Source organism: Microcebus murinus, chromosome 19, assembly GCF_040939455.1.
Source record: "Microcebus murinus isolate Inina chromosome 19, M.murinus_Inina_mat1.0, whole genome shotgun sequence".
In the NCBI taxonomy this organism is placed as follows: domain Eukaryota; kingdom Metazoa; phylum Chordata; class Mammalia; order Primates; family Cheirogaleidae; genus Microcebus; species Microcebus murinus.
In genome coordinates, this window is record NC_134122.1 from 16,351,607 (window position 1) to 16,495,785 (window position 144,179).

General features: G+C 43.6%; 1 protein-coding gene across 1 annotated transcript; it reads left to right on the top strand.

Moving 5' to 3' along the window:
- Nucleotides 1-13,460: 13,460 nt before the first annotated feature.
- OTOA (otoancorin) lies at nucleotides 13,461-70,834 on the top strand. Its single transcript, XM_075994882.1, has 28 exons — nucleotides 13,461-13,555; nucleotides 13,869-13,897; nucleotides 13,990-14,020; nucleotides 14,141-14,168; nucleotides 15,489-15,576; nucleotides 18,366-18,497; nucleotides 21,867-22,102; nucleotides 26,223-26,326; nucleotides 29,759-29,859; nucleotides 31,558-31,697; nucleotides 35,076-35,199; nucleotides 37,636-37,851; nucleotides 40,618-40,785; nucleotides 41,533-41,673; nucleotides 43,145-43,203; nucleotides 43,400-43,517; nucleotides 45,420-45,493; nucleotides 47,908-48,043; nucleotides 48,990-49,180; nucleotides 52,405-52,498; nucleotides 54,001-54,130; nucleotides 55,611-55,798; nucleotides 59,060-59,215; nucleotides 64,525-64,667; nucleotides 64,895-65,031; nucleotides 65,558-65,655; nucleotides 68,636-68,831; nucleotides 70,233-70,834. Exons 1-28 carry the CDS (start codon nucleotides 13,465-13,467, stop codon nucleotides 70,310-70,312), a joined length of 3,429 nt encoding a protein of 1,142 aa, XP_075850997.1. The 5' UTR covers nucleotides 13,461-13,464; the 3' UTR covers nucleotides 70,313-70,834.
- Nucleotides 70,835-144,179: the final 73,345 nt, after the last annotated feature.

Sequence of the window (144,179 nt, forward strand, 5' to 3'; positions counted from 1 at the left end):
TCATCCAGCTGTTTCATTAAGTATTCTCATTTATATGCTCATAGAATTCATCAAATCAACACATTTACTGCAACACCTGGGCATAAAGGAAAATTAAAGCCTTGAGAAGAATTACTTTATTATTCATTAAGAACAGCATTCCCACATCCTCACACCAATATCTTCCACTGTTATTGTCTAGTCATAATAAGAGTTGGGTCATGTGATTTATGTAAAATTGTTACTGGTGTGTTTCTAATGATTTTTTTCCAGGAATTCAAATACTTAGCACCCTAGATTGTAAAAATAGAAAGAGGAAATGAGTAAACTTAATGTAGTTCTTGTACAGTTGAATTTTGCTTCTTTATAAACTGTCTGTCATAATCAGGGGTTGCTGTCTAACAAAGGTGATGGATGTTCAAGGAGGCAGGTTGCCCCAAACTGTTTATTAACTTTCAGGTTGAGAATTAATTTGATGGTCCATTAAAAAAACTACAACTCGTTCTTTACCAGAACAAAACCAAACCAGAAAGCACATACGTTTATGCATTTTAAAGATAAAATAGTTTCTCAAGAAGATCTGAGGTTCTTTGAAGGCCAGCTTATTTATTAAAAGCGCCGTTTTATGGTGAAAATTGAAACCAGCAAATGAATTCACGTTTCCTATCTGGTCTTGAAAGTCTTGGTGGTGTGTCAGCGTTCCACTAGATGGCAGTGTTGCTTACTGAGTGTCAATGGTTTTTTTTTCCTCCCTAAATGGAATCATGTTTTTTTACCCCAAAGTACAATAAATCTGCCTTCTTGTCTGCACCATTCCTCGTGTAAGTGCTTCATATCAAGTTAAGGTTGTGCTAGAGAAATTAAGAGCTCTATTTGTGGTCAAAGCATGCTAACCAATTGACCTTAAAGGTCAATAGAGAAAGGAAATGCAAGCTGCACCTGTGATCCCGAGCTCCTGGCACTTGCATTATAAGCGTGTTGAGTGTTCAGGCCACTGATCTCAGAGAAGGGGAGGGAAGAATGTTCAATGCCCTTTGTCATATGTCTCCTTTGTCCAGAGTAATTAAAAACGATACTGCATTTTCTACTAACCTGTATGACCTGTCATCAGTTTTTATGTAGTTGACTTTCAAACAGCAAACAGTTTGGTTGGGAAATAATGTCAAACATAGATTATTTCGAGTTATCTTCTGAGTAAAGCTTTGTTTTCATTTAGTTCTGAGTATTAATGGACTTGTAATGAAGCAAGATGTTTTTATTAATTGCTTCCCACCATTTGGTTACTGATAGAGGTAGTCCAGGATCCTTTTTCTCTAAGGATAGCACATTCATAGCTGCCAGTAGCTAGTGACCTACCATGTTTGTGCAGATGCCTCAGTACTCCTAAATTATTAATACCTTACAATCAGTGCTTCCACATTTTAGCTTGAAAACACCGAAACAGGGCCATCTGGGCTGAGTCGGACTGTCTAGGAGTTCACTGAGCACAAAATTGGGCTAATAATTGAAAAAAGGATGCTCACAAACTTACAACCAACTTATCAAAGATATAAAACAATGGATCAGCAGAAGGAAATTCTCACTGTATCCATGCTAAGCAACATTTGTGATCTAAATGAAAAAAAAGTGCACCCAGAATCATTAAGGAAATAGACCTTATATTTGCAATATAAAAGCAACAGTCTAGCTTTTCTCAAGTAGTGGATTGTTACTTGGTGATAGCTGGGCAATAGTGAACAGACTAATGATTAAAAGAATTTCGTGAAAAAAATTAAAAAAAAAATAAAAAGAATTTCATGGCCAGGTGTGGTGGCTCACACTTATAATCCCAGCACTATAGGAAGCTGAGGCAGGAGGATGCTTGAGGCCATGAGTTTGAGATCAGCCTGGGCAGCATACTGAGACCCCATCTCTACAAAAAATAAATTAGCAGGGTGTGGTGGTGCATGCCTGTAGTTCCAGCTATTTGGGAGGCTGAGTCAGAAAGATCGCTAGAGCCTGGGAGTTGATGGTTGTAGTGAGCTATGATAGCACCACTGCACTCCAGTCTGGGTGACAGTGAGACAAAGAATTTCACATACTCTTGTAGCTATATGAGCATTCATATTTTGTCTCTTGCGTTATCAATTTTTCTAATATATTTGTATTGTCTTTGTCTTCTGTGTAGGAATTGATCCTAACTTTTGGTTGTAGCTTGTTACTTAACACTTTATTTTTATTTTCTTTTAGAGTCAGGGTACAGGCACATGCAACCACACCCAGCTAATTTGTAAAATTTTTTGTCAAGATGTGATCTTGCTATGTTGCTAGGCTGAACTCCTGGCCTTGAACTCCTGGCCTCAAGTGATACAGTTCCTGTATACCCTTTAACTAGTTTTCCCTAATGTTAACATCCCACATAACCATGGTATTTTTCTCAAATTGAAAAATTGACATTGGTACATTGTTAATTAAACTCTAAGCTATTGGGATTTTGCCAGTTTTTTGCTTTTTTTTTAACTAATGACATATCACTAATTTTTAACTAATGACATATCACCATGCCTGGCTAATTCTTTAAAAAAATTTAAAAAAATTTTTGTTGGCCAGGCGAGGTGGCTCACGCCTGTAATCCTAGCACTCTGGGAGGCCGAGGTGGGTGGATTGCTTGTCAGGAGTTCGAAACCAGCCTGAGCAAGAGCGAGACCCCATCTCTACTAAAAATAGAAATTAATTGGCCAACTAAAAATATATAGAAAAAATTAGCCAGGCATGGTGGCACATGCTACTTGAGGCTGAGGATTGCTTGAGCCTAGGAGTTTGAGGTTGCTGTGAGCGAGGCTGATGCCACAACACTCTAGCCCTGGCAACAGAGTGAGACTCTGTCTCAAAAAAAAAAAAATTTTTTTTTTTTTTTTTTTTTTTTTTTTGTAGAGACAGGGTCTCACTGGTTGCCCAGGCTGGTCTCCAACTCCTGGCTTAAATGATCCTCCCACCTCCACCTCCTAAAGTGCTGGGGTTATAGGCATGAGCCACCAGGCCTGCTTGCTTTTTAAGTTATTAGAGTTCACTGAAATAGAATGCTAGCATTTGTTTTTATTTTTTTCCAATTTTTTTTTATAGTGAAACACAACATAAAGTTAACCATCTTAACCATTTTTGGGTGTACAGTCAGTGGTATTAAGCACATTCATGTTATGTAGCCATTACCACCAACCATCTCTAGAAATTTATATCCTGCAAAACTAAAACTATATCCATTAACAGTAGCTCTCTGTCCCCCTACCCCCATCCCCTGGCAACCACCATTCTACTTTTTGCCTCTTCCTCTACTCCAGGTACCCCACATAAGTGGAGTCATACAGTATTTGCCTTTTGGTGACTGGCTCATTTCATTTAGCATAATGTTCTCAAGGTTCATCCTTGTTGTAGCCAGTGTCAGAATGCCCTTCCTTTTCAAGGATGAATAATCCATTGTACGGGTATACCAAATTTTTTGCTTATCCATTCATCCATTGATGGACACTTGGGTTGCTTCTACCTTTTAGCTGTTCTGAATAATGCTGCTACGAACATGGGTGGACAAATATCTCTTGGAGACCCTGCTTTTAAGTCTTTTGGGGAATTTCTGGATCACATAGTAATTCTATTTTTAATTTTTTTAGAAACCACCATGCTGTTTTCCACAGTGACTGCACCATTTTACATTCCCACCAACAGTTCCAATTTCTTGCCAACATTTATTTTCTGTTTTTTTTTAATAGTAGCCATCCTAATGGGTATAAGGTGGTGTCTCGTGGTTCTGATTTGATTTGCATTAGTGCATCATTTGTTTTTTTTTGTTTTTCATACCAGTGGTCTAGCTGGCAACATCATTTGTTTTTATAGTACAACTTATATGGCATTTGGCTTCATTTACTAATAAAATTGTACTTTGTATCTTGTTATCGGTAATAGTATCATGGAATTGGTGTCAGTATTCACGGATAACAAAATACTTATTTTTCACTGTGAAATTTTATGCTTTTGGAGAATTGAGAGGATGTTATTACATAACTAGAACTTAAGATTTCCCTTTGGATTTTAGAGTCAGTATGCTGCATTCACATGAATTCAATAATATGCCTTTGTTACGAAGTCACTTTAAAATTACTTTCAACACATGTAAAATGAAAAGTCAAGATTTTTTTCCCCATATAAATGACCATGTAAAATTGGGATGTCTTATATATCTGCATTTCTTAAGTTCTGAAAACTAAGAACAGATAGAATGCCCAAAAGCTGTCATATCATTTCTCATATCATTTTTTGGGATTCAACACAAATTATTGGTTTTAATGCCCTTGAACCCTCAATAGTTTTTCACATGGCAGAGCCTCAGTGGCTGAGAAAACATTGGGTTCTCTTTATACACAGAACAAAACAGGTTTTCCAACACTTGATCGCGCCACCTTCTTTTTATTATTTATAAGATGATCGTAAAGCCGGAATGGTTTTTGCATTACAAGGAACGTGTTCATTGTAGAAAAAGTATAAAACATAGGCAAAAAAGAAGAAAATAAAGTTTACCTATCTCAGCCCTCAGAGTACCACTATTGACATTTTAGTTTATGCCTTTCCATGCTTTTTTTTCTGTGCATGTATGTATACACACACGTGTCAACTTTTAAACATTAAAATATGTAAAAATGAAAAGATACTTTTATTTTTTCTAAGAAGAATCATGTGAGACTCATAGACCTGTTTTCTGAATCGAAAATTGACAAGGGATGGAAGACATTTCCCATCATTTAGGGCTTGAGTGTAAGCTTTTGTTTAAAGGATTAAACCAAGACCCTGGGGATAAAAAGATGTTTTTAAAGATGCTGGACACCAGTATTATATAAATTACTATCAGATGGAGCAATAGAACACTACCGTTGGCCATTTCTGAAGAGAATGTTTTAATTTTGCCACTGAAATATTAATGTCAGCATTAGGCATTTCAATAATTGCTTTAAAAAATTACAATTATTGAGATGTGTTTCATTAAATGTGAAGGATTGCAAGGAACCCTCTAGAGTCCACAGTTATATTTTCATTAGGAAAGATGCAAAACAGTTAAGCATAATTCTACTATGCAAACTTAGTATTTTAATGCATTTCCTTCTAGTTGTAACAAAAGTTCATACACATATTTTACTTAATATTTGGCTTTTTTGTTTTGGATATAATATTATTTCCTTGTGCTAATTATATGGTTTTTGTTAATGACCACTTCAGTGATTGTATAATCCACAGAATTTATGTATTATTGTTTATATAGCTATTTCCTTATTGGTGGACACTTAAGATGAATCTTTTCCTACCGTGTGTGTGCGTGCGTGTGCGTGTGTGTGTGTGTATACTTCTATGATAGATCTTACTATTAAGACAATTTTTTTTTATTATGGGAAATTCCAAGCACATAAAAAAAGAAGAAAGGTTATAAACCCTCCTCACCCAGTTTCAGCAATTATCAACACAGGGTCAATCCTGTTCCATCCATACTCCCACAACTCCTAGTTTCCCACTATTTCCAAGCAAATTTCAGGCATCGTATCATTTCAGTTTTGTATCTATCTGTAAGACATAAGGACTCTTGAAAACGAGCCATATTACAATTATCACACAGTTAAAAAAAAAAACCTAACCACTAACTATCCAGCCAGCACATGGCTCCCATTGTCTTATCACTTTTTAATGGTTTGTTTGAATCCGGATCCAAATGAAGATCCTACATTGCAATTGGCTGATATGTCTTTAGAGCTCCGGATGCTCCCTGACTCGCTGCTATCCCGAAGGGTGGGGAGGAGAGTGTCGGGGTCTAGACTGGAAGCCCCAGGCGTGGCCTGCGAGACTGTGAGCCCCGGGGCTGACCCAGCCGAGGTGGGGGCGCCCCGGAGTGTCCCCGCCCCGCCCCGCCGGGCTCAGAGCAGCCGAGCCGGGCACCGCAGGTGAGGCGCGCGGAGGGCGCGGAGGACCCCGGCGCTCCTGGGGACGCGGGACTCCCCTGGGAAGGGGCACAGGTGCGCGTGCGGTGGGGGCGGGCAGGGAGAAGAGGAGGGTGGGCAAAGGGAGGGGTACAGCGGCGTTAAGGGCTCCTGGGGTGGGGACGTCCATGGGGAAGGGGGTGGGGTGTGAGGAAACTTCGAGGAAAGGATTCCAGACCTACTTAGTAATAGTAATAACAATAACAGCGATGACAGCAACTTTGTGATAATAGTCATAGCGGCAGCAAAAACAATAGCTAAATATGATTAATAACAATCATAGCTACTATGCATTGAATTCTTACATGTGCCAGGGCTGGGCTTGGTTCTTTACGTATTTTTACCTATAAAGAAAGTAATATCTACCTCCTAACTGTTGTGAGAAAGAAATGGGAAAATGCAGATAAAGCAAATAGCAGTGAGTATGTGTTGGATAAATTTATGAACTTTAAAAATGTTTACACGGTCTTTGTGAGTGAGGGGCCCGTGCTACCCCCATTGCACAGAGGAGGAAATGCAAGCCCAGAGAGGTTAAGGAATTTGCCCAATAGCACACAGTGAGTAATGGGTGGTCCAGATTAAAGCTGAGGCTCCTATCCCTGAGGTGGCACTGGCCACCTGGAGTTTTAGGTTCAGGCTGGGGAGCGAAGCTAGTAAGGGCTGGGAATCACTTAGCTCTGGGTTTGCCACCCGTCTCTGCCACTGTGTAACTGTCTGACCTTGGGCAGGTCACTTGACCGCTTAGAACCCATTTCCTCATCTGTGAAATAGGGATGGCAGTAATGTCTGCCTCCAAGACTCTGCAAGAATTAAGCAAGACAATGCACGTTAGAGGGGACTTCTCGAGTTAAATGGTTGGTGGGATCACGATTACTCGGGGGCCAAGCAGCAGGCATCAGAGCCCCCTCTCTGCCACTTGCTTGCTGTGTGACCTTTCATGTGCACTGAACTCATCTGTGAAACTAAGTAAAGTAAACCTCGAGGGCTGATGGAAACAGTAAACGACAGGGAGGGCTTTGCATGTCGGCCGGCACATGGAAGACGCCCAGTGAGACCGGTTTCTTCCTATCTTTTCTTCCTTTCCTCAATGAAGCCAAAGCTTTCCATTTGCTCTCCCGGGGCTGAGAGAGGAGGAGGGGACCAACTGTGCCTAGAGTCTCACCATTAGGGGCAGAGCTGGGCTAAGAGCTCATCCCTAGTCCAAAAAGTGGACACCCTTGAACGTCTGCTATCCTTGTGAGCTGGGCCATTCCAACAGCATGCTTTTGAAATAAAATGCAAATCCAGTTAGGTCAGGCTGATATTCTACAAGCCAGACACGTTTGCCTATTTTGCATTCATAGTCATAAAATGTTTTTTTTTTTTTAGTGGAAAATCTCCCCATCAGTGTCTGTATGCTCACATGTGTATGTTCATGATACTGACCTTAAATGGAGCTGCTTTGCAGACAGCGAGACTCCACATAATTGTGAATTGTTGGTTTGTGTCTGGGGTGGGATGTCCCAGCAGAGGCGGAACTTCCCAGCATCTTTGTAAGTTTCATAGAAGACAAAGTGGCTCTGATCAGTAGGCTGACCAACTAGTCCTGGTTTGCCTGCAACCTTCTGGTTTTAAAAATGAAAAGTTCTGAGTCCTGGGAAACCCTCTGGTCTCAGGCAACTGGGACATCAAACTCTCTCGGTTTCTCAGGACACTGTCATCATTTCAGCTTTGTGGTTATTGTTGCTGTTTTCATTTAGCTGCCACCCAAGGAATCCTAACCTGCCTGATTCCCGCCAGTCTGCAGCCGGGGGTGCCTTTTGGTGGGGCAGGGGCGGGGCCGTGGAGAAAGCTATCCACCCCAGATCGCCAGTGCCCTGCCCAGTCCTTTCAATGTTGTTGGCCAATCTACTAAAAGAGAGTGACCCAAAGGGCTTTTAATTAAAACCAAATCCCGAACTAGCGATGGGCTGGGGTTTTCTTGGAACGGAGACACTATTTGCAGCAGAGAGCGGAGCATCTGTTCCAGTAACCGTAAACCTCTCCATAGAGTTAATGGGGAGCCCCAAGCAATGAGCACAAGGGGCCTCATTGTCTGGGAAACTGGAGAATTGTGAATGAGGCCAATGCCCCGGGCCAGCTGCCCAAAGGGAAGGGAGAAAAAAAGGGCCAAAGGTTCCCCAAAGCCAAAAAAGACCCAAACCCAGGAAGGCTTTAATCATTAAAGTTGACCATACGAGCTCCGGGGTGGCGACCAGTGGGGCGGAATGCACCTACAAAGCGCCTGGGATCCGGTTCGCTCAAAACTTGTTAGAATGCACAGCTTTTGGTGACTGGAGATTTCAAAAGCTTCACTGTCTGTTTTTGCCCTGAGCAGTAAAATGAGCATAATTGTTTTTAAAGCTGGTTGTAGAGGTCCCCGTGGAGGAAAAATGACCCATGTGCATAACAGATTAGACAATAACAGGGAAATCTGTAGTAAAGAGTGCTAGGACATCTATAAAATGATTTCAGGAGACCGTGGGTGGGTAGTATGGGGTTCTCTTTGAGACCGAAAGTTCCTGTTAATATAGATGGTATCACGTAAGTGGGGTACCGGCCACCTGGCAATCTGGTGAAACAAAACGCAATTCTCAGTCCTCATCTGACTTGACCTTCCAGTGGCTTCTGAGACTTCTCTTTCTCCACCTGACCTCAAGGACACCATCTCCACCCGGCCAGTCCTCTCAGTTCCCTATCTTAGTTCCTCCTCATGTACCTAACCTCTTTGGTTAAAAACTCACAGTCTCTTTTGTTTTGCTTTTCCGTTTTAAGCACTGTGATGTGGAAAATTTCAAACACATACAAAAGTAGACATAGAAGAATATAATCAGCAGCCCTGTCTCCAGCACCCAGCTTCAACAATGGCCTTGCTTCATTTATTCCCCCCCACCCCCAACCCATCTCCCTCTGCCAGTATTATTTCGGAGGTCATCCCAAACATCATATCATTTCTTCTGTCAATATGTAAGTAAGTAGCTCTAACAGAGGGGTTGGCAAACTTCTGTCAAGGAACCGAGAGTAAATAGTTTTGGCTTTGGAGACCGTACGTTCTCTGTCCCAAGTCCTCAACTCTGTCATTGGCAATACTTAAGTGAATGGGCATGGATGTGTTCTAATAAAACTTTATTTATAGACACTAACATTTACATTTCATGCATGAAGTGTTCTTGTGTCAAGAAATATTATTCTTTCAATTTTTAAAAAAACATTTAAATAATGTAAAAACCATTTTTAGCTTATGAACCACACAAAATCAGGCAGCTGTTTGAATTTGGCCCTTGGGTTGTGTTTGCTGACTCTCTTCCACCTTAAATGATGAGAAGTCCTTTAAAAATATAACCACAGTTCCATTATCAAACTTAAAAATATTAACAATAATTCTTTAAAATAATTGAATATTCAATCAGGGATCAGATTTCACCAGTTATTTCATATTTTTTGTTTCATTATGGTGCATTTGAATAGGATCCAAATAAAGTCTATATGCTACAAGTGACTGATGTATCTCTTAAGTTTTTTTTTAAGTTCATAAGTCCATAGGTGTTTTCTCTCTCTCTCTCTCTCTCTGTAATATATTGGCTGGAGAAACTAGATTGTTTGTTTTGGAGACTTTTCCACAATCTTGCTTTTGCTGGTTGTACCTAGTCTACCTAACATCTTGGCAATGACGTGCCCTGGGTCTCAGTCCAGGGCACCTATTATAGCTTCTCCCTGCGTTCACTGTCTTGGTGATCTCTTCCAGTGTTAGAAGTTTAAATATATGCTGAACATCTCTGCATAGATAGGTTCAGTGTGGCCTTCTCTCCTGAACTCAGACTCAAACACCAAACTGCCCACTTGCTATCTCTGCTCATGTGTTTAGTAGGTGTCTCAAGCTTAATATGTCCAAAATCCTCCCCAAAACTTGCAACTCCCATGGAATTCCCCATCTCCCCTTCTATATGCTCAGGCCCAAATCCTTGGTGTCACCTATGAGTTCTTTGTTTCTTTTATTCCTTATATCCAATCACTTTTCACCACCCTCAGTGCTATCTGTGACCAACTCACTGTCATCTCATTTCTAGATTGGTCTCTTTGCTATGGGCATTGCCTCTTTCTGGAATATTCTCAACAGTGCAATGAGCGTGCTTGATCCAGTTAAAATAAAAGTCTGAGCATGCCCTTCTTCTGGCATGCTATCCCTTCAGGGGTTCTGGTCTCCCTCCAAGTTAAAGCCAATGTCCTTACAATGTCCTTAAGGCCCTACTCGATCTGGCTTTGACCGTTCCAGCCTCCCCCCTACTGCTCTCATCCTCTTCCTACGATTTATTGAAGAACATGCAAACTATGCTCCTAACTTCAAGGCCTTTGCACTATCATTTTTTCCTTCTGGAACTTTCTTTCCCCAGATATTCCCATGATCTATTTCCTCACTCCCTCAGATCTCCGTTTAAATGTCACTTCCTCAGGTCTCCCCCGACCACACTGTCTACAATAGTAGCCACTGCTTCATTGTCCTTCTCTTACCCCATTTCATTTTTCTCCCTGGCACTCATCCCTCCCTGACGTAGTATACTTACGGGATTATCTATTTATTTTCTGCCTGGTCACCCCAGCACACCGGCGGGGACTTAGTTTTGCAAACTGCTGTATTCTTTGGACATAGACTAATGCCTGGCACACAATAAATATTTAGTGAATGAATGCATGAAATAATTACACAAATATAAATATGTGTTTATAGGTGTGCTTGGTGCTATAAAAGAGAAGTATTGTTGGCCTTTTCTTCTGGTTGCCTTGGCTTAGAGAATTCTGGGAAGTCTTCATTGATGAGTTGATGTTAGCCAGACAGAGAGGGAGGGGAAAGCCTTCCGGGTAGAGGAACAGCCTGTGAGAGGGCTTTGCTACCAGGAGGAGTGCCACACTGGGGGGACAGACAGACGGTCCAAGCAGGAGCCTTGGGGAGCGAGGGACAAAGAGGAGAGTGACAAGGCCACTGAAAATGTTTTGGGCTTTATCCTGAGGGCAACTGGAGGAGGGTGACATGAGTAGATTTAAATTTTGAGAACAGCAATCTGGCTTATTTGCTTATTTAATAAACCTGTATATAGAGCTTACTTTGTGTCAAGCCCTGTTGTAAAGGTGATTTCCTCATATGACACTAGGACGTGGGTACCATTATTAACCCCATTTCACAGATGAGGAAATTGAAGCACAGAGAGGTTAAGCAACTTGTCCACCATCACACAGCTAGTAAATGGTAGAGATGGGATTCGAATCAGGTGGTCTGGCTCCATAGTCCGTGTTTTTCTCTTTCTCTTTTGATATTAACTTTTTCTAGGTACAATTTACATACAATAAAATGGGGCAGGCGTGGTGGCTCATACCTGTAATCCTAGCACTTTGGAAGGCTGAAGCAGGAGGATCACCTGAGGCCAGGAGTTCAAGATCAATCTGGGCAACATAGTGAGACCCCATCTCTACAAAATTAGAAAAATTAGTTGGGTGTGGTGCTGTACACATGTAGTCCCAGCTACTGGGGAAGCTGAGGCAGGAGGATCATTCGAGCCCAGGAGTCTGAAGTTGCAGTGAGCTATGATCTTGTTGCTACACTCTAGCCTGGTGACAGAGCAACACCTTGTCAAGCAAGACCTCAAGAAAAAAAAAAAAAAAAAAAAAAAAGAAAGAAAGAAAAGAAAAAAAAAAGCATGCATTTTAAGTGTACAGTTCAATGAGATTTGGTGAATGTATGTATCTCTGTAACAACCACCACAATCAAGATATGGACATTTCCATCACCTCTAAAAGTTCTTTTGAACCCTTTTTTCAAGCCTTTTTTAATAAACTCCTCCCACAGCACTCTGTAGTGCCCCGGGAGACTCCCGACTTGTTTTCTGTCACTGTAGATTATTTTCCATATCTTAGTTTCATAGAAATGGAATCAGGCATATGTACTCTTCTGTGGCTGGCTTCTTTTGGTCAGCAGAACGCTTCTGAGGTTCATCCATGTTCTTGCAGGTATTAGTAGTTTAGTCCTTTTTCCTATGCACATAATATGTTTTTTCCCCCTTTGAGTATTTTTAAAATGTATTTTTTATTATTTTATTTTAAATTGACATATAATAATTGCACATATTTATGGAGTATATAGTGATGTTTGGATGCATATAGTGTATAGTGATCAGATCAGGGTAATTAGCATATGCATCATCTCAAATTGTATCATTTCTTTGTGTTGGGAACATTCGATATCCTTCTTCTAGATATCTGAAACTATATAATACACTATTGTTAACTATATTCATCCTGTCGTGGTACTGAACACTAGAACTAACATTTTTTTTAAAAATTTGAAATAACTATAGATTCATAGGAAGTTACAAAAGAAATATCCTGTGTACTCAGTTTCCCCCAGTGGTTACACCTTGCATAACAATAGTATATCAAATTCAGGAATTCATGGTCCCATCCTCAGAGCTTATTCAGATTTCGCCAGTTTTACACGCGCTTCTTTGTGTGTGTCTGTACATTGTTTTCTTCAATTTCGTCACGTATGTAGATGCATGTGACAACCAGCCTAACCAAGACCCCAAACTTTCCCATGACCATAAGTGTCCTTCATGCTTCTCTTAGTAGCCACATCTCCTCCCCAAGTACTAATCTGTTCTCAATGTCTATATTTTTATTTCAAGAATGTTAGATAAGTGGAATCATCAATATATAACCTTTTGTTGACATTTTTCACTCAACATAATTCCCTTTATGTCCACCCAGATTGTTGCATGTATCAATAGTTCATTCCTTTTTTACTGCTGAGTACTATTCTATGCCTTGGATATACCACAGTTAGTTTAACGCAGGGGTCCTCGAACTTTTTAAACAGGGGGCCAGTTCACTGTCCCTCAGACCATTGGCGGGCCGGACTATAGTTTAAAAAAAAACTATGAACAAATTCCTATGCATACTGCACATATCTTATTTTGAAGTAAAAAATCAGACGGGCAAAAACACCCACATGGGGCCCTCGGGCCGTAGTTTGAGGATGCCTGGTTAACCATTCACCCAGTGAAGGACATTTGGAGAGGTTCCTGTTTAGTAGTTTCTTATAAAATTAAACATGCACTTAACATACAGCCTAGCAATTGCACTCTTGGGCATTTATCCCAGAAAAATGAAAACTTGTGTTCACATAAAAACCTGTACACAAATGTTCGTAATGTTACGAATATTCCTCTTTGCTGGATGGAGGGGAGGGAAGATGGTGGTAAGAAGAAAAATAGGCCATTGTAGTCGCCAAGGAGAGTGATCATTGTGTCTTAGACTAGAATAGAGGTTTAGATGGGGCAAAGTCGATGGGATTTTAAGGTTATTTTTTTTTTAAAAGTTCAGGGGATTCTGGGTTTACTTGTGTTTCCCTTTTGTCTTCTTAATGTCCTTAAATATATTTTAAAAACCAAAACTGAATCACTTCTATGCTTGAATTGACTGCAGGAGAATGTCTCAGGAACCTACGACGTACACCCTTTTCCTGTTTCTTGCTCTGAGCCATGGCGTGGCGAGTCAGAGAATTCCAGATTCCAGTGAGGGTAAGTACGAGGGAAGGATCACCCTTCATGGTTTCCAGACATCTCAGGGGATGTATCGGGATAGATCAATTTAGGTACATGATGCCTTAAGTTGTTCGAGTGTGTGTGCGTGTATGTGTGTAGGATTTCTAAGGATTATTCTAAGAAAGTTTTTCAAACCAAGATTTTCCCAGCTGAGCACAGGTATAATTAAGACACACTAAAGATTTCCTTTTTGAGCAGCATTTTTAGGGGCTTTCTTCCTAACTCATGTTTGCATTTTTGAAGGTCACACAATTCAATTCTAGTTATCCATTCCATGGCTTTCTTACAGATTTGCATCCGTTGTTGCAAAAAATGGCAGTGAGTATTCCATTTTCTTTTAATCAAAATCCCCTCCACTGGAACTGCCAACTTTTGGGTGTCATGGTTGATGTTATCTCTTTGCCTTTTAGGAAGAAATAATAGACGGAAGCTATCTGAATGGTAATGTATGTGCCCCTCTGTCTCCATTGGCTGCTTCTAAGAATTTCAAACAGAATGAGGCTGTGATCTCTCTGGAATGATTCCTTTTTAAGTTGTCTTTTCATTTTATTCCCATTGTAGCATTACTGGATCTCATACAGTTTCAAAGGTAACCTGCCCTCCAGGGGAGAGGGGAAGGGATGGGATAGATCTTTAATAAAAATTCTTAATGGAAATTGCTTCATTATAAAAAGCAATACGCGCTCATTATAAAAAAAAAGAGTCAACCCACGCACAAGTGTTTTAAAAGTCAACACCTTTGTTCCACAAACCTTTATTCCTCCTAGGCTCTAGCGTAGGAGCCAAAACTGATCGCGTGCTTACTATGTAGTTAGTGAGTACTGCTCTCAGTGCCTGGTGCATAGAAACACATTTAACCCTGACAAATGCCCTAGGACGTAGGTCTTCTTGTTGTCCCGTTGGACAGAATAATGAGAGGCCCCGGGGGCGGGGGGGCGATTATCCCAGCTGTGGCCCACACAGCTGGATGGAAAGACCACAGCTGGGATATGGACCGGAAGCTTGGATCCAGGGCCCATCATATCTCTGTCATGCTACATGCTGCACACAGGCCTGTGTTAGATACTGGAGACGTGGGGCAGGGAGCTAGGTGGTATTGTGGAAGGGCCACTATTAACAAATAATTCTAATATGGTGAGTTCTATGAAGGAGAAAAGATGGGGGCCTTGGGACCCCACGTCTGGGACACCCAATTATGTGAAAGTGAGAGATCCCTGTAAACACTCCTCTCCGTAAGATAATGCTGATTGATAGTTTTGGATATATTTTTCCAGCCTACATGTTTTATTTATTTACTAATTTACCGGTCCATCCATCTATTTATTTATAACAAATGTGGGATTGTAAAAGGCTTTCTGAGCATTTACTGCATGTTGGGCACTGTTTTAAGCAATTTATGTGTGTGAGTGAATTTCATCCTCACCATCGTTGGCCATAGTTCATAGAAAGGGAAACTGAGGCACAAAAAATCAAGTTGCCTAAGGCCACATAACTATGTGTTAGAGCCAGGGTTCAAACCCAGGTTCGGAGCCCACACTCTTAACTGTGCTATTCCAGGCTCCTGTGGCACACATGGCACCTGCCACTTAAACTTAATGTAGTGAGGACATCGTTCCATGTCAAGCAGTTTGGCTTGTAGTCAACCCAAAGGGGATTGTAATGGGAATGAGGAAGTAGCACACAGCTCAGAAATGGAGAATTGTCTTTGAAAGAATGGGGTCCAGGCAGATTCCTAGAGCTGGAAACTTCCCCAGCACTTGCCCGGTTAAGAAATCTCCTACTTCCAAGCATCCCTGGCCCATTCCCACCACTCTTTCTGAACTCCTGTCTCTGGGCCACTCAGCTAGTGCAGTGCCACTTGTAGGGGCACCTGTCATTGTGACCTTCTCCTGTCTGTCTTCAACCGAAGCTCCCACGTGTGGACGGCAGACCAGTCGGATAGAGTCCTGGCCTACCTGGATGCACGGCATGTTCCCTTCACCATGTCCAGCCTGCAGGTGTGTACCTGAGACTCACGCGTGTGGTCCCCTCTCATGCTCAGGGATTGCAAACTCAGGGGCCAGGGAAGTTGGAGAAGTGGGCTGGGCATAGAGAAATTCTTGACTTCTGCAAAGAAAAGCTTTCTGCCCAGTTTTTCTTGAAACGTGATACAAGCACTTTTGTCTTTCTTTCCATTTTCCAACTTTTGATGGAGACAAGGTATATTAGGGTGAGACACTGTAACAAGGAGACCCAAAACTACAGCAACGGAAGCAATTTCATTTATTAGTTTCTCATGTAATAGTCCAGAGCTAAGTGGGAGATCCAGAGGGACCAGGCAGATCTGTTCCAAAACATCACCAGGGACTCAGATTCCTTTTATCTTTTTGCTCTGTCACCTCTTAGGGGGTTGTTGTCCACATGGTTGAAACACCACATTCGTTCTCCAACCCGGGGGAGGGGGTGACAAGAGGCAGTGGACGGTGAGCATCTTCTCTTCTAAGGATGTGACTAGCAAGTCACCCAGTTTCATCTGCTCACGTTCCATTGGCTCACATGCCACAGTCACATTGCACTGCAAAGCAGCCATGTGCCCAGCTAAAAATTGAGGGGTTCTATTGATAAAAAGAGCAGAGGGCCAGTGGATATTGGGGCATAATTATCAGCCTCACAGTAATGGGTCCAAGAAATATTTTTCTTCCTTTTAACCCTCCCATAAAGAAAACAACTGCACAAGCATGTTGCCAGGTGGCAAAAGATATTTGCCCTAAGGGGCACTAGGGCACGGTGTGGACCGCGGTAAATTGGACCGCACATGCCTCTTCAGCGTGACCATTAGCTGAGCGTGGCATGTTGTGTCTTTACCATTATATTGTGAATAGCACAAAAAAGTGAGAAAATATTCTTTCAGCATTTAAAAACTTGGCCGGGCGTGGTGGCTCACGCCTGTAATCCTAGCACTCGGAGAGGCCGAGGCAGGAAGATCGCTCAAGGTCAGGAGTTCGAAACCAGCCTGAGCAAGAGCAAGACCCCGTCTCTATTAAAAAATAGAAAGAAATTAATTGGCCAACTAAAAATATATAGAAAAAATTAGCTGGGCATGGTGGCGCATGCCTGTAGTCCCAGCTACTTGGGAGGCTGAGGCAGAAGGATCGCTTGAGCCCAGGAGTTTGAGGTTGCTGTGAGCTAGGCTGACGCCACGGCACTGTAGCCCGGGCGACAGAGTGAGACTCTGTCTCAAAAAAATAAATAATTAAATAAATAAAAACTATTGCCCGGTTTGGGAAAGAAGCCACTCACGCTACTAACCAAGGAATACAGTTCTGACACGTGTCGTGTTTCAATTTTTACTTCTGTTTTAACAAAAATGAAAATATCAACCAACATTCACATCATGGCTACACTCAGAGAGCTGACTGTCCACCACGTACCGGGACACCCTCTAGCTGGAGGTGGCTGTCAGCCCCACATGGCGTCTATCAACCTTCTCCTGTTTGTTAGTTGTGACAACCTCAAGAGAAGCAATGCCTGCCTCTTTTCTCCTGAGCTCTAAGGCTTCTCGTGAGATGTATCTATTTTAATCTGATTAGTAGATATACTACTTCTCTTCCCATATATTCCACATTCATTTATTTATTCAGTACCTACTTATTTAACATCTACCTTCTGCCAGTCATAGACACTGAGGACTTGGTGGAGAACAAGACACTCATGTTACCACCCACACGGACCTTTCGTTCTAGGTGGAGAGACATTAAGTAAATCATTATTCAGCTCATTCAGGATAAAGGATAACAACTGGCACTTTGTTATCCTGTGATCAGTCCTAGCACTGATTGTGTGCTAGGCACTATTGGAAACACTTTATGCACTCACTTGATCCCCATTAACAACCCTACATTTTCCAGATGGGAACACTGAGGCCCAGAAGTAGTGTTGCTGATTTGGCAAATAAAAATACAGATGCCCAGTCACATTTGAATTTCAGATACCCAAGAAGTAATTTTTCCAGTATAAGTATGTCCCATGCAACATTTGGGACATACTTATGCTAAAATACTATTCGTTGCTTACCTGAAATTCACATTTAACTGAGCATCCTGTATTTTACGGAGCAAACTTAGTTAAGTTACTTGTCTAAGGCCACACAGCCTTAGTGTCAAGGTGACGATTTGCATATGGGTTGTGTGGGTCTAGAGTCCACCTCTTGCCCACAATGTCACACTGTGCTGCCGTCCCAGAGCACCTCTGTGTCAGGGAGGTTTAGAAAATAATTCCCCAGATAGCAGAGGAAATCTCTTTCAGGAGAGGTTGGTGGCTTTTGCTTCTTTCCTTGGAGGGAAAGCCACCGAGTTTGTTCATTGGGTCTGAATTTGCTCCAGACAGCTTAGGTTTGAGCAGCAGCGCCACCTGGGGGTGCTACGCTTTCTAGGCAAAGGCCGGCTGCTGCAGACCTGAAGCCACACCCGTCTACAGGACCTGGCAGGCCATGGATTGGGGAAACCAGGTTGGCTGGGCCTGAGGAGTTATTTCAGCAGGCAGCTCTCCCCCGGGGTCTGCAAAAAGGAGACGCGTGCTCGGTGTTGCCAAATCTTTGCATTTTCTAAGACAAGTTGGGAATCTGGATTTTGTGAGGAATGTCCTGGCTTTTAAATGTTGGCAGCTAATGAGAAAATTAGGAGCTGGCCAAACCAAACACTTCTGCAGGGAATGAGGTGGCCTGGCCTGGCCTGGCTGCTGGCCATGGTGCTGACCACGTGCCCCTGCCCTTCTGTTCTCGCCGACTCTCCCCACACCCCACGTCCAGGCAGCCATGGAAAACCACCTGGAGCAGCGTTTGCACCAGCCCCAGAAGCTGCTGGAGGACCTGAGGGAAACAGACACTCAGCGATTCCGCACTGCCATGAGGTGCCTCTTGGAAGACAAGAAGGGCCGCTTGGTGAGGCGCTCTTGGCATCCTGCGGGGAGAGGAAGTCCAGGGCCAGGTGGTATTGGTTGGATCTAACCAAATGGAGCCTGACTCAGGCCTTGGCACCCACTCTCCTTTGTTTCTCTCCCTCCCTTCTTCTCCCTTCCCCAACCCCCTGGGAGCTTTAGGATCTAGGTTTTCTCACTATCTCCAAAGTTCAAATGAAAAGCCTTATAATTCATATTCTTGTGGGTACCTAGAAATGAGGGGTACTAAGGATCTTCTAATAGTTTGGTTCAGTAAAGAGTCATGAATGGTCACTATGCACCAGGGGACATGGAGATGAAAGACTGTCCCTGCCCTCAGGGAGCTTACAGTGTTGGGGGGAGACAAAAACAAAAACAGATAATCTGCACAAAATGAGATTAGTGATACAGGAGCCTCACAAAGTCTGGCCTCTGAGCCCTGAAAGTCCTTGGGATCCAGAAAGTGAGGTTTTGTTGTTCATTCTTCCTCCCTGCCTTCTCTCTCTCTTTTCCCCACCCCCTCTCATTTTTGATTTTGAGATAGGGTCTTGCTCTAGCACTCAGGCTAGCATACAGTGGCATCATCATAGCTCACTGCAGCCTTGAACTCTTGGGCTCAAGTGATCCTCCTGCCTCAGACTCCCGAGTAGCTCATACTACAGGTGTGCACTTCCATGCCTAGCTAATTTTTAAAAATTTTTTGCAGAGATAAGGTCTGTGTTGCCCAGGGTGGTCTCAAACTCTTGGCTTCAAGTGATCCTCCCACCTTGGCCTCCCAAAGTGCTGGGATTACAGGCATGAGCCACTGTGCTCAGTTCAGAGTTTTCTTTAGTAGAGATAATTTAGTGTGGAGCAGTGGCTCCCAAAAGCTGAATAATTTAAACATTTTAATAAACATATACTTATTTTAATGTCTGTTATTAAAACGTGATGAGCATATCAAACCAGTTTGGTAAGGATATAAAGTTTCCTTTTGAAATAAATTTAAATTTAATAAAAAAGACTCAGTTTAAAGAAAAATATGAAGTAAATAATAGGAAAGACAGTGAAAAGATATGGCAAACATGGGGATGTGGCCTAGGAAAATGATATTGTTTAACGTTCATTGAGGGTTTACTATGTGAGTTATCCTAAGGCATCATTCAGCAAACTGTTTCTCTAAAGGGCCAGATTTTAATAGTATTTTAGGCTCTGAACTGCATACATTCCGTGTCTTAGTTACTCAGCTCTGCCATTGCAGGGTGATGGCAGCTGTAGATGATTAGTAAATGAATGTGCACGGATGCATTTCAATAAAACTTTATTCACAAAACAGGTTGTGGGCCAGATTTAGCCTGTGGGCCACAGCTTGCTGACCACTGTTCTAAGGACTTAACATGCCTGGACTGACTCATTGAACACTCTCCAGGACCTTCTGAAAAAAGATTATTAAGACTCTTACCATTCTAATATTCAGATAAGGAAACTGGGGCTTGGAGAGGTTTAGTAAGTAACCTCAGGTGAGGCAGCTTGGAAGCAGCAAGTCTGAGGTTGAGACTTGGGCTTCTAACTCCAGCTCTGAGCTCTTCTGGCATCTAGTGAGGTCCACAGGCCCCTTCTCAGAATAATGTTTTAAAACCTATAAAACAAAACACCAAGGATTACAAAGGAAGCCCATTCTATAATCAAACACATTTGGGGCATAGCGATTTATGTGCTTCTTTAACACGGTCAATAACAAGATTTAGCAGCAGGTATAATAACTTCCGTAATTTTGAGGAAGTATTGAGCGCAGACAAGATTTCAAAATATCTGCAACAACCATAATGTGTTTTGAAAGTATCCGTGATTTCAAGTGATGACAAAGTCTTAGATCCTCCTACCACCACCGTCCTTACCTCATTGCACACATTCATCCAGGAAGGAAATGCAAAATACCAGTTCTATGCTAGTAAAAACGAGGGTGCAATTTTTTCCCCCAATGTTCACAGATGCCCTAAATTCTACCCACAGTCTTCTGCTTAAGGATGCCTAAGTGTACTCTCAACCACTACACTGTTCGGCACCTGCAGCGAATGACTGAAGTTGGGAAACACTTGGTCATAGTTTAAGCTTGGATTTGTGCTCAGATACACTTGTTTCAGATCCCAGCTCCTTGTATGTTTAGGCTGCTTATTTATTCTGTTTTATTTCAGTCACCTGTGATATTGAGCTAATAATAACATGTAACATTTGTTGAGTGTTCACCAGGTACCAGGCATTTTGCAATCATTATCTCATTTGGTTCTTACACAAGTCAAAAAAGTAGGTACTGACTTTATCTCCATTTTATGGAGGAGGAAACTGCGACTTAGAAAAGACAAGCCATCTGCTCAAGGACACACAGATAATAAGCGGAGGCCCTGGGATTTGAACCTAGGAATGCCTGACCCTGGGACCCATGGGGTTTAAGCTAGAGGACTGTCATGAGCATTAAGTGAGAGGATGCATGTTTGCCCCACGCTCAGCGCAGTTGCCTAGTGTATAGTTGATGCTCAGCAAAAATGGAGGCTATTTTCGAAGGGTGTGTGGGAGGAAGGAGAGAGGCATCAGTCAGATGATGACTAAACTTTGTTAGTATCCTTGGTTCTGTGGATCAAAGCCTCCTTCCTTCCTTCCTTCCTTCCTTCCTTCCTTCCTTCCTTCCTTCCTTCCTTCCTTCCTTCCTTCCTTCCTTCCTTCCTTCCTTCCTTCCTTCCTTCCTTCCTTCTTCCCCAGACACCTCCACTGTGTACATGGCTTAGGCTTCAAGGACTTTTCTGGCTCAACCCTGAGTATACACTGGAATCAATGCCTGGGTTCCACCCAGACCAATCAGTTCAAACTCTAGATAGTAGGGCTAGAGACTGGTACTTTTTCAGAGCTCCCCGTGTGATTCTGATGTGTCACCAGAGTTGAGAACCATGGGCTTGGGAAGACAGGTACATGAGCTTCTTTAATGCATGATAGAGTTTGGCTCAAGATCCTCTGGGAGCACATCGTGGAGGAGATCTGATCTGAAGTAGGACATTGGAGGGTATCAGAAAAGCCTTCGCCCAGGACATGGCCAATGAGCTCAGCCTTAAAGGATAAGCTGGATTTCGCCAGAAAAAGGAGCAGGGCAGGAATTTAGCTAGAGGCATGACAGTCATGCCTCTATGTATTTGGAGAGTGGGAAGGCTCCAGAGTGAGTGGAGCAGGTGAAGGCCTTGACTTTGTTCTGTACGTGATGGAAACTTCTAGAAATTTTGACCTAACAGGATGGTGTTAAACAGTGATCCTGAATTTCCCCACTGCTGCAATGTGTGGTCATTCCCAGGGCTTCCAAATGGAGAGGCAGCTCTAAAGGTGACCCCAGCTCCTCTCGTTGCTTTAGGACCTCAAGGACACCATCATTGACTTGGGAGAGATTCGGCAACAAGCCTTGCAGAGCCCTGGCGTGAACCGCAGCCTGTTTCTCGTCACGCTGGAGAGGTGTTTCCAGGTGCTGACCTCCCTGGAGTGCGTGGAGATTCTGGGCAGGCTGCTGAGGGCGTCCTCAGGCAGCTTTCTCCAGCCAGACCTCACAGACAGGCTCCCCCGGGACCTGCGCGAGGACGCCTTTAAGAACCTGTAAGTTCCTCTTCTCACCCTCTAAACCTCACATCTGCCCAGCAGGGGCTGAGTGAGAATTGGAGGAGGTAATAATTGCCTACAGGTGGGGACAGGTGGATGTGTGAGTTCTGGAGCTGACGCTTAAAATCTGCGGAGTTGAGCGATGGTTTGATCAAAACAGGATCTCCCAAATTTCAGTAGCTCTGGTGCCGTCCTCACCATTTCTGCCATACCTATGTGCCACCAGTACTATTATTTACTTTGTGTTTTTCCTTATAGGCATTCATTTTGTTTTTACTTGAAAATATTTATTATAAAAGTAAATTTGATAGCGTGACTCTAAATGGGAAACCAGTATCCTTTGTCTTAAGTCAATAATCACAAAAATAAATATAATGAAAAAATGTCACTAAATCCTAGCTCAGTATGTTGCTTACTTAAAGTGTCTTAGGTAGTCAACCTGGTCAGTTTGGGCTGCTATAATAAAAAATACCATAGACTGGGTGGCTTAACACATTGACTGCAACACAAAAAAATTAGTAACTTTTCCTTGGGGCCACACAGTGTTTTATTATGAAAATAGAATAAAAACTTCCAGTGTAATTTAAGGGTAGACATAAATAGAAAAATGAAATTTATTGACTTCTATTCATTTAATCCACATTTTTAGAATTAAATTGTCAGTATTCATTGTGACAATAAGAACATCAGCAAGTAAGATTTTATATATGCTTCACGCAGCCCCAGGGTCAAAACTAGAGTGAGTGAAATACAACTCTCAGGGCAGTTAATGTGTTAAACAACAAACGTTTATTTCTCACGGTTCTGGAGGCTGGGAAGTCCAAGGTCAAGGTGCTGACAGATTTGGTGTCTGATGACAGCCTGCCTTTTGGTTCATAGAAGATGTCTTCTCACTGTGTCCACACATAGTGGAAGGGGTGAGGGAGCTCTCTGGGGTCTCTTTTATAAGGGCTCTAATCCCATCCATGAGGGCTCCACCCTCATCACCTCCCACAGGTCCTACCTCCTAATACCATCACCTTAGGGGTTAGGATTTAAACATGTGAATTTGGTTGGGGGGAACTCAAATATTCAGTCCATGGGACCAAGGCTCTGAGTCTTGGGCCTGTTTTATTGATTAAACAAGGAGCTGAGTGTGTGTTAAAGACTCACTGGCACTAAACTGAGACTTTCTCCCTGAAGGACAGCAGAAGGAGTGACAGAGCCCTGAAAGAGGAAGACTCTTCCCCCTTTGGGATGCCATGCCAGCTCATGTTTGTGAGCTGTATGAAACAACACTTAGAGGGACACCCAATTAGAGGACCGCGTCTAGGACTTGAAGGATGTAGGCATTGTTACCACCACCCCCGCCACTCCTTTTTACTAATTATAGCACTTTATATGGCCCTACAAGGCTTTTTCTAAATCTAAAAATGATTAAGAAGAAGGAAAAGATCAGTATGATGACACCAAGATGGGAGATTCTGTTTTATTCATGCAGCCAAAGGAATGTAGGGGAAAGAGACAATATACTGACCTTATTTTTGTCTGCTTTTTGGCCAAGACATGTATCGCGTGAATCCCTTTTGCTCTGCGTGCCACTACACAATGCCTTTTACATTCTGCATCTCCTTCCTCCTTCATTCACTCAGGTTGTATGCAGAGGAGCATGGAGGCAGAGAAGACATCACCAGGAGAGGGAGTTTATTGGTCACTGCTCATCCGATTGCAAGTGACAGAAAAACCCATTTGAACTGGCTTGAGCCAAAAAGGAAATTACTGGATCATGTGGTTGAATAGTTTTAGGTGTAGGCTGGCTTCAGGCACAGCTGGATCCAGAGGGTCAAATTATGCCGCCAGGAACATCCATGGCTCTCTCTCTGCTCTGCTCTCCCATGGGTTGGCCTCACTCTTAGGCAGGCTGTCTGCTCAGGGAGCGCTGGCAGATCCAGCCTATCTCCACTGAGAGCACGGTCCGTGGGAGACCTCATTGTGTCTCTCTTTCCAACAGTGCCAAGCAAAGTACTGGGCATGATTCCTATTGGTTCAGACTTGGGTCATGTGCTCATCCCTGAGCCAATCACTGTGGGTAAAGGGATCTAATATGCTGAGTGGCTTCGATGTGGGTCAAAGCCCAACCCAAACAACAGGGACCGAGAATGGGAGAAGCATGGTGTTCTCAAGAAAAATCGAGGTGCTGTTATAAGAAAAGGGGGGATGGGTGCTGGCCAGTCAAAACCCACAGAGGTCCACTGCGAAACCCAGCTTTAGGTAGGTCCTGAGTGAGAGCTGGGGACGGTTACGAGTCTTGCAGACAGAAAGACAGCAGAACGACGCAGACGTGAGGTTGCCTGACTCCCAGCTCCCAGTTCTGGAGCAGAGTGTGGAACACGCCCCTGCTTCCACCGAAGACATCCAGACGGCCATCATCCGATCCAGAATCTTCTGTCATAGATAGAGAAACTGAGGCCTGGAGACGGGATGGTGTCCTTGTGGTGATCCCATGGGATTTGACTTAATCTTAACTGTAGGTCTACTGAATTCTGACTTTATCGTCTTCCCACTGCACCCTGCCATCCCTCTTCTCCCTGTGAGAATGATGCCATGAATCCCACCCTCGGTTTTCAGATGAGGACACTGAGGCCCAGAGAGACTCAGTAACTTGCCATAGGCCAGTCTGCCAGGGAACGAGAGAGCCGGCATTTTTGCAGATGGGCAAGCTTTCCCTTAAATGATGTTTACCATTTTTTAAAAAGGACTATATCTTCCTCCTACCCCTGCTCTTTCACCAACTCTTGTTCTTAAAATGAAAATTAAAGAAAAGAAAAAGAAAAATAGAGATGTTCAATTGGGCTTCAGGGAAAGTTTGCCTATTCACATATATTATGAATTGGCTGGGGGAGTGACAAGGATAAGTTTAAGCTTAGAGGAGGTTGGTGAATGGGCCATTGGTGAATTGCTATTCAGTGGGGTGGAGTGGGGGGGTGAGGGCAGGCTTCCAGGAGGAGGAGACTCAGCTGTTTTGCAGGTTGGGCGGGACGGGGGGATCAGTGCAAAGGCTGTGAAAGGGCGAGTCCTATTTGGACCAAATAAGACCTCCAGAGAAGGCGAGCAGGAGGTGGCTTGCGGCACAGGGGGTGATGTGGTGATAGGCAAACCAGATTGCAGTGGCTTAAAAAATGACCGAGGCACTTCACACCCAGCTGGAGGTCTCTAATCGAAGCTGTCAGAGAATAGCAAGTGTCGAGGAGGATACAGGGCAATCAGAAACCTGCACGGCTGGTGGGAGTGTACAGTGGCCCAGCTGCTTTGGAAACAGTCTGGCATGTTCCTGGAGAGGCTCAACGGAGCTGTCATTTAACCCAGCGGTGCTGCCCCTGGGTACGTTCCCAAGAGACATGAACACATAACATGTGCCCACACAAAAGCTCACACCTGAACGTTTATAGCAGCATTATTCACAAAAGACGAAAAGGCAGAAACAACCTAAATATCCACCAACTGATGAATGGGTAAACAAGATATGTTATATCCATATAATGGAATATTATTTGGCCACGAATAGGAATGAAGTACTGATACATGCCCTGACACGCATGAACCTTGAAAACATCATGTCAAGTGAAAGAAACCAGACACAAGGACTGCATGTTGTATGATGTCATTTATATGAAATGTCCAGAATGGGTAAATCTATACAGACAGAAAGTAGATTAGTGGTTTCTAAGAGTTGGGGAGACCGGGTATCGAGGGGTGATAGCAAGGGGATGGGGTTTCTTTGTGAGGTGCTTAAAATGGTCCCAAATCAGTTGTGGGTTGCACAACTTTGAGCCTATTGTACACTTTGTGTGGTGAATTGTACGGTGTATGAATTATATCTCAATATCGATATCCTCTCCTCCCCTTCCACAAAAGGATCAAGAGGGGAGGGAATGGAGACAGTATGTTCAGAACACTCTTTGAAAGGTGTTTAGCTGTGAAGGGGAAGAGTAGAAATGGGAGCAGTTGCTACATGTAGCAAAGGAGTGGGAAGGGTTTTTAACACAGGACAGCTTTGGGCACATTTGCCGTCTTGGCTCCCATTCAAAGCAGCTCCCGCCTGTTTGTTATTAACGGATGCCGTGTTTGTGTCGTTTAGCTCTGCAGTGTTCAAAGATCTCTACGACCAAACCTCGGCTCATTCGCAGAGAGCTGTCTACTCCTGGATGACTGGGATTTTGCAGACGTCCTCCAATGCCACTGGTGAGCCTGTGCTTTGAGGTGGGGTCGCTTTCTGGGAGAAGTACATCTTCAAAGAGGTGCTGCTTCATCTCTGAAAACGTGCATTTGGTTTCATTGTCTCTTATGATTTTCACCACCCTTGCCACCTCCAAAAAGGATTCGATGTGGCTTATGGAATAAAACACATACCCCACTTCACTGAAGCACTTTTCACATGTTGAAGAGTCTGAAATAATGATACATCTGTATCTTACAATCAATGGTGTGTTCTAGTTTTCTAGTGGAACGTAAATAATGATGGCATCTTAGATTAGATGAGAACCTTTAGTATAGGCAGTTGTGAGTCCAACATCTGTATTAAAAAATCTGTATTAAAATAGCACAAGGTAATTTTGTTAGAAAGTCTAGGCAATAAAGCACAGAAATTTAACTCTGAGCTTCCTGGCAACCAAAACAGAAGTAGGTCAGGATTTGTTTATTTGTTTATTTGTTTATTTGTTATTTGTTTGTTTAGGTCAGATGTTTATTAAAAGCCTACTTATGTCCTAGAGTAGTAGTCAGATTTACAGAGAAAGAAATTAGAATGGTGGCAGAGTTTTGACTTTGCAAGATGCAAAAAGTGCTGGTTATGTATGATGACCGATGGTTGTGCAACAATGTGGATGTACTTGTTACCACTCAACTACACACTTAAAAGTGGTTAAGGCCCGGGTGTGGTGGCTCCCTCCTGTAATCCTAGCACTCTGGGAGGCCGAGGAGGGCAGATCGTTTGAGCTCAGGAGTTCAGAGACCAGCCTGAGCAAGAGTGAGACCCTGTCTCTACTAAAAATAGAGAGAAATTAATTGGCCAACTAAAATATATATATATAGGAAAAAAAATTAGCTGGGCATGGTGGCGCATGCCTGTAGTCCCAGCTACCTGGGAGTCTGAGGCAGGAGGATCACCTGAGCCCAGGAATTTGAGGTTGCTGTGAGCTAGGCTGATGCCATGGCACTCTAGCCTGGACAACAGCGTGAGACTCTGTCTCAAAATAAATAAATAAAAGTGGTTAAGATGGTAAATTTTATGTTATGTGTACATTATACCTTAACTGAAAAAAAAAGAGAGAAAAGAATGGCTATATAGATTATCAATGAAAACAATTTCTCTAACAGCTTCAACTTGTTAAATATTTAATGCCAGTAATGTAAACAGTATAAACTTTTAAACAGTTTTGAAAGCCTACTATGTGTCAGTAGCTGAGGATACAGAAAAACAAGACAAAGTTTCTGCTCCAGTGGCCCTCTTGTTTTCTTGTGGAAGGGTAGGTGCAGAAAACTTTAAAGAAGTAAGCAAATAAAAGAGAGCTAGAGAGAGAATTTAGATACTGGTAGCTGCTATGAAGAAAATACAAATAATAAATGCCATAGAAAGGGTTATTACAAATACTTTAGGCCAGAAGACGGCTTTGCAAATGTTTTCAGCCTCAATGTTGTAGCTTGAAAACTCCCATAGACAATAGATGAATGATTGTGAGTGTATCCCAATAAAACTTTATTGATGGATGCTGAAGTTTGAAATGCATGTAATTTTCACGTCACCAAATATTATTCTTCTTTTAATATCCCTTTCAACTGTTTAAAAATGTAAAAACCACTCTTGTTTCACAAGCTGTATAAAAATAGGTGGTGGGCTGGGTTTGGCCCATGGGCTATGGTTTGCCAACCCCTGGACTAAGGAATCAGGGATGACCTGTTGAGTGGGTGACATTTGAATTAGGACCAAAATGAGAAGATGGCATCAGTCACATGCGGTGCTGGAGGAAGTGCATTCATTCCAGGGAGAGGGACCAGGGAATATAAATGCCTTGAGGTGGGAATGAGCTCGTGTAGGGAAGACATAAAGAAAGCTGGTGGGATTGGAGTATAGGGAACGCCAATCAATCCTTTTCCTAGAATTATGCTCCCAGATTGGTGTATAATGAACGTTAAATAACGTAATAATCAATGTCTTCAATGCATCGCAGAATTCCCTCTGCCTGGCCTTCATGAATATGAGCCTCACGCTGTGTAGCCATGAGAGAGTCACTCAACCTCTAGACTTCCCTAAGTCTTTATTGCTAGAGTTTACTTAGGCACAGACTTTCCTTCTAAAATTTCTACATGGTAGGTTTCATTATTAAACTATAATGAATTCAAATTAATTCTATTTGGACCTTAATTTTTTTTCATGAAGACCTTTGAGATAACTGGAAATACTTTGGCTGTTAAAAATATCTCAAGCTTGGGGATCATGGGTCTTTAGAAATACAGTTCATGCTTAATAATTAGTTAAAAAATGAACAACTTAGCTTGGTTCTTGGTGAATTTTGTAATTCTACTTTCAAAATTATTTAGCCCTCTGGGGCCACTCTTTCCTCTAATAGCCAAGGCAGATGTCCGGAGTCCCTATCGAGGGGATCACAGGTGAGCCTGTGCTCACCCCAACATTTCTGATTCCCGGGCTGGAGGAGGGACCCTGTATGTTCTTGTGAGTCAGCCCATGCACAAGCTGACTTCGCCATCTTGCTGGGGCTTTGGTCATTGCCCACGGCTTCTGCAACAGCTCTTGGTGACTGGTTCCCTGGGCCCCTTTCCTCCTTCTCTCATTTCCCTGAATGCCACCAACATGGTGTGGCATTTGTTGCATGTACATGTCTTTTACTAAAGAACTGGGGGGCAATGGCGGCTAGCTCCAGCTCAGGGAAACTTGAACATGGATCCTGGACATGACTGTCTTTAAAGTTCCACTGACACCTCACTGATGGGGAATTTCAAACGCCAGAACAGGGTGACAGAGAGAGTCTTTTGGGCATTTAGAAGAGGAAGAGAGCACTTCTGGCTAAGGAGGTAAGAGAGGGCTTTAAGGAAGAGGAAAATTTGAGCTTGATCTTGAAGGCAGGATTTGGACACAGGAGGGTTGAGGAACAGTGGTGAGAAAGGGCAATGCAAGTGAAGATTTGGAGAACATTCGGGGAGGTACAAGTGCTGTGATTTGGTTCAAATATAGTAACATGGTGATAATTAATGAGGTTGAGAATCATTATTAGTGGTAACATTAAAAGAGAGTCAAACATATTTCAAGTTACTGGATTATTTAATAACTAATGGAACTAAAAAGAAAACTATATTTTGTGTTTTTAAGTGTTAAAACATAACCTGCATTTTTAACAAGTTCCCAGGAAGGGGCTGATGCTGCTGATCCCAGGGACCACACTGTTGATAACAAAGTCTCAGGTAGGGGGCACGTGCGATCACATTGTGTGTGTAGCATAGCGTCGCACAGGTAGGCGCTTAATAAATGGTTGTTGAATGAATTAATGAATTAATGACTGTAAGAAGGAGGCCCTGGCATCAAAGATGCTGTTGATTATCACGTTCCTAGTGAGAAGGCTTTTACTTATTTATTTATTCATTTGCTTATTTTTCTTGTAGATGACTGTGTTTCATGGGTCAGTGCAGAAAAGTTATGGATTTTGGGCAGATATATGGTTCACCTACCATTTGAAGAAATTATGAAAATTAGTCCTGTAGAAGTAAGTTGGAAAAGTACATTTATATGTCCTCATTACTAATACACTTGGGGTAAGGTATCCTCTAAATCTCTAATATTCCACCAGCCGGTCAAGGTACCCTGGAAATTGTACATCTGCCTCAGCCCCGTATATCTTGAGCCTCCAAAGAAAAATCTTTGAATAAGGGCACGAGTGGTCAGTCGTAGGACTGTGTTTTAAGTACAGAAGAACTAAGAAGAGAGAAAGAGTTGTGGACAACTAAGACAGCGCTGATGTGAACAAACATAACATAAAAGGGAATGTCAGTTATAAACCCAAAATCATTTAAGGGTATTTTTGTGCTCAAGAAAGGCCAAGGACAATAGCTATAGACTTTCTGGTCCTCGGAAGCAAAAGCAACATGGATTAACAGCTATTGCTATTTATAGCTCCTTCTATTCATAGCTATTTCAGTCTGAGCAATGATTGGATTTTAACTCTGGAGTTTACAGTGGGAAAACATATAGGTTCTAAGGTGACTGAACTCTCTAGTCAACCTGTCTCTTTTCTTCTAATGATGTTGACCCAATGACACTAAATTCTCTTAGGCATCATGATTCTGGAATGCAGCCTCCAAAGAATGCTGCCATCATGGAGGCATTCATAAATAGTTTGGAGCTTGCCTCCAATTTTTTTTTTTTTAATTTTAATCATATGTGTCCTGAGTTTATCCTGGCCAGTGAGAGAAGTGTTTGCATCAAATAACTGGCTGGTTCAAGCACCAATTGACCCAACAATGTCTGGTTGTTATGATACCAGAGGTAGAATGAGAGTCATCTCTTTTACCTAGAAGGCTGGGAGCATTTTAAACTTCTTCCAATTTTTATAACCCTCATTCTTAGGAATAACCACCTCCTTCCCTATTCTTCAAGGATTAAGTGATGTTCAGGAAGCAAATATAGGTTAAATTCTTAGAAAGCTGGGCCCCTAGGGAGGATTTCTAAAATCAAACACCCATTGGCAACTTTTCATTATCAAAAAATGTAGAGAAGGGATAGGAAGGCAGGAGTACCAACAGTAAGAAGGAAGTTTATATGGATTAAAGGGTAAAATCCACAAGGGAGAGACAACCTATGAACCACTTTATGCACAGAATAACAGCACATCAAAATATACCCTGCACAATCTGTTAGAAACATAAGGACAAATGGATATGAGGCCTACAGTAGTAGACTTCAATGCGACACCATTGGACATGTAGGCAAAAGGGAACAAGAATATATAGAATCTGAATGGTATATTTAATAACGCTGAATATCTATATACCAAATTTTGTATATTACAAAGAGAACACATAACTCTTTTCCATCACCCAGGGGCCACTTATAAACTCATTCATTTATTAAAACAAATTCTGATTCTTCAAAGCAGAAAATTGATGGACCACATTCTCTGGCCTCAATATAACAAATCTAGAAATAAATGTGTAAGAATTAGCTTTTTTTTTTTTTTTTTTTAAAAAAAAAGAGTCCAACTGCTTGGATATTAAAAATTAACCTTTCTTAAATAACAGTTGGGTTGAAGAGGAAACCAGAGCAGGGGTTACAGAGCAGCAAGAGATCAATGGTGAAACCAGGTGGCGGATCCCAGCGTCCGGGAGGGAGAGCAGCGTAGACCACCGGGGTGGGGCCACAGCCCGCCACGTCCACTCTCGTTGATCCTCCCATCCTTGTCCACCAGATTGGGCTGTTTATCAGCTACGACAACGCCACCAAGCAGCTGGACACGGTCTATGACATCAGCCCTGAGCTGGCCCAGGCGTTTCTGGAGAGGATCAGCTCCTCCAACTTTAGCATGAGGAACACCTCCACCATCCACAGGCGAGTGGCCCTTTCCCAAGATGCCATGGGGCTGAGCAGCAGAATTCTCTGAGCAGCACAAGAGGGAAGGGAGGCGGCCGCTCCATCTCGGAGTATCCCACCTCTCTGTGTGCATGTGAGGGGAGCTGTGCCCCAAGGAGGCAGTCCCCCACTTTTGAAGGCGTTATGAAGCAAGCAGGTAAGGGGAACAAATGCTTTCTGAGCATCTCCCGTGTGCCAGGCATTTTATGCGAGCTTATCAGGAGCTAATTCCAGCTCTGAGCGTGGAAATGGAACATTTTAAATAAGGATAAGGAGTACAATCTACAAGGCAGAGACAACCTTATGAACCTCTTTATGCTTGGGTCTCAGCTCTGTTCCAATGTGAATGTGTAATTTCTATTAGGTTGGGTCAAGTGTTGGAAATAGCTTAGAGGGGGTCCCCATATTTGAGAACCCCTTGTTATCAGACTCTCAGCAGGGAGCCCCTGGATGGGATCAGCTCTAGAATTTAGCGATTGCAATGTAACCACCCACTCCCAAACCCCAGGGTGTCTGGCAGGGTTGAGTGTCAGGGAGAGGCGGGTGAGCACTGTTCTAGCCTCTTCTCTCCATCTCTTAGGGCCTTATTGCCACGTGGTTCTCATTGCCACGTTACCTGAAGTTTTTTCATATGAGCCACATTTAGAGAACATAGTCATAGACAACTATCACACTTTCTTCCCCCATCCCTAGTAATTTTCACTCATTAGCATGGCTCCCATTTTTCTATGGTTACAAAAAAAAAAAAAAAAAAAATTCCTTCTGGTTAAGAACATGGTACCCAGAGCCAGGCTTCTTGGGTTTAATCCTGGCTCTGCTGCTCACAGGTTGTGTGATCTTAGCCATTTTGCATCACCTTTCTGTGCTTCTCTGTTTGCCCGTCTGTAAAGTGAGAAAGAAAAATCTGCCTGCCTCATTCATGTCCTTGTGAGGATTAAGTACAGCTGACACATAATCACTGCTCAAGAAATATTATTCTTTTTTCTTTTTCTTTCTTTTTTTTTTTTTTTTTTTTAAGACAGAGTCTCACTTTGTTGTCCAGGCTAGAGTGAGTGCCGTGGCGTCAGCCTAGCTCACAGCAACCTCAAACTCCTGGGCTCAAGCGATCCTCCTGCCTCAGCCTCCCGAGTAGCTGGGACTACAGGCATGCGCCACCATGCCCGGCTAATTTTTTATATATATATATCAGTTGGCCAATTAATTTCTTTCTATTTATAGTAGAGACGGGGTCTCGCTCTTGCTCAGGCTGGTTTTGAACTCCTGACCTTGAGCAATCCGCCCGCCTCGGCCTCCCAAGAGCTAGGATTACAGGCGTGAGCCACAGCGCCCGGCCGTCTTTTTTCTTTTATAATTGATTTTTTTTTTTTTGAGACAGAGTCTCACTTTGTTGCCCAGGCTAGAGTGAGTGCCGTGACATTAGCCTGGCTCACAGCAACCTCAAACTCCGGGGCTCAGCGATCCTACTGCCTCAGCCTCCCGAGTAGCTGGGACTACAGGCATGCGCCACCATGCCCGGCTAATTTTTTGTATATATATTTTTAGTTGGTCAATTAATTTATTTCTATTTTTGGTAGAGACGGGGTCTCGCTCAGGCTGGTTTCGAACTCCTGACCTTGAGCAATCCGCCCGCCTCGGCCTCCCAAAGTGCTAGGATTACAGGCGTGAGCCACCGCGCCCGGCTATAATTGATTTTTTAAATTGATAAAAAATTATATTTATGGTATGCAACATGATGTGTAGATATATATACATATGTATATATGTATATATATTGTGGAATGGCTAAATCAAGGTAGTTAAACGTCGGCATTACCCCACATAGCTTTTTGTGTGTGGTGAGAACACTTAAAATCTACTCTCTTAGCAATGTTCAACTATACCAAACATTGTTATGAACTACAGTCACCATGGCGTACAATAGATCTTCAGAACTTCTTCCTCCTATTTAACTGAAACTTTGTATCCTTTGACCAACATCTCTTCAACTCCCTTCCCGCCCCCAGCCCCTTGTAACCGCCATTCTGTTCTCTGCTTCTATGAGTTTGATGTTTTTAGATTCCTAGTACTGGTGAGATCATGCAGTGTTTGTTTCTGTGCCTGACTTAGTTTACTGAGTATAATATCCTCCAGGTTCATCCACGTTGTCGCATATGACAGGATTTCCTTCTTTTTCAAGGCTGAAGAGTATTTCGTTGTGTATCTATACCCTATTTTAAAAAGTCCATTCATCTGTTGATGGACGCTTAGGCTGATTCTGTATCTTGGCTATCACTTCCCCTGGTCTTCTTTCCTCAGTTAAGCAGCTCTCTTTTTCTAAGACACATTTTCAAATCCTTTTCCTGGGCCTGGCTGCTTTCCTGTGGGCATGTCTGAATATGTCCATATCTTTCTGAGAGGGTGGAGCCAGGCTGACCGTGGTCAAGCAGGCGGTCCAGCCATGCTAAGTTGAACAGTCTTCATACTAACTCTGTAAGAGTACTCGTTAATGAATGTGTGCTTAGTCTCCACCAAGAAGTATGATAATCAGTTCGTATGCCCCTTCTCTTTTAACTTTCACAGTCATCCTCATTCCTTCATTCATCATATTTATTATGATGTGCTACGATGAACAAAGCAAATCTACTGTTTATTAAAGGCTCAGAGAGGCAGGGCTACCCTGTCTCTGTATAGTACAGTAGTACAGGGTGTGCACTGCACAACTGTGTGCAGCAACCTTGCAGAGAAGTTAAGTAACTTTCTGGAGGTTAAACATCTCACAGACTTGAGAATGAAATTCCAGGCAGTCTGAATCTATCCTCTTAACCACTAGATATATTGCTCTCTGTTATTATAGCAGAATTCAAATCTCACCTTTGTCCCTACACTGTTCTGCCTCGTCTTTTGTTTTTTAACTCTTTCTTCTGAGACATTTGCATCATCTGGGTGGGTAGGTAGGAAGGCATCCTGGAAATAGACTTCTGCCTCAGAGAACCTCCAGGGTGGAGAAACCCCTTATCTCCATGTAGAAGATGGGGAATTTTCTGTGGCTAAGAGCATCATTCTTTCCTTATGCCCTTTATCTGCCCCAGGAGAAGAGATGGCATAGTTGGATGGATGTAGATTTAAGTCCCAGCTCCACTACTTGCCTTGAACAAGTCACTTGATCTCTTTGAGCCTCAGTTTGCTCATCTGTGAAATGGAGCTAAGGAGCACACCTGCCTTGTAGGGTTGTTGTGATGGGATAATCCAGGCAAACCCAGCACCAGACCTGAAACATGGCAGCTGGTGTGCTCATGACTCTGTTGGTTTGAACTGAGGGGAATGTGGTGTGGCCCCCAGCTCTGAGCCCCCACCACAATCCCTTCTCTTCTCACACAGGTTGGGGCTGCTGGTTTGTTTCTACGATGACCTGGAGCTGCTGGATGCTGCAGTGGCTCAAGTCCTGCTTCACCAGATGATCAAATGCAGCCAGCTGAGGGGCTTCCAGGCTGGCGTTCAGAAGGTGCAGAAGGGGTGCTAGGCCTGGGACCTCTGCCTCAGTTTCCCTAGCCAGAGAAATGGGAGGAGAACAGCCTTGCCTGGCCTTGGAGCAAAAACACGTAGCGTTAATCAGGATCTAAGTCCAGCCACAGAAGACCGTGTCTGAAATATTAGGATGAGTGTAACATGGGAAGAGAAGACAAAAACAACAGAGGAAAAAAAATCCTGGAGAGGTTAAAATTCAATCAGAGCAGCTGTCTCAAACTTAAATGTGCATATCAGCTGGGCGCGGTGGCTCACACCTGAGGTGGGAGGATCGCTTGAGCTTAGGAGTTCAAGAGCAGCCCCAGCAAGTGTGAGATCTTATCTCTACAAAAAATAGAGAAATTAGCATGGTGTAGTGGCCTGTGCTTGGAGTCCCCCCTACCTACTCGGGAGGCTGAGGTGGGAGGATCGCTTGAGCCCAGGAGTTTGAAGTTGTTGTGAGCTATGATAATGCCACTGCACTTTAGCAGAGGCGACAGAGTGAGACTTTGTCTTAAAAAAAAAGGGCATCCGGATTACCTGGGGATCTGAAAGGCGGATTCTGATTTGGGAGGTCTGGCTGGGGTGGGGCCCCGGAGAGGACACTTCTAAAAGGCTTCTAGGTGGTGCAGAAGTGGCTGCTCTGGGGAACATGCTGGGCACGGCCAGTGTTCTCAAACCTGGCTCTCCATTAGTGACAGCCCTGCCAGGTGCCATCTGGGGTGTGGCCTGGGTAGGGCATGCTTTTAAAGCTTCTCAGGTGATTCCAACACAACCAGGACTGAGAACCCTGGCTCAGAGGGTCATTATGAGTTCTTAGACCAGACTTCGGACAAATTAGCAAACGCAGACTGTTTCTCACATTCCTTCCCCTCCATTTCTTCTCTCTTCTTTCTTCTGTTCAAGTTTCCATTCTGCTGCCCTTCTCTTCACTTCTTATGGTCTTTTTCAAAAACATTTTTTTTTAATTTGAAAAGATGATGTGATAACAATGTCAAAGACAATTTTGATAAAGCCATCGATAATTGCACAGCAGTTTCCCACGCATAACCATAAGGTCCCCAGTCACATTCGACATTTGACATTATGGTCATCTCTCTTGGTCAATGCATATTTTTGTTTTCAAGGAAAAGAATCACTTCTAAGCAAGCAGGCAAACACAAGAAAATAAATGTATTTTATGGCCACAGGGGTAGCTGTGGGAGCCAAAAAGAAAGTCAGATGAAATTAGAGATGAGGGAGCCCTTTGGATCATATAGCTCAGCAGATCTCAAACTGGAGGGTGCATCGGGGTCATTGTTAAAATACAGATTGCAGGCCCCATGCAAGGTGATTCAGGAGGTCTGGGTGGGGCCTGAGTATTTGCATTTCGAACAAGTCCCGGGTGATGTTGCTGCTGCTGGTCAAACTCTATATTTTAAGAAGCACCACTCTAGTCCAGCGCTTCCTTTCACAGATGTGGAAACTAAACTCTAGGGAAGGGGCACTGCTGAATTTAGAGAACGCAGGTGCTGGGACAGCTGTTTCTTCTATTTTGCTCTTCTGCCCCCTAGTGGCTATTTCAATATTGCCTGGAGCCATTCTGTGCACCTGCCTGAAATGAATATACGATTCATACAAAGCCAGGTGTTAAAACGTGAACTGTTCTAATTTTTTGGGACATAGATCATGTTCCAGTAGGTAAAAGTTTATCACCTTCCTCACCAGAAGCAGTTGAACAACACACCTGACTATAACTAGGAAGGCATATTGTCATAAAATGATTATTAAAATGATCATAGAAATGTGCAAACATGTGCAAGAAATAATTTTAAGTGAAAAATGTAGAAAAGAAAACTGCTTCTGTTCACATTACAACTCTGTGCAAACTACATACTGCCTCTATATTTAAAAAAAGACATAAGAAGCCTTGGAAGCATAAATATACACCCAATTGCTAATCACGGTTATTTTTATGAGATAGGATTTTCAGGGGACTTTTACTTTCCTGTACTGTTGAGAATTATTTTTACACAGATTATAAATTGTCATGAAAAAGCTCCTGGCTATTCCACGAAAGAAAAACAGTCATATATACAGAAATAAAGTTCAAGGTCACCAGAAGAATATAGATGCTACTGGAGTGTGGTGGAGTTACAAGGGAATGAGATTTCCTTCTGCCATGCTTTAAGGTTGATTTAATAACAAGTTAATATTTAAATGCAGCACATGGCGAATTTGTGGCACGTGAAAACCAAGGCTGGCGGAAGTGTCCTCTGTGGGGTGACTCACCATCTGGGCATGGCAGGAGCCCCTTACCTTCCTCACCCCTGGGCCAGAGGCTTTGATGGGGCAGGGTCGGGGAGCTGTGCAGTCCTGACCCTCCAGGATGTAGTCAGATGGAGCCACTGCCCTGCTTTCTATCGACGCCCATTCCAGTTTGCTCTCCCTCCAGCTCAAAGCCAACCTTCTGGACATTGCCACGGAGAACCAGACCCTCAATGAGACCCTGGGCTCTTTGTCGGATGCGGTTGTGGGTTTGACCTACAGTCAGCTGGAATCCCTCTCCCCGGAGGCTGTGCATGGTGCCATCTCCACCCTCAACCAGGTCTCAGGTTGGGCCAAGAGTCAGGTCATCATCTTGTCTGCCAAATACTTGGCCCATGAGAAGGTCAGTTGGGGCTTTTAACTCTTCCTTAGTGGCCTGAGGCTCAAGGGCGTATTAGTTTGCCCAGCCTGCCATAACAAAATGCGATGGGTGGGGTGCCTTAAACTTCAGACATTTCTTTTGCACAGTTCTGGAGGCTGGAAAGTCCAAGGTCAAGGTGCTGGCAAGGTAGGTTTCATTCTGAGGCCTCTTCTCCTGGTTTGCAGGCGGCTACCATCTCACTGTGTGCTCACATGACCTCTGAGAGAACAAGTTCTCTGGTGTCTCTTCTTATAAGGGCACTAATCCCATTGGATCAGGGCCCCACCTAACCCTAATTATCTCATGACCTCATCTAACCCTAGTGACCTTTTAAAGGCCCTACCTCCCAATACCATCACACTCCGGCTAGTTCAGTCCATGACAGCCAGTTGTACACACGCAGCAGGGACAACCACCTAGTAAGAAGATGGTGCTGAGGGGGATAACCTAGCTTCAAATCCTCACTCTGCTATTTACTAGCTGCGTGACACTGGGCAATTTGATTGACATCACTTTGCCTCAGTTTTGCTATTTGTAAAATGGGGACAATGATAGCCTTTACCCCATAGTGTTAAATGTGTTGCTGCAAAGATTATGTGAGTTGGTGCACATAAAGAAGCTGGGACATTAGGTGACATAACAGAGGTCAAGCTCACTAGGAATGTTAGCCAGCACTGAATTGTGGACTGATGGGTGGGGCCCATCCCAGGATTTTCTTGCTTGTGGTTGAGCTGCTAGCACATCCCTCATCGTGGGATCAGGGATGATGCTGTTTTATCCCACTCTTGGACTACAGAGAGGGAACTGTCGGGGCAGAAAGTCCTATTTCGAGGGGACAGCAGCCGTAGTCCATGCTCTAGCTGCTCCTGGAGTAGCAAATGGACCTTCTCTCAGGGGGAATTAGTTTCCCTGTGCTGGGTTCTGTTCAAAGGGCTCCAGACTTGAGTCCTAAGCATTTGGTGTCCTTCTCTTTCAGTTCACACTCACAGACACGTCCCAGGATGCAAACTGGCTCATGAGGATTGGATTGGGACGGATTCCAATATAACAATAATAACATATATTAAGCACTTGCTGCCTTCTGTTCTAAGAGAGTTAATCATTTACTCTTTCCAACAACCTTGTGAGGTTAATAGTGCTATAATCATCATCTTCCAGTTCATTCGTGTGGGGTACAGAGCGTATAAGGGAATTGTCAAGGCCACACCAAGGGGGCGCAGCTGGGATTGAGGCCAGGGCATCTGGCTTCGGAGCCTGCTTGCTGAACCCCGATGCTCACCACCCCCATCATGGCTCTGGAACCATCGCCCACTCATTCTCACTTTCTGACGCAAGAACAAGGCCAGCCCATTCATCATGTCCCCTCTAGCCTCATGTGACTTTATTTTGAAGGCTTGAAGACCTTCCCCATTTCTGGACCTTGCCTGGGGGCCCATGGGTCTACCATGACAGTTCTCTGTGAATCCGATTTTAGGGAGCTGAGAGAGACTGTTTGTTCCCCTCCAGCCCTGAACAAAGTGGTTGACCCTTCTCTGACCTCCAGCTCCTCCTGAGGGGCGGGGCCACTTTTACTGAGAAGCCAGGCACTCAAAAGTTCTTGTCTTCTTTGGGGACAAGAAGAGACTATCCATTCTACAGAGAATAACTGAAGGAAACCGCTCACCTCTCTTTTCATGGAACCCATCCCTAATCGTATGGAAAACCATCTAGCATCTTCACTACAAAGGAGGGGGGAAAAAAACCCAAAATAATTTTTGATAGGAAAGCCAGCTCCAATAATATTTGCCACAAAATATCAGACTTGCATCCTGAAAGATTTCTTTATTTCAACTTAAAGCTTCTACCTGGAAGTAGATGAGTGTGGGGCTTTGCTATGCTAGGTGACATAAATGAGAAAAGTGAGCTTCCTTTTCTTAAGGCTCTGCAAGATGGGCAGTGGCCAGAGGGAAAAACCCCTGGCCCACTTAACGAGGTGGTTTCTGCTTAGTTCCTGCTAATTTTGCCAGATGGAAATTTGGGTCCAAGATTTCCTGATGTTCAGATTAAAACAACAACAACAACAAAACCCCAGAAACTCAAATCTGGATTTTTATGGGAGTTCTTCCCATGAAACAATTTAGCTTAAAAATTAAAAACAGGCCAGATGCGGTAGCTCACGCTTGTAATCTAAACACTTCGGAAGGCAGAGGTGGGAGAATTGCTTGAGCCCAGGAGTTCGAGACTAGCCTGAGCAACATAGTGAGACCCTGTCTCTAAAAAAAAAAAAAAAAAAAATATTAGCCAGGTGTGGTGGCGCATGCCTGTAGTCCTAGCTACTTGGGAGGCTGAGGTGGGAGGATCACTTGAGCCCAGATGTGAGAGGTTATAGTGAGCGATGATCACATCACTGCTCTTTGTCTCCTGGGTGACAAAGTGAGACCGGCTCTCTAAAAAAAAAATGAAAAATTAAAAACAATTTTTAAATGTTGTCCACTAGTTTCAGTTAAACACAAAAAAGTCCAGTACTGGGCAACTGTTTCATGGGGCACTGGTTTTTGATATTTGTACTATGGCCTTGGATGGTGCAGTGCATATACCATGAATCTCGCTCGTGGTTTGAAATTTGACCCTCTTTCCTGATAGAAGGAAGGGAGGTCTGTGGAGGCAGCACCTGTCTCGCCCCTAAGGTGTCGCCCATAGCAGGCTCGGTGCCTGTCTGAGAGGCGAAAGGCCGGAGCAGAGCCTCACGGCGCGGCTGCCCCCTCCCAGGTGCTGTCCTTCTACAACGCCAGCCAGATGGGCGCCTTGCTGGGCGGGGTCAGCACCCAGGCCTTCCGCAGCATGGACTGCAGGGACCTCCCGCAGGCCCTGAGAAGCACCGTCGCTCAGCATGTGTCTGATCTGTCACCTGCCCAGCAGCAAGGTGTCCTTAGCAAGGTAAGAGGAAGATGTCTTGTCCTCAGGCACGTGGCTCACAGGGGATGTGGCTTGGGGGTTATGTGGGTGGGCTGTGACTGTGGGCCGTTGATTCAGGGCTGGGATTACCTCGGCCACTGGTACGTGGGGTTGTTCTGCCTCCTCCTGCTGCCTCAGCTTCCCTCCTTCCCAGGGAGGGCCCTCTGCTAATGCCAAGATTCTTCCCTGTTGCTCTCCCTGCTAGTCCAATCTGGAAGACTTTTCTTAGATCAGGTTTCTTAATCTGATAATGTTTTAAAAGTTTGTCAAATCTAAAATTGAACGCTGAAGTTCTCAGAGTACTCCCGCAAGCCCTTTCCACGGTCCGAAGTCGTGCCTGTGTTCCTTTTTCGCTTGGTGGGGCTCTTGGACGTCTTGCTCTCTCAGGCCTGCTCTGTCCAATTGCAAAATCTGTTAAGAAACCAAACCTAAGGGGTTTGGCCTAAAGCACCCACCTGTGCAGATAGCAGTAGCCCATGGTGTTAAAATAGTGTGGGTTTTTGAATAAGACAGACTCAGGCTTGAATCTCACTTAATGACTTTCAACCAATCATCCTTCAAGTCTCAGTTTTCTCACCTGCAAAATGGGGCGAGCGATAGTCTCTATTTCCTAGGCTGCTGGGTGGGTCTGATGTGTTTTATTACCCGAGAAGCAGTGCCTGGCTCTTCACCCAGAGCTCAACGCACCTTTTACAAGGTGATCATTATATTTCTTCTCACTTTTGGCAGATGATCGAAGGAGGAGATCCTGCCTCGGGCATTGTGGAGATACCAGGGGCTTTCTTTAAGGAAGTGTCTCTTTTTGATTTACGGAGGGAACCTGGATTCAACCCCACAGTCCTGAAGGACAAGGAGCTTCGGAGGAGCCAGGTATGCCCATGAGGCTCACAGATCGATCCTGGATTTCTGACTATCTGTCTTGTGGGAATGGTCTGTTTTAAGATTAATTTGGTAGAAGAAATTTATTTCTGTGTGATGAAACCCAGAAGGCAGAATAGCATAGTGTGAAGAAGTTAGACAAGAGCTGAGAGTGAATTCTGGCTCCCATTGGAGAAGCTATTGCTCTTTACCTGGCCTCAGTTTGCTCATGTGCAAAATGGGGATAACTTCTCATGAGGATCAGTGGGATATGCCACTTGGGCAGTGTGCTGGAAATATTAGCGGTTACGATGTGTATTATTAAAAGCCGCCAGTGCTGAGGCCACTTGGAGAGGATGGTGCTGTTGAAGGATGCACTGCCTTAGAACTGTCCTTGCTTCCTTCTCATTCATTGGCCTTCATTAGATCCACTCAGCAAATGTTTGTCGAGCGCCTTAGCAACCACGTGCCAGCCGCTGCCTACAGAGCTGAGAATGCAGAACTGAGCAAATCGGACGGAAATCCCTCTCTGCTCAGGGTGTCTCTTGAGGTTGGATGATGTTCCCGTGGTCAGTTGCTGTGTCATGAACCACTGCCAAATTTAGTGATGGAGGTGATCATTTTATTTTGGAAAAGACATCCTGCCACCGATGACTTCAAGATACTTTCGTCTCAGCAACTGAGTTGATAGAATTGCCATTTTCTGAGATGGGGAAGACACTGGAGGGTCCCAGAACTTGACCGTGTGCCCAGAGAAATCTCTGGGGCCACACGCAGCATCCAGGACATCCTCCCCACTGCTCCTCCTTCCACCTGGGTTTTTTTTGCTGCTTCCAGGCTCTCAACTGCCATGTCCGACGCTAGCTCATAATTTATTCTGTTTGGGGAATTATGTTCAAAGTTTCAGAGTCTATAAAATAGATAAATGTAGTACTTGATTGCATCTGCAAGTTAGGGATTCTGTAAAGTTACGCTCCTTAAAACAAATGACTCCCTTGCCTACGATGCACCGTTCTCCCAGAGTGCTCATCCGGGAGGGCTCGGGGGGAGTGCGGGCTGCCAGCCGCAGGTCTTTTTTGATGGTGCCTTTCAGCCCTTCCTGGCCTATTCATCCCTCCCTTCCACTCCCTTTCTGGGGTGCCTGGTGTTCAGAAACTAGCAGGTGGGCATTTAAATAGGGGTCACAGAGAGTCCTCAACCAGTCAGAGGGCTTCACAAAGTGCAGAAACTCCAGCCCGGCTGTCTATGGCTTTGCTCTTCATTTGCCTCTTGGAGTATACGGAGGGCAAGAGCCAGGGCTTTGGAATTACTCTGACACTGGTTCAAATCCTGGCTGTGGTATTTAGCAATTGTGTGGTCCTGAGTAAGTAACTTGGCTGTCGAGCCTCCACTTCTGCATCTGTAAAATGGAGTCACAGTGCCTTCCCTGCAGGGCCTTCCGGCGCTGGGCACCCAGTGAGTGCCAATCCTTCTCTTCCCTCAGGCCCTGTTCCTGTATGAGCTTCTGTTAAAGACCACTGGGAGGCCCGGGGAGCTCCTGAGGTAGGAGAATGTAACTCCGCCTGGGAGCCCACCAGGCTCTTTGGAGCCTTTTGCTAGATGAGCCTAATTGCTCAGGAGGGAGAATTGGACAGTTGTGGCTGTAGCCTGTGTCAGATCACATCTGCCTTCTCTTGCTCTTTCTTTTTTCTCTCCTCCCCACCCCTTTCTCTCCCAAGTCTGTTGTTTTGTTTTCTAGTGCTGGGCAGCTGGTCAAAGGCGTGACGTGCTCGCACATTGATGCCATGAGTGCTGACTCCTTTCTGGCTCATTTCCGGTATTTTGAGAACAATCTCTTCCTGCTTTCACCGTATCAGGTACCGTCAAAGCATGTTCCTGCGTCTAACTCTCTTCCTACCCCAACCCCTGGGCCTGGATTGGCTGTGGCACCCAAAGATACTTATGCCAGAATTACTCAGATGCAAGGATGACTTAGGGCCAATTATTGAGCCAGGTTTTCTCCAGTTTCTTTTCAAAAAGCTCCAAATACCCACATCTATACAGCCAAAGTTTCAACAGATTAGTTGTCCCATACTCAAATTTGAACCTTAAAAAGTATATTTTTAAGGTGTGCCATTTTGCATGTTCATAATTATGTTCTGCTGGGACTGAAGGTAATCCTTCATCTAACATTCCTACCGTTTCCAGGGTAGCCGTGGATGGGAAAAAGACTCTAAGAGCATTTTATTTTACATTTAAAACTTCATTTTCCAAAAGGTTATGGAGGCTGTTTAACCCTTCGAGGAGGCTAGAAGCAGTAAGTGATTTTTCACAGTATCTGAACTAGTAAAAATGGGCCTCAAAGAGTTTGAGCTTTGAGTGTGAACCACTGGCACATAGAGTCCTGAGGAGGTGAACAAACGGATAGACAAGGCACCTTCTCACCTCTGGCCTTGTGTTTCAGACCTGGATGAAAAGTTTCCAAAGAGTGGATTCTCTCCCTGAGCACGAGGAAGCATAGTGCTTGGTGTATAGTCCTTTGAGATCATTGTAGGAATATGCAAAGTTTTAAGGAAGCCCTGTCATTCCCTTGGATTATTTATTCTGTTAGTGGTTCTCAAACTTGAGCTTGCATCCACATCAGCGTTGTCTGGAAGGCTGTTAACACACAGATTGGGGGCTTCAATTCCAGAGCTTTTCATCTGGTAGGAGAGGGATGAGGCCTGAGATTTGCATTTCTAATCAGTTCCTTGGAGAGAACCATTGAACCATATTAAGAGTCTTGCCCAGGAGGGGAAGCCAATAACTGAGCAAATGGATGGAGGTCAGACCCACTTTAAGGAAGAACTACATGTCTGAGCAGTGAGAGTTGCCTCGACATGGGTAATTCCCTACACTTCTAGTTCTCAGAACCTTAAATACCAGTTAGTTAGGAAATTTGCCTTTATTGTTTACATTTTTACTGAAAATACATTGTTATTATAAAAAAAACAGAGAAAGTAAAATTTCCCCAATTTTTCTCTGGAGCAGTGGTTCTCAGCAGGGTACCATTTTGCCTCCTTGGGGACTTTTGGCCATGACTAGTGACATTTTTGGTTGTCACAACTGAGGGGGCACTATGAGCATCTAGTAAGTAGAGGCCAGAGATGCTGCTCAACATCCTACAATGCACAAGACATCCCCCCACAACAAAGAGTTATCTGGTCCAAAGTGTCTGGAGTGTGGAGATTGAGCAACCGTATTCTAGAGGTAACTGCAGGGAAAAGTTTGCTATCGACTTTGAGATTTTTTTTTGATATATATAAAACACATTTACATGTGATGTAAAAAACACCTATGAGCTCATCCTATACACACTATTCTGTTTAACTTTATATATATATAAAATGGCATAGATATCATTTAATGTTAATATATGTAAATCTACCTTATTAAAAAAGGTAGTTGTGTAGTATTCCATTGTATGGATATACCATAATGTACTTAACCAATCCCCTATGGAGGGACATTAAAGTTATATCTCACTTTCTTGCAGTTGTGGACAAAGTTGTGATGAGTATTCTCATACTCAAATTTTTGAGTTCATATTGTTTTGCCTCAGTTCCCTCATCCATAAACTGGGCACAGTTAGAGGTACCTGCATCTTAGGGTGCTCCATTACTTAAGTGAACATATATAAAGCACTTAGAAAAGTGCCTGGCATGCAGAAAGCACTATCTGCGTTTGTTCTTACTGTTGTTGGACTGAATTTCTAGAACTAGAACTGCTTAATCTTTCAGGTTAATTGTTTGGCGTGGAAATACTGGGAAGTTTCCAGGTCGTCTATGCCGCCTTTCCTCTTGGCTGTGCTCCCGTAAGTGAACATCAGCCCCCCTTTCTGGCTCAGCAGTAATATTGGTGTGAATCACCCACGCCAAACCTCTGGGTTTTCTTGAGGCAGAGTGGGGAGGGTCTTAGACAGTTAAGCCCTTGAGAACCAGGATGTAAATTCTGAGCCTCACATAGTTATTCAGAAAGACCCTCTTCCTTTTCCTGCCATTTAAAAACCAAAGTGAAAGCAACCCAAGCCCGAATCAGTGTCAGTGAGGCAGTTCCTGTCTGGGCTGGCCTTGCTGTGGAGCTGGGCCAGGCTCCAGGGGAATCAGACCTGGGTGATTTCTCCTGCTATGGTCCAGCATGGTCTGGACACTGTCTCTCTCCTTTTCTCCTTCTTTCTTTCCCTCTACCTTCTTTCGCTATTATTATCTTCATTCAGTCAAAAAAAAATGTTTATCGAGTACTTTCTGTGTGCTAGTTCTCAGATATAGTTAAATTTTCCTCTTATGAGCACTTACAATCTCATGGAGGGGGAAATAGATGAGTGATTTATATAATACAAGCTGATATTTGGTTGAAAGCAACAGAACTTAAACTCAAACGGGCTTAGGCAATAAAAGGGAATTTTTGGTTCAGGTAATGGGAAGTCCAGGTGGGCATTTCAGGGATGGCTGGATCTAGGGGCTCACTTTACGGCACGCCGCAGCTATAGCCGTAAAAGCCTCCAACAGTTTGGGCTCCTGGACCAATCAACCGCGAAGCTGGGCGGGGCTGGGTCTTGGGCCGCCTATCAGTGAAGGGGGCGGGGCACAGACCGAATCGTCCCCGCGCGACTGCTCAGATCGAGGGGCTCAAATGAAGTCATCTGTCTCTTGTCCAAGCTTTCCTCTATTGGTCTCACTGTCGGGCAAGTTCTTTCTCCTTTGTACTCCTGGCAGGTCCAAGGTTACATTTTTCCAGCTTCATATTCAAGGTTAAGAAAAAACTTTAGTAGGTGGGAGAGAAGAAGGCCTGAGAAGTAGGGAACACAAGGTCATATAGGTCTTTTTGTGACTCCCTGAGATGTTTCACTTATATTCTGGGCACAGCCATCAGATTTATGTTTCAGAAAGATCATTGCCACTGCCCATGTAGAGAATGGAATGCAGGGGGCCTGAGTGGAAGGAGGGAGACAGTGGAAGATTATTTCACTAACCCAGACCTTGCCATGGTTGGCTACTTCCACCCTCCCATGTCTTGGCCTAAATTGTGCTGCCTTAGAAGGGGCCACTCTCATGCTCTGTTACAGAGCCATTTTATCTTCTTTCTTACAGTTATTATTAGCTGAAATTACCTGTTCTATTCATTGGTCTCTGCGTTTCTTTTCCCTACTAGAATTAAGCACTGTAAGGGTAGGGACCCCTTATTCCTGACTGTATTGGGGCCTAGAACTGTGCCTGACATACAGCAGATGCTCTGTAGATATTTGCTGGATGAATGAATGAAGAAATAAACAAGACAGCGGTACTGGGAATGGAGAGGCTAGAGCAGATTTCAGTAATATTAAGGAGATAGCAATGATGGATTTTGAAAGAGAAAAAGGATTCTGAGATAACAGAAGAGGAAGAACATGTTTGGTGAAGATGTTAAATCTGTCTTTGTTTGGAATAGTCAAGTGGTGAGGATGTGTAGGCTGCATGGGTATTGTGCAGTTTTTCTCAACCCTTATTTCATTACTGCCTCCTTAAGGAGAAAAATTAGTAATTTCTCCCTATTGAGGGAAATTATACACTAAAGAAAAATATTTTGTTAAATATTAATAAATTAATATTAATTAATAAAGGGTTGAGCTTTGGTGGGTCACAAGTCCTTGTCATAACCAAGATTTTTTCCACATCCCTCCCCCCAGAACCAGTTTCTCCCTCTTGAGGGTGACATTATCCCTGTTGAGAATACATGATCAGGAGCTTGGGGTAGAGTTATGGGCTGAAGATGACAGAATTGAGAGTCATTTCTCTTTCCACTCTCTTTTCCTCATCCTTCTTCCTTTCCATTCTAGTCTCTCTCCTCTTTCTTCCCTACTTTTTCTTTTCTTTTTCCTCATTTCCCCTCAACCAGTCCACAAGTCAATATTTTTATGGAAATGCCATTTTCTGATGAGAGTTGCTGGGGCATAGAAGAAGAGCATCATGGGAAGCTTGTTTCGGGCCAATTAGAAGAGGAGAATGATGGGAAATTTGTTTCCCGCCCATAGAAGAGAAGCATGATGGGAAGCTTGTTTTTTGTCCATAGAAGAGAAGCATTATGGGTGGGAGGCTTGCTACATGCCACAGGGAGCCACAGCATCACTGGGGGGAACAAACATTTAAAGAATATCCTTGTGATGAGCTCTTGGGCATGTGCACCCTGATTTCGAAGCAGATATAGAACAGCCACTGTTTTCTTCCTCTTGTTTTCCCCATCTCTCTCCAGGGCCCGCTACCTGGCTTCCATCCCGGCCTCCCAGTGTGTGCCCTTTCTGATCAGCCTGGGGAAGAGTCGGTTGGACTCCTTGGTTTTAGATTCCCACAAAAAGACTTCAGTCCTCAGGAGAGTGCAGCAGTGCCTGGTAAGGAAACTCTTCCTGGTTGTCCCTTCTCCTCTGGGTGTTTGTGGCTATCCTGGAGACAGGCATCCTGGGGATCTGGCTGGGATCTTGAGCCTGTTGTGATGGCGGGAAGTCTGACTTGTGGGTCTCAAAGCTGGCTCTGAGTGAAGCTGCTGGTTGGGACAGTCTTGGCTGTTGGTTCTAGAGACTCCCATCCCAGGGCCTAAAGCAGAGAGGCCACGCTGGAGGACTGCAGAGAACATAGTACACAGACTGGGTTGTAGACATACTTCCTCCAGTGACTAGTTATGTGGCTTTGGGCAAGTCACTTCCCCACTCTGAACCTAAGTCTCCTCATCTGCAAGGTGGGTGCAATAGCACAACCCTCATAGCGTTATTGAGGGCATGCGATGGGCAATGTCCTGTTTAATGCAAGGCACATGTGAATCCCAGCCTTGCCACTAGTTGGCAGTCTCTTTATCTTTAAAAAGTGGATAATAGTGCTTACTTCTTACAGTCACTTTGAAGATGAAAGGATTGAGACCTGTAGACACTCAGGACAGTGCCCCGCACATAGTAAGCACACAGTACATGTCAGCTATTTTTGTCAATTTGAGAAAGAGCTTTAAAGGCTTTCTAGTGTCACAAACTTTGAAGTGCTGGTTTTATTGCTGTTGTACTAATATTATAATGGTGGTTTCACTCTGGAATATCATCAGAATGATAACAAGTATGACAGCAGCCCTCATTTATTGAGGGCTCCCCATGTGGCAAGTCAGGATTTCTGAGATTCCTGAGAGCTGCATCCCTGGGGGACAGTCCCCCAGGCCCCGCTACATCTCTAGTAGCAGAGTAGGCAATTCAGATTCCAGAACCTTTAAGAGGTATGGATTTGGGAAGTGTTTTTAAGCGATCATGGTCTTGGGTTCTGCTGGATCTGCCCATCAGCTCCACTTGTTGGTTTCAGGACGACTCCATTGCTGATGAGTACACTGTGGACATCGTCGGGAACCTGCTGTGTCACCTGCCAGCAACCATTATTGACAGAGGCATTTCCCCCAGGGCTTGGCTCCCTGCCCTGCACAGACTCAGAGACTGCCCAGACCTCAGCCCCGAGCAGAAGGCTGTGGTGAGGTGCAGGCTCCTGGAACAGTACGGGTGAGGAGGGGCTGGGCGTGACTGTGGGGGATGTGCCAGGCGAAGGGATACCCCACCTAGGCCCTCCTGGCCTCCAGACAGAGTCTCTGGCTTAGGATACGATTAAATACTTACACTTATTCTGGAAATGTGACTTTTCTTCTTTTGGCTTCAGATTCCCTGTAAAGTGGGGTCCATAGTAGCTGCCCCGCAGATCATACATGGTTGTCACCAATGCAACTTGACATATGAAGGAAAAGAGTTTTGAAAAGATAGCACTTTGCACATGCAAGATGGTGGTATTATTATTATTATTTAAAGACTATTTTTTAGAGTAGTTATAGCTTCATGGCAAAATTGAGAGGAAGGTACAGAGAGATTTCCCATATCCCTTTGTCCCCATACATGCGCAACCTCCCCATTGTCAACATCTGCCACCAGAGCAGTACATTTATTACAATTGATGAACCTACTTTGACATTATTGTCATTACATTGTCATTATCACCCAAGTTCATAGTTTAAATTACAGTTCACTCTTGGTATTGTAGATTCTGTGGGTTCAGACAAGTGTATAATGACATGTGTCCACTATAATAATATCATAGAGGATAGTTTCGCTGCCCTGGAAATCCTCTGTGCTCTGCCTGTTCATTCCTCCTTCACTGCTAACCCCTGGAAACCACTGATAGTTTTGCCTTTTCCAGAATATTGTGTAGCTGGAATCATACAGTGTGTAGCTTTTTCATATTGGTTTCTTTCACTTAGTAATATACATTTAAGTTTTCCCCATGTCTTTTCTTGGCTTGATGGCTCATTTCTTTTTAGTGCTGAATAATATTTCATTATCTGGATGTACCACAGTTTATTTATCCATTTATTTATGGATGTACCACAGTTTATTTATCCATTTATTTATCCTACTGAAGGACATCTTCCTTGCTTCTAAGTTTTGGCAACTGTGGATAAAGCTGCTCTAAACATCCATATGCAGGTTTTTGTGTAGAAATAAACTTTCAACTCCTTTGGGTAAATACCAAAGAACGTGATTGCTGGATTGTGTAGTGAACGTGTGTTTACTTTTGTAAGAAACCACCAAAATGTCTTCCAAAGTGGCTGTATGCTTTTGCATCTCCACCAGCAATGAATGGGAGTTTCTGTTGTTCCACAATATTATTATTGTTGTTATGGAATAATAATAATAATTATGCAAATAATGACACTATAACCTCTGGGTGATTGAGAGCTCCTTGGGGGAAAAAAAACTAACTTTTCTTTCAAATGTAGAGTTCTCTGAGGTTAGGTGAGATCCATGAGTAGTACCTAGTCATCAGTCAGTGTTTAGACAACAGTTTTCTGAGTAATGCTTGTGTCCTGGGCACTGTACTATTATACAGAGTTTAAGAGCATGGATTCAGGAGCCAGACTCTTTGGTTTAAAAATTTCCTTCTATCACTTACTGTCTGTGTGGCTTGGGAAAAGTTACTTAATCTTTTTGAAGTTTAATTTTTGCATCTGTAGAATAGGGACAGTAATAGACTCCACTTGGTGGTTGTGACAATTAAATGAGTTAATACAGGTAAAGGACATAGCACAGTGTCTGGCCCATAGAGCTGAGTATGTGACAACTGTTTCACTACCAAGACTGAACGTACAGTGGTTATTAAGATAGGCATGGTTCTCGCTCTCATGGAACTTCTAGTCTAGTGGTATAATGTCTTTATCAAAGAAATAAGAGTGGAGGCTATTTGACCAGGGTGATTTGCCTTGATCCTAGAGAGGGGCTCTTAGTGCTAATTGGGAAGACCTTTTCTAGAGATGTCTCCAAAGATAGTGTGGTGCACTTTTGCTGTAGATATTTATAGTCTGTCTAGAAATAACAGTGGATTCTGGGTCAGTGCTGTTACCTTGCCAGGTTCATGAGAAAAGATTTTTTCTTTTTTTTTAAATTAATTTCAGCATATTATGGGGGTACAAATGTTAAGGTTACATATATTGCCCATTCCCCTCTCCCCCCTTGAGTCAGAGCTTCAAGCGTGTCCATCCCCCAAACGTTGCACATGTTACTCATTATGTTTGTATATACCCATCCCCTCCTCCCCCTCCCACCTGCCCAATGCCGGATAAAATGTTATTCCTATATGTCCACTTAGGTGTTGCTATGTTAATACCAATTTGCTGGTGAGTACATGTGGTGCTTGTTTTTCCATTCTTGAGATACTTCACTTAGTAGAATGGGTTCCAGCTGTATCCAGGAAAATACAAGAGGTGCTATATCACCATTGTTTCTTAAAGCTGAATAGTACTCCATGGTATACATATACTACATTTTATTAATCCACTCATGTATTGATGGGCACTTGGGTTGTTTCCACAACTTTGCAATTGTGAATTGTGCTGCTATAAATATTCGAGTGCAGGTGTCTTTTTTGTAGAGTGTCATTTGATCTTTTGGGTAGATGCCCAGTAATGGGACTGCCGGATCAAATGGTAGATCTACTTGTATCGCTTTAAGGTATCTCCATATTGCTTTCCACAGAGGTTGAACTAGTTTCCAGTCCCACCAGCAGTGTAGGAGTGTTCCTATCTCTCCACATCTACCTCAACATTTATTGTTTGGGGACTTTTTGATAAAGGCCATTCTTACTGGAGATAAGTGATATCTCATTGCAGACAAGCTTTTTTCTTGCTATAAGAGAAGACTTATGGTAATTTAAAAGAAACGAGTATGTTATTATTCTTCTATTGAGGAAGGAGAGGAAGGAAACAATGTGATGTAAATGACAGAAACTCAATAATTCAATTCAAACTAAATGAGAATTTATTGAGTTTAGAAATGGAATGTAATGGAAGACTATAGGGGTGGATTTCAGGCATGGCAGGATCTGGGGTCTCAAATGATGTCATCAGGAATATGTTCCTCTATCCCTCAGATTTATGTTCCTTGGTATGGCCTTTATTTTCTCCACTTGGTGACAGGAATATCTTCCAATATTCTCTCTACTATGAGAGATACCAGAAAAAAGAGAGCTTCTTTGGTAGTTCCATCAAAATTCCCAGGCATAACTCTGATTGGTCAGCCTATATCACATGATTTTCTTGGTCAGGGAAGTGAGTGTGTGTGATTGACAGCCTCTCCAAGTATGAAGATGGTCTGTTCCTGAAAGAAAGGATGTGGGGGCAAAAGGGCAACAGATGCCCACCATAGCATGGCTTTTCATTTTACTGTTTATTATCTCTTTTTAGACTTCCTCAGAACTGGACAGCTGAGACTACAAAGGACTTGGGACCCTTTCTAGTACTTTTCTCAGCTGATGAATTAAGCCCTATTGCCACAAAGGTACCTCTGTGCCCCATATTAAGAGGGTGAAGGAATTTAAAGGGGAGAGAAAGTGTGGTCAGTAACATACCATTTGGTTTGCTGCCAGTCTGTGATTCTGGAATCTTCTTCTCTGTCTCAGAGGGCTCAGATGTTTCCAGCTCCATGTCAGGATGCACAAGCTTTAGGAAAAGGAAATGAGGCAGCAGCTAAATGAACTATGGGCCTTTATCATGGTGTTCTAGGCAGATGGATGCAGCCTGGGAGCTGTCATTTAGCTACCACTCTGCCATTTGTGTATGTCTCACATGCATGTCTGCATTTACACCCACCAGTGCCCTATGCCCAGGCACATGTATGTCCAATGTATGTAGTCACATATGCAAACACATTTAATGCAAAAACTAGTCTTTATTGTATATCAGCTTTGGGCATAGAACTCTGCTTGAAGTGACTCTCTAAGAGTTAAACAGTCTAGGCCAAGAGACATGCAGAGCACAAATCAGTCATTTTTTGCTACATAACAAAGCCACACAGTCTCACTGGTATATAACAATAAGCTTTAGTTCTCGCTAACTGATTTGTGGGTCCCTGAGGCAGCCCTGCTCTATAAGGCTGTCTCTGGGACCTAGGCTATCTGGAGCTGCTGCTTCTCACTGTGAAGGACTGAAATTCCAGAAAAAGGGAATGGATGAGTACAGCTTTCCTTATGGCTAGGGCTGGAAAATGACATGCTGTCACTTATGCCAAATTCCAATGGCCAGAGCAAGTCACATGACCAAGGCTCAAAGGGGCAGAAGTAGGCCAGCCACGTAGGGCCTGACTCTAATTCTGAAGATGAGAATAGAACCAGGAACTACATAAACTGAGGTGCTGACTCTTTGGGCAGGTGGGACACAGTGACTCTCTGTATGCAGAGATGAATTCTCTGGGCTCATGGGCAGGTCTCCTAATGACATCGCAAGTCTTGACAAAGTGTGTTAGTTCTAGTTGAGAAATGGCACCTTCTCCATGGGAACCCAACCCCCCCGTTCTCTACCCAGAATCCAGACATAACCCTTCTTTATCTCCTTTTAGTGATAAATATAAAATATTTATAAATATAAAAATTTTAAAATAGCACCAAACCAATATGGGGTAGGCATGCTTACAGTTCTTGTGAATATTATCAGCTTGCTCTGGTAATGATGCACCATTTAACAGTCCCACAGACAAATGAGTACGCAGCTTGGCCAGCATTAACTATTATCCCTTTATCTTATTTTTGGCAATCTGATGGGTAAAAAGGGATATATGCTTATGTTATTTAGCATTTATTGGATTATTATTAAGGTTGAGCATCTTTTTATAGGATTCTTTATAGAGATCACATTTGTTGGACTAGAGATTAAATTTATGTGAGAAGCTGCTATAAAAAAAAACTGAGGCAGCAAGTAGTGTTATGATTTAAATTCTGATTTAAATCTTAATATGCTTTAATTAGTATTTGTCCCTCTTCTTTCATGTTCTTTAAAATCATGCAGTTTCCTGATATGCTTCAACAAACAGCTTCCAAGTTGGCTGGGACCCTGCCCCCTAGAGAATTCCTCTGGGCTGTCTTTGATTCTGTTCGGAACAGTAGTGATGGGAGTCCTAGCTCTGATGCCATTCCTGGTGAGTGTTTCTTGGGCACGTGAGCCTGGGCCAGGGTGGCCGTGTTCTGGACTGAGTCTCCAACATCAAGAGGCCTCCTTGTTCAGGGAACTGGATGAAATGTTTGCAAAGCAATAGACTAAAAATCCATGGGCAAAAGAATTATATCTTTGTAATGTGATTTGGAATCATGTCCCACATGTCTTACCCAGGCGAATAGGTGTAATGAGTGAATATGCTCAACAAGCACTTCAATAGGATTGGCTTAAAGGACCAACATGGATTAGTGGTTACACATTTCAGGGATGGGACTCCCAAGCCTGCCACTTAGTGGCTGTGTGACTTTGGGTAAGCTCTTTGCCCTCTCTGTGCCTCAGTTTTCATCCTCTGTAAAATGGGGATAATGAAAGCCTCTACCTCAATGGGTTATTGTGAGGATTAATAGGTTTAAACCTATAAACATGTTCACAACAGTGCCTGGCATGTAGGAACTGCTTGCTAAGATATTTTTTATTATCTTGCTGAGATATTTTTTATTATCATTACTGTGCACCCACTAAGTATGGACTTGTGCCAGCCACAAGGAAACAAAGTTAATCAGACCCAATATAATAATAGTTGACAGTGAGTGCTTGCTTTTTCATTCATCCAACAAATGTTTATTGAGCACTGACTATGTGAACAAAACAGAAATCCCTGCCCTCACAAAGCTTCCTTTCAAATGGGGAGTAACCAGACATTAAATTCTGCACATAAGTAAAATGCATGCTTGCAGTATGTTGTATGATAAATGCCAAGAAGGAAAATAAAGCAAAGGAAAGAAGTCCGGAGTGTCAGCAGGGGGATTGTCATGTGAAAAGAGAACCATTAAGGAAGATCTCATTGAGAATGTGACATTTGAATGAAGACCCAAGGAAGTATGGCGTGGGCCATGTGTATACTTGGAATTAGAGTCTTCCAGGCAGAGGGAGGGTGACAGGAGTGAGAGAGGAGTGGTAAGTAGAGGCTGGTGTGGTTGGCTAATGCCTAACATGTATTGAGTGCTTACTGTATGCCTGGCACTAAGTGCTATATATATATAACACATTTAGTCTTCACAACTATCCTAGGGGGTGATTTTAATCCCTATTTTATAGACAAAGAAACTGAGTACAGAGGGGCTGAATAGTTTTGGATTTGAATCTAAAGTCAGAACTGTTTACCACCCGCTCTTATTGGCCTCAAGGGGTTTGTAGACCAGTTATAATGTTGCAAAGCTTTTGTGCATGTGGAAGTACAAAAAGCTGGCATTTCCATGATTTTGTTACCAGGTAATTAGCAAGAAATGGCAGAAGTGGGATTCATACTGGTCCCTGGGTCTCTGCTTTTAACTTCTACACTATACTGCCTCTCGTGAATACATCTTACTGGCGGATGAAATTATTCATTTCAATAAAGAAACAGACTAACATTTCCTGAAATTCTTTCCTCTGCTCCTTCCCTGCATCTCCGCTTTCTTCAGGTTGCCATGGAGTCCCGGCTCCTTCTTCAGACGATGTCTTCAAGTTGGCTGAAGCCAATGCCTGCTGGGCCCCGGAGGACCTGCTCTGCCTACAGGAAGACACATTCATCAGGAACGTGGAGCTGCTGGGGGCTGTGAAGGGGTTCAGCCTGCCTCAGCTGCTGGCCCTGAAGGAGAAGGCAGTACAGGTGAAGCCCACCTCGGGGACGAAACATTAAACAGGGGGGGAAACCCACACCCAAAACCAGATCAGCGTTTCTGCACATTGAGCTCTCCTCGAGGAGTTTTCGCATGCATTATCCTGTTGAAATTTCACTGCATCAGCTCAGGGATGTGGTTGTGATCTCCTCATCTGAGAAACGGGGCAAGAACTAGTTCCTCCCTCTTAGGGCCATGGCAGAGAACAGGATGAGATGTGTCTTGGCATCTAGCAGGTGCTCAGTAAAGCAGGTTCTGTGGCTGTTCTCATGGCTCTGACCAAGCTGGTTCTCAGGAATTGTGCCTTTCTTCCTTCACTTGGGGAACTCCAGCTGCTGCTCGCACTGGCTTTTCTTAGAATCTGTTGCAAATTCATCTGAAAACATAGCGGAAAGGAGTAAAGAGCACTGGAAGTAGTTTGCCATCATTAAAAAGGTCCCTTTGAGTGACTTGTTTTAGCTGTGCAGATAGTTGTGGAGTATCTAGTTACCTTCAGGGGGTTAAAAAAATTACATTTCTTAATACTATATTTATAACTATTTTTTATGTAAATCAAGTTTATTGTAGAAAAGTCAGAAAATTATAAAGAAGAAAATCAGTCATAATTTTTTACTAAGAGATAAGCACTGTTGATATTTTAGTATATTCATCTGAAGCTTCCCAGACTTCTGTGTATGTGTATAAAATATAGTTATATATTTCATATGTATATTTCATGTGTATTCACATATATGTGACAAAAAGTGGTGTCACCATCATCTATTATTCAACAACTGGCCTTCCACACCCAACAGTACAGAGTACATATTTTTCTGTCAGAAATATAAATCCATATCAGTATTTTAAATAGCTATGTAATACAGTTAGCTTTCTTAATCCACAGGTTCTGCATCTTCAGATGCAATCAATCACAGATTGGAAATATTTGGACCCCCCAAATAAAAATACAACAACACAACAACAACAAAACAAATGAAAACCAGGCCAGGTGTGATGGCTCATGTCTGTAATCTTAGCATTTTGGGAGGCTGAGGCAGGAGGATAGCTTGAGGCCAGAGTTTGAGGCCAGTCTGACCAACATAGTGAGACCCCATCTTTACAAAAAAAAAAAAAGAAAAATAGGAAAAGAAAAAGAAAAAATAAGCTAGGCATGGTGGCTCATGCCCGTAGTCCCAGCTATGGGGGAGGCTGAGGCAGAAAGATTGCTTGAGTCTAGAAGTTTGAGGTTGCAGTGAGCTCTGATGATGCCACTGCACTCTAGCCCAGACAAAAGAGTGAGACCCTGTCTCAAAAACCAAAACCAAAACCAAAAAAACACCCAATATAGTATAAAAACTATTTATATAGCATTTACATTGTATTGAGTATTATAAGTAGTCTAGAGATGACTTAAAGTATATTGGAGGATGTGTGTGTGTAGGTTACATGTGAACACAGTAACATTTTATATAAGGGACTTGAGCATCCTTGGATTTTGGTATCTGTGGGGTCCTGGAACCAATCCCTAGTGAATACCGAAGGACAACTGCATTTCATTTATGATTGATCCTTTTTTTTTTTTTTTTTTTTGAGACAGAGTCTTGCTTTGTTGCCCAGGCTAGAGTGAGTGCCATGGTGTCAGCCTAGCTTACAGCAACCTCAAACTCCTGGGCTCAAGCAATCCTACTGCCTTAGCCTCCATTGATCCTTATTTATTTAGCTAATTGTTAGACTTTTAGATTGTTTGTGTTTTTTAATGCCTCAGGTATGCATTTATACATAAATCTTTGGGCACTGGTCTCATTATTTACTTAGGCTCAATTCCCAGAGGTGGGATTTCTGGGTCAAAGAGTATAAATATTTTAAAACTCTTTGATACAGATAGCCAAATTGCCCTCTCAAAAATGTGTACCAATTTATATTCTCGACCACAAAAAACAAGGGTATCCTTTTCCTCATATCTTTCTAGCATCATAAATGATGATTGTTCTACTCCTTGTCAATATAATGAGCCAACATGCTCTTTGATTGTTTTTAATGTACATTTTTTTGTTTTTTTATTTTAAATTAAACATTTTTTCTTCAACCCATTCAAGGTGGATACTTCTTTAATTATAACTGAGAATAAACTTTTCCCCATATGTTTACTTCTTCTTTTGTGAATTACCTGTTGATGGTTTTTGTTTCTTTTTAAAAACAAATGTAATCATACTTTCCTTATTGATTTATAAGAGAGCTTTATATATTAAGAAGATTGGCCGGGCACGGTGGCTCACGCCTGTAATCCCTAGCTCTCTGGGAGGCCAAGGTGGGCGGATTGCTCAAGGTCAGGAGTTGGAAACCAGCCTGAGCAAGAGTGAGACCCCGTCTCTACTATAAATGGAAAGAAATTAATTGGCCAACTAATATATATAGAAAAAATTATCCGGGCATGGTGGCGCATGCCTGTAGTCCCAGCTACTTGGGAGGCTAAGGCAGTAGGATTGTTTGAGCCCAGGAGTTTGAGGTTTGCTGTGAGATAGACTTACGCCACGGCACCCACTCTAAAAAAAAAACAAAACAACAACAACAACAACAAAAAGATTTACCCTAAGTCTTTTAAAATTTTTTATGAAGGTATAGTTGACATATAAAAGTTGTATATATTATAGTGTACAACAGGATGTTTTGATATATATATATAGTGTATATATACTTAAATAATTTATACTTAAATGAAGCAAAATAACATATCCATTACCTTACATACTTGTCATTTTTTGTTGTGAGAATATTTAAGATTTACTCTCTTCACAGTTTTCAAGAACACTGTATATTATTATTAACTATAGTCACTATGCTGTACAATAGAGCTCCCTATATCTGTTTTAAATGATGTCTTTGTTCAGGCTGCTACAACAAAATATCTTAGACTGGGTAATTTATAAACAGAAAATTCTCACAGTTCTGGGGAATGGGAGTTCTAAGACCAAGGTGCTGGCAGGTTCGGTGTCTGGTGGGGACTTGATTCTCATAGATGGAGCCTTCTCACTGTGTCTTTACATGTTAGAAAGGGACTAGCTAGCTCTTTGGGGTCTCCTTTATAAGGCACTAATTCCATTCATGAGGGCTCCCCCATCACAACCTAATCATCTCCCAAGGCCTTACCTTCTAATACTACCACTGGGGATTAAGTTTAAAAGTGTGAATTTGGTGGAGGGACACAAACACTCAGATCACAGTAAATACCATCACTAATGTTCAGTCTAATCTATTTTCTCTTTCACCCAAAGGTTTGGGACACGCCTTTATACTGGAGAGAACACCATATCGTCTCCATGGGACGCATTGCTTTGGCTCTTAATGAGAGTGAGCTGGAGCAGCTGGACCTCAGCTCCATAGACACTGTGGCTTCCCTGAGCCAGCAGACAGAATGGACCCCAGGACAGGTTGGTAGATGCCACTGGGTCTTTTAAATATTCCATTTCTCTCTTAGTTTTGCCTATGTTTTCCTTTATATCTCTGAACATACAGTGTTTATAATAGCTGCTTTCATATCCTTGCTGCTAATTTCATCATCACTGTCATTTCTGAGTCTGTTTTTATTGACTGATTTTTCTCTTAGTTATGAGTCATATTTTTTTGCTTGTTTGAAGCCTAATAATTTTATTTGGATAATGGGCATTGTGAATTTTACATTGTTGAGTGCTTGATTTAGTAGTATTCCTTCAAAGAGTATTGGGCTTTTGTTCTGGCATACATTTAAGTTACTTTCAAGTCAGTTTGATCCTTTTTATGCATCCTTTTGAGCTTTATTAGAGTGAATCCAGAGTGACTTTTATTCTGTGGTTAATTTACCCCCATTACTGAGAAATGATTCTTTTTGAAGATTCTGCCTAATGCTCCATGTATTTCAATACCTCTCCACTCTGGCTGGTGGGAATGTAAACTATTTCTGTCTTGATATGAGCTGTGGGGCTTGCTCAGCCTACGATTTTCTGATGACTCTTTCCTTGCCTATGTGGAATTTTATTACTTGCATGTGCAAATAAGCACTTAGTATTCAAGAAGGCATATCTTCAGATTTCTGGAACTCTTTCTCTATGCAGTTTCCTCCTATCCAGTACTTTGCCCACAAATGATAGGTGCCCTGGACTCTGAACTTGGATCTCTGTATCTTCAACTCAGCTGGATCACTGGGCTTGTTTAGGTTCCCCTTTCTGATCCATGGCCTGGAAATGGCCTTAGGGCAGTAAGTGAGGGCAATTGTAGGGCTCACTTTGTTTGTTTTCCTTCTTTTAGAATTATGGTTCTTTGTTAATATTTGGATACAGTTGTTTCTTATATTTTGTTCAGTTTTCTAGTTGCTTATGGTGGGAGGACAATTCCTGTGTCAATTAATCCTTCACGAGATAAAGAAGTTCTCCCCAGAATTTTAATTTTTTCAACTGGGAGAGAATTTGAGGATGACTAATCCACGGTACTGCTGGAAAGGGAAGTCTTAGCTCTTCTATGTTATCTTCCTTCTCAGGCAGCTCTCTCTTGGTGGTCACTTTCAGCACTGGGCTTATATACTACCTAATTAGCTACCTTACGAAAATGGTCCTCTTTATTAGTTTTTGAAAAAGTCCCAGCATTAACTCCAGTCATATCGTTGCCTACCCCCATGCAATCCAGGCCTGCAAAAGGGAGTGAGTCCATCTCACCATGGCAACATGGGCTCAGAGTGGGCTAGGGTATGTGGTAGGTTGATTAAAGCCCCCCAAAGATGTCCACGTATGAACCCCTGGAACCTGTGACTGTGTTACTTATGTGGCTACAGAGACTCCGAAGATGTGATTAATTTAAGGATCTTGAGAAGGGGAGGTTATCCTGGATTTCTTGAGTGGGCCTGATGTAATCACAAGGGTCCTAAAAGGGAGGCCCGAGAGCCACAGATATGGATGATGTGATAAGGGAAGCAGAGGGATGCGGAAGGAGATTTCAAGGCGCTTTGCTGCTGGTTTTTAAGACTGAGGATGGGGCTACGAGTTAAGGAATGCAGATGGCATCTCAAAGCTAGAAAAAGCAATTAAATGAATTCTCCCTAGAACCCCCAGAGGGAACACACCCTGCTGCCCCATTTTAGGGTGTATGATCTCCGGAAGTGTCAGGCAATAAATATGTATGTTTTAAGCCACTGATTTTGTGGTCATTTGTTACAGCAGCAGTAGGAAGCCATTATAATACAGGGTAGTTCTCCAAAGAAAAAGTGTGGCGTTGCTATTAAACATGGGGAGAATGGATGCCGAGCAGGCAAAAGCAACACACGTCCCCTGCTCTCATGAGCTTTTTGTAAGCAAGGTTGTGCTTGTCCTTTGACTCTGTGTGGTGCCATTTAAACAGAGTACAGGGCGAATGGTGCCCCCTGGAGTTGGGAAACATGGAGGGCCTGGCTGTGAAAATTCAATGAGTTAATACATAGAAAACATTTTGAACAATATCTGGTACATACCATAGTAGTCAATAAAAATTAGTTGTTTTCATTGTTGTTGTCATCACTGCCATTGTTGTCATTGTCATCATCATCATCACGCTCCCTTTCTCTGGGTTGGTTTCCTCATCTGCAAGACGAGAGGGTTAGACCCAACAACGTGAGGTTCCTTCCACTCGGATATTCAATAATCTTGTGGTTCTGTGACTCTAAAACTGGTTTTGACTAGTTTGAGAAGTGCCATATCACACTTCTGCTATTAAAATCATTCTATTTGCAGTCTGGGAGAAACAGAAAAATATATCCAACTGAGAAACTAGGGTATCTCTTTCCTTTTGCACCAATTTTAATTCCCGTGGATGGCAGTGAGATTTATCAATATGTTTGAAGAGGATATGAAAACCTAACATTTGCATATATCATTTGCAGTCAGTTCCTCAACTTTAGCTCCCAATCAAACCCTTAAATGCATGTTTCTAGATTAATAGTCAGACCTGATGGAACTACATTAACAGATAGTTCAGCTTAAAAACCAATATAAGGGAAAAAAACCATTATAGAAGCCAGAGAGATGAACAGAGAGATTGAAATCTTACAGCTTTTCATTTTTCAGCAGTTAATATTGCCTAAAAGTGTTGGTATTAATTGTCTTGGAATCATTACATATACTCTGGTCTAGTCATTCAAGGAAATGTATTTTGACTTATCACCTTACAGGCTGAGCTTGCATTTTCTGGGTTTCGGTGGCAAGGACAATTTAATACCACATATCAAAGTAATTTTATTTGAATTGTATTTTTGCACTTTCATCTTAAAATGAGCATGCCTGATAGTTGGGGAGCACAAATTGCTATGAGTCAACTAGTGAAACCCGGTTATGAAGACTTAATAAGAAAAAACTAAAGGCTGACTTGAATCTCCATCTTTTCTCCATGATCACACATCTTCACTAGCTAAGAGAGTAGGCTCTGGGGTCAGCCTGCCTGGGTTTTGAGCCTAGAACCATTATTTTCTAGCTGTGTGACCTTGGCCTCATTGCTAAATCTCTCTGTGCTCTCTGTGCCTCAGTGTGCTAATCTGTGAAATAGGGATAATATTAATACTTACCTCCTGTTGGGAGGATTAGATGAGATAGTATGTATAAAGTGGTCAAAATTGTGCCAACATACAGTAAGCATTCAATAAATGTTAGCTATTATTACTTTGGGTACACGTTCCAATTCAGGCAAAGACATTCATGTCTAATAATGGTATTACTGAACATCCCCTCGCCCCAGTAGTAGCTATGAGCCTTATAATCATAGAGAACAACTTACTAAAGACACCGATCAGTCTGGTTTGCAGAAACATAGGAAATCTCCCTGAAGCCAGGCCATTACATGAAGGTAGCAAAACGATGCATTTCAAAGGAGTATATTGCCTATGACTTCTATAGGTCGCTCCCTCAGATATTCATTCATTCATTCATTTACTCAGAAGTACTTATTGAACTCCTACTGTGTGGCAGGCATTGTGATAGGTGCTGGGGACACAACGTTGAACTACCCATATATGGTCCTTGTCTTTGGGGAGTCTGCTTGGTGACACAGACAAAAAATGAGTGATCAAAACTAAAAATTAAAAACATTGTGATAATTGATGCAGAATATGGAGAAGGTGCTCCTAGGGATAGTGGGGAGGGAGACTGAGATGGAGGAGTCCAGAGGGCAATCTTCTCTGAGGAGGAAGCATTTAAACAGACCTAAGGGACAGGAAGCCACAGCCACATGAAAACTGGACTCTACTGCAACATTTCACAATCTTTCTCAACACTTCCTCTCAACACTGTGAGGATCCGTATCGTGTGATGGGGATGACTAATGTTAGGGAAGGGAAGATTGACTCTATCTTGGTGACTTTCACTCTTATTCAGGAGATGTGTCCTTGGATGTCTCCTTCCCATCTTTGCTTTGTGACTCTTGCAATCTTTCCACTTTCCCCCATGAGCACTGTGGGATCTAGGCTTTATTATATAGCTCATCACCGAGGGATTGGCTTGGATGCTTCCTCAGATCCAACATAGGTGGATCAAATGAATCAGGGCTTGCTTAGTTACAAGTGGCAGAAAACCCAACACAAACTGGCTTGAGCAAGAAAAGAATTTATTGACCCCCATAACTTAAAAGTTCAGGGATAGAGTTCAGGTAACTGGCTCCAGGAGCTTCAACACTGTTATTGGGACTCTGTCACTCACCATCTTTTTTGGACTCTTCTTTTCTTTCTGTTGGCTTCATTGAGAGGAAGGGTCTCTCCTCCATGTGGTGGGTTCTGGAAGGTCCTCATGTATATCCTTCTAAGTTCAAGTCCAGAGAAAAGAAAACACTTCTAATTGTTCCAGCCAAAGTTCTGATTGGCTCTGGCTGGATCACATGCCCAATCCAGAACCAGTCCCTGCAGCCAGGCTAAGAGATGACTTGATTGGCCAGAATTGGGCCATATCATCACTCCTGGAACTCAGGGAGCAGTTTGTTTTGACTGAACTACATGAAGTAAGAGTGTGGGAGGGGTGGCTCTCCAGAGGAAGTAATGAAGAATGTACAGCCACTATGATAGAATTACAGAGACCCTACACATCAGCACCCTTAAATAAAGGCTCATTTTTAAATGCTTTAACACCATGGCATTTCATATGCTACTCTGTCTCTGGAATTGAAGAGCAAGGGGCAAATATATTTCTGTAGGACCATAGAGGAAGAAAAATTCATTCTGGCTGAACTGTCATGAAGAAGGTGACATTTGAATCGACCCCAAAAATAAAAGCATGGCTGGATTCTAACAGAAATGCAGAAGGGCATTTCAGATGGAAGGACTGGCTTGTGCAAAGGCAGGGAGGCAGGAAATTAAAAGATTTTGTTGGAAATTTGTGGAAACAGATGCTGGAAATTTTTTTGATTCAGATACAAAAGAACGTGAATGTCCAAACTGTCTGAAGGTCATAAGAACGACCTTCAGAAATAAGCAACAGACCCAGCACACAGCTGCCTTTAATATCAGTGAAGTATACAGGAGATTCATTGCCTAAAGACACCTCCATAGATCAGGGTGCATACTCAGTTGAAGCAGCATCTTAAGGACATTATTAATCTGGATGTAGTGGCCAAGATGAAATGGAGTGGGATTCCAGAGGGTTATAGCAGGGAGGGTTATGGTCAGGAGTCTATGGCAACAGCTCACTTACCCTCACAGGCATTGGGGTCCTGATCATCCTTGGATAGTTCATCTTCTATCCTTTCTCATTGTTTATAGGCTAAATCCATTCTGCAAGGGTTCTTGGATGATTCAGGCTATAGTATCCAGGATCTGAAGAGCTTTCATTTAGTGGGCCTTGGTGCAACCCTGTGTGCTATGAACATCACTGAAATCCCACTTATAAAGATCTCAGAATTCAGGTAACCAAAATGCTAATGTGAAAAATGGCAAATGACTTATTAATTCATCTATCCATCCACCAAGATGTTCTCCACTTCCTGATGCTTTGAACATTTCTGGGCTAAAACAGGGAGTGGGATTAGCTGGACCCTCTCTTGGTGCTGAGCCCTGCTATGTTCTGAATATGATTTTTTTTTTTTTTTTTGGCTGGAGAGTTCCCCAAGTTCATCTGTCCTTCTTTAACCAGGGTGGTAGTGGCCAGAATTGGGACCCTGCTCTGCAGCACCCATGTCTTGGCCGAGTTTAAAAGGAAGGCAGAGGTTGTATTTGGGGATCCCACTGAGTGGACCAGCTCTGTCTTGCAGGAGCTTGGGACCATTGCAGGTAAGTGGCACCCTGAGCATGCCTTTCTCTCCCTTTCCAAACTTACCTCTGGGGACAAAAATAAAATAAAATAAAATAATTCTTGGCTACATGTAGAAAACATTGATGGAATTAAGTAGAACCTAGACTTCATGATTTGAAGTTGCAGAGGGTGGGTCTGCAAATATGCTTTTAAACAAGCTCTCCTGGTGATTCTTGTGTACACTACAGTTTGAAAAACACTAGTTTAGAATGTGATTTAATTGGCCCCTATAATAGGTTTATACACAATTTGAAAGTGTGTAAATTGAAGCTCTTCTGGGCCTACATTTCACTGTAGGTGGCCAATCAGGGCTAATGTGACCCACTTTTTTTTTTTTCTGAGTTGATTGAGGTACTCGATTCCCCAGTGTGATTTTCAGGGCCTTTTGTACGGAATGATGCTTGCCTAGAACACGCAGAACTGTACATTATGCAGCACCATTAATAAAACAAGCGCAGTTCCGATGGCTTGAACTAAACCCTCGTGATTCCTTTTTCTCCCCAGCTGGATTAACTAAAGCAGAGCTCCGGATGCTCGACAAGGATTTGATGCCGTATTTCCAGCCATCAGCAATAAAATGCCTTCCTGATGAGATATTCAAAGTAGGTGCTCAGTTCTTCAAGGAGAAATGGGAAGCTTGACCCTATTTCAAACCACACAGGGACGGACAGGCCTTGGAATTTAGGGGTTTGCAATCAGGCATCTGCTGATAGGGCCAGAGGAGACCTGTATGCCAACAATAGATGCTCGCAAGATAATTATAGGTTTTTTTTTTAAGTTTTTTGTTATATTTTCAATTTACATTTTAATTATATTTACTTTAATGGCCACCTTCTCTTCATAGCAAATGCTACTGATTTTCTATTTATGGTGGTGTGAAAGGTTCATAAACCCTATGCAAGACTCTTGTGGACAGATATATTTAAGAATCCAGAATTATTCAGATTTTTAAAAGATCACCCTGTGCATAGACTGCTTGTAACTTAACACTCCCAGCAGTATTTGGGAAAGCACCATGTAAACCAAACACATTCATATTTCTGCAAAGAAATGTCTGACAAGTCACACTAATTAAAATAAATAGAGACTATAAATAAATAACTTCATAGCAATTCAGGTCAAGTTTTGCTGATAAATAAGTTTGTCTTAAACTTTGGGAAAAAACTTCCAGTTTTCAGACTTCTTTTTGGACTTAAGAATGGCAGATGAGGGATTGTGGACCTGTATAACATTTCCTTTTATAATAAATTCAAGTAAACTATTTTAGTTAATTGAAAGAAAAGTATTAAGAAATCCATAATAGGGATATGAAAAAAATTGAAAGGGTAGAATTGTGTGAATTGAAGTAAGAAAAGCAGGAGATCCAGTGAGAGATCCTTGCTTCCTGTCTGTGTACAAGATTAGGAGCATGTTTGCAGGGGGCAGTCTGCACTAATGAGAAATGAGTTTCCCTGGTGTCTTTGCTTGCTGGGCAATATGGGAACACATCCTGTCCACCACTCGTGGATAATGCACACAAACCAGGCTAGACAAACTCCCAAGATGCCACACCCCTGGTTCATTTCAAGACAGCCAACCTTGAACTACTTCAGCACCCTGAACAGCTCCCAGCACACAGCAGGCATAGGAGCCATAAATGAGCATTCCTTAAATACCTGCTTCCTCTTTGGGGCACTCTGCATGGGACAGGCAATGTGGTCTTGGATGCTGCCATTGTGCTAAGCACTTTCTTTTGGTCCTTGCTAAACACTTTCTTTTGGTCTTGTTTGGAGTGCAGTTGTAGCTACTTGACCACCTACTCTGCAGTAGGCTCCGGCTAGGTGCACCTTGGGGTGCCCTGGTGAAGGGGTGATAACACTGCCTTTGAGGAGCCTGGAAGGTAACATAGAGTAGTGCAGTGGGCTGGGTAGGAACCGAGTGAACTAGAGAGCCCTGTATAAAGGGGAGGCTGCTTCTTACCTCTAGCACATTAATGCAGTGCGACCATGTGGGCCCAGTTTTGCTGAATCTTCCTTTTTGTTTTTTTCTAGAAGAAGCCAAACAGTCTCATATGGAATCTCTTGATAATTAAATGTTGGCAGCCAATCTGAATTAATTTTTTGAAAACACAGTGCAGTAGGCCTAGAGATTCAGTCTGGCCTGCGGGTCACAAGTCAGCAACATTGGAAAAATAGGTAATTCCTGCAAAACAGACCCTGTGTTGACGGCAGACATAAGCCAGAAGGGCACCTATGCTGTGTGTATGTGTGGCAGGAGGACAGGAGGTGATACTGAGTTTCTGAGGACAGGTCAGCTAGGTGGAAGGGGAGGAACAGGCAGAAGGAAGTGCACATAAAAGTGCTGTCTCGTAAGGACTGTCAATATTGATGCTAATTCTCCTGGAGTGGAGAGTGCCAGAGGTGAGGCTGGACAGGCCAGTAGGACACCATGTTCAGGAGCATGAGCTATGTCCTGGAGTGGGGTGCAGGGAAGTGCTCTAAGCAGAGAAATATGATTCCAGGGAAGTTCCTGGACAGGAGAGGAGGATATCTGAGAGAAGAGAAAGGAATGAGGGAATATAAACACCTTTCCCAGGCTCTTTGGGGCCCTTAGAAATTAAGCAGGATGACTTTGCAGTCCCCTCTACAAAAATAGAATCTTGCCATCCCATCTTATTCCAGTCTCACTGGAACTAGTCACCAAATCCTTTGAGCTGGAAGTGACTTCAGAAAACATCTTGTTCAGAGTCCTTAAAGGCATAGTGTACCCGGCAGAATTTCCCACTCCTGTGATCCATGGCAGACATCACCAATAGATTGCCGCACTTTCGCCCTACTGAGCCCTAACAGGACTCACCAGGCAGTATTCAGGCAGTGATGCCAAAGGACAGAATCTATCTGCATAGGAGATGAGATAGATCTCTGTGTCATCCCAACATCTGGTCCAAAGGCAGAGAGAGGCTAGGTAACTTACTTGACTCAACACAGCTAGCATGTGGCAGAGCTGGGGCTCAGATTCTCAGACTCAGGTTTTTGGACGTTAGGCCTGAAGCCGGTGTTTGCTGAGGTGGAGGACTGAAGCCTCGGGAAGGTGGCTGGCTGGGATCGCATTAAACAACATTAAGTCACACAGTGAGAAAATCGTGACTACTCTTTCAGCTCTCCTTTAATACTTCTGATTACTTCAAGGAGGAAGTCTTAGTTTGGAGCAGTAACACCTCTATAATGCTTTTTATATCCTCTCTCTCTCCCTCCCTCCCTCCTCTCTCTCCCAAGGGGCCAGGGGTTCAGATGTTGTTGGCCAACAGATCCAGCCAGGATTCAATGATGTTGTTTTATTTCTTTTGGCTTCCATTTAATGCTTCCTTATGGCAAGTCCTGCTGGTTTTCCATTTTTGGAAATTTCCATTTAAAGTTGTCTATTTTTAAAAACATTTATTTTAGTAGCAAAAGAATGATGATCTAATTTTAAGGAAACAATCTTAAAGAGCATCACACATGGCACCCGGGTGTGGCAATGTTGTGCAGACCCCGGCGGATGACTGAGTTCGGGCAAGCCGGGGAGGGGCCCGCTCTGAGGGCGCTGTCCCCTCTCCCGCGGCAGGAGCTGTCCGCGGAGCAGATCGCCTGCCTGGGTCCGGAGAACGCGGCGGCCGTGACCCACGCCCAGCGCCAGCGGCTCGGCACGGCACAGCTGCAGAGCCTCCAGCGGGCGCTAGATGGCGCCAAGGCTCAGCCCTGGCAGGACGCGCCGGCCAGCGCCGTTCCCACTAGGACGCCAGCCTCGTGCTCTCCCCCAGGTGAGCGTAGCCGCCGGTCCGTCCCCTGCCCCTGTGTCCTTCTCTGTCCGCCCCACGGGACCTGGGGAGAAAAGGTTACTAAGATTCAGGGTGGGGTCTCTTGACAGTCATGGGGGATTCGGCACTGAAACCCAAAGTCCCTACCAAGCTTCGCATAAATGATTCTCAACTCTGGCTGCACTTTAAAATCACCTGGGGAGCCTTAACAGACTTCTAGTTCCTGCAGCTTCACCCAGAACCAATTGAATGAGGATCTCTAAGGACTAAATTCATTTCAATGCTTCGTCTGCATCCTCCCTCCTCTCACTGTTATTGATTAATTCAACCTGTGTATTTGGGCACCTACATGTTCCGAATCAAAACATTTAAAGCCTAAAAAGGTATGTAGTAAAACCTTTCCCCTGTCCCCTAGCCACCTAGTTCCCTTCTCCAGAGGCAACCAGTGTTACCAGCTTCCCATGTATTCGTCCAGAGATTCTCTACGCATACACAGCAAGTCAAATAGAGATTATCTCCACACTTTTACAAAAGCTTATTATACACGTTGTTCTACACCTTGCATTTTTCATCTAACAATATACCTTGGAGGCAGTTCCGTATCTGTACACAGGAGCTGTGCAATTTTTGGTTTTATGGCTATGCCACAACGGTATTTAACCAGATCTCGATAAATGGGCATTTCAGTTGTTTCTAATATTTTACTGTTACAAAATATGCTGCAGCCAATGACCTTGAATAATTTGCATCTGTTTGAGTGTGTCTGTAGGATAAACTCTTCAAAGTGGGATTGCTGGATCATAGAGTATGTGCATTTGTAATTTTGATGAATGTTGTCAGATCCCCCGCAGAAAGGCAGGACTGGTTTTCTCTTGAAACAGCAGTGTCAGAAAGTGATGAGGGCCCCTTAAAAAGATGTTTTCTGCCTGTCCTCAGCCAGGTAAGATCCTAGATGCCCTTCTTCCATTCACCCCACAGGCCTGAGTGAAGGCTGCCATTGGGTGAACCCTTCCTGTGGGCCAGACCCTTAATCTCTTGTTTCCTAATCTTGCTTAATTATCAGAATCACCTGGGAGTGATGCTTAAAAGACAAATTCCTGGGCCTCTTTGCAGACTTGCTGAATCAGACTCTCAAGGGAGGATCATAAAATTTGCATTTTTAACAAGCTGCTCAGGTGACTCTTACAATTAAGGCAGATCTGATACTGTGCTGATTCACACAATCTTGTTTAATTCTCACTCCCCTGCCTCCTACTCCTTTAAGGTCATTACTTCCACTTAAGAGATGAACAAATCAAGGTTTGGAGTTGAGTGGTCCTAGAGAGAGACTCAGGGAGCTGGGCATGATGCGTCCGCCCTCTGCGTCCTGCCTCACGTGTACTCTTGCCTTGTGTTTGCTTTCAGGAGCTCCCATCTCTCGGGGCCTTGGACTTGGCTGCCTCCTGCTGGTTCTGATGGCCAAGCCTCAGTGGGGAGTGGCCTGAGTGCATTGCCCCTTGGGTGTCCCAAGCAGCTGGCCAAAGCGTGTTGAGACAGAGGGCACTTCAGACTGTGGGAGACCCTTACCTGGACCAAGAGCCTCACCTGGGGCACAGAGACCCCTGGGCCTTGACATTTAAAAGGCCCCAAAAGGAAAAATAATTATTAAAAATGATCTTGCAGATTTTTAATCCAGCCAGTCTCCTCCGCAGGGAGCCCTTCCCTGTTCCATTTCAGCCTCTTTTATTTTCCAGCTTGGAGACAGAGCACCTGTGGGGAAGGAAGGGTGACTTCTGACAGCATGAAGACCTTACAAGTTACTGCCTCCCCTCTCAAGAGAGGAGGGTGCAGGAGAGGCATTGTGGTAGCCAGGGCCTGATCTGGTTTCTACTCCGGCTTAGTCTTACTTCCTGGGAGCCACAGGCTACATTGGTCTTCTCCTCCTTCAATATTTAGCAGAGCTGAAATAAATGAATCCCTCAACAGAAGCCAATATTCGTTCCTGATTGCTGGGACTAATTGATGTTCTGGTGGGCGCAGCATTGCCTGGAAATTAAAACATTTAACATGGCTCAACGTTAAATCAATTTGAAAATACATTTTCCAGATGCTTTCTATTTCCTTGGGAGTCAGCTGGATGAATGGCTGTGGAGTTATCAGCTAAGCTTTCAAAAATATTCCCCCTCCCTTTTTTTTTGGTGGAGGTGGTGGCCCTTGGGGTTTAAGTTGCTCTGAGCTTTGGAAGATGGGTGGAAATAAGAAATAAAAATACTTTGGGTAAGTCAGTCACCAATGTGATATTGGCACTGCTGAACAAACCCTGCCCACTGGCCTGGTCCTGCTGGGGGAAAGTTACTTCTGGAAGTTGCCAGGATGACCTTGGCATTGGTCTCAGGAAGTCAGGGGTCCGGAAAGGGGGACAGCAGGGGTGTTTGCCAGTTCCTGGGTATTGCACCCTCTGAAAGGCACAGTTGAAGCTGTTTGGCATGGCGTTCCTCGGATGATAAGTTACGCTTCCTGGGTGCTTTTGATCTTCCACTGGCACCTCTTGGGTTCTCTCTGTGGTCTCCCGTCCACAGCAGACTTCTCATCTGGAGATGAGAAGAAAAGCCTGCATGAGTTTCCAAAAATCTATGCTGCTCCATAAGAAGCGGGTGGATTTTACAAAGCCATCGGTAGGTGTTGTAGAGACTCGTGTGTATTTTCAGATGTCACATGGTTATCATAGAAAATTAAAAGACTGCAGTGTGAAAGGTGCGCCCTACAAGTGTAATTTAGGGTCTGATTTGGTTTTCCTTCACCCTGGCAGGGAAGTGGCAGCTAATGTTGCTTCTCAAGCACAGATCATTTATCTTGTTGCAAATGACACCAGCCTCCAGTTTAGCTGGGCCGGGCCAGCTGCTCAGAGTGGGGGCTGGATGAGAATGTGTCTGCACAGATTCCTGCCAGAAAGGCCTTGGATCCCACTCTTTCCACTTCCTAGTTGGGTTGTCCCGGACGACTAAAGGCAAACACTAACAAAGACGACTCTCCTCTGAGTCAGACTTCGAACTGCCAACTCCAGGTCGCTTTTGTGTCTCACTTTCCCTTTTGATCGTTAGTTTCTGATCTGACTTCTGGATCATTCTGCCCATTGTGAAGAATAATAATGACTCCCATTATGGAGGCCAACTCTGGGACAGGCTGCTATAAGGGCTTTAATGGTGTCCTTAGCCCATTTCGTCTTCATCACGACCCAGGCAGGAAGTGCTGTGAGGTTTCCCATTTTCTGGATCAGGTTAAGGAATTCTTGTCTCAGCCTCCCAGGTAGTAAGGATTTGAACCCTGACTTCTTTATCTCTGCGCTGTGCTGCCACCTGGATGGGTGTCCTTTAACTTCCCTAATAAGTTAGATCAGAGAGAGAGAGAGATGCTGTAATCCCTTCACCTCCTCCTCTGGCAGGAAGCCAGCTAGCCTCACAGCACACATAATTGGTGATCGCCGCAGGCAGGAAGACAAATCTAGCTTATGCCCTGCAGGACCCCCCAGGGTCTCAGGTTGAAATGTGCAGTCCTTTGCACACAGGAAAGTAGCGGGTCACACAGGCGGGTGCTGTTCACCTTTCAATGTCAACCCTACCGATGGACTCCCATCTCCATGTTCCACAGCCTCCCCCAGCTGCATGCAGGGATCACGGTCACTTGCATGCAGGTTACAGTGTGCTGGCCGTGGTCCTGACTGGGCAGGACCTGTGCCATACTGGTTTTTCAATATTTTGAACATCACCCTCCTCAGCTAGCTCCTTTGCAGGCCCCCACTTTCAGGCCCACTCTGGACACCAAGCTTGGCTTAATGGGGGTTGGAATTTGTCCTGTTACTTCAGCCTCCCAACCAGTGGGACTTCAAACGAAGCTATTCTCTCTAGTCCTGGTGGCCAGGGGTTTAGCTGCAGCTGCTGGTGATGGGCTATATTGCCAAAGAGAGAGGTTTCTGTGTCTTGGGGTGTGTGTGTGTCTGTGTTTACTTGGTTTTACTGAAGAAATGGTGTTATGGAAGAGAGTTACAACACAGCAAACAACTTAAATATTAAGCATTTCTTTGTCCTTAAAAGTTCTTTGCCCATTCTTGCCTCTTGGGGGGTCTTTAAAGACATCTGTATTACCTTTTCTCCATAAAAAAAGTTAAGCATTGTGGAATTCCCAGGCCACACAGTGTCCTGTTGGGATATCTACAAAGTGTGTGCCTTGAAGTGCATACCTGCTTGACAAATCCATTCAGGACGTCCAGCAATTCCTGGGATTCTTTGGCTACTGTAGGTGTTTATTTTACACTTCTTTGCCACCACTGCCCCTGATTGCTTTAGAAAGGGACATGGGCTCGTCTGATGCATGGAGGTACCTGCAATTCACCAGGAGGTGAAGTCTTTATTTGCTTTCACCTCCATCCTGGTCTTTTATGAGCCAGACGAGCTAGGTGCTGATGAAATCTGGAGGGACGCAGTGGTGGGAGCTGTCCTTTCCCAGGAGAACCCTGGCCCTTGGGGATCCCCTGCAGTCTCTGAGACCCTCTGGCACATTCCTATGTGTGATGGACTAGACGATTGTTCCCAACTATTGTGCTTACTCTCTTTATTAGGGTTACACACCCAAGCCTTCTGCCTTGTGCCTTTGCAGTGCATCTCAGTAGGTAGTGTCTACTCCCCCACTCTGCTCACTGTGGGTTTTGGTCATTGCAGTATGAGCAGACACGACACCTTCCACCAGCAGAAATTTTAAATGTGTTTGCACAACTTGGCTTGACCTCTTGGTAGTTTCGTCTCCATGTGAAGGGACGTGTGGAACAGACCTGAACTTGACCCACAGCTTGGAGCCAAACTGAGCTCAGCAGAACCTTACTGAGCTGAGCCATGCCCATGGAGCCATGGCCAACCTGAAGACTCAGAGGCAAGAAATAAACATTTGTTATGGGGATCTATGAGGATTTGGGGGCTATTTGTTACTACCACAAAAGCTGATTTACACATCATGTCTTCAACATGCCCTCTTGGCACAGGGCTGGTCCCAGTCCCTTGACAGGAAGATGATACACTTTCCTCTTGCTTCACCTGTCCTGTCATTTCCTATGCACACTATGCCCATTTGTCAGGCTCTCCTGCTTCCTAAAAGTGTTGTGCTACTTGATCCCTGGTAATGGCCCCTAACTTCTGTCCTGCACCCATTTATTTGCCATCTCCAACACCAGGTGTCAGGGAAATCATGTGCTAGAGGAAATCGGGGTCAGAGCTTATGCTCATAATGTGGTTGTCCACCTACTTCACCATGGCAGACTTTGGATCTCGTGACTCACTGAGCAGCTTCACCTGGAGCACTCACTGCTCCAACAATCGTTCCAACTCCACGGCTTAGCTGCACTCCCTGGTGCAATCAAGGCCCTTTCACCTGGAGTCTCCCAGAAGGATTTTCAGGTCAAGTACCAGCATTTGGACTGTGTGCATTGGCCCATCCTTAGGGAAGAATGTTCCGGTTGGAGAAGCCATCTGGTTCTCCCCCAGGCGTGTGGTCATCTGCTCTGCTCGTTCTGGGAGCTGGAAGATTCTTTGAAGTGACTTTGGCCGACAAGTCCAGCCACGAGCTGCCCTCCTACTGACGACCTGTGCCGTCTTCATCTGCTCCTGCCACGCCAGCCCCACTGAGACCCCACTCCCCACTACTCCTCTATGACCCTCTTTGGCATCTCTGAACAGGGAACCTGAGATGCTGGTGGGCAGCCTGTGGATTCCCACCGGTGCCCTGTCCAACTCCAGAACCTGTCACTGGGCAAGCTCTGGGGTTGGAGCAATGAACATGCTACGTCCCCAGCATGTAACCCACCTGAATGTAAGCCTCTGGGGGTGGGACCCTTACCTGTCCTGTTCACTGCCATGTTCCCACCACCCAGCAGCCCCCGTAGGCTGGTCATGATTGGTGTTCATTACATATTTGTGGAATGTAGGAGTGAACTCTCCTTGCCCAAAATTGAACTCAGAAGGACCTTCAATCAGGCAAAGATTGGGAAACTTCAGCTCTACTCCAGGAGAAGGGGAGATAGGATCAGAATATATTTGTTGTTCATTTAACAAAAGTTTATGGAGAACCTACTTTTTTTGCAGGCCTTGCGCCGGGCGCTATAGAAACAGCAGCACACAAAGACCTGTGCTGACAGAGCTTATGTTCTGCTGGGGATTGGGGCAGGCAGACCATAACCACATACGTGCTTGTATCAGGTAGTGGTAAATACTACGGAACAAAAGAAATCTGGAGGGAAGAATTGAGAGCTCCAGGGGGTGGGGGTGAGGGTGGTGGAGAACAAGCTTTAATAAAAATCAGGTGGTCAACAGAGGCCTCATTGGAAAGATGAGGATGAGCAGAGACATGAAGGAGGCGAGGGAGGGGCCCTGCAGGTATCCGGGCAAGAATCCAGGCAGAGGACAAGCGCGTGCAAAGCCGCAGAGACAGGACTGAAGCTTAGGGTGTTGGAGGACCAGCCAGGGGCCCACGTGGCTGGGACTAAGCAGTGGGAGTGCGGACAGGGCGGAGGTGAGGCTGGAGAGGTGACGGGGGCCAGGTCTGCAGGGCTTGTGGGTGTCGCCGGGCTTTGTTTTGTGGCTCTGAATGAGAGTAGGAGAAGGCGGAACCCACACGAGACCTTTGCCCTTTGCAGCTCTCTTCCCACGACAGCAAGGCCACTCATAATAGAAAAAGCAACTGTGGGTTGGTTCTGTCTGATGTTCTCTGTGTGTGTCGCCTGGCTTTGCCGTGGTTTCCATCCTGTTCCCTCCTTGGAAAGGGGTCCTGATGTCAATTCAGCTTGGCAAACGTCGTCTTAGCGGATTTGATCTGGCATGTTGTTTCCCAGCTCTTCCCATGTCCTATCCTAGACGTGGGGAGAGACTTTATCTCACCTCCATGCAGTAATTCCTGACAGCGGATCCCAAAGCGGGTGTATTGGGACCCTCATACCACATAACTGCCAGGAGGGGGCACAGCTCTGAGATTCAGACCTGGCTGGATCCAGGGACGCCAACCATGTCACCAGGATTCAGTCCCCTCTCGCTGTCTCTTGGGCTGGCGTCTCTTCCCTCATTTCCTTAATTATGGGATGCTCACAAATTGTTTTTTACTGCGGGTGCAGTTGATCACAAAGTACCCACTTTCTCTATAACCAGAACAGACAGGTATGGGCGTCTCGGCTTCACGGGCCCTGACAGCACCAGTCTTTGTCCTGAATTCAGCCCCCAGTGCCTGGTGAGGTACAGGGACCCTGTTTTTGAAAACTTTCTTTACACGGATGACAAAATAGCAAAAATAGCGTGTGAGGCTTTTGCCTTCAGCCCCGAGCTTGTTCTGCAGATGACTCTAATCTGCGGAGGGAATTCGCTCCTCCCACTCTCCTGGGTGTTTCCTTATCAGGAATTTGGCCTCCGGGGGCTGAGTCAGACCTGGCTGACTTGAGGTGCCCAAGTTTGGATGAGCTTCTGCTTGTCCAACCGGGCGATGCTCCCTGTCGCCCGAGGGCAGCCAATATCATCTGCTTTTCTTCCTCCTGACCCAGCGTCACTCAGGGCAAGCATTCTGGGCTGTAAGGGAGGGCATCAGGTCTCTTGGATGGTCTGAGTTTGCTCACACAGCAACCTGCTCTTGTCAAGTCTGATTTTCTAAACGGCACCCAGCTGCACCTTGTCATCTGACTCGTTGTCAAGGCCTTTCCGGGCTTCACGTGGATACAGGGGTCCTTTCTCCTTGTGGGTGCCTAGGCAGGAATTTAGCATCCGTGACTGTCCCCATAATCGAGCACCCTCACTAATCTTGTCGGCTACTTGGTGATGGAAATGGAAGCCTGGCAGCTTGCAGATGACACGTAATGACACGGAACCTTAGATGAAGCCTCGTGGACATGCTGAGAAGGATCTCCACCCCCGACTTTCCTCCCGGGCCTGCCACTCTGCAGCACCCTCGTGTCATGCTCAAAGACCTCTGCAGCGCCTGGCACCTCACTTCCCAACAGCACCCCTAGTTTGGGGTGGTTGCAGCTGCTTCTGGTGGCTCCAAAGCTTCCCTAGCCCAGGCACTGGGGGAATTCTCTCTCGGCAGATGCAGCAGAGTGGGGTTGAGGGTGGGGACCTTAATCCTCCTAAGTACGCTGCCAGAGACCACTTTTTGCCTTCCAGAGAAAGAAGACTTTTCATTTTAAAAGCTATTTTGTGTTTCTCCAGGCAGGTTTTGAATACCAGCTTCTGAGAGCTCATGTGTTTGCTTACTCCCAGGAGAATTTTTATGACTTCTATGCTTTTAAAAAGCTGCTACCAAGCTACCTGGCTTTTTGTTTATGTTTTGGGTGCTTTCTGCTCGTACCTCTGCATCCACCTTCCACTCTGCTCTGCCCAGAGAGCCTGATTAGGCTACTTTGTTTCTGGTCTCCTGGTGGGATTGGCCAACTGGACGGAGCAGCAGACGGGAGGGTGGAAGAGGAGGTCGGGGTGTTTATTCCCTGGCTCTCTTCCTGTCAGACTGAGGGTTGGCAGTGGCTGGGTCCCTCCCTGAAGGCCACAGCTCCTGTTGGGTGGCTCTTTCTTACAGCTACAGCTCTCTCTCCCCCCACTTTCCTTTTGGGCCTAGTTGGTAAGGGCTCCTCACTATTGAGAAGTTCCAGAGTAATTCGCATCCCTTGTTTTCTCTTAGCCCTGCCCACACTTCTGTCAATAGTTTCCTAAACCGTCCTGAATTTCCCCATTTGAGTGTATACCCATTTCCTGCCAGGACCTGACTACTGCATTTCAGTCATCCAATATCGAAGAATGTATGCATATAGGCTGCAAGGGGGATCTCAGAGAAGCTTCCCCACTGTCCCTTTGATCTGAGGTGGCAGTCCACCACCTGCATGGCCTGCGTCATGTCAATTAATGCTGCCTGTTTTCTCTGATCAAGTTTGTCATTGGCGTCATGGAGACGCATGCCTCTTACTCCTGGCTTGGGGACAGCTGGGCACTGCACCTGTAGTTGATGACTCTCGATACAATTCTCACATTAATCTGGGTGTCAGCCGAGTCCATCTGGCCAGTGAGGACCCCCGGTTCCACGGCCAAGGAAAACCAAAACCTCAGCAGGTTCGTGTGAATGGCTATCTCTTGAGCCCCTCTTCATTGCATGCACCTCATTGCCCTAGATGTGAACCCTCTCAAATAATCTATTCATACAGAAGCATAGTGGGTGATTGTGGTAGACAGCTTTTCAGATGACCCTAATTGATCCCCGCCTCCTTGTATTCATGCCCTAGCCTAGGCTGCACCTAGTGACCAGCTTTTAATCAGTAGAATACAGCAAACATGAAGGAATGTCCCTTCTGAGATTAGGTCATTAAAGCCTGAGACTTATGTGTTGCTGGCACACGCTCTGTCTTGTCGTCTCACCTGCTTCCTCTGATAAATCAAGCTGCCGTGTTGTGATCTGCCCCGTGGAGAGCCCCACATGGCAAGGATCTGAGGGTGGCCTCTGACAACAGCTTGACAAACCAAATCCTGCCAACAATCAGGTGAGCAAGCGTGGAAGCAGACCCTGTCCCCATTGAGCCTTGAGAAGAAACCTGGCTGACAACTTGATGGTGACCCATATGAGACCCCGAAACAGAGGGCCCATGCTCAAATCCCTAACCCACAGAAACTGTGACATAATACATGTGTGTTGTTTAAAGCTACTAAATTTTGGGATAATTTGTTACGCAGCAATAGATAGCTAATACAGCAGTGCAGATTTTACTGTTGATTCCAATGGGAAGACCAAGGTGGAATTTCCATTGCACACTTCACAAAAAAAAAAAATTAACTAGCCAATCCATCAGGCATTCTGTGCATCCTCAGCTCTCTCAATGCTCTTGTTCTCTCTCAATATTATTCTTCAATTTTGCCGTGTCTAACTTCATCGGATATTACTTTCTCTGGGTTTTCGATTCTTTCTCTCTCCATTTGGCAGAGAATTTTAGTTCTTTCTGACTTCTACTCCCAAGCTTGTTGACCAACTTCTCAAGGGGTTCAGCAGGAAAAAAGTCTTATCTATTAGCACAGCCCTCCTTTCTTGGGCAGCAGTACAGGTTATAGATATATATAAAATATCTGTTACATCAGTCTCTCAGATTCTTCTTGTATATCTTGCTTTGCAAGAGCTTAAAACTATTGAAAAATGCATGCAAACAAAATTTTAATCTAACAGAGAAAATGCCCTTATGACATTGTTTAAATCACGTTTTCATGTCATATGTGAAGAAGAAGAAGAACATTCCACTGGAGAAAGGCTTTTTAAACCCTATGCTTTTGGACATTTTAACCAGGATGTTAGATAAGAAGGCTGCTATGGAAATATAGTTAGCAACATTGTTTGAAAATATAGGCTAGAAAAGAGTTCAAGAATATGTATCCATTGAACTTGATGAAATCATTTTTAGAAGCTGAGGCTGTGAAATCTTTTCCAGTAAAACTGGAGAGCTCCCGTTTTTGCAGCTTTTGATTTGGTTGGTTCATGAAGGCAAACCCTGGGAGAGCTAAGACTTTATTAAATACCTACTCATATTCTCTGCAAGAAAGATAAATGTAGGTATTTATTTACTGTATCAGTGTTTTAAACATGTGACCCAATAAGTCAGCAAAAGTGCAGTGAAGTAATTGTAGTAATGGTTAAGGAAAAAAAAAAAAAGGAAAGAAAGAGAGGAGGAAGGGAAAACTTCAGGACTTCAGGAGCAAAATTTGTATCAAAATACATCAGAATGTGGCCATTTCTGACCATTTCAGCCAAGTTGTGAGCCATCATCCACTCTCGGTTGGATCCCTGAAGGAACTTTCTGGCTGTTCTCTCTGTCTCAGACTTGCCTCTTGCCTCTTTAAAGTCTATTTTCAACACAGCAACCAGAATGATACTTAAAAAAAAAAAGTCAGAGCATTATTTGTAATAGCAAAAAGGTGGAAACAACTCAAATGTCCATCAACTGAATGGATAACAAAATGATGTAGTGCAGTATATCCGTATAATGGAATATTATTTGGCAATCAAAAGTAGTTAATTTATAGAGACAGACAGTGGAATGGTGATTGCCAGGGGCTGGGGGTGGGCAGGGAATGGGAGTTATTGTTGAATGAATGAAAAGGATTCTGGAGATAGATGGTGGTGATGGTTACATAATGATGTGAATGTATGTAATGCCACTGAAATGTACAGTTAAAAATGGTAAAAATTATTAGAGAAAACACCAAAAACAAAAGGAATGAAGTACTGATACATGCTGCAACATGAACCTTGAAAACCTTACTTTAAGTAAAAAAAAGCCAGATGCAAAATGTCACATGTATGATTCCATTTGTATGAAATGTTCATTATAGGCAAATCTATAGAGATAGAAAGTGTATTAGCAGTTGCCTGGGGCTGGGTAGAGGCAGAGGGTTGAGAAAATGGGTGTGTGTGTGTGACTGCTAATGGGTACAGTGTTTCTTTTTGGGGTGTTAAAATGTTCTAGCACGTATGAAAAATTTGAATTTTGGGGAGTTATTGTATTAGCCAGACCCTCTCTAGTCGTGAGTGAGAATAAATTCAGTTTGGCTACTGCACGTTAAAGAGTAAACTATTCTCAACACCCAGTAAGACACTGTAGTCTTTCCAAAGAGACATGGTTGATAGGGTCAAACAAGTATATTGTTTCAGGGCATATGGAAAAAATAGTCAGATCATGACATTTCTCTGCTCAAAACCTTCTAGTGGTTTTCCATGTGACTCAGTGAAAACTAAAGTTCTTAAAATCGCCTACAGGGTCCAAGACACTTGGTCTCACACTGCCAACTTGTCTGAGCTCACCACTACCTCCTTCAGCCACACTGGCCGTCTTCCTGTCCCTCCTACGTCCCAGACCTGCCCCTGCCCCAGGGCTCTGCACTCCAGGGATGTTCTCTCTGCCTCCAAGGCACTTCTACCAGATTCCTTGATGGTTTGCTCACTTATGCCTCTTTTAGGTCTTTGCTCAAATGTCACTTCTTGGCCACTTCCCTGGCCACTCCACATACAAGTGCATTCCTGACATGTTCTGTTTTTATTTCCTCTTTCATTTTTCTCTATAGCACACCTAATACAGTACATACTTTGGTTCATTGTCTGTTTTCCTGTCCCCACCACAGAAGGTAAGCTCTACAAGGCAGGGATTTTTGTTGGTTTTGCTCACTGCTGTATCCTCAGTCCTTAGAACAGTGTTTGGCACATAGTAGCTGCTCAATAAATATTTGTTGAATGAATGAATGAAAAGCTACCAATGTGTTCAAGAAGTCATTGTGTGTTGCATAGGAAAATAGTAGCTATTAAGGAGACACCAGCATCCTATGAATAGTGTAGGAAAAATGCCACACAAGTTGCCAAATTGATTAAAGTATTCCTTTTTAAATTGTAGACTCTTGAGGGTAACTTATATGAATAAGAGCAATCATTCCTTATTTGTACAATTTCACCCTGATTTTTCAGTCCACCCCTTAGGCCATTAATTGCCTGGAGGTTGGTTGAACATCATTTAATAAATGAGTCTTTGGTGTTCTTCTCCCAGGAGTAGGATATATAGAGTTGTCCCGGTGAGAAGCAGCTAAAGCCCAAGTCAGCACCTACAGTTAAGAGTGGCCGTCTGGCCAGACAGTCTGGGGCTTCTATTTGAAGTACTGCTGGTTTTCTCTGTTGACAGCATCTTGATGTATATGGCATGTGTGTTGTGATCTTAGTGGCCTCCATAAAACTCCAGAGTGTAACAGTCTATCTCTTTGATATTCTCCTAGCAACCCCCAAGGTGAATTCCTTATATACCACATGTCCTATGTTTTAAATCAAACCCATCACAGATGTATCCTCCAACTTTGGTGAAAACCTGTCCAGCCATTTTCATATGAAAATGGCTATAAGACAGCTATTTAATTTTAAATTTAATGATATAGAGGTTCTTTCCTAGTCATCTGGGCTCCACACAGAACTCTGTGTGTTCATCTGCAATGCAACTTTTCTTTGTCTCTGAAATTGTATCACACACTTTACAAAACTATCAGTACATGTCAAGTGTTGAGTATTCCGGGAGATCTGTATTTTAATTTCTAGGTAAAATAAGAATCAGAAAGAACGGGTCCTGTACTTACAACATATAGGACTGGAAATGCAGAGTTTAAAATAAGGGGTGAAGCCTGACAGGCAATAGTAGGGAAGGGATAGATTTGTGGAGGGCTCTGGACAAAAGCCCACTTCCACCCACAAGTGGCGTGTGGATCACCTTGGGAGTCAGGCAATGGGTGGGTGACACCCAGGACCTCAGCTGGCACCTATGGTTCCTTTAGAGAATTATAAAGAGGTGCCACTTCTGCACAGATGAATTTTTTAAAGTGACTCCCCTAGGGGTGGTGATGGTGTATAAACATGGAAAGGCATTGCTTCCTCTAGGATGAAGCCCTCTGGACCAGGCCAGATGACTCACCTAGTGATCAGAGTGGGGACTGGATCCTCACTGTCCTCATCCATCACCTTTGCCAGGAGCCTTTGTGCAGTGCACAGACAGCCCAACCGTTCGTGGAGACCCTAAGGGTACCAGTTATTCTTCTTCATTACTAAATTCAGCAACTCAGCTGAGAGATGCATTTTAAAATGTAAATGAAGTTGAGGTAAGTTTGTGTATATTGTAGAAGGAATGCCAGAGTTTATATGGCACCTGTAATATCTACCTGAATCAGGGACTAGAAGCTGTATTTGAGATTTACTTACCTGACTACATGGTTCCCTCCTTAGAGAAAGAATTAAATTATTTAACTGATTGGGGGCTTGGGTGACATTTCAGTAGAGTTTGAATGTGTATTTGTATATTCTAAGGCTGATTTGGAAATTGACTCTTACATATATACGTAAGAGGAGTCAACTTGGTTTGAAATAGTCTTTTTTATTTCCTTTGGTTTATTGGTAACTGTGAGTTGATTTATCCCTAAAATAGTTCAAAGCCTTTCTGTTTTAGCTCTGGGAATAATGTTTTTCTTCTTTTCAAAGATGTAATATTTTCTGCTAACAGTACAGAAAGATAACAAAGATAAGAACCTTCAGGGCTCTTTGAAGACAAAATGGAATTCTGAATCGGACCTTCATTAGACTGAAGGGATAAATCTCTAAATCTAGGTTTTATGATTTTAGGTTTGTTTGTTTAATAGATTTCTTTGCTTAAACTTCAGGTGCCTGCATGATAATTTTGAAGAGCAGAGAGATAGACAAATGCTGTTTGATTTATAAGTCTTTTCAAAGGCATTTGAAAATTTATTTCGGGTTTGGTTAAGCTTATTTTTCACACTCTTCGTTGAAGGCAGGAGTGATTGTTTTCCTCCCTCCACACTTCAGAAGTTTTTCACTTACGTAATAAATTCTTTGACCTTGGAGGAGGAAGGGGAAAGGTTTTCCAGAGAGGTCAGGAATGAAGGTGGGGGTGGAGAGATGGGCTCTAATTGCCACAGGAACAGAGAACCACGTGGAAGAGTGGCTGGTTCAGGATTGCTGGCTTAAGAGTGGATTATTTCTTCTAACTCTTGATCGGTGTTGTGAGAATTAAGTAAGATTATGGATGTAAAGGCTTAGAAGTTTCCAATCAATGTCACCTACTGTTGGTATTCTTAGTACTGCACATGAGCTTAGTGGACATATTTGGGAACATTTGTGCCAAAAGTTACAGGGGGAATAAATGTGTGGTCGACCATTTGGCCCAGTGAATTTTTCAGGACTTAGACTGAGGAAGGTGAGAAGGGCCCTGGGTCTGGCTGGCTTGGTGGGAGACTCTTGCATTATGGTCCAGGATGGGAGATGACCTTTATCACAAGACCTGGGAACTGTTGCTGCCACTCAGGCTTCTGGAATAATGGGCTGGGAGCTCACACTCTGTCAATGGAGGTGTTTTTATAGTGTTATATATTCCTGGATTTTCTTATGGATTTTGTTTCTGCTTTTGCAGCTTTCATGACTTGTAGAGTACAAGTGTTCCTAGACTTACAGTGCGGTTGCATCCCAATAAACCCATCACGAGTTGAAAATATCTTAAGTCAAAAGTGCATTTAATTTACCTACCTTACTGAATAAACATCATAAGCTTAGCCTATAGCCTGTCTTAAACCACTCAGAACAGTTACATTAGCCTAAAGTTGGGAAAAATCATCTAAGAAAGCCTATTTTATAATAAAATGTTGAATATCTAGTGCAATTTATCAAGTACTATACTGAAAAGGAAAAACGGAATGGTTGTGTGGGTACTTGAAGTAGGGTGTCTACTGAATGCATTGAGTTTTCTATACCATGGTAGAGTTGAAAAATCTTAAGTCAAATCATTGTAATGTTAGTGGGGGACTCTCTGTATTTTGTTCTCCTTCAAACCATGTAGAAGAAGTACAACCACAGAATGTTTCAAAGCTGAATTGCGATAATTAATTTTTTAAGTTGCATTTGGGTTTTAAATGTTAACCTCTCATTTTGAAATAGTTTAAGACTCATAAGAGTTACAAAAATAGTACAGAGGTTTTCTTTATACCCGTCACCTGCCTCCCTCAATGATATTTGCATAACCCGATGACATTGTCAAAACCAGGAAATTGATGTTGGCATAATACTATTCCAATTGATTTTTAAGCTTTATTTATTTATTAATTCCTTAATTGATTTAAGTGGGGAGTTATCCAGAAGCAGCTACTGCAAACCTTGGATTGTCTGGCCTCAGAATTTGCAGTTAGTCTACATGGAAACAGCCAACAATTTATACTTTAGAAATTTCCTTGTTTCGAGGAGGCTAATGCGATTTGCCTCATCATGGTGACTCTTCCTTGAGGACCACGCATGTGGGCAATGAGAATGACTCATATTCAGAATACCCTGTCGAAGGGTATTTTATTCTTTATTTGAGCAAACGCACAAGCGATCACGATGGGGACCAGAAATAACCATGCCTAGCTGACCCTGTTGCTGTCAATAATAATAAAAGATGAGGGCCTGTTAAATAGATCACACTACCTGAAGGACATATTGATAATAGAAGAGAACACAGCTCTTTGCTCAGCATTGCAGAAGAAATTGCCTTGAACAAGGAAGTCGATGACTTGGGGACTTATGGATTGAGAAGGGGTAACTTCAGTCTTGCACAAAAGGAATAGGAGATTTGGGTGGTGGATGAGCAGATGGGCAAAGACAGGGCAAAATCTAACCCACTCAAAGAACAACCACATTACAAAGGGCAAAGTTGAGAGTAGGGGGCAAAGGGTTGGAGTACGATTTTTGAGCACTGACCCATTGATATGTTCTGGGCATTATCCCCTTTAATCAGCACAACAATCTTATTAAAGGTTTTACTTACTTATGGAGGGTGGCATATTTTTCTTTTGAATACTTCACAATATGTAATTATGTATTTGTTTGTATGATTATTTATTTAACATCTATATCCCCCTACTAGGTCATAAGCTCCACCTGGTCAAGGACTGCATTTTTATCGCCCACTATTGTATTTCCAGGCCCTATGAAGTGTCTGACATGTAAATAGGTGCTTCATAAATATTTTTTGAATGAATGTATGAATGAAAAAAATGAGTGAACTATACACAGGATTGCTGAAATTCTGGCTTTGGGGATCTTAGTGTCATTTTTCACTTACTTTCTTAAATAGCAGTAAGTATAAAGTTATGCTCTTACCTAAGAGTTTGAAGCAAAAACTTGAAATCCTATGAAGAACTCAAGAAAAACAGTAAGAAAAAAATCAAACAACCCCATTAAAAAGTAGACAAAGACATGAACAGAAGCTTTTCAAAAGATAAGAGACTAATGGCCAACAAACATGAGAAAATGCTCATTGTCTTTTGTCATCGAAATGCAAATCAAAACCACAATGAGATATCACCTAACTCCAGTGAGAATGGGTTTTATCAAAAAGTCCCAAAACAACAGATGCTAGTGTGGATGCGGAGAGAAAGGAACACTTACACACTGTTGGCGGGACTACAAACTAGTACCACCTCTATGGAAAGCAGTATGGAGATGCTTCAAAGAACTAAAAGTAGACCCACCATTTGATCCAGCAATCCCACTATTGGGCATTTACCCAAAGGAAAAAAAAGTCATTTTATAAAAAAGGTACTTGCACTAGAATGTTTATTGCAGCACAATTCACAATCACAAAGATGTGGAATCAACCCAGGTGTTCATCAATATGTGAATGGATTAGTAAAACGTGGTGTACATATACAATGAAGTACTACTCAGCTATAAAATAATGGGGAACTAATACCTTTTGTAACAACCTGGGTGGAACTGGAGACCATTCTTCTAAGTGAGTATTGCAAGAATGGAAAAACAACCACCACATGTACTCACTATTGAACTGGAACTAATCAATCAACCCTTATATGCTCATATGGGGATAAAATTCAACAGAAATCAAGTAGGTGGGAGAGAGGAGAGATGGGTAAATTCACACCTAACAGGTACAATGCACACTATCTGGGTGATGGGCACACTTTTAACATTGGCTCAAACTGTACAAAGGCAATACATGTTACCAAAATGTTTGTACCCCATAATATTCTGAAATAAATAAATAAAAAGAAACCCTTGAAATGAGTGACATGTTCTATGTAATGAATGGATGTTCACACAATCCAAAGTCCCTGTGTTGTGATCAAAAGTCTCTAAGTTTGCCACAGGGAACTTGACCACAAAAATGCTGTGTGCATTACCAACCACAACTAGAAATTGACTCAGTTGTGAGCAGTGGTGTCAATCTTAAAAGAAGAAGATATTCTTAGATGCTTATTTTTATAATTGGTTTTATTATAGAGTTGCTAAAATGGGCCCAAACCATATGTCTCTCCATCGAGAAAAGTCTGAGAGCACTGACTGCATGAAAAAAAAAACACAAAAAAACGCTTGCAGAGACATTGGAAAGCCACTTGTTTGACTTTGGAAATAAAGCACTAGTATTTTTTTGCAACTCAAAAGAAAAGTCTTGGCTTGGAGCAGTACAATGAGAAGTGCAATCAAACAAACAGATAAAAAAAATTGTTTGTCTCTTCATTCAAGGTCGGTTTAGAATCACCGTGAAAAGTACATGTAATAATAGAAAAGCTAGTGGAGCCCAGAGCTGCAGAAAACATTGAAATTATTTTTGGCCGAAAAGAGGCAGCCAAGTTGAAAAAGGTACCCTTATTGAGTGACACCATCAAGTGGGTTCAAAAGACATCCTTGGACGATTGGTGGAGAAAACAAGAGGCAACCAAGTCCTTTACATTTTAATGAAAGGGGAGACATTGATGACTTGGTTATTTTGCCATCTTTAAAATAACAAAGTCTATTTTAAAGACATGCTAATTTGCCCAGTGCTGAATGGTAGAGCAGCCAGTGAAGGAATTTTCAATAAGATACACTTTTCTTGCAGGTATTGATATTTGCCATTTGGTTTCAGAAATTTGTTTTGTCTGTGTTCCTGACCCTGGGAGACAGGATAACTGAACCTGATAGATGATGTTCGTGCACCTCGATGGAGACCGAATTTTCTGAAATTGAATGATCCATACAACAGTGTCTTGCTAATAATAGTCTTGCAGTGAATTTTTCATTTGTTTTTCTTGATGGCAAGTAATTTATTCATTCATCAGAACAATTAAATGACATCTTTAATGATGTTTTTCTTCTTTGAGGGGGTGTAATTACATGCACATGGTAAGAATTTAAGCAGCACCAAGGGTGTTTGGTGAAAATTGAATCTCCCTTTTGACTGGAGACCACAGTACCAGTGGTCTTTCAGAGAGATTCCATGCCTATCTGTGAATATGTGCATATAAATGCATTTTCTTTTTTATTAACACAAATGGTAACACATTATACTCTCTTTCTAAAAATTGAGATGTCAAAATGAAATTCACATAACAAAATTAACCATTTTATCTTTTTTTTTTTTTTTTTTAGGGACAGAGTCTCGCTCTGTTGCCCAGGCTGGAGTGCAGTGGCATGATCATAGTTCACTGCAGGCTCGAAATTCTAGGCTCGGGCAATCCTGCCTCAGCCTCCCAAGTAGCTAAGGCTGCAGGTGTGCACCACCATGTCCACCTGATTTAAACACTTTTTTTTTGAGAGATGGGTCTCAGTATGTTGCCCAGGCTGGTTTTGAACTCCTGGCCTCAAGTGATCCTCCAGCCTCAGCCTCCCAAAGTGCTAGGATGATCATTTTAAAGTGTACAATCCAGTGGCATTTAGTACATTCACATTGTTGTGCAATCTTCATCTCTGTCTAGTTCCAAAACATTGCATTGTTCTCTTTTGCAATTTACTATTACTTTTTACTTAATAATATATGATGGAGATTGTTCCATACTAATACGTATAGTTTCATCTCTTTCGTCTTTGTCCTATGGGTGACCGTGGTGCCAGACTTGGAGATGAGCTGCCCAGATACTCCTTTAAGAAAAAGCTCACTGTCCAGTCGTGAGGAGTAGGGAGCTGAAAGTCAACCTGGCAGCTCTTTCAGGGTCCCCCTCAGCTGTTGAGTTGTGGTCACAGCCGGTGACTGAACAAGGTCAGTACCAGGGCCTGGCCATTGCTCTGATGGGTAATCTCTACTGCCTTCCAGAATGATAGAGACTTTGTTAGCTCTACACTGCACTCTAATGGCCTCTCCTACACAATCCTACCTTTTGCACTCTGTCTTGGTGTGTGCTTCTCAGAAAACCCAACTGATACATATAATAGTATCTCATGTATCCAGTCTTCTGTTGATTGACAGTGAGGTTGCTTCCAGTCTTTTGCTATTACAGAGAGTGCTAAATACATATCTTTGCATACATGTCTTTGTACATATACACAAGAGTATGTGAAGAATTAAGAATAAATTCCTAGAGGTCGAATTGTGGGGTTGATGTAAATTTTGCATTTAAATTTTTTATACGCATTTTCTAACCACCCCCACCTCCTAAGAGGCTGCATCAGTTTATAGTCCCACCAATAAGGGAAGAGAGAATTGTTTTCTCACACCCTTGTCAACAGAGTGTATTATCACATTTAAAAATGTTCCAAGTTTTATAGTGAAAAATATTAATATTATGTTTTAATTTGCTTTTCTATGATGATGAATGAGGTTGAAAATATTTTCAATTGCTTAGAAATGATGGCAAGCAAGTGAAAACAGTATTTCATATTAAAACAAGCAGAACATATAAGCATTTGCACTGGAATTTTAAAGATAAGATATAACACTTTAAAGCAAACCCCCTACTTGTGGAGGGCTACTGGTTGTGCTAAATTCTAGATATCTTTTGCTACAAATTCTCTTTCCTGTGCTATTAAGAAATCTGTGATAGGAAAGTCTGAGTAGTCCTGCATATTGGCATTAAGGAAATTTTCTTAAAGTTCCGGAGAGCAGGTGTCTACCTGTATAAGGAATTTCCCGAGTACTGAATCTGTTCAGTTTAGACATTAAGTATGTCTTCATTTAAAATGTATAATGAGTTAAAATAATTTTTTTTGTGAGTTGTCATGAGCTGGCAATTAGAATGTTTTAATTCCTACCATTAGTTATACTCTGACAGCCCCAGCGACATAAAGGTTATGCCAGAAATAATTACATTTCCTACTTTCCTGAGTGAGTCTTAGGAGGAACCAGGGCAGGGAAGGTTAAGCTCCAATTTGAATGTAACAGCCTTGAGGGAGAAAGACCAGCAGGGAATTTGTCCTACCTGATGGTAGGAGCAAGGCACGAAGATGGGGGGAAGGGACATTGTGAGATTCTGAGCTCTGGTCACAGACCAAGGCTGGTGGAGTTGATGGCCTATCTCCATTCCATTTGGATGACGTTTTGAGACTTGTTTTACTTCTCTGACTCCCCTAGGAAGAGGACACTTGGTGAGGTGTATTGGTTAGACCACAGAAGCCCTAAAATGCAATGTTAAAGCTGATTTCTTTCCCATGTTACTGTCCAGATGGATTCAGGGTTGGTGTGAACCAACTTGGTTCCATGAGCCCATCTAGAGACTTGGGGTCCTTCTGTTTTATTTCCCAGCCGTTCCCCAGGGCTCTGCATTTATTCATGTGATTGAAGCTGATTCACCAGCACCATGTCCATGTTCTAGCTCATAGGAAGGGTGAGAGAGAGAAAGAGCAATCTGAGGACCAGCAATTTCCTTTTTAGGTAAGTGATGAAGATGCTGTTACATCACTTGCACTCACACTCTGTTAGTGAGAGTTTAGTCACATGGCCACACTCAGTCGCAAGGGCAGCTGAGAAGTGAGAATCCAGTCAGGTGGCCACATGCCCCGCCAAAGCCCCATGTGGGAGTGTAACAGGAAGAAGAGGCAGTGGGTAGATGTTGGAGGACAATGATCCGTCTCTGCCACGTGGACTCAGGGCCTGGAAGAATCATTGTCCGAGAAAGGCAATGATTCTTCATCTGTCATCAGTCACATCCATTCCCAGCATCCTGAACTGGTACCAGGAGTGGGCAAAATAGTGGGGAAGAAGGAGGTAGCACCGTTTTATTCTTTGTTGCTTCAAGAAGGAGTCTTTTCTTTCTTTAAGAACCTGGTATCAAAGATGCCCAGTTATCTAACTTGGATGCCATTCAGTCATTCAGCAGACAATTACTGGACCACCTTCTATGTTCCAGGCTTTTCCCAGCTGCTGGGTGCAGAGAGGTTCTCATGGAGCTTCCAGGGGAGTGGAGGAGGTGATGTTTAACAAAGAACCCCACAGATAGATTATATAATTACAAATTATGATAAGTGCCATGAAGAAAAGAGTAGAGGATTCTGTAGAAGAATATGAGATATGGATTTAATTCATAGTAGAGATTGAGGGAGGTCTTAAAGGAAGTGGTATTTAAGCTGAGACCTGAAAGATGTGCTGGAGTTGGCTGGTGGGTGACAGAAGGGAAAGACTTGTCTAGGTAGACTTAGTCGGTTTGGCTGCTATAACAAAATACCATAGACTTGGTGGCTGATAAACAACAGACATTCATTTCTCACAGATCTGGAGACTGGAAAGTCCAAGATCAAGGCGTCAGCAAACTCACATCTCGTGAGGGCCTGCCTCCTAGGTGGCTGTTTTTTTCACTTTATCCTGACATACAGGCTCTTTTTCATAGGGCACTAATCCCATCCATGAGGGATCTGCCCTCATGACACAATCACCTCCTTAACCTCCTAATACCTTCACCTTGGGGATTAGGATTTCAATACATGAATTTTAGGATGACACAAACCACAACATGGAGGGGTTAGAATAGTGAATGGGGGGGGGATGAATTATGTAGCTGGAGAGAGGGGCAGGGAAAGTTCTACAGACTTGTAGGCCTATATGTATCAGATAGCTATTGATGTATATAAAACTCTCCCCAAAATCTAGTGGCTTAAAATGACAGTCATTTATCAGTTCATGATTTGGCACGTTGGCAATTCAGGCTAGACTCAGCTGGGAGGTTTTTGTGGTCTGGGCTGAGCTCCCTTGTGCACCTGCAGTCAGCTATGGGTCAGCAGGTGTTTCTGATTCTAGGGGTGGGTTGGCTGTTGGCTGAGGCACCTCGGTGCTCCTCCAATGTGGTCTCTCATCCCCCATTATCCTTGGTCAGGCAGACTTGTCCACCTGGGGCCAGGGTTCTAAGGGGAAATGAATCGGCGCAAAGCCTGTCTGGAATCTATGCTTAGAACTGCTACTTTATACTTTCTGCCACTTGGTCTATTGGCCAAAGCAAGTTCCACAGGCAGCCTAGATTCAAGGGGTGAGGAAATAGACTTCAACTCTTGATGGGAGGACCTGCCAAACCACGTCGTAAAGGGCAGGATACAGGGAGGGGTGACTGATTAAGGGCATTTTTGCAACCAAATAAGGAATTTGTGTGATTAGAAGTCACAGGGGATTCTTAAGCAGTACCTAGCAATACGAGGGCACACGGCCAAGGTCATTTGTGTTGCTCTGTGGTGGAAACTTCCAAGAGTTTATGTCTTACCTTGCTATCCTGGTTGTGAGCTCTTTGGAGGCCAGGTCTGCAGTGTCTTTTCCCAGGGCTGGACATAACAGCCACCTGCCAACTCTACCCTCTTGGTTGGAAACAAGGATGGAACGCTCTGTGTTTTCAGCACCTCCAGGTTTCCCATGAGGTGCTGCCGAGGGGGGTTTCACACAGACAGCTTAGCTTGTTTGGAGTTGCGAAGCTAATACCATCACCACAAGCTGAGCTGTGAAGAATCCCAGACTTGTCTAAATTATAATTTGTTTGTTGGGCCTTAAGGGGGGAGGTCTGGAAATCCTGTTCCAAATTCTCTCTCTCTTGCAGCACACAAGCATATTTGCCCAAACTAGCATTTCCCTTCTGAGCATTTTTTTAATGGCAGTATTTTGCCAAGTATGCTATGCTGGGTGTTCAGCTATTGTCTCTGAATTAACCCACCTTCTGGATTCTACTCTGCCATGCTGGGGCTGGGGCTCTGTGAACTACCTTTCTGCCTTGCCAGCTGGGGGCTCCATCAGGAGGGAAACTGGAAGGAAGGAGAAAGGGGAGGGGACACTGTCCTGCTTATTCGCTTGCTGTTCTGATCAGCATCGCTCCGGCAGTGATTCTTTACCCTGGCAGGGGCAGTTGATTATAGAAGCACTTGTCCCAGTTTCCAGTGTCTTCCCCTGACTCCTAGAACCAGCCTCAGGAGCCCAATTAGAGAGGTCAGCATTATCCTTTCCTTGGAGGTCTGAGTCCCAGCTCCCAGGGGTTCTCCTTCCAGACTTCTCCTTCTAATAACTCCACACTCTTCTGTTTGTTCCTTCGGGGTAATGACTGCTTCAAACAGTTACTATCTCTGTGTTAACTCAGATGTCCCCTTTTTACATTCTTAGTTCTCCCATACTGTTTAAAAAATTCTGATAAACTCATCGCAGTTTCAATTTTGTTGCCCAAATCTTGACTGTTATATATGGTATTTATAAGACCATTTTAAATGATACCAAGTTGAACATTTACACAAAAATTTGAATGAGCATTTATTTAATATAATGCATATTATGGAAGACTATGACTAATATGCTAAAATCATTGAAGATTATTGCTTTACATTAAAAAAATAAATAAAAATGAGCTAAATTAAAGAACAATGTTATGCAAATAGAACAAGTGGTAGACTGCCAAAATAGGGAAGATAGCATGTAAATGAAATCTTTAAACACTCAATGAAGGTATGTCCACTCTGCCCATGACTTGAATAAAAGAGCCCTTTTAGCAGGAAAATCATCTTGATTCAAAAGAGGAATCCAGATGGAAGGAAGATTGGAAAAGCCATTAGAAAAGCTATATCTCTTTATATTCCCAGCTCCATGTGTGATGTCTCCAGGGTTCCAAAGGTAGCAGCCAAACCTGGCATTTCCCCAGCACCTGAACTCCAGCCAACAGCTGACTGACTACTTGCTGGATTTGAAGGGTGAGCTGTGCGTATTCAGATGAGCCAACAGTTGAGAAGGTCGGCCGCCATTTTGAAAGGCACTCCCTTCGTTATGTAGAAGGAGCTGCACAAAAGGGACCAGGGAAGTCACGGAAGCTGGGGGTGCAGATCCCTGTGTTCCACCATCACTAAGTTGCTGGGTTCTGAGTTCCTTTTCTGGCGGCAGTCTGGAGGTCAAATACCAGACCTGGGAAGGCTGCGTAGCAAGGTTGGTGGGAGGTGGAGGGAGGGTGGGTGAGAGGGTGAGGTGGGGTTGGGGTTGAAGAGAGGCTTGAAGAGCCACTCAAATGTCTTACCTATAGCTGACAAGGCACAACCCGTAATGACATCCTGTTCTGAGAAATCTCATGCCATCTTTTCTTGCTTTAGTGTCAAGGCGTTGAGGTAGTTATTTTTGTTCCAAGCAACTCCAGATGGGAGAAAGTCAACCCACGCAGTCTGGAGAGGATACTAGTCCTTCAAAAAGAGACTTCACAAGAAGCTACAGAGCTGTCCAGGCCTAATGAGGTTACCCCAGTGGAAACTGCCCTTGAAATGTGACTCCTGCGTTATGGGCCAATGAGCAGAAAAGAAGTACGCCCACTAAGTGGAGACTGGTGTTAGACAGTTGTCTCCGGAAACACTTCAGCAGAGGCAAACTGGGGGATGTGTTCCGCCATGACTGACACTCCCTGTCATGGGCTTTAATTTTATTTCACTTCTGAGAGAAAAGTTGACACAGGTGAGCTACAGATGGAAAGGAAGAGGGTATGAAGAACGATTTCACTTATACTTGAATGTGACAGCAAAAATTTTTCAATTTATACATTCAGTCCTTCACAGAGGCTTCTTAGCCTTTAGAGAGAGTCTGATGTGCTAAAATTTTCTGGTTGAATGTTTTCCTTCAGGAATAGAGGTTCAGAGTTAAAGGCAAAAGCAATTCAGAACCACAATTTTTCTAAGATAGCTAACAGTTCCACTTGAAATGATCAATATGATATAGAAAAAAAAAAATGGTTCTTTGGTTTCCACACTGATTTTAATCTTTTTGAAATTTTTTTCTACACAGTGTCTTAAAAAGGACCAGGTTTGCTATGTATTGATAGATCTTCCAGAATATCTCATCATCCAAAGTTTTTTTTTTTTTTTTAAACATTATTTCCTTAATCGTTAAAGTTTGCCAAGTGTAGGAAGGAGGGACATCAAGGCAACTTTCTCGTTCTTGATTTCTGAATTATTTTTGACTCATTCCTTTTCTCTGCTCTACGCCTAATCAGTTCCCAAGTCCCACACACTGGGGCCATTCAGTCATTCAGCAAATATTTACTGAGCACCCAATATGTGCAAACTCCTCCCTCAACCTGGAGATATTTGTCCTCTAAGTTTTCACTCAGGGGTTTTTATCGTGGGTCCCTAGCATCCAGTGACATGTGATATCTGCCACTGGCACAAGGCCATCACATGGATTAGTACATTGCCTGTCTTGTGTCCAAGGGTAGGTATGGTCACTATTGGGTTTACACATATCCATTGGTTTAAGTAGGGAAATACACATAACAGTAATTTTCACTTACTAAACACATAATATGCCAGCTACTATTGTGTTCACCCTGCAAAGATGGCATGGACCCTGCCACTCAAAATTTGGTTTAGATGTCAACACTGGTGATGCTACATGTGCACCAAGAAGGTAGGAGCATGTTTATTGCTCATATAATGAGGCTTTCCGGGGAGAGCAGGGCAGACTCCCAAGCAAGTCCACACAAGGAGAGGAGACTGCCTCAGCATTTATGGGGGCCAGGAGGTGAGGGTCTTAGGCGACAGCTAGGGCTTTTGTAGTATGAACTTCCTGTTGGTGCCAAAAGCATCAGGCTTTCTGATTAGCTTGCCCCGAAGTAGTGTGGAAGAGGAAGAAGGAAGATGGAAGATATCAATACTCAAACATCAAAAATAAAGGTCAACTGTTTTTCTCTCCAATTTTTTTACTGTGGTAAAATACACATAATACAAAATTTATCATCTTAACTATTTTTTTTTTGAGATAGGGTCTTGCTCTGTCACCAGGGCTAGAGTGCAGTGGCATCATCCTAGCTCACTGAAACTTCAAACTCCTGGGCTCAACCCATCCTCTGGCCTCAGCCTTCTGACTAGTTGGGACTACAGGTGTGCACCACCACATCTGTCTAATTTTTCTACTTTTTGGAGAGGTGGGATCTTGCTCTTGCTCAGGCTGGTCTTGAACACCTGGGCTCAAGTGGCTCTCCCACATCAGCCTCCCAGAGTGCTAGGATTACAGGTGTGAGCCACTGCTCCCAGCCTTATATTTGGTCTTATTAAATATTCTAACCAGGGTCAGAGGCCACATTTTTTTAAGCCAATTGTAAGTGCCAAAGGCCTCATTTAACCTGGTAACCTCTGGGTCAGAGCATCCATGCCCACTATGAGATATTTTAGGGCAATGGGCATTTTGACTATGGGGAATTTAGGCAAGGCAATATTTCTGATGGTTAAGGAGAGGCATACCTATTTGTCTTCTATTTTATGTTCAGTAACTCCCATAAGGCTATGTGGAGAACCTTATTTAAATTTGGTGGGATCCCCAGGTATAACTATAATTCGAGCCCCTGTATTCATGAAGGTCATGAAAGTTTGTTAACTGGTGCATCTCAGCAGACGTTATAGTTAATTCCGAAGCTATGCTGTAGAGCTGCAAAGGCCAACCCGTGCCCTTTTATCTTTTTATTGTATAAATTCTCTCAGTACACTTTGGGTTACTAATGGAGCCAAATTGTGCATCTCTGGTTCAGTCTTTTTGTTTCCTCCTATATCCAGGTGTTGTTTATTATTATTGTTGTTGTTTTTTCGTGGTGGTTATTGGATATACTTTGGAGAGAGGGTCTTCTCTCCCTTGTTCATATTTAGAAATTTATTCCTCCAAAGAACCTGCAATTAATATAGTCAGGATTAGGGGCATCCCCCATGAAAATGGTGGCTTTATTGGGTTTAAGAACCCAGGACTTAAGTTGTGTTTGAATTAACCCTTTGGCTATTGCCACCGAGGTACTAAGGGTATTTTCCCCTGTAACTCTGAGGATTGAGATCTTTCTTGGTGACAGGGACATAGGCAACAGCAAAGCCATTTTGTATGGTCCTAGTGAGCCACTTGCTTTTGAGGAGTATGACCTCAGCATGTCCTTCCACACCAGGGACCACCTGACAGCACATATATTGCATGGGATATCAGTGTTTCCCCTGAGAACTCTGTAAATGGGGACTCAAGTCCGGTGGAGACATACAGCCGATGGTAACAGAGTAGGAGGCATTCCATCGAGCCCAGTGGAAGTCATGGCTTATGCTGGATGGAATTGAGACACACAGACGAGTCCAGACACATGACCCAAGGCCCCCTTAAGGAGGGCCCCGATCCTATACTCCTGTTTCTAAATGATAATTATGGAAACTTATGATTTACATTAGTCAGGTATATAATAGAGGCTTGGAAGAACTCGGCAAATGCATTGCAAAGCAGCTCGGCTCAAAGGCAAGCTAGCCTGCAGGCAGCAGCTCGCCTCAAAGAGCACTAAGGCCAGCAGGCAGCAGAGCCAGTTCACAAGTCAAAGCCAGAGAAGAGCATCCCCGGGGGTGGGGTCATGGCCCAGCCGTACTGCTCACAGCATTCATTGTTGGTCACCCTGCCAAAGTGGGAGGGTCCCCATTACCCCACATTTGGTTCATAGTCTGCACATACACGCCAAGAAGGTATGACAAGGTTTCTCACTCACATAATGAGGCTTTCTGGGCTTCTCGGCTTTTTTATCAGCTTGCTCAGATGTGGGCAGAAGGGGAAGAGGAAAGGATGGAGCTTGAAAGCTGTTAGCAGCCAAATGGCAAAAATAGAGTCAGACTTTTTGTCACAGATACATTGTCTCCTTTAATTCTCATTTACAGATGAGGAAATCGCCTTAGAAGGATTAAATAGGCCACGTATCTACCAAAGAAATGGGAGATTTGGGAGTCAAACCTTGGCCCATCTGACCTCCCAACCTATTCACCTGGCCACTCTGCTCCTTTGCCTCCCAGGAGGAAAGCAAAGTGTCTAAGCTGTAACGGTCCGTGTCCTACAGATATCACAAGTGGGATGTCAGCGATCAGTGAAGGGCTCTCTCCATAAATAAGGAGTTGGACAATACACAGTATAAAAACAGAGAAGGGTGGGAAGTATGGGTCAGTGTGGGCTTGAAATATATGTTGACGGTAGATCCCTGTCCCTTGGTCTGGTTGGCCAGAACAGCTCGTTACAATTCTGTGTGATTATTCCCTCTGCAGTTGCTGTCCCAGGAGACTGCGCCAGCTTTGGTGGACTAGAGTCAAGGCTAATCGCAGAGCTTATTAACCCGGGGCAGGGGAGGTTGGGGCGGCAGATGTGGGGCCTACAGATGAACATCAAGGGTTCTGTGAATCAGATACACGCATATAATGCTTTTCTTCCAATTTCCTTTCTTTTATTTTTAAAGTCACCTTTGAAAAAAATGTTGGTGTCAAATTATGTAATTAAGGTATTGTTTCATTTCTAACAACTGTGGCATGGAATGGGACGCTCGCTCAGTGAGGTAAGATACAAAGCGTGTGGTTTTCTTGTGTCAATGCCTACATTAATTTCTCATTGGTAGAAATCAAAGCAGGTATACCTCACCACACTACTTAAGGAAATCTGCCTTTATTTCATCATCAAGCTTAGCTAAGTTGGGAAGTATTGAGAGAGAAAAGCATGATGCAACTTATGTGTCCCTTGGTTCCACTTTCCTCATTGAACATAATGGGACACTAAAGCCACAATGGTTCTTGGAATGCAAATTGCTTATTAATGGGTGCATACAATAAACAAAACCTAGGGAGCAGCTTCCATCTAAGTATCCCAATATAGCATCTTGCAGTAAGGTGCATTTCCTGAGACAAACCTTAGATTTGGAAAGTTCTAAACCTTAGATTTAGAACTCCACCTGAACTTGCCTTCATCCTGGCTCCCAAATCATATCTGGGAGCATCCTATGACTTTGTCTCTCACCTTGCAAAATAGAGTGTAGAATGGGGGAGCTCTTGGAGAAGACCAGTATCCTAGCAATGATCAAGTTGGTTTACGACTCGGAGTAGAGACTTCTATAAAGCAGGGCCTCCGTCAAACAACCTCACCTACTCTGAAAGGTGAACCTTTCCTCCTGATATTTGAAAGCAGGAATTGCAGCGATCTCTCTTTCCTTCAGGCTGCACCTGTGTCAGACTGCCAACACCCTTCAGCGTAGAGGTGTAGCTCTTCATCTGCTGTGTGCGTTCCGATGCCTTCAGAAGCAACATTTTCTCTTGGTGGGTCCCTTTGGAAACATCAATGACTAAAAAGTTTATTTTCTTCAGGCACAACTTTAACTGAGAAAAATGTGTGGGCATGGACACAGCATCTGGCATGCCTGACAACACATATGGCTTCCTTGCTTTGGTGGCGAATCTGCACGCTTCATTACTTTCTACATTGGCATGGAGACTTGGCCCAAACCCCGCAAGGAGTCTTGTCTAGTGCCCTAAAAGCTGGCCTTTTGAGGAAATTTCCTCACAGCATGGATGCAGAGTATTATAATACATTCTTCTTATTTACACACAAGCGTGCTGCCTGCCCAGAAAACAAATGCCTAAAGCTCTTGAATGAGCAGTGGGCAGCATTTTCAGCTTTAGGAGAGTAGGAAAAGCTGCTTTGCAGAACCATTTGGCAGGAAATTCTTTCACCGCTGACCTGACTTGGAAGAAATCATTGGTCACCTGAATGAAGTGAATATTTTCATTCAAGGTCTTTCACTTACTATTACGGTCATTGCAGAAAAACTGTGAGCCCTTTTGGTCAGTTACCCCGAGTGGGGACAATGCCTCAAACCTCACAAGGCTGAAAGAAAGCACTTTCGCAGATCAGCATTGAGAATGACAGAGCCTTATAAATTTCTTGGTGTACCAAATCTGAAGGCACCTAGAACATTGGAAGAACCACTTGAGGGTTACTTACACTCAGACCATCTTCAAATTTAAAGACGGATTCATAAATTCTTTCCTCATTGACCCAGCTTCATTGACTTAAGGACAAAAGAAAACAGGTGACATGAATTTAATCTAAAAATCTTGGAGAACTTGGTGTTTACTGACATAACCCCACTCTAACTTGGCAAAGTGAGCAATGGGAATGTTAATTTTTGTCTTTTCTAATGCATTTTTGGGGTTCAGGGCTTTTGACCCTTGGTGCAATTCAAATGGAAATTTAAAATTGATTTGATATTGATATTAAAGACTGCTCCACAATTGCAATTTTTTATTCAAGCCAAGCACTTATAGTATTCTCACTAGAATGTGATTTTGAGAAGAATTAAAAAAAACATTGTTGCCTGGAAGACTCAGGCCCAAGTAACCTTGGATATGAACTCTGAAAAATTTCGTTTTATTTGCAATTTTGGATCGACACCCTCCACAGCTCAAATTGACCTTGAACCTTAGAATGAGTTATAAAATAATAACTTTTTTTTAAAAAATAAGAAGACTGTTTTTAATTTCTGTTCATGTGTAGGACATACATTTCCAAATGTAAAAAAAATTTAAATGCAAAAGTTTTTGTGTGTGTATTTCTTCATGTTTTTCTGGAAAGGAGGGGCTTAGCTTTCTTCAGATTTCCAAAGAAGTCTGTGATGCTTGTAAGGGAAAGAGCTATAGCATATGGACACGTTGGATTCTCTGACCTCTGTTCCACCTGGCTCTAATTACCCCCTAATCATCGGGTTAGGCTGTTGAGTTCTCAGCGGGCTTTTGCACCTCTGCCAACTACCCTTTAAAACCAAAAGAGCCCAGGAAGGTTAATCAGTCTGGTCCCTGGTCCTTAAATCAATCAGTACAGCATTGAAGTTATGCATGAATTTCCCAAAGGTAAACAGATTTCTATTTAAATGTTATTGCTCTCATTAGCATCAGCGGTTTTCATTATAAATGTGCTGAGAAGTTCTTTTCTAATCTAGTTTATAAATTATGCTTATTACTTTCAGATGTTGAAAATCTTTTTTTTTTTTTTTGGTTCTCAGTGTCCTTTTTCCCGGATGCCTTTATTGACTCTGTCCCTTGTGATGAGCCATGATTCTATTTCAGCTTTCACTTTCTTTCTCAACGGCTGTTTCCCTGAGTCCCTCTGACTCCTGCCACTATAAATCCTAGTTTTTCTCCTACTTCCCTGAGTGTCCCTGCTTTGGCTCACACTAATAATTGTAGTCACGTGTTTATTTTATTGTTACCGTCCATCTATGGCAAGGCATACTGGTTTCCAATTACATTAGCTATATATGGTTTCCTATTTAGGAGTGTATTTAAATTACAAAATGAGTTTAAGCAGGGGCCAATAAACTTTTTCTGTAAAGAGCCAAATAGTAAATATTTTCAGCAAAAAATTTGACGGATAATTACAGTGGGCTGTGAGAGCGACTTCAGAGTGCTACCAGACTCGTGTGTGTGCACGCGCACACAGGACAGAGGGAGTTGTGTTAATCCTGAAGAAACTTCCCTTTCCTGGCTGCTCCTGATTATTCACCTATACATTATTATGCGCTTTATGTTAGCCTTTGCCCATTTTACAGATGAGGAAACTGAGGTTCAAAGAAGTTAAAGAATTACCGAGGGTCCCAGAACTTGGTAGGTGGAGGAAGTGGGATTTGAACCAGATTGTCTGACTCCAAGACCCAAGTGCTTCACCGCAATGCCACCTGTTCCCCCAATTATTTTGACGAAAGAATTGGTTCTTCCCCACAGGATAATTCAGTGTAACAGAAACCAGCCTGGTCTCTGGAAATTTGTCAACCTATGCACATGCACTTGACTTCCTCCCTTTCACAATTCCCCTGCAAAGGTGTAAATCAGGCGTCCTCAAACTACGGCCCCTGGGCCACATGCGGCCTGCCGAGGACATTTATCTGGCCTGCTGGGTGTTTTTGCCGCCGCTGCCTGTCCTGCTTAGCAGCCAACTTGTCCCGGGTCCACAGTGCGCATGTGTGGAATGTGTGCCGCACTCTCCAACGGCCCTCCAACGGTCTGAGGGACAGTGAACTGGCCCCCTGTTTAAAAAGTTTGAGGACCCCTGGTGTAAATGCATGCACTGCATGTGGGAGAGCTTGGTTTCGTCACCTGCTTCAGGGGGTGGACTTAGAGTCTGCTTGTCAACCTGCTGCTCCAGGTTTCTGAGAAGGTGACAGGCAACTAATCTGTCATTGCTTAAAATGACAAGGGACATTTGACTGCTTATGGGACAAAGCAACCGCAATAATAATAATAATGATAATGAATAATATCCATTGTGCTACGTCCATATACGAGTCACTAGCTGTCAGACACTGTCCTAAGCAGTTTGCATGTATCGCATGTGTAATCCATCCTCATTTGACACCCCCTGAGGGGTATATTAGCTTCCTAGGGCTACTGTAACAAAGGACCACAAGCGGTGTGGCCCACAAAAACAGAAATGTATTCTCTCGCAGCTCTGGAGGCTGGAAGTCCCAACTTAAGGTGTCGGCAGGGCCACACTCCTCTCAAAAGCTCAAGGGGAAAATCTGTCCTTGCCTCTGCTAGCTTCTGGCTGCTGGCGTTCCCTGGCTTCTGGCTGCGTCACTGCAGGCTCTGCTCTGGCGTCACGTGGTCTTCTTTCCTGTGTGTCTAAGTCCCCGGATGTCTCCCTCCTCATGAGGACACTGGTCACTGAATTCAGGGTCCTCCCTAGTTGGGTAGGACCTCTTCTTAACTTGATCGCGTCTGCAAAGATCCCCTTTCCAAATGAGGTCACTTTCACAGGTACCAGACGTTAGGACTCGAACATGTCGTTTTGGGGGGTATAAGTCAATCCACAACATGTGGGCACTATTATTATTTCCACTGTTACAAATGGGAACCTTAAGGGACCGAGAGGTCTGTCTGAGGTCACACGGGTTTATTAGCGGAGTCAGGATTCAAACCCAGGTATTCTGGGAGTGAGTCTGTGCTGTTAACCTGTGTGTCAACAACCGCTTTGCCCGAGTGTCTGCCTGGTCCCCCCCCACAGAGCCTGGTGTGGACGACACGCCCTGGATCAGCTGAGTGTGAATGTCTACAGCGCGTGTGGCTGTGTTGGTGGCGGCTCCCGGGAGCCTGAGGACAGGTGAGGGGCCTGGCAAAGGCGAGGGGACTCTCATTCATCTGAGAAGGGCTCAGTCTCCCCTCGCAGCTGGGCGGGCACATGACCAACTCCGGCTGCCACCTGGGTAATTGGTTTTCTGTGTTCACTTCAATAATGAGCAATATTAAAGGAGGCTGGAGATGCAGTGGAGATAGAAGCATTGTGGGAGAAACAAAGAGATTTTAATGTGTTGAGTCTCGGGTCCGGGGAAGATGAGGGACACGATAATCGAGTATTAAAACAGAAGAGATTATGCAGCGGCCCCAGCGCCATTCATCATGGCTCCCGTCCCCGGCTGCTGGCAGGACTCAGAGTCTGACGAGACTCCGGCATTATCTCTGCAGTTTATTTACATCTCAAATCAGGTTGCACTGACAGGACAGAAAGGAATTCCAGGGAAGAAATGTAACTATGTGATATATTTCCTACAGAAAGTGCAAGCACAATACAGACTATCTGGTTAAATATATCATCCCAGAAATGATCTGACTGCCAATTGCTTGAGTCTGCATTTTATTTTTCTTGCCATGAGACCATTGTATACTCTCTGAGACCACCTGCTTCTTCTGTCTTCTACTTTTCTGACTTGCCCGCCTCCTCCTCTTCTTCCCCCACCCCTTAAATGTCCATGTCCCCCAGGGTCTGTCTTCTACATTATGTCCTTCTCTCCCCATCTTCCTGGACAACCTCACCCTCTTAATGGCTTTAACTTCTGGCTGGCTGTGTGCTGATGACTTCTAACTCGTACCTGCCTAGCCATGCAATGTTTGTTTTTTCCTTTTCAGTTACATAAAATCTTTTTGAATAGGTACTATATTTTCATAAAGTGAAGACAAAATCCAGGTAGCATAGACAGTCAGTAAAAATTCTCTCTTCTTTGTCTTGTATCTGCCTAGTTTCTGTCTTCCTAGGAGACAGTTGCTCTTAGTTTCTTATGACTCTTTCCAGAAGTTCTTTACATATATACAAGAAAATGCAAATATAAATGGTAATTTTTCTCATTTTCCCCTCAAATGTACATATTCTGCACTTTGCTTTTTTCACTTTAGGTCTTTCCATGACAGTATACAGAAAATGTCTTCATTTTTTTTTAATTAAATATTTTGAGACAAGGTCTCACTCTGTCACCCTGGCTGGAGTACAGTGGCATCATCATAGCTCACTGCAACCTTGAGCCCCTGGGCTCAAGTGGTCCTCCTGCCTCAGCTTCCTGAGTAGCTGGGACTACCACCATGCCTGGCTAATTTTTTATTTTTGTAGAGTTGGGGTCTTGCTATGTTGTCCAGGCTTGTCTCAAACGCCTGGCCTCAGGTGATCCTCCTGCTTCAGCCTTCCAATGTGCTGGGATTATGGACATGAACCACCATGCCTGGCCCCTTTTTAAAATTTATAAGTACACAGTGTTCCATTGTCTGGATGTCCCATAATTTATTTAACCAGTCTCCTACTAATGGACATGTGAGTTTTTCCCAATCACTTGGTGTGATGGTTAATTTTATGTGTTAATTTGACTGGGCCACAGGCTGCCCAGATGTTTTGTTAAAAATTATTTTTGGGTATGTCTAGATGAGATTAACATTTGAATCAGTGGACTGAATAAAGCAGAAAATACAATCCATTGAAGCCTTGAATAGAATAAAAGACCAAGTAAGAAAGAATTCTCTTTCTCCATTGGACTGTCTTTGAGCTGGTACATCAGTCTCCTTTTGCCTTCAAACTTGGACTTGAATGGAACTTAGTCCATTGGCTCTCCTGGGTCTGGACTTCTCAGCCTCTGTAATTGTTTGAGCCACTTCCTTAAAACACACACATATGTATTCGTTGGGGTTCTCTAGAGAAATGGAATCAATAGTGTGTGTGTGTGTGTGTGTGTGTGTGTGCACTATTGGTTCTGTTTCTCTGGAGAACCCTAATACACTTGCATTACAAACAATGTTGTAATGAGTAACTTTGTACAAATACAATTTCACACATGTGCATGTATATCCTTAGGATAAATTCCCCAAAGTGGAATTTTTGGGATAAAGGATATGTACATTTGTAATTTTGCTGGAATGCCAAATTGCTCTTCAGAGTGATTATATGAAATTAAATCCTCACCAGCAACGTAGGAGAATTCCTGTTTTCCCACAGCCCTTATCAACAAAATGTGCTATCAAACGTTTGTTTTTTTTTCCAATTTGGCAAGTAAGAAATGGTATTCAGGTAGTCAATTTGCATTTCTTATATCATGAGTGAGGTTGAGCACCCTTTTTGTATATTTAAGAGCTGTTATTTATCCTTTTCTGTGAACTGAATGTTTGTATTCTTTGCCCATATTTTGATGTGGGTTTTTCTCTAGGGTCAAGTTCTGAATTTTAATGCCTAATGCTCTACTTGGATATCTTACGTGTGCCTCAAATTTACCATAGCCTCAAAGAGAACTCACCATGGCCTCTCTCTCCCTGACCCAGGGCTCTCTTATATTTTCCTATCTTGGGTAATGAGACCTGATCCAGAAATCTCAAAGATATTCTAGATTCTTCTATCCTCATTTGGCCAAGTAGTAGTATAAAAATACCCAATCCAGGTCCTTGAATGACAGAGGTGAATCTGGACCTGTCTATTTTGCAGCTATAGCTGAGATGTGATGATGGTGAAGAGGGAAGTATATGCTGAACCACAGAAGAAGAGCCTTTGAAACTTGGGCATCTCCACTCCAAAGAGGCTGGCTCACCTGAAGAGGGTGTATGGATGGGATTCTGAGAACTATGCTGCAGCCCTATGTCAATAAGATGAACTCTAAAGAGGTAGAGCTAGTCCCAGGTACAGAAGTTTAGCCAAATTCAGACACACACACACACACACACACACACACACACACACACACACACGCACACACACACACACACACACAGAGAGAGAGAGAGAGAGAGAGAGAGAGAGAGAGAGAGAGAGAGAGAGCTTTAAGAAAGATTGTGTCTCTCCTACAAGTCCATGTGCTTCTCCAATGCAGGATTATGGAATGGGCCAGCCAGGCAGCTACCTGCAATGTTGGTCTTATAAAGGACACTGAAATATATCTATGATGCTATAAAGTTCCTGGAAATGTAATGAGCTGGAGAACATTTTACCCATCATAACTCTCTGGGAGATTACTCAACATGGTTGGAAAGAATCCAACTCTCAGATCTTTGGCAAAGGGGATGGGAACGCATCCTTTCATTCCCGAAAGGGGGCACGATCTTATTATCATTATAGGCGGCTGCTAATTGGCTTTGTAAAGGGCCTTAGTGATTTTGGGACTTTGGTTTTTGTTGACCGGGGCTTGCAGTCAGATCAAAGCAGGATTGCTTAGGGTATGTAGGAGAGACCATGCATGGTCTGCACACACCAGTCACCTTTCCCTTCTCCCCGTGGTGGGCTCAGCTGCTTCCTAAACAACTGTGGAAAATATACTTGGCCCATAGAAGTTTGAAGGGCTCCACATGATTCCATGTAAAGCTCTGGCCTTGTGTCTCTAAACCTGTCTTGTGCTCGCCTAGCTGAGCCAAAGGGGATCTGGATTTGTCACCATAGTTCTTTTCTCAATGCACCATTTTGTAGGAGGTCTGACAGGAGAGGAACTATCCGGAGGGAGAATGAGTGGTGGGGTAAAGACTTCCTAAAGTGGGGCAACAGCACTCCCTTAGGGAGAGGAACATTCCTGCCAGGGAGAAGGAGGAGAGCATTAGGGGAGGAAGGTATAACCACAGGCTGGGCCTCCTCGTGTTGGGAACCATCATGTCTTGACTGATTTCTCCAGGATTCTGGGATAAGGGGCCTGTGTGCATTGTTAGTATAGAATACAAGTCTTGGCCCACTGTCATGGACTGGACGGTGTTCCTCAAAAATTCATACACTGAAGCTCTAACACCTAGTATGACTGTATTTGGATATAGGGCCTTTAGCAAAGTAATTAAGGTTAAATGAGGTCATCAGAGTGGGGCTGTAATCTGATAGGACTGGTGGAAGAAGAAGAAGAAGAAGAAGAAGAAGAAGAAGAAGAAGAAGAAGAAGAAGAAGAAGAAGAAGAAGAAGAAAAACAACTATTGAAGAGCTCCCTCTTCTCTTTCTCTCTTTCTCTCTCTCTCTCAGCACAGAGGACAGGCCACATGAAGACACACCAAGAAGCTGGTCATCTGCAAGCACCATTGCCAGTGTGGTGTGAATTCTTTCAGCTTATATAGCTCTGTGTTAGTTGAGGGGTGTGTGTGTGTGTGTGTTACATTAATGGTATCAAATCTCTCTGACCTTTCTCATTTGTTTATTTGTTGTCTAGTTGACATATAAAAATTGTATATATTTGCAGTGTACAATGTGATGTTTTGATATATGTATATATTGTGGATGGCTAAATCAACCTAATTAATATATCTACCACCTCATATACTTAATTTTTGTTGAAAGAACATTTAAGATCTACTCTTACCAATGTATAAAATATGTCATTATTAACTATAGTCACCATGCTGTATAATAGATCTCCTGAACTTATTCCTCCTACCTGAAGCTTTGTACCTTTTGACCTACATCTGCCCATCCCCCATCCCCATCCCCCAGCAATCACCATTCTACACCTTTTTCACATGTGACAATAAATCTTGGAGATTTGCTCATGCTAGTAGACACAGATATACCTTATTATTTTAACTGCTGCACAATATTCCAAAGTATGAACATGTTGCAATTTATTACATGATTCTATTAATGAGCATTTGGGTTATTTCCAATGTTTTTCCTCTATCATAAACAATGCTATAATAAATATCTTCATATATGCTTCCTTATGCACATGTGTGAGTGATTCCCTGTGGTTGATACCAAGACTGGAATTGCTGGGCCATGAAGCAGGTGCATTTCAAAATTTAGTTCTCCTTTTTGAATAGGCCATGTATTTACCTGATTCAAAAGTCACAAATGATATACAAGGTATACATTGCAAAGTCTTTCCCTGACCTTTTCCCTCATCTATTTTTCCATCCCTCTCTCCTATAGGTACTATTAATAGTTTCTTGTATATCCTTCCAGGGTTTCTTTATGAAAATAAAGCAAAGAAGAACATGTATATTCCTATTTTCTCTTCTTTCTTACACAAAAGGTAGCATACTATATATATTAATATATTCTTCATCTCATTTTTTTTTCACTTGACAGTATATCCTGGAGGTCTTCCTACAACTGTAAATCTTCTCGTACAGGTATAGAGAGAGTACGTACTCATGCTTTTGTACCTAGTACTTAATTTGTGTCATGTTTCTTAACATCCACGTGCCAGGGTTTATTTGACTAACTCCTTATAGAAGATCACTTTTTTTTCTTTTCTATCTTTTGCTACTACAAACAAGGCCATGCAATAATATTTTAAATTTCAGTAGACATAGCCATGTTGCCTTGCAAAGGGGCTGCACAGTTTTCATGCCGACCTGGGTGCATTTTAAAGGAGCCAAAACAGAGCAGACATTTGCACCGTATTGTCCATCAAGATCAGACTGTTTGTGCTTGCCAGAACATGATATGCTTCATCTTGTGTCCTTGCTTTTCTCGTTATTGAAACCTCCCTTTCTGCATTCTGTCTGTCTAGCTAATATCTTCCTCTAAGTTTCACCTTGAAATTCTGTGATGTCATCTCCAGCCCTGTTAGGTGGAGTTGACCCTTCCTCCTGGGTGCCACCACAGAAGCTGGCCCATACACATCTCTACTTTCGCTCTCGCTCACATTGTTCATTTTCTTTCTGTACCAGTCTTGTCTCACCTCCCTCCTTCACTGCGGACTTCTTGAAGGAAAAGACTGTATCTTTATTCATCTTTGTATTCCCAAAGCCCAAGACAGTGCCTGTTTCAGAGTAGCTTCTTCATAATGTTGGCTGAATGAATAAATTAACAAATAAATGATCACTAAAAACAGAGATGAACCGACCAAATTGAATTTGGACAATGAGTCCATGGGTGTGTTTACCCACTAGTTTACCAATCATGCAGATGAGCTTATCTGCGTCTGCTGATGGAATTTCGACGTAATTTGCATGCTGGAGGGGGAGGCTGCCAATTCACAGAGGATTCTTCCAGGCATTTGTCATTCATTATAGAACATAAGCTTGCATTGGAGTTTATGCAGCACAGCGCCAGCCAATTAGAGGAGATTGTAGCTTTGGAAACAAACATCTGCTTGATGCTGGGTAAATAATATTTAGAGTCTGGTGTTTTATGCCTGTCTCTGTGATTAATTTGAATCCCATATAATTTTGTATGGGACCATGTAGGACTCACAGAGATCATTCCTGTAACCCAAGTTACAGCTACAAAAGCCACATGCGTCATTTCCCACAATTGGCCTCATGTACCAGGAGACACTCTCTGGTTGGAATGACACCTGGGACTAGAGAAAAGACTCTATACAGGGGTAGCCACCTTACATAAAGGATAATAGGGAAGGACACCTGTCTCCAAAATCTGTCATGAATAACCCTTGTGTAGAAAACTCATGGAGTATTGGGAAAACATGAATGTCTTCTCTAGGCCTTTGCTAATTTGTTCTCCTCTTTCCAGGGGCAAGGAGGTTAAAAGAAATGCAGTGAGGATAGTGCCATTTATCACATTTCTACTTTATGGCAGGTTCTGTCCCAGATGCTTTTTTCACACTTTTCCTATTTGAAACTTATATTACTATGGGGTCGGTATCATTCATTCCTATTTTACAAATAACAAACTGGGTAGGAAGGACTTATCCTGGGCTCCCAGCTAGCAGGTGGCAGTGCTGGGAGTTAAAGCCAACCTGCCAAAGCCTGTGCTCTTCCCAGGATGCTACCCTACCTTCCCAGAGGATGTGGCCAAGGGTATTCGACAGAGCCATTGGCTGCGGCACAGCTCGGATTCTCTGCAGACAGTGCTGGGAGGATTGGCTGCGAACGCTGCCTCCTTTGCTTCCAAATGAAATAATCAAATGCACTGGCATCCTCGCCCGTGGGGTTCTTAAGAACATCATCCAAATGCTTTTTGTGGAAAGATGAGGGACCTGGTGAAGAGCCCGCTGTGGGTGGGTTTGGGCAGATGGCAAATGATAGCCAGGTGGTCAAGAATGAAAAATATTTGCTAAGCTAATAATACTGCCTAGCTCCATAGCTATCATCAGAATTAAACAAACTACTAGACCACTGGGTTTCAACAGAATCACCTATGATGCTTTTAAAAATATGCACGTCTGGTCACCACCCACAGATATTCTGATCCCATGAGTATTTTAAACAAGCTTTGATGCTATTCTGATGCACAGTCAGATTTCGGAATCTGTGATCTAGTCTATGGATTATTTGAGTCATCAGACCTTGAATAAGAATTGCTTTCTTTGGACACATCTTTTCTTTATCACATCAAATCAATCTCTCTCTCTCCTCCCTCCCCCCTTTTCCTCTCCCTCTTTCCCTAGCAGTCAGAAATTCTTAAAAGCTTTTTGCCACTAAACCATCTGCTGGAGAAATCTCCCACTAGGCTTCAAATGCCAAACCTTTCCAAGTAGCAATTTTCTTTATTATTTTGGGGGAAAAGAATGCATTACATTTCTTCCCTATGAAAGAACTTTAAAAATAAAAATGTTCATTATGGACCAGTAGCAGTTGCATATATATATATATATATATATATATATATATATATATTAAAAGAAATAGCTTTATTAGACATGCGTTGTGTGAGTTTATTCAGGTTTCCCTCGCAGGTTTGATTTCAGCCTCTAGGAGAGGAAGTGAGGCTGATTATGGTGCCAAGATGCTTTGGCGGGCAGGAATGACATATAGAAAAGAAACCAATTTGGCTTAAAGAATAGCCGGATACTTTATTGGCTTCCTGAGGCCCACAAGCTTTATGCGAGCAGAGAATACAATAGTTCAAGGCTCGTTTGAAGGTTTGTATGGGCTGTATCCTTGTCACACTGCATCGTCCCCTCCCAGTTCAAAACCTTCCTCTATTAGCATCAAAACCCACATCCTGTTACAGGTAACAGGACTGTTGTTAAGAGACTTGGAAAGAATAAATCTGAAAATGTTTCCCTTGTCTCCATTTGGAGATGGCTTTCCTTAAGAGTCTGTTTAGATGATCTTCTAATCTAAGCATTTGAAAGCACTTGGTATGGCAGGTGGCTAGCTAAGCACCAAACATTCAGGATCCCCTTTCTGTGGCACTAAGCTGCTGCTGGGAGGCAACCTCAGAGCCGGGGACCACACTGCCCAGCTCCCCTTGCATCAGTGTGTGGCCATGTGATTAGTCCTTCCTATGGGACACGAACAGAAGTGATATGTGTTACTTCTGGGTCAGGTTTTTTTTTTTTTTTTTTAAAGAAGTGGATGCCTTCTCCATTTCTTCCTCCTTCCCTGCGGGCTGAGTGCAGATAATTCCAAAGCTCGAGGGGAAGAGTGGAACCATAATATGGAAAGGGCCTGGGCCCCTGAATCACTGCATGGAAGAAAGTTGCCTGCTGACCAGATAGATACACCCTGTCTGTGCTTTGTGTGAGTGAGAAATAAACTCTCGTTGTGCTCAACCACTGGGATCTGGGGATTTGTTTATGACACTGGTGTGAATTACCCTCATTAATCATACACTGGCTAGTCATCGGGGTACTGGAGATCTTCATCTGACTTTGACCTCCTGACATGGGGATGCCAACAAGAGCGGTAATGCCTTCTGATATCTGGCATGAAACATAGGGGGTAGGTAGAGAATTCTTGTCCTGTGATAAACATTCTAGGAGAATAGAGAATGACATTTGTCACCAGATAACAGTGTGAATAGATAAAGATATTAAGAATGAGAGAGGTCTGTAGAAGCCATGGGGACAGACAGACAGACAGACAGACAGACAAATGAGGTCTGCCCTTTAAGAGGGGAGGAATATTTCTCACCCCTGCTTTGTTGAAGCTTCCTATCCTATAACAGGCTTTGTGTCCTCCACAGCACTAACCGTGCAAGGACGGTTGTGGCAGTAACGAGGGAAGAGGATCACTTTGCAAATAATGTGAATCAATAGCAATAAATATCCTTGAAAGTCTACCACCAACCAGGCAGTAGGCCAGGTACAGTGAGGATGAAAACTACAAAAAAAAAAAAAAAAATCTGCCAAATTGTATGTCTTCAGTGTGCTTACAAAGCAGTCAGGGTGACAGAACATGATGATAAGAAATATTAAGGAACAGAGACTAAGTGTAAAATGAGTGGTAAGGGAGCTGACACAGGCCTTTAGCAAGGAGCAGCCACACTTGGGCATGTGACAAAGGATCAGGCTGAGAGTCCTGGGTAGAAATCCCAATTCGGCAGCTTACATCTGGGTGAAATGCAAATGAGAATCATTTCTCAAATTTGGGTAGGCCTATATGAGACGGTCTTTTATGTAAATGTCATTTGACACGTGAGTCATGACCACAATGAAAATTGCAAACCAGAGTTCTAAAATTCTTCCAGCAGGGTAGTCATTATGCAATTGATTGGAGCCAGCACGATGCTAAAAAAAAAAAAAAAAAAAAAAAGAAAGTATTACTTTTTTGGGGGAGAACAATAGATATTTAAAAAATTCACAATTTTCCTAGCCTGTGAGCTGACCAATCAGAATGGACACTGGTCTTGGGGATAGGGTGGAGAATCTGGAAGCTCCCTGCTGTCCTTGGCATTCACCCTTTACATGCTAGATCATGGGTAGATTGGGGAGGGTTCTTGTGGGACTTGGGACAGTGGTAGCTTTTTCCAGCTAGTAAAGAAGTATTTTATTATATAACAATCCACACTGGTCAGACATGCTGCATATTAGCCAAACATCAATCCAGTATAGAATCTGCTGTGGTCTGAATGTTTGTGTTCCCTCCCCCCAAATTCATTTTTTTCTTTATTTGAGACAGGATCTTGCTCTGTCACCTGGGGCTAGAGGGCAGTGGCATCATCATAGCTCACTGCAATCTCAAAATCCTGGGCTCAAGTTGACTCTCCTGCCTCAGCCTCCTGAGTAGTTGGGACCACACGTGCACACCATCACACCCAGATAATTTTTCTATTTTTGTAGAGATGAGATCTTGCTCTTGCTCAGGCTGGTCTCGAACTCCTGGCCTCAAGTGATCCTCCTGCCTTGGCCTCCCGCAATTCTAGGATTACAGGTGTGAGCCATTGTGTGCCCAGCCCCAAATTCATATGTTGAAACATAATCCTCAATGTGACAGTATTAAGAGGTGGGATCTTTAGGAGGTGATTAGGTCATGAAGACAGAGACCTCATGAATGGGATTAGTGCCCTCAGAAAAAAAGCCCAAGGAAGCTGACTTGTGCTTTCCATCATATGAGGACACCATTAGAAGGTGCTGTCTGTGAGGAATGAGTTCTCACCAGGTTAAGAACCTACCAGCCCCTTGATCTTGGACTTCCCAGCCTCTAGGATTGTGAGAAACAAAAATGCTTGTTGTTTATAAGCCACCAAGTTTCTGGTATTTTTGTTATAGCAGCCAAACAGACTAAGACAGGATTATTATAAAAAGGAAAATACTAGTGAGAAAGTAAAATCTCACTATGATCCACCTCTCAGAGATGACTATTGCTAACAGTTTAGAGTATATTTTTCCAGACTTTAAAAGTTTCCTGTGCAAACATAAACAAGATCAGACTATGCATTCTGTACTGCAAGCTGTCCTTTCCTCCCCTCTCAGAAAAGAGTATATTGTGAACATTATGCTCTGTGAGCACATAAAGAATGACTTTATGCTCTTGCTTTTTCTTTTATCTTCTAATTAGAAATTTTGGACTTAAATCAATACCATTACTGAAGTGTTTTTACGCACTGTCGAGCCGCGTCCTTACACCCTGGCTGCATTTGAAGTGTATATTGTTCTTTGGTGTTTCTGAAACTACACCAAGAGTCCTCTCCTGAAGCTACTCTTCCCCCCAAGATCTTCCCTGGCCATTTTCCCAGGCTCTCTCACCCTATATCCTGCCGGGCTCCTTCTAGCCTTGACTGCTGAGTGAGCTTTAGCCTTTGGAAGCGTCCATGGTGTGTTATTAATTTCTCAGTTCTCTTTTGCCTCTCTCTCTCCCTTCCTGCTTTCATTGGAGTTGTGTTCTCTCCTCTGTACTCTGTCGGCTGCTGGAAAGGTCCTCACTTGCTTCCCGCTCCTACTGCTCCTAAGGCTGGTCGTGTGGTGGGAAACTTTACATTCCAGATTGTGTTGTTTGGGTTCCAAACTGTAGGTAAGGAAAGCCAGGGAGTGTCTGGGGACACCAAAGTAGTGTCTGGGGAGTTCAGTGAGGCAGTAAGGGACAGGATGGAAGGCAGGGTGCCTGGGAGGCTGATTTAAACCTGGATTTGGGGGGAGGGCAGCAGTGGGAGCTGTCCTAGGTGCTACCCAGTGAGTGCTGAAATAGCCCTGGATGAACGATGTATCACTTCGCAGGTTGTGTCAACAACAGCTGTGGCATCATCCAAGCAAGACTCACAGGATGGAAAATTCTCTTTTCATGCAGTGTCTTCTTTACATAAGGAGAGTCAGAACAAATAAATGACCAGTATAGGAGGCTGGCTGAGTTTTCTTTCTGGACATATCCTCTTGAATGTCTTGCAGTCATCTCAAATGTCTAGAAGTGAATTCATCACCCTTGTCAAACCTGCTCCCTCTCCACTTTTTCCCAGTCTCCAAATGACACCCTTGTCCTTAAAAGGTGGACTCAGTCTTCATTCGGCCTTCTCTCTCACTGGCCTCACACAGTGTCTCACCAAGTTTTGTTGCACTTACCAAAAACTTAACTAGATACCATCTTCTTCATTTCCAACGACTCTAGCCACCACCATCCTTTCTCTCAATTGGACCACTGCAGTAGACAGTAATTCATCTATTCCCCTGTTTTCGTATTTCCTACCATCTATCTACACACAGCCACCAGAATTATCTGTTAAATTTACAAATCTAATCAGGTCACTCCTTTGCTTAAAGCTTTAAATGGCTTTTCCCTGCCTTCAGGATAAGAAATGAGGTATCAGGTACCATAGATCTGGTATCTTTATTTTATACCAATATCTTCCTTGTCCTACAGTTCTTTCTTTTCTTCAAAACAGACATGCTCTCTCCTGACTCAGGGCCTGTTCTCACGCTATTCCTTCTGCCTGGAATGATTCACCAGGCCCCACCGTCACCCAGCTAACACTTGCTTCATCTCTTAGCTCAGATATCACTTATTCCAGGAGACCTCATATTCATTTAGCTCTACTTATTATATGTTCCTGAAGCACTCTGTGCATCTTTCCAATAGCCAGTGAACTTATTCTAAGTTTGTTTTCCCATCTGGACTTTGTTTCATCTTTTTTGTTTGAACCTGCATCTTTTTTGTTTACCACTGTATCACCTAAAACCATGCCTGGCAATAGCAGATGCTTAGTAGATATTTGTTGAATAAATAACCAGAAGTCCAAGGACCCAGACTAGGTAGGGCCCGAGCTGAACCCTAGGGCCCAGGTCCTGTTTGTCCACAAACCTGAAGTGACCTGGGGGCTGGGGCAAGGGTTACAAGTTTACAACAGCTGTGTGTTGCAGAGAAAAGGCCAGCAGATGTTCTGATTGCTTCTAGATGTTGCTGGTAGGGTGGTGGGCTGTGTCATATGGAGCTGCCAGCCAGGGCCTGCCGTGTCAGGAGGCCTTGGGGGAAGGAGCAGATCTCAAGCTACAGCAGATGGTAAGTGCTGTCTTTAGTCTTTAACATTTAAGGAAAAGAACTGGGAATAGACATTCGGCTCAGTAGCAGTTATGATGCATTTAAATAAGCCTTGCAAATCATTTACAGAATGCATATGCCTCCAAAATTCTTCATTGCTCATGGATTTTTTAGGAGCTTCCTCTCGTCCATCTTTGCAGCCTTGGTAGAGTGTGTGGCATGGGGTGAGCCCGTGGAGTGGGGGCCACGTGTGCTCAGCCACACTGGCGCTCCACTGGCCACGGGGCATTGACCCTCTTCCCAGGGAGAGTCACGCCCCCTAAGTGCAGAGACTGTGTCTTTTGCCTTTTTGTACCCCCTCTCCCACTTTACTCAGTTTCTCATTCCCCCCAAGCCAGTGTTGGGACAGGTGAGTGGATGCTACCTGCCCTGTCTTAGTCTGTTCAGGCTGCTATGACAAATGTACCATAGACTGTGTGCCTTAAATAATGGAAATTTCTGTCTCGCAGTTCTGGAGGCTGGGAAGTCCAGATCAAAGTCCTAGATGATTCGATTTCTGGAGAGGTCATTTTTTTTTCCTGGTGTGTATTAATAGATAGATACCTTCCTATTATATCCACGAGAGAGAATGAGAGAGAGAGAGAGAGAGAGAGAGAGGGAGAGAGAGAGAGAGAGAGAGAGAGAGAGATTACCTCTTCTTTTACAAAGGCACTAATCCCATCATAACGGCTCCATACTCATGACCTGATTACCTCCCCAAGGCCCAATCTTTAAATATCATCACATAGGGGATAAGAGTGTTAATATATGAATTTTTGGGTGACACAGACCTTTAGTCCATAGCATGCCCTATCATATTTTCCTGGAGAATCATAGTTTCTGAACAAGAAAAGTAGGGCTTGGGTATTTCAGTTAGCTTCCATTTGAAAAGGGGGATAAGAATACCTGCTTCACTGGATTATTGTAAAGATGAAATGAAATCACACATATGTAATAGAGTGCCCCAGCCTATGCCCAACCCATGGTTATGTTCATGAGCCTTGCAGTCACAGTCCTGGGCTTAAATCTTGGCTCTGCCACTTACTAGCTCTGTGAACTTGACAACTTATTTAACTTTTCTGAGACTCAGTGTCCTCACAGGGAAAATGATGCTAAATAACTGTGTAGCTCACAGAGTTGATATATAGGGTTAAATGCAATATGCATATGAAATGCCTTGCCACATAGTAAGCACTCGATCAAAAGATAGTAATTGTTATCATCATCATTATAATTGGACAGAGAGGGTGATAAAAGGGGTATCCTGGCTGTCTGAAGTTATCTCAGAAAACGTGGGATTTGGTGGGTATTTAGAGAGACTTCTTGTCCTCCCAGCTGTTCAAGATAAAGAGTCTGGAGTTGTCCTTGAATCTTCTGTTTTTCTCACTCCCCTACAACCAGTCCATGCAGTGTTCCTGTGCCACCACCTTGAAGATCTATTTAAAATCTAGCTACTTCTTACCCGCTCCACTGCTCCCATCTTGTCTGAGCCAAGGCCAGCGCTCTCTCTTGGAAGCTGCTACAGCTCTTAGCTTAGTCTTCCTGCCTCCCCATCCTTGGTTCTGCAGTCTTCTTTCAACAGGGTCGCTAGAAAGATCTTGGCAAAACCACCAGTCATTCATGTCTCTTCTCTGCTCAAAACCCTCCAACAGTTCTCATCTGTGCCAGAGTAAAAGCAAAGTCATCCCAGTGACCTAGGGGGCCCCTGTGCTCTGCTCCCTCCCGGATTCCTCTCTCTTTCCACCTTCTACCACTCTCCCCCTCACTCAATCTGTTTCAGCCACACTCGTTTATTTGCTGTCTCTTGAAAATACCAGGCACATTTTTACCCTGAGGACTTTGCACTGGCTGTTCCTTCTGCCCAGAATGCTCTCCTAGACATGTGCATGGCTCCTTCCCTCTCCTCCTTCAAGTCTCTGCTCCAATGTCACCTTCTGCATGACCACGCTGTCTCAACAGCCATAGGCAGCCCCTGCATCATTGGCAATTCCCCCATCTCCTGTGCTTTTTCTTGGCATGTGTCCCATCCAACATGACATATGCTTTACTTATTTATTATGTTTATTGCTTATTGCTAATCTCCCCCTACTAGAACATAAGCTCCATAAAGGCAGGGATCTTGGTTTTGTTCACTGTTCTGCCTCCAGTGCCTAGAACAATGCCTGGCACACAGTAAGCCCTCACTAAATATTTATTAAAGGCGAGAATGGACCAAAGGGAAGGAAAAACCTCAAAGATCTAGGAGGCAACTTATAAATAAGAAAAACTTACAGGGCCTGGAATGTATTTAAACATTAAACCATTTTTTTTCTTTCAACTTAAAAATGTGGTTTTATGTTTCAGATTACGCTCCAAATATAAAAATTCTAATGATGAACAAAATGATCTGGCAACATTGGTCTCTTATTCGCTCACAGCAACTGTGAGCAGAGTAGAGAAAGCGTTGCCTCCTCTAGAGCAGGTGGACCCTCTCCCGTTTGCCGTGGTGCCAACCCAGCCCGCTCTTCTTTTAGGGGTGGGGACCCTGTGGCCCCTCAAGGCCACCTGTGGCCCTCCAGATACCCAAATGCAGCCCCTTGGTCAAATCCAAATGTCACAGAACAAATCCCTGGGTTTGCTTCCTTTGAAACCCTTTGCTAGCAACCACAGAGCCTGTGCTCACATTTGCAAGGAAGGAGCTGCGTCCCCGGGAGCCAAATCTCCCCCTCAGCCCGGGCTCTCTCTTCCTGTTTTCAGTAATTAGATACTGGAGCGATCGACCACAAAAGATCAGTTCTCAATCACTCCTGAACACATAAAAATATCAGGAGTACATGAAATAAAAATGTTACGTGCTGGGAACATCGATCAGAAGGGTGATGTTTATGTAGCATTGTTAATTGGATTTCTACAATGAGACACGCAGTGGGTTGGGGTTTATCTGATGAAATGTAGGCTGTGACGCCAACTCCTGGCAACGACACAGGGTGGCTTCAAGGTCAGGGAACTCGGCAGCCTTCTGACCAACAGGCTGGGGAGGTCTTTGAGAGCGCTCGTGGTCCAAACTTCTTATCGGTGAGCTGTATGGAGAACACCATCTCTCAGATTTATCCACAATATTAATGAATGCCGTGTTGGAGATAATGACCTATATCTGGACTTGCACAGAGCTCTGAAAAGACTTCTACGAATTGTGTTTTATCTCAAGTACTGCAGCATGCGGCATCCAACATTACCATTGATATCATCTATTGAGAACTCCTTCCCAGGTTCTTTATTAAGGTTTAATTAAATTTTATGTCTTATCAATTAGGATTAATCTACATTTAGTCTGAATTAGAGGGAGCCAATTATAAATAACACCACTTCTCATTTATTCCTGAATACAAAATGAAGGTTTTTAAACTTCTTTTGGAAAAAAAAAAACACATAGCCCTCCACCCTCCACCCAGAACCAAATGTGCACTTTTAAAGAGTTTTATACCCAGGAGAACAAAAGTTCTGTTACAACAAAGTGAAAAGATGAGAATTCCCAAAGGAAGGTTCTATGGACAGAAATGGGGGTAGTGAGGGAAAGGAGAGGTAGTTTCTGTTATGATGTGGGTAGTTGGAGCAAAGAGATTTCCAACGTTAAAGTTTTAACGTGGAACAATGACAGAGAGAGAAACTGAGAATTCTCTACAATTATTACAATGTCTCTGTGTCTTGAAGAAACCAGACCAGCTAGTGCTCTGTGGTCATGTTTAGTGCTGTTCATTAAATATTTTCACTTTTCTTATCTCTGGCCACAAGTAGGATTACACTCCTCCCTTCTGCCTACCTTGAAGTTGGATATGGACATGGGCATGGGATTGTTTGGTCTAATGGAATGCAAGAAGCAGCAATGGTTTTCAGTTCCATACAGCACCTTGAAGTGCTAGAGTGCAATGGGCCATGATTTCTTCTTCCTGCTGTAGCAGATCATGGAAATGTCATTCAGACAAAACCCCCATTAGCTTAGATGAGCAGAGTCCTCCCTGCCAAGCTTCATTGGTCCTATAGCTTATTGTGTCAAGCCTTTGAGATATGGAGGTTTTTGTTGCTGCAGCATAACATAGCTAATGCTGCCTGTTAGACCCTCTTTAAGCTTTGGATTCTTCTAAGCTTTGGTACCTACATCATTGAGTTGTTTATATGAGGAAAAATAATGAAATAATCCACAAAAAGTGTTTCATTCAGTGTCTGGTACCCAGCAAATACTGACTAAATGTCAGTGCTTGCTAGTATTGTAGTCGGGGATGTCTATATATTATGCCTAAATGACACTATTTGGGATATTCTGATAGTATGTTCAAAATTTATTTAAACTCCTGGTGTTTCAGTCTGTTGCCTGCTCACCAAGGTAGAACATAAGTTTCACATTCGGCACTTTTGATTCCTCTCATTCTGCTAAAGGGTTTACAAAGCCTTATAACACAGAGTCCCACTTACTCTGTCCTTTCTCTTACAACACTATCTAATAATCCCATAATACATAGCTTAAGGAAGGGCAAAAACTAACTTTATTACACTAGCCTATTTAGGGAGGTGCTGTGTTTTCAAATGAGCATTGGGAGACCCAGCCTGCGTAGGCCACCCTCTGGCACACTGGTGGATTCAGGGACCCCTTTTTCACAAATATCCAGCAGCTGTAAGGGGATCTGTGATTTGTAGCTTGGGCCTCTGTGCATATTTTGGCTCGGCCCTGATATAAGTGTGTCCAGCCAATGTTCAGGGTGTAGAGACTCAAATTCTTTTGGTGACCAACATAACAGGGGTGCACTGAGGGCTCTTCCTACGAGCTTGACGTGTTATTGTGCTGGAAGACCTCTAGGGGTTGCCACGTGGTAGGAAACCTGGGGACATCCAGGAACAAAGATGAGACCAGATCAAATATTACGTAGACCCAGGGTTTATAAAGTCCAGAGAGTTACTAAGGTCTTGTTCCAGAATCAGGGTGTGTTCTGTGCAAACTCACTGGAGTCAGGGAGGTTTTGGTCGCAAGTGACAGAAATCCAGCACAAGCCCAAAAGGAAATTTATTAGCTCTTACAACCTGAAAATACAATGGCTTAAGCTTCAAGTGTAGCTGTAGATAGTCGTTTAAATGATGTCATTAGTTCTTTCACTCTCCCGACCTGACTTGTTTTCTCTGTATTGATTTTCTCTGTATCAGACTCTATCCATGGTGGCAAGAATGGCACTGGCACTGCTGGGCTGCCATTGCTCTTATACCAGTGGTCCCAGCCAAAGGAATGTGCCAGTTTTTTTTATTGTCCCGGGAAAAGTGCTGGGGAGGGCTCCGGGGCTAATTTTTCTAATCTACAAAGGACTTCTACAAATTATAAAAGATTTAAAAAAATCCAATAAAGAAATAGGCAAAGGACAGGAGGAGGCAATTTTCAGAAGAGGAAATGCAAATACCCAATAAGCAAATTAAATTATGCTCATTCTTATGGGGGAAGGGGAACTGCAAATAAAAATGACAATAAATCACTTGAGAAATTCATCAGTTTGGCCAAAATTGAAATGATTCATAATCATGGTTTGTGATTGTATGGGGGGAATAAGGACTCTCATATTTTGCTGCTATAAGTAAGAATTGCTTTAACCATTCCAAAAAAAAAAAAAAAAATGTCTGGAAGTAGCTACTGAAATTCAAAATACACTCACTCTTTGACCCAGCCATTTCACTTTTGGCAGGCAGTAAGAAAAGTACCAATTCCATAGAAAAATGATACTTGCACTTGCAAAGATCTGGAAACAAAATGAATGTCCAAAAGTAGGCAATTATTGAATAAATTATATTATTTCATATTGTAGAATTTTATGCAGCTATTGTAAAAAATCATATATGGAGGGATACCTATACTCTCTTGTTAAGTAAAAAAGAACATTTGTATAGTATAATTACATTTTTGAAAAAAAAAGAAGAAAATTTTTCATGTGACTTTTCATGTATGAATGTTTGTATGAGCTCAGGAAAAACATGGAAACATACATACTGAATAGTTGACATTAGTTACTTTGAAGGGAAGGGGGCACGTGACATATATTGCTACTACAGTCTGAAAGAAACAATGGTGATATAGCACCTCTTGTATTTTCCTGGACAGAGCTGGAACGCATTCTACTAAGTGAAATATCCCAAGAATGGAAAAACAAGCACCACATATACTCACCAGCAAATTGGTGTTAACAGATCAACACCTAAGTGGACATATAGGAATAACATCTATCGGGTGTCAGGCAGGTAGGAGTGGGGAGGAGGGGATGGGTATATACAAACACAATGAGTGGGATGTGCAACGTCTGGGGGATGGTCACGCTTGAAGCTCTGACTCGAGGGGAAGGGGGGGCATGGGCAATATACGTAACCTTAACACTTGTACCCCCATAATACGCTGAAATAAAAAATAAAGAAGGACATACTGCACTTGTCTCCTCAAACGATGGCCAGGTACAGAGTGACATCCTAAATCTCGGGGTAGACATAGGGATGTCCTGCACGTCTTGTCCAGGGTCTGGTCTGTTTCCTAGGAAGTCGGCGAGAGCCCCTGTTGGCCAGTTTAGCTGTGCTGTGTGTGGCGCTGTGCTCTGACGTCAAGGGGGTGGGATCCTCATTGACCTTGGTCGCGCTGGGCCTCCCACCGGAAGTACAGCACGCTGGACGCATCCGGGGAGAGGGGTGTATCTTACATGTCAGCAAACATGATACACGCGGTGCCCGGACTTGGTAGTTCTCTTGAGGACGGTGAGAGGATGAGGTCAGGGTGCAGGTTTCCAAAAGGCCTTTGCTGTGCATTAGGTCGAGCCTTGCGATTTCACTTGGTTGTGCGGGGGCTCCTATCGTTGATGGATGTGCATAGCCACATATCCATGCGTGGAGGCGTACTATCCCAACTGTGAATTGAGCTACAGAGCAGATGACTCTGACTCTGCTTCTTTCCCCTTTTATTTCATGGTTATTATTTTAACTTCTGAGCTAGAACGAGGGAGTCGATGTTGTTTCTCCCGATCACCGGGGTTTATGTTTGTGCCAGGACCACCTAGCACATCCATGGAGCATGTGTGTGGAGTGTCGGCCACCGCGCGAGACACATCCTCAGTGCTGCTGTCGTGGTCCATGCTTTTCACATTTATACCGAATAGCCATTCCTATATGGAAATGGGGGGAAAAAAGAACAATCTCCTAAGAGATTATGGAGTCAAAGGGAAAATAAAATTTACAACCAAAAAGAATAATGAGAATGTGAAAATAATACATATGAAGACTTATAGGATATATATAGCCAAAGCCCTTCAATTGTTTTGATTGTTGATAGAAGAATAAATGAAGCTATCTTGAAAACCAAGGAGTGAGAAAATTAGCAAAACATTTTAAGGAACTCAAGACAAATAAATCTTTTAAAGAACAAAGCAGAAATTTATGGATTCAAAAATAGAAAAGCTCGAGATGTGATAAATGCATCCAAAAGGTGTCTCTTGGAAGAAAACTAATAATATAGATAAATCTCTGGCAAATTGATTGAAGAGGGAAAAAACAAAACAAATAAAATTATAAATGATGAAGTGCTCTAAAAGGCATGTGAGAGATTAAAATACCGAGATATTGTCATGTACAACTTTTTGTAAAGAAATAAAAAATCTCAATGATGAAGATATTTTAAAATAAAATACGAATGACAGAAATTGACTTACAAAAATTAATGTCTGAATAAAAAATAAATATATAAAAATACAAAAGTTAAAGTATTACTAAATGGTAGTTTTAAAATAGCCTCCTTGAACAAAGATTTTTCTAATGCGTTTTTTTCTTCCAATTTTCCAGTAACAGATTTATTCCTATATTCAACTAACGGTTCCAGATTGTAGAAAAGCATGGAAAACCTTTAAATTCATTTAATGAGGATGGTACAACCCTGAAATTCAATCTTGAAGAATATAGTGGGGAAAAAAAAAACAGAGAGAGAAAAGAAGACCAAAGCACTAGATGAAAAACTATAAATAAAATAATAGCAAATGGAGTTCAATAATACATTAATAGAATCATTCACCATGACCAAGTAGGATTTAGCCTAGGAATGCAAAGACTTTTGTTTTTCAGATCATTTTATTAAAAAAGAAATAAAATAAAATTTTACAGATTCACAGAGTCACCCTTTTTGTATCCCTCCTGGGTTTCATCTTTCCTTCCCTTTCTCTTTCCCTCTCCTACAGCCTACAAAACCCAGAGATAACAACTATGTCAAAGTTGGTATTTATCCTTCCAATCTGTTTTGTATCCCTACCACTTTTACAAGTATCCATAAATTCTTACCTGCTTATTATTTTGTATGCTCTTAAAATTTCATAACTGGTTTTATTCTAAACGTGTCCCTGTGGCATTTGCTTTTGTTCTCTAGGCATTCTGTTTTTGAGATTATCCATGTTAATGCAAGTAAGATCTAGCTCAAGGCCGGGCGCGGTGGCTCACGCCTGTAATCCTAGCACTCTGGGAGGCCAAGGCGGGCGGATTGCTCGAGGTCAGGAGTTCAAAACCAGCCTGAGCAAGACCCCGTCTCTACCAAAATATAGAAATAAATTAATTGACTAACTAAAAATATATATACAAAAAAAATTAGCCGGGCATGGTGGCGCATGCCTGTAGTCCCAGCTACTAGGGAGGCTGAGGCAGGAGGATCGCTGTGCCCAGGAGATTGAGGTTGCTGTGAGCCAGGCTGACGCCACGGCACTCACTCTAGCCTGGGCAAGAAAGTGAGACTCTGTCTCAAAAAAAAAAAAAAAAAAAAAAGATCTAGCTCATTCGTTGGATAAATGTACGATACTTTACTTATCTACTATTTTTTTACACATGGACACTGTTATGGACTAAATGTTTATGATGCCCCCATTCATATGTTGCAATGAATCCTGATCCCCAATGTGACAGTATTAGGAGGTAGGGCCCTTGGGAGGTGATTGCATCACAAGAGTGCAGCCCCATGAATGGGATTAGTGCCCTTATAAAAGCAATCCTGGGGAGCTCCTGTGCCCTCTTTCCCCCATGTGAGGATACCCCCAGAAGGTGGCAATTCAGAAGACGCTCCTCGCCAGAATCTGACCATGCTGGCACCCTGACCTTGGACTTCCCAGTCTCCAGAACTATAAGAAATAAATTTCTGTTGTTTATAACCCACCCAGTGTATGGTGTTTTGTTATAGCATCCCTAACTAAGACAGAAATTTCAGTTGTTTCAGTTTTTTGGTGGCTACTATAAACAATGCTACAATCAACATGGCGTGCATCTCCCCACATGCATGTGTGAGAGAGGATGTAGCAGTCTATGGTCCTGTCGGCACAGTGGGACAGTTCTGTCTTCAACATCCTTCTAACGTTTGTGTGGGATGGGAGATTTTATTTCCATCTTTATTTGCATTTCCCTGATTACCAGTGAGGTGGAGATTTTTTTCTAGTGTTCGTTGATCAGGAGTGTTTCCTTTTTCCTGAATCGTGTGTCTATGTTCTTTGTCTAATTTATACTAGATTAAAAAAATCCCTTTCCTATTGATTTGTAGAATTTCTTTATATTTTCTGAATGCTGATTCACAATAATTTAATAATAGGAAATCTATTAATATATGACATCACAGAAAGACATAAAAATTATTCCATCTGATTAAGTCAATAAATAACAAAAGGCATTCAATAGACTTGATATTCCTTCCTGACAAAAAGCTCTTTGAAAATTTGGAATAGAAGCATGATAAAAGCATTTCTTTTAAACCAAAGTATACATCAGACTTGCAGATGAAATATCAGATACATTTCCATTAAAGACAAGGATGCTCATTGCTATGGGCTGAATCGTGTTCTCCCAAAATTCTTACGTTGAAGTCCTAACTTCAAGTGCTTCCATAGGACTGGAGATAGTGTCTTTGAAGAGGTAATTAAGTTTAAATGAAGTCATTAGAGTGGGCACTAATCCTATATGCCGATGTTCTTACAAGAAGAAGGAATTAGGGCACAGATATGTACAGAGAGAAGACCATGTGGAGACACAGAGAAACAATGGCCACCTATAATCCAAGGAGAGAAGCATCAAAAGAAACCAACTCTGCTGACACCTTGACCTTAAACTTCCAGCCTCTAGAACCATGAGAAAAATAAATTCCTATTGTGTAAGCCTTCTAGTCTGTAGTATTTTGTTAGGCAGCCCTAGCAAACTGATATACTCACCTTTACCAAAATAAGTATGTTGTGAAATTTTTGGCCAGTGACTATATGGCATAACTGAGAAATAAGAGATACAATTACGAGAAAAAAAAGAGACCAATGTATCATTTATAAGTGACATAATTATATGATAAGAACCATAACAACCTCAATAGGACAGTTGAGGAAAGAGGTCAGATATGAGACAAACATCTGAAAATCAGTAACAAATCAGAGAACTATTATTAAAAGTCTGATTTGCAATAGCAATGAAAAAAGTAAAATAACCAGACTGTTTGCAACGTGAAATGTACATAAAGAAAACTATAAAAATTTACTAAGCAATACAGATGGTTTAAATAAATAAAGAGATGTTTCAATTGGCTGCATCGGACCCTAAAGAGTTTAGAGATCTAAATTCTCCCCAAATTAGCTGACAGACTTAACACGTGGAATTTACATTTTTAGTAGCTTAATAAAATAATTCTATGGTTCAATTAGATAGTTTGAGAAAGATGGAAACACCAGATATAATAACTTATTATAAAGCTCTAACAATTAAAACAGGGTGACATGGCTCAAAAATTTAGAACCAGGGTAAATGGAACAGATTTCCAACCATGTGTTACCTTTACCAATCAGTAAAGGTAGTAAGTGGAAAATAAATGAGGCAAATACAATATATTAAAAATCAAAAAGTACATAGAAGCTGTAGCAAAAGAGCAGCGCAGAGCAAGTAAGGCCAGGATAGATTGTGAGTACAGTTGCTGGCCAGTTAGAGGGACCTGCAGGGCCTGCCTTGGATCCTCCCCTTTGCATCTATTCCTGTTGGCTTTGGGACAGGGATGCAGAATGCTCATAACCCCCCTAGACATTCCACCCTTACTTGTCTTCCCCCTGGCTGTGCAGAGAGTTTCTTTAAGGCTCCCCTGCCCCAATGGAAAGGCTTCATATCATAGAAATCACACTTGGGATGAGTGTTTCATAGAACTCATACAGGTCAGGACTCTGGTTGGCCACACACAACATCCACCCTCCTCGAGAAATCATGCGTGGGGTGAGTCCTCCCCGGATGAGTCCTCCCCAGATGAGTCCTCCCTGGATGAGTCCTCCAGGTCATTCTCTGAGGTTGTCAAACTGGTCTTGGAGGGGTCCAGCTTGTTGTTGTCCAGGTTTCATCCCCCCTACCCCCAGCACCAGAGCAGGCTGAGAAGGAAGGCTGGCAAAGGCGTTTGCGGGCTAGCTGTGGGAGTGGGCGGCATCTGGGAAGTGGAAGGGAGTCTCGTCCAACAATCTGGCACAGGTCTCTAACTTGCAAGTGGGGTGGATGGTATGGAAATGGCCTGCAGGAGTAGGAGGATGAGTTATGAGGAAACTCTCCCAGTGCAATGTACGTTCTAGAACAGGAATTGGCAAACTTTTTTCTGTAGAAGGCCAGACAGTAAATATTTCAGGCTCTGTGGGCCATATGGTCTCTGTTGGCAACTACTCAGCCCTGCCCTTGGAGTGTGAAAGCAGCCACAGGCAGTAGGTAAACAAATGGGCATGTTTTATGTTCCAATAAAACTTTATTTACAAAAACAAGGGCAGGTGAGATCTTGCCCACGGGCCATAGTGTGCAGATCTCCGGTTTAGAACTCGGAACTGGGGTTTATAGGTAGACGCATCTCCACTGCTTCCTTGTGCAACATCAGCAAATATTTCTGGAGATTCTGTTTCCTCCTGTCTAAAGTGGGTGTGACGAGTGGTCTGTCTCATAGTGCTGTACATAGTAAGTGCTCAAGAAATGTTAGCTTTCTGTGCCAAAGTCAGGGCTTAAAAAAAAAAAAAAAGAAATGTTAGCTGTTGTTACTTGGTTGTTAGTGTCATCGTTTATGATTATTATTTCTTGCAAGGAACAGAAGGCACTCAGGAAAGTCACCCTAGGACAAACACAATCCCCCCTCCTGGCTTAAAAATAAAATCAGAACACTGATTCTACTTAACACTTCTGTCAGTAGGCATGAGTCTCTAACATTTCCAAAACTCTGTAACATCTGTTGGCAGGTCTTTGGATATACTCCACTTTAAATCTGAATTCCTGAAGGATCCAAGCTCATTTTTGTAACTTCAAATTGGAGATTGAACTAGCGATTTTTTATGGAACTCAGACAGGTCAGGACTTTATGGTCGTTTAGGTGAGTAAGTCATTGTCCCCGTAAATCACGTCTGACTTCTCAAGTGTTCACAGCGTGGCCCTTCTACACTGTGGCTAAATTTCTTTCTCACCAGGCAGTCATTTGTTCCTGGACATTTAGGAAGGGACATACATTTCCCTTCACCCCTCTGTGCTCTGCCAGGACATCCCCAAGTCCCTGCTCGGGGACTACCTGAGTGGTGACACTGTTTGTCATTGTCAAGAGCCAACATGCGGTCTCTGAAAAGCTGGCTTTCATTTGATCAAAGAACCTCCAGCATTGAGGTGCCCAAATCATTTTATCTGATTTTTTCGGAGCCAATAAATCAGTGTCTGACATATGTCTTGCAGCCTTCCCCCTACCTGTGTCCCTGCTGCCTTGATAGAAGCTGTGGAATCTCACTCCTGGATGACCTTAACGGCCTCCTGGCTGGTCTCTACACTTGTGCTCTCACCGGGCCTCACCGCAAACCTTGCCTCCCATCCATTCCTCCTCACAGCAGCCGGAGTGACCTTGGGAAAATGCAGACCAGATCGCATTAGAACGTTTCAGTGGCATCCCATCCCTCTTAAAATAAAACCCACACTTCTCAGGGTGGGTGGTCCAGGAGGCCCGAGTCACCTCTGCCACTGCTCCCACCCTGTCCAGGGACCAGCCACACCGGCCCCCTTCGTATTGCCCACACCCTTCAGGGGCCCCCCTGCCTCAGGACTGTGTACGTGCCCATCCCCCTCGAGCAATGCTTGTCTTAACTTCCTCTTGCTGCTGTGACTGATCACTGCAGACTTGGTGGCTTAAAGCCACAGACACTTCTTTATCTTCCAGTTCAGAAGCCCAGAATGGGTCTCACTGGCCTTAAAATCAAAGTGCGTTCCTTCTGGAGTCCCTCGGGGAGTTTCTGTTTCCTAGTCTTTTCCAGAAGCAGAGGCAGCCGGCATGCCTTGGCTCACGGCTGCGTCCATCAGACCTCTGCCTCCGTCCTCACGTCTTCTCTGACCCTCCTGCCTCCATCTTTCCCTGCTCTAGGGCCCTTGGGATTAGGGTGGAGCAACCTGAGTAATCTAGGATACCTGCCCCACCTCACGATCCTTAATCACATCTGCACAGTCCCGTCTGCCACGTGAGGTTCTGGGGACCGGGACGCGGGCATCACTGGGGGGCTGGTATCCTGTCCACCACACTGCTCTCCTGGAGGTGGCTGGTCCCTCTTCATCTCCTGGTCTTGATTTAAATGTGCCTCCTTAGAGAGAGGCCTCTGTGCCAACCCCACCGACATCGGCTTCCCCTGGTTTTCTCTTCCACAGTACCCCATTGCTTTTCTTTATAGCAATTTCCTCAGTAAATATGCCCCTATTGGGTAAGCCTTTTTAAGTTGGGTAGTCTGTCCCCTAAAGCTGAGGACACTGTTACTGCACAAAATTCAACAGCCTGCAGCCCAGCCTCCTTAGATACTCTAGCCAGAGTGGCCTCCTTCTCCCCGCCCTGGTCCCACCCTGCCCTGGCCTCAGCTAACATCGTAAGAAGGAGGAGAAGCGTCTTTGAGATGATCTTGGCTTACCCCTGGGTCAGTTTTGCCACCCGGGTAAAACTGTCCAGTTTGCCTTGGAGGCCAAGGGCACAGACTCCTGATCCCTTTCCAGTAGACAGGATCTCCCCGACCAGTTAGAGAGTTACTGGCAGGACCTCATCCTTGCCTGAACCGGCAAACTGTCTGTCTGGTTGGAGTGCTTGCATGCACTAAAATTTATGATATTAATCGAAGCTCGGTGACAATCCTTTCTGGCAGAAGACTCTGTGTTTTAGATTGGGCTCCCCAGAAGCAGACTCTGAGACGAGAATTCATGTAAAAGTGATTTATTATGAGGGGATCTCAGAGGCAGTGGTAGGGGAGTAGGGGGTGGGAAGGGAAGAAGCCAGGAAGAGTGTGGGATCAAGCAAGGTCCCCGGAGGGTCATCGTGGCTCAGTGTGCTGGGGAGCTCCGTAGGCAGCTCCCCAATGTAGCCCCATCAGGGCAAGAGAGCTGGCATGTTCATAGCTTGCGCTTGGCACTAACTGGTAAAGGGCTGCCCTCCAAGGGGAATGCAAATTCCTGGGCACTTCAGTCTCTTGGCACACACGGGCAAAGTGAGAGCTGTCCTCTGCCAACACGCCGCTGCCAGCTGCGGGAAAGCTCTCCAGGAGCTGTGAGCAGAACGTGGCAGAGGGACCCAAGTGCATGTGGGCAGAGCCCCCAGGAGCCCTGCTATGTTCTCTCACTGCAGGTGGATCCATTAGTGCATTCAACAGGTATTCATCCATCTGTGACCCTGTGCCAGCCTCTGTGGCTACAGGTGGAAAAGACATGGTTTCAGCCCTCATGAAGTTTACAGCTGAGTAGGGGAGACAGACATTAAGTTTTAGAAAGCCCACAGAAATGAGGAATTGTGATCGTGTTTAATGCTATGGATGAGAGGTGCCGCTACCACCTGGGAGTAGACCTGGTCTGGCAGGTGGGTGGGTGTGAGGCTTCTCTGAACAAGTGATGCTGAGCCAAGAGCTGAAGGACGAGTAAGACTGAATGGGGCAAAAAAGGGAAGAACATTATAAGCCCAGGGAGCACGTGCAAGGGTCCTGAGGCAGGAATCAGCGGGAGGAACTGAAAGAAGGCTGCTGTGGCTGGGGTTCTGAGAGCAAGGGGAAGGTGGTGAGAGACGAGCCTATGGCTTGCTGAGGGACTATGCTTTCCTGCTTGCCACCTTCATTTCTTTTAGATTCTGTTCGATGTCTTCCAGACCCAGATCTGTGGGCCACTCTACAGTATGTTCCCTGGAAGCAGAGGGAAAATGGGGACCAAGCAAAGATGTTAGGTGGGAGAGTCTATTTTCAACTGTTCATCTTTTCCCCACTGAAGCTTATAGCTGAAATTAATACATAAATTTACAGCCACAAGTCAGTTGTGATAAATAATCCCAGAAGTGTTCCGATTATTTACATTTTTATGGAATCTTGCCTGAGCAAACCCAGAGAGCGCACCAGGCACTTGAAGAATTATGTCTTGTTCAAAACCAATTTAATAGCAATGGAAAATAAAGCCATCTGTGGGAACTTGTAGAGCCGAGTAGTAATTCTCTGCCAGATGAGCAATATACAAAAAGCACCAAATCAACCCCAGCACACCAAGCACTTGCACAGTTCAAGGAAAAGTAACAACCTCAACTTCAACAAACCGTCTCAAGACATCAGACCTCAGAGTGTCTTTTGCTTACATGCCAGACAGATGAGGATTCTGGTCATGTAGCAACGTGAGAAGAATCTCTCACTGTCTCTCTCTATATAGAGGGGCTGATTGATGTGGGATTGTGCAAAAAGGAAGAAAGATCGCCTAGTGGAGGAGTTAAAAGCACATGTTTGTAGTCAAAGAGTTGGGAATTCCCACGTGTGTTCTCCCACTTACCAGCTGTATGACGTTGGGCAGGTCATCATTTTTTTATTTTTCTAATGTGTGAAAACAGATAACACATGTTAGTGTTTTTTCTCTCCTTTTCCCCCCATGTAACAGCATCCTGGTTTTCTCTTCTTTCTTTCTTTCTTTTTTTTTTTTCATGGTTTATCATTTATTTTTTAACAGGCTTATTGAGCTATAATTTACATACATTAAAATTCACCCATTTTAAATGTACAGTTCGATGAGTTTTAGCAAATTTCTATAATGCCACAATTATCTCCAGGATCCAGTTTTAGAATACTTCCATCACTCCCAAAAGTTTTCTCATTCCCATTTATAGTCAAGCCAAACTCCAGCTCCAGGCAACCACCAATGTAGTTTCCAACTCTACAGTTCGCCTTTTCTAGAAATTTCATGTAAATGGAATCAAACAATATGTAGTCTTGTGTCTGGCTTCTTTCACTTAGCATAATGTTTTTGAGATTGATCGATGTTGTTTCACGTATGAATAGTTTGTTCCTTTTTATTGCTTTATGCATATACCACATTTTGTTTATCCATTCACCAATTGATGAATGTGGATGAATTTGAATTTGGATTGTCCACTTTTCTGGGCTGTTATAAATGATACTGCTATGAGCAATTGCATTGATGTCTTTGTGTTGATACATATTTGCATTTGTCTAGAGTGGATAACTCACGAGTAGAATTGCTGGATATATGGTAAATAACCCAAGAAACTGCCAAATTGTTTTCTTGAAACTGCCAAATCGTTTTCCAAAGTGGCTGTACCATTTTACATTTCCATCCTCAATATGTGAGGTTTACAGTTATTCCATGTCCTTATTAATACTGGGTATTGTTAGTCTTTTTTAATCTAACCATTCTAATAGGTGTACAGTGGAATCTACTTATGGCTTAAATTTGCATTTCCATAATAGCTAATGGTATTGAGCACCTTTTCATATGCTTATTATCCTTTGGTATATCTTTGGTAAATTTTCTATTCAAATATTTTGTTTGTTTAAAAAAATTGGGCGAGGCATGGTGGCTTATGCCTTGTAATCTCAGCACTTTGGGAGGCTGAGGTGGGGGGATCACTTGAGGTAAGGAGTTCAAGACTAACCAGGGCAACATAGTGAAACCCAGTCTCTACAAAAAATTAACTGGGTGTAGTGGTGTGCATTTGTAGTCCCAGATACTCAGGAGATTGAAGCAGGAAGGTCACTTGAGCCCAGGAGTTCAAGGCTGTAGTGAGCTATGATTGCACCACTGCTCTCCATCTTGGGCAACAGAGTGAGACCCTGTTTCTTAAAAATAAAAAAAAAAAATGAATTATTTGTCTTCTTATTATTGAGTTGTAAGCATTCATTTTGCTCAGTACAAGCCCTTTATATGTTTTGCAAATATTTTCTCCCAGTCTGTGGCTTGTTTCATTTTTCTTAGTGACATCTTTTAAAGAGCAAAAGTTTTAAATTTCCATGAAGTCCGATTTGTCATTTTTTTCCTTTTATGCATTGTACATTTTTGTATGTAATTTCTAAGAAATGTTTGCCTCGCTGAAGGTCACAAGGGTTTTTTTCCTATGTTTTCTTATAGAAGTTTCATAGTTTTATTTCTTATATTTAGGTTTCTGATCCATTTTGAGTTAATTTTTGTATGTGGTGTGAGGCAAGGCTCTAAGTTTATTTTTTAACATAAAGATATCCAACTTTTCTAGCACCACTTAGTTTTTTTATTTTCTAATTTTTTTTATTTCAGCATATTATGGGGGTACGAATGTTTAGATTGTGTATATTGCCCTTGCCCCACCAGAGTCAGAGCTAGATATCTACTCTTTTTAAGCCTGCAGAATTTCTTACGGTCTTCCCAGAATTATCTTATCTGAGTTAGATTAAGATCAACTTCAGAGTTTTCCATGGGAGGGAGAATAAACTAACCTGGATTCAGGTGCTCTTTCATTTATTTCATCATTAATCATTTATTGAGCATCTACTATGTGTCAGGAATTATGCTAGAGATCCCAAGTAAGTAAGACACATGTTATGAAGTCAAGGAGCTCAAAAGTCTAATAAGGAAGAGAGACATGAGGTGAAACAATTGCCATGAGATATAGAGTGCTGTGATGGACCTATGTGCATGGTATGGCAGTGGCACAGAAAAGGAAATATCTAATTCTGCCTGGGAAATTCAATGAAAGCTTCAGAGGAGATACTGAGGCGGGTATTGCAGGATGCATAGGAGTTCATCAGGGGAGTGAGATGGGTGAAGGCATGAGAGGAGGCCAGCATGAGGGGGTGGAAATAGCAAGTACAAAGGCCTGGCACATTTAGCAAAGTGTGAAAAGTTTGTTATGACTGAACCAAGGGTGCTGATGAATGGGGTAGCAGAAGATGAATTCGGTGAGGTATTTTGAAGGGCCCTTTGTATCTTGCAAAGGATGTTTGACTTTATCCTTGATGGGGCAGGAATTGCTGAGGCAGTTTACTTCCTGGGTAACACTGTCCAGTGTACATGTAAAAAGCAACTGTGATTTCCACCACAAAGTTGGATTTTCATCAGTAGTGTATTAGTTTGTTAGGGCTGCCATGAAGAAATACCACAGACTGAGTGGCTTAAAGAACAAAAATTTACTTCTCACAGTTCTGGAGGCTGGAAGTCCAAAATCAAGATGTTGGCAGGTTTGGCTTCTCTTGAGGGCTCTCTCCTTGGGTTGGGGACGGCAGCCTTCTTGGTGCGCCCTCATATGGCCCTTTCTCTGTGTGCACCCATCCCTGATAGCTCTTCCTTTTCTTATAAGGACACCAATCCTATTGGATTAGGGCCCCACACTTATGACTTCATCTAACCTTAATTACACCTTTAAAGGCCCTATCTCCAAATATAGTCATCACATTGGGGTAAGGGCGTCAACACATGAATTTGAGGTGGGGAGTGGGGACATAATTTTGTCCATGACAAGTAGCTACCATTTTATGGAACATTTATTATCTCCTGGGCCTTGAGCCAAATAACTCCCAGGTGGTCTTTCATTTCAGCCCCACACTAGCTTTGTAACCTCAGACAACTAACAACCTCCCTGTGTCTCAGTTTCCTCACCTGAATAATGGGGATAATATTAGTATCTGTCTTACAGTGTGGCTATCTGTATTAAATGAATTAATATGTGTAAAGCACTTAGAACAGTGTCTGGTACGGACTGTTTGTTAAATAAATAAAGCCTCACAATCAAGTAGGTAGAATTCATATCCTCAGACAAGCAAACCAGGACGAAGAGGGAACAAGCACCCTGCCAAGGTCAACCGGCAGGAACCCTTTTGAATTCAGTGCGGGCAACACTGTCATCCTGGACCTCTGACATGGGCTCAGGAACTGCTCCCAGGGTCCCGGGAGATTCTGGCATGCGTCTCGTCTCCGCGGAAGGAGAGACTGGCCAGCCTCACTCTGGGAGAGCAGGGCTTATCACAGAGCCGTCACTGCCCGCCAGGCTCTCCGGCTCTCCCACTCGCATCTGACCCTCACCATCTACTGCCTCGGGTGTTCGGTGGAGAATTTTTCAGGTGACGAATTGGCGACAGAGTACGGAGGTATATGTCGGCTTTTGGAGAAAGAGCAGGAATTCTCGGGGGTGGGGGGTGGGAGTGTGGGGGGCAGGAGCGGGGAGGTCGAGGCAGGCCGGGCGGGGCTGAGCCGCGGCTGGGATGTGTGGATCCTGTCTGCCCTTTATGTTGCAGGCCACAGGCGTGCACTGGAGAATTTTATGCAGAGCCACTTCATCATTATCAAGCCACAAAAATGGATTCTGGCCAATTTAAGCTAAGAAAGAAAAGCCAGTTAAGATAGAAACAAAGGTCTATTAGTCGTACCTTTGAAAAGACTGCCCAAAGATCTACGCAACAGGAACTAAGTGAAAACCCTTCAAGGCACCTTTACTATTAATATTTTTCCTTCTCTGGGGTGGGGGTGGGGGCACCTCCAGACTAATTCCAGGGAGGGCTAATCTGATTGGCCCAACCTGGGTCACATGACCACTCATAGGCGGGCAGAACCCCTTGATTGACAGTCCCACCCTACTGCTTTTAATGAGCAGGAGGAGGTGCCCCAGAGTAAAAGTGGGTGCTGCTACCTGAAGACTGGGGAGTCGTTTAAAACAGGAGGGAAGCGGGAAGTAGACTACTAGAACCGAGAGAGCAGACCCGGGAGGCAAACCAGGAAAGCCTGCTCTTGTTAATTTGTAGTCCGCAGACTCTGGGGTTCCCCGTGCAGTGAGTGCGTCTGTGCTCAGAATCCTCCCCACGTGTGAAGTCAGGCTGTGATTTTAGGGAGAAATACAGGTCTTTTTCAGTAGTTAAAAGAAAATCTAATGGCAGGAACTAGATACATTTCTCTTGATACAGAAACGGTGTGTTTTATGAAGAACTTTATTTACTAAACTTTTTTTGAGTAGAGAACACTTGAGTCATATACTCATTTAGTTCAAAACCCAAAAGATATAAAAGTGTATACATGTGACAGTCTCATTCCCGTCCCATTCCCCACCCCAGGCCTATAGGTAAGCACTTATTACCTTCTTGTATACCCTTCTGCTTAAAAAACAAATCTCATTATAAATACAGAAGAATATGTATGAGAATATGAAAGACTTGTCCTGGGTTTCCTTTCTGGAAGGTGTTGGGGACTCTGAAGAGGCCAGGGTGGGGGAAAGTTAAGAGGTCTGTTTTATTAGCCCAGTGCTAGCTCTGGGAGTTTCCCTCTGACCCTAGGTCTTGTGTGTGGGCCTGGGTCCCCCAGAGTCCTCAGCCGACCGATTTATTTCCCTGAGCCTGGGAGTAAGCACTCTATTTCAATGGAATACTCCAGCTTATTAGGAATAGGGCGTCCAGGAGTTCAGCTTAGTTTTCAGATTCCTTCTAGTCCTCTAGGACAGGGAGGTCCACAAACTACAGCTAGAGGGCTTAATCCTGTTCACCGTTTGCTTTTATTTTTAAATAAAGTTTTATTGGAACACAGCCACAACCATTGGTTTACATATGGTTGCTTTTGTTATACAGCAGCAGAGTTGGGTAACTGAGACAGAGACAGCATGGTTTCAAAACCTAAAATATTTTCAATCTTGCCCTTTTATAGAAGTTTGCCAGCCCCTGCTCTAGGAGCTGAAAAGGAAATGAGGACCTCGCCCCAGAAGTGCTTCCCAGTGGTTAGAGAAATCCTCAGTGGCCAAAAAACGAGGAAGTCATCACTGCCGAGAAGAAGCAGCTCAGTCAAGAAGTCTGAGACACAACCCTGCCACCTCCTTTCTCTTGTCCTATCCCTGCCCCACATTCAATTCAGCACCAATGCCTGTTGATTTTTCCCCCAAAATATTTCTCAAATCTGTCCCTTCTCTTTGTCCCCAGCAGCATCATTGCTTCATCTCTTGCCTGGACCACTGCAGTGACCTCCTCAGCCCCCTTCTTCCTGTGTTCACAGCCAAGCTGTTGCCATTCATTCTTTACCAAGCAGCCAAGTTGATCCTTGCAAAGTGCAGATCTGAAAATCCTGGGTGGCTTCCTAGCTCTCTTTGAATAATGACCCAAAGCCACAGTCTGGCCTCTGCCCACCTTTCTGGAGCCTTCTCGTGTCATGCTCACCAACACCTCTCTCTGCCCTCCCACCACACTGGTGGTACCGGGTGCCCTCCAGAACAGAGCTTTGCACATACTATTTCCTCTGCCCCAGTGCTTCCCACGCTCCTTGCTTTTCCAATGAACTCCTTCTCATCTTTCAGGTGCTACCTTGACCATCACTTCCTTGGTGACATCTTCTTGACCTCTCTCACTAGATAAATGCCCTCATACCTAGCTGCTGCATCCTTGTGTTCCCCCCCTTGCCCCCCAGCATCTTGTCTTGTTGCAGTTGCAATTCCACATTTGTTGGTGGGGTTTGTTTTTGTTTTCTCTTGCCTTCTCCATGAGAGCAGGAACCCACATCTGGCTTTGCTGACCATGGTGTCCCCAAGGCCTAGTGTAGTGCTTGGCACATAGTAGACCCTCCATAAATATTTATCAAGTAGATAAAGAACCTTATTCCATTCCAGCCACCTCTGGGTTATGGGAGAGATTCTGTTCTGCAGCTTGCTGAGGCTTTAGGCGCCAGAGTCTGAACTTCATCCCTTGGGAACGGTGTGTAGCAGAGCGAGTTGGCAGAGCAAGCCTAGGCTGGTGTTGATTGAATGCCACTTTGAACCGGCAGCTGCTCAATTCCTTCCAGTTGGTGTCTCCAGCCCCAGACAGGGTGTACACGACGTGCTTCTCTCCAGACTGTGTCCCAGAGATCAGTCATGCCAAGAGGGACGGATCCTTGTTATATTTGTTTTTCCAGCTTCTCTGCGTCTGGTCTCCCTACAACCCAACCAGGGAAGAAGCTAATGAGGAAAGGCAGACAGGTGTCTTCATGCTCATCCCCGCCCCTCCCCCACGAGCTGTTAAGTATTCCATGGGATCCACACACAGAATTTTATTTGTTTTTCTGGACCTGAGCTGCCCCCTGACATACCCGGTGATTGCTTTTTTAAAACCACGAAGGAAAACTAGGTTTTTTCATACACTGATAAGGTGTCAGGTGACAGAGAGATCAGCATCCCAACACATAAATCTGCAACTAATCCTTGGGAATCAATATTTTTCATTAAGAACCTGTGAGAGTTGAGCCATTATGGGGAAAATCTGTTTAGGTTGACACCTTGATGAAGTTATTCAGTTCAGGGGCTTAAGTCATTGAAAGGTAATAAAGAGCACAGAGCAATCTCGGGGCTGGTTAGGGGAGAAAACTATGGGACTATTGAGCTTCAGTTCAGTGAAAAATGACCTCCTGATTTATTGGGGAATGATGGGGTGCTGGCCTCTTGGGCACCCTGGGCCAGACAGCATCAACATGGCAGCCTCCCATTCTCATCGCCTCTCACCCCTCTGCAGTCGCAGCTGTTTATAAGCTGTCTGGCAATGAAAAAGGAGCGGGGAAATATTTTGAGAGTCTTGGGATATTTCCAACATTCTCTAGGTCCCCACCCTCATGACACTCGTTCATGTTTTGGACTTCCTCCTGTAGGTCATGGGGCATGGGAGCATTGCAGTATTCTAAACAGGTAAACAACGAGATTGAATTTACTTTTGTAAAACTGCCTTTATGACCCATTAGATCTGGAAGGACCTAATCAATTATTTAGAAAAAACAGGCTTATATGGAACCAATAAAGCCAATAATTTGGGTACAGTCGGAATCCAGAGCACGGCATCAACTATTTCTGGTGGGTCCCATTTGTCGGTAGAGAATCACATTGGATAGGCTTTCAGAAGTGTGTTTTCTTGGTCTCTTGCCCTCTTTCTTAAAAAAAAAAAATCCCTGTCCAGGATCCTGGATTCATCTTTTTGCAGTCCCCTGTCGTCAAGCCAGATGCAAATCATTTCTATTTTTGTCCTGGGAACCCCACGAAGGATTCTCATGTTCTTTGAGGGGCCCATTTACAGGACAAACCTGTCTCTGCCTTATGACTATTGATCCCCTCTCGCAGCATAACTTCTATGCATTTATAAGTGCTGTCAGCCACGTTGCATGAAAATTTCCCCTTGGCATCTCGTAAAGGCAACACAGTGCCAGCATCGGAGTGTTTTAAATTGGATGAAATATGATATTATTTCTGACTTAATGCAGCTGAAAGATGTCCTGTCTGGGTGTGAGTCTGAGGCAGTGTGAAAGAGGGCAAGGGTACAGAGAACCCCATTCTACTGGAAAGTCACGCCGGCAGCTGGCTGGGACGTGTCTGAGGAGGGGAGAATGGTGGCGAGGAGTCCAAGCGAGGGTGCGGACTAAGGTAGCTGCAGTAGGGCTAGTGAAAAGAGGGTAGATTCAAGAAATAGTTAAGAAGTCAAGTGCATAGGAGTTGCTGATAATTTGGATTTGGGATCCATTTGCATGTTAGACTTTTACTGCCTCCTCTTCGCCTGGGAAGAGTGGGAGAAGGAAGAAGATACGAAGAACTGAGAAGGGAATTCAGATGAACATGAAGAACTCAGGCACCAGTAGAGTAGCCTTCGGGGGAGAGAGAGAGAGAAGAGAGAGAGAGAGAGAGAGAGAGAGAAGGAAAACCCAGAAGGGAGGGGAGTCAACAGCAGCCAGGTGTGGAGGAGGAAGGAAGGGAGGAAGGGAGGACGGGTCAACCATGTCACTGTCCTCGGCAGTGGTGTAAGATCACCGATCAAAAGGCCCATTTGGTTGGGCAAATGCGGTGTCATCCACAACCACACTCAGAATCATCTCACTGCAATGTTGGAAGCCAGAGAGCAGCGGATAGAGGAGCGGTTGGGACCCGGCTTCTGTCACACGGTGCTTCGGTGCTTCGCGGAGCTGAGTCCCAACACCTGCCACCCTCATGAGAAAAATGTGAATGGAGCCCCCTGGAGGTCCTGGGAAGATGTGCTGCTTCTGAGTGGCACCTGCTTAAGGTGCTCGGCTCTGAAGAGGAGGGCGGAGGCTGTCGCTAGTGGCAGAGTGTCACTTGTGTTATTTTAAGTTCAGGGAGCACTGCGCTGTTGTTCTGGCACCGTGGGGAGGGTGAAGAGCGTTTGTTAATATTGAAAACAGAGAGGGCAGGGAGTAAATGAAGGGGTGGGATCTACAGAAGAAAGGGAGAACCCAGCCTCGTGTAGGAGAGGAGAGAAGTGTCTGCCCAGCCCTAGCTCTTGCATGGGGTGGGTCCCTGACACAACGCGCACTGGGATTCTGTGAGAGCCAGCCTGGGCCAGCAGTTGGCCTCAATACATATATATTTTTAGTTGTTTTGTTTTTACAGTCTGGCTTGCCTACATGGGCTGTCAGTGTAGCTCTCATTTCCTGGCCTTATATTCTAACACCTCATTGATTCATCTATTCATTCCTTTACCCATTCAACAAACATTCATTGAACGCCTGCTGTGTTCCAAATACTGTACTGGGTACAGGTGGCTACAAAGCTGAACATGCCAATTCCTGTCCCCACGGCACATAGACTTTCGTGGGAGAGGCAGACAAGAAACAGGACATTGCAGCGCCACGTGGTGGGGGCTTTTGTATAGAGAAGTGCTAAGCACCTGGCTCAGTCTTGGGGCAGGAGGCTTCCTGGAAAAAGAGGCATCTGAGACTAAATGGGCCCAGAGAATCTAGCCAAGCCAAGGGGTGGAAGGAAAAGCATTCTGGGAGGAGGATGCTCCGGTGAAAAGGCTCAAAGGGCAGAGAAAGCACAGCATGTTAGATGACTGGAATAAGGCGTAGGAAGATGGGGTGTAGAGTGAGCAGAAGGGGATGGCAGGAGGTGAGACCAGGGCAGAGTTTCTCAGCCTTGGGTGTGTTGACATGTGGCACTGGATAACTGTTGTGGGGGTTGTCCTGCACATTTGTAGGATGTTTAGCAGTATCCCTGGCCTCTACCCACTAGAGAATAGCAGTAGCACCCAGCCCCTGGCTGTGACAACCAAAAATGTCTCCAGGCATTGCCAAAGGTCCCCTGGTTGGGCGGTGGGGGCGGGGGGGGGGGGAGTGGCACAAAATTGCCCGTGGTTGAGAACCACTGGGCTAGAAAAATCAAGCAGGGATCCTGTTGTAAAAGGTCCTATAAACCAAGGTAAGGAGTTTGGGCTTTATCCTGGAGCCAAGGTGGCCCTTCATGGCTTTTAATCGTGGTGTGGGGCAGGGAGTTCATGATCAGATCTGTGACTTAGAAAGATCACCTTGTCTGCAGTGGCCCAGAGGCAGGAGCGATACTGGAGGCAAGAAGAGCACTTGAGGCGGCAGCTGTGATCCTGGGGAGAGAGGACAGTGGCAGGGACCTCAGGGCAGTGGGTGAGAGAGAAGTGGGTGGGGTTGGACTCTCATTCTCGCTCTGGTGTCCTGGCTAGACATTTTCCTTGGCTTACCAATCTCAGCCTCCTTCTCCCCCAACCCTGCTTCTGGACATTCCCTGAGTTTAAGAAAGTGGCTCTCAAACTTTGGTGTGGAATCATCCAGAGTGCTAATAACAAATGTAGCAGCCCATTGAATGGGAAAAGGGCCAGGGCCTTGGCATTCCCCCCAACTTCCCCAGGTGACTCTGATACCCACCAGAATTTGACAACCACTGACTTAGGGTATCCATAGCTATAGCTGAGAGATGCTATGTTGGACTCAATCCCACCTGACCTATAGATTCTGGGATCAATGTCCTTCTTCCAGATCCTGTCTTTTCTGCTGTGCTCAGGAACATTCTGTAGATATTTGGTTCCTGGGCCTCCCTCCTGTCCCACATCTGGGAGCAATGGGCGAGGTCCTGGTTGTGAAATTGCATCTCTGTCTTTTGCTGACAGCTGCTGCAACTCAGGAAACATCTTGAGGACAGAGATTGGCCATAGACACCTCTGTTGCTCCCATATGAGATAAATTTGAGGGTGATTCCAAACCCATCTTCCTGCCACAGGTGTAGTCATAGATTTAAATACAGAGGGGCTGTTTTTCGGGGCTCCTAAGTGGTGGTAATAGCAATAAAGAGCAACAGTAGTCACAATAGCAGTAGTAATGACTGCCATTTGTGAAGGGCATACAATGCACCTGGCATTGTGCTCAGAACATCATATGCATATGTCATTAAATCTCCCCACTAAACTAGGACATAATTGCTAACTTTATCCACTCATTAGTGATAAGAAAATGGGGACTCACAGAGGTTACATAACTTGCCCAAGTTCATCCAGCTAGTAAAAGGTTGGGTTAGGAACTCAGATCTGCCTGACTTGAGTACAAGCTCCTACTCATCCTGCAGCCACTACATCCTTCCCCACCTCAGCCCAGCATCGTCCCCAGTGGCCTGAGATTGAGAGTTTGAGTTCTTGAGTCCTTATCTAGTTCCTGGGTATATCAGTTAGGATCGTGTTTGTCTGCGAGCGACAGAAACCCCAAATAAAAGTAGTTTATGCAAGATAGAATTTTGTCTCCTCTAAAAAAGAAGTCCAGAGGTATGTAGTTCAGAGCTGGTGGTAGGCCCCTTCTACCTTGTTGCTCTGCCATTCTCAGCAGATGACCACCACCTCATGACCCTAGATGGCAGCTCAAACTGAGCCATCACATCTGCATTCCAGCCAGCACAAGGGAGAAAGGATCAAAGAAGGTGCCATCTTTCCCTGAAGTCACATAAAGCCCTGTGTGTATATCTTGTTAGCCAGCAAGTGATCACATGATGATATCCAGTAGGAAGAGAATCTGAGAAATGTACTCCCACCCTCATCCCTGGGTAGGAGGTCATGAAGGTTCTATTTCTAAGGTAGACAGGGGAGAGGAGAATGGAGCAGCTAGTGGTCTCCTCCACTGAAATACCTGTGTGTAGGCCACATAAGTTTTTTTGGACGGTGGCCATATAATTTGTCATCCTAAGTGGGACATTTTCAGGGAGTAAAAGGAAGTACTAAAAATACTGAATAGGTATGCATCGATTTAGATCAGGCAGGGGACTGTCCCAGGAGAGCTGGGATGTAAAATCGCCCTGACTGGAGGAATCTGCCTTCTGCATTAGAAATAAGACTGGGTCAAGGTCTTTCTCATTATAAACCCAACAAAGCCCAACTCCATCCCCGGGAATGTATATGTCCACCCTTTCGCTAGCTCTCAGCACTGGGGTTTTCTTTAAGTGCCAACCTCTGGTTACGTCTTGGCCATAGGCATCTGTCCTCAAAGGGCAGTAACCACCACTGATTGTTATTTTATGTGGCAGCTGTCTAATTCATTCTTCACTTAATTTCCTTGTAGGCCGATGAGTTAGGTGCTGTTATCATCCCCATTTTGCAGTGTGTTCACTGAGGCTTGGAGAGATTAGGAGACTTTCCCAAGGTCAGTCACCAAACAAATGGCAGAACCTGGATTTGAACTGGTATCTGGTGAATACAGAGCACTGTCTATGGGTTTTCCATCCCTGGTTCCATGTGCTGGGGGCTGCTCCATCATTTGGGGAACCCATTTGGACCTTCCAGTTGATGTTCCTTAGTTATTCAAGTCTCCCCCTTGTCTCCACATCCTCTCTTTCCTGTTCCACGCTCAGCTCTGCACGCCATCTTGGTTTCTTTTCATCAGTAGCTCCATGGCCTTGGGCCCACCGTGGACCTCACACCAACGGGACCATCTCTGTGGTTTTTGCTACAGTGGGGAGGTATGAAGATAAGACACAAAAGATGGAAGACACAGATGCAGAGACATTTGCTGGCAGAGCGGCGCAAACTTTAAGCTCTTGCTATTGTTGACTACAGTTTTCTAGGTGAAGGAGGATGTGAGGTCTTAGAAACTGGTGTTGAAGATGTGGAAAGGGGAGCTGACCAGGGATGCTTGAAAGGGTGGCCTAGCTGGGTGAGAGCTCTGCAGAGGTTGGAGAGTTGCAGCAGTCCACAGCGTGGTGTGATTTCCTCCACCAGGGCCCGGCCTCCTCTGGGGTGGGGAAAGAGAAGGCGTACGTGAGCAGAGCCTTGGTTTATATCCGTGTTATTCTGCAATATGTTATGGTCATCAGAATCCACAGCTTATCAATTATTGTATCTCCAAGGCTAGACACAGAGCCTGGGCACCTGCACAGGTATTTAACAGACATGAGTGTTTGATGAATGTTCCCTTTCAGCTCTCACCCCTGATGGTTTTATCTTCGTCCAGTGCATCTCAGCCTTTTAAATGCAGACTACTCCTTTCGTGATCCATCCTCCATCCCCCTCCCTGCAAATACTCACTTAAAAAAGATGTAGTCTTTGAAAACCATCTGTATTTATTAATAGCCATGAATTCATTTGGTCATTTAAAAACTAGTCAATAATTCAATGAAACAGTAAATCACAAATGAAATGGCAATACCATGTTTTTTTTTTTTTAAAGCAGCATTCACTCCTCAACTAGTTGGTTGGGGTTTTTTTGTCATCGGAGTTAGGTGTTTTTGCAAGCTAACGGTCCGCATCGCATGGGGCATCTGTGATCCACTGGAAATAGCTTGTAGGCTCCCGTCCCTGCCTGCAGATGGCAGCATGGAGTAGTGGTTAAGCCCAGGGACTTTGGAATCAGATTTTCTGGGCTCCGAATCGCGTCCCTGCCACCGCCTAGATGCGTGACCTTGGGCAAGTTATTTAACCTCAGTTTCCCCTTCTATACAATGGGGGG

Coding starts and splice junctions, on each gene's coding strand:
- OTOA (XM_075994882.1), top strand. CDS start 13,465: ATGTCTCAGGAACCTACGACGTACACCCTTTTCCTGTTTCTTGCTCTG. Junction 48,044..48,989: donor GGAGAGTGCAGCAGTGCCTG/GTAAGGAAACTC, acceptor TGTTGGTTTCAG/GACGACTCCATTGCTGATGA. Junction 65,656..68,635: donor TTCCTGATGAGATATTCAAA/GTAGGTGCTCAG, acceptor CTCCCGCGGCAG/GAGCTGTCCGCGGAGCAGAT.